Source organism: Chiloscyllium plagiosum, unplaced genomic scaffold, assembly GCF_037043375.1.
Source record: "Chiloscyllium plagiosum isolate Xiang-an unplaced genomic scaffold, Cpla_swu_hap1 HiC_scaffold_14, whole genome shotgun sequence".
Taxonomy (NCBI): domain Eukaryota; kingdom Metazoa; phylum Chordata; class Chondrichthyes; order Orectolobiformes; family Hemiscylliidae; genus Chiloscyllium; species Chiloscyllium plagiosum.
Window position 1 is genome coordinate 81,265,137 of NW_028270152.1, and position 144,179 is coordinate 81,409,315.

The window sequence follows — 144,179 nt, forward strand, 5'->3', positions numbered from 1 at the left end:
CATGTTGACTATCTGAAATGAAATTGTTGCTTGTTAGACGATAATAGATCGTATCTCTTCTATTCATTTCAAAAACATTTCCTACAACAGAAGTAAGGCTCACTGATCTATAATTACTTGGGTCAGTTTGTTCTTACAGTAGGACAAAAGCGTTGCAAGGCCTCAAAGGCTGCACTGTTCTGTGTCCTACTTTCCATATGATAAGCTGTGCAATAAGCTCAGATCAATGTAAAAGGAAATGGCATTCAGGAGGAGCTAGTCAACTGGATGTAAAATTGGCTTGACGGTAGGAGACAGAGGGTGGTGGGAGACATGTTGTTTTTCTGTCTGGGGGCATGTGACCAGCGATGTAGTGTGTCCACTGTTGTCATTTTGATGAATTATGAGAATATTGCGTTCCTGATAAGTAACTCTTGTGGTGACATTGGAATTGATGAAGAAGGTTATCTATAATCCAATAGGATTAACAGCACTGCTGGGAGAGTGGGCTGAAGAATAGCAGATGGAGTTTAATTAGATAAATGTGACGTGTTCCATTTTGGTGAAACAAACCAGGGCGGGACTTGTCCATTTAATGTTCCGTCCCTGGGTGGTGTTCTCAATCAGTGACCCAGGGATGCATGAACACAGTTGTTTGAAAGAGGTGTCACAGGCACACAGGCTGGTAAAGAAGGCGTTTGTAATGGTTACCTTCATTGGCAGCGCATTGAGAGTAGGAGTTGAGATGTCATGGTGTACCTGTAAAAGACATTGGTGAAGCTACCATAAAAGCATTGTTGGTCAGTAGGAAGAACTCATTTGGTTCACTCACCTGCTTTGGTGAAGGGCATCTGACATCTCACCTGGTCTGGCCCACATGTGACTCCAGACCCACAACAATATAGCTGACTCTGAGCTGTCCTCTGGGCAGTTAGCTGTGGGGCAAAGAATGCTGGTCCAATGAGTGATACCCACATCGCATGAATGAATAAATAAAAATACGTATGTCCCTCCCTACCTCGGCAAACATCTCCAGCTGCAGTAATCTGCACTGGCTTTGTAACACCTTTCAGGCCCTGACCACTCTGTGTAACACTCTCACCACCTCCAGCACCTTCACCTCTCCCTGTTCCTATCGAGTTATTAAACCCCGACAATGATTCCCCTTGCCACTGCCCTCCTCCTGCTCGCAGAACCTTTGCAATCCCCCTAACACTGACTGCAAGACACTCTGTCGCTTTAGAGTTGTTAGTACTTTTTGGTGATCTTCTTAGCCTCATAATCCGACATGATCCTTTTTGTCCTGAGTGATGGACAGGTGTGAGTTTCTTGTTGAGGTTTTGTCTGTTTAAATGGAATGTCCTTTTGTTGAATGTTCCTTCAAATGTTTTCGTTTTCAGACACATGTTTCATTCTGTTTCGCCTGTTTACCTTGGTCAGTTCTCCTCTCAAAATAATATCATTGGTTTTTCTTGTTTCTATTTGTAGCTTGTTCTTTCTGTGAGCCACTTTAAAACTTTATATTCGTCTAACTGCACTTTATCAAATTTCCCAGAGGATTTCCCCAGGTGACATTGCTTTTTCGCTAAGTTTCATCACACATTTGTCGCTCTGAGATAGTTATGTCCCGAGGCAATTGAACAATGCGTTATTCAAAGAAACACTGAAAAAAAAATCTCCGACTTCCTCTTCCAATGTCACTGTTGTCGGTGTTCTTGTCCCAGATTATGCAAATATTGAAGTTTCCCAAAATTATCACAATGGCTTTTGTTAAAAAATTCCAATGAGTTCCTGTTTAGTGCAGTGATGATCAATGAAATGCTGTTTGGTGGCCTAAAACTGTTCTGCTGCTTGTGTCCTTGGCAAGCTGTAGACAGAATTTACATTCAGACTGACGCTACTTCACGATCTGCGACCAAATGACTTTTCTGTAATGCCTTTATCATCCATTATTATTCGCGTTGTCCATTTTGCCTGAGTTTCCGCAAGGTTGTGAACCATTGAATATTTTTGTTCACCCTGTAACCATGTCTCCCTGGTGCCTAAATCTCTTTTATCTCTGTGTCACAAATCCATTTACCTTATTGCAGAGACATTGTCCATTCCAAAAAAATATTACTCTTTCCCACAATCTCCTGTCACAAATTGATTCGCTGATATATAGTGTCAGTTTAACTCTGTCCCATGCTGTTCCTTTCTGCTTGTCTTCAGCCACACTCCCAGCTGTTCCGATGCTTCACTTTTTCTATTTGGATTTGAAAATCTCCTTTCACCTGAACCCTGTCGCTGCGTCCTCTCTGTCAGTTGAAAGCCCTGTCTATATATCTGCCAACATGATTTGCCAGGACACTATTCCCAGCACAGTTCAGTGAAACCATCCAAATGGATTCTTTTTTAAATCAGGTATGGGATGTGGGTGTCTCTGGCTGACCAGACTTTCTTGCCTGGCACGAGCTGCCCTTGAGCTGAGTAGCTTGCTCAGCAAATTTCAGAGGGTAATTGGGTGGCAAATACTTTGCTGTGGGTATGTCGTGCAGACCACGTGAGGATCAGCAGATGTCCTTCTCAAAAGGACCAGTGTTCGGGTATTTTGTACATCAGCAATGATTTCACACTTATTTATGGATTTTTAAATACTATTTTTAGAATTATTGATTTCAAATGACACCATTTCAGATGGTGGGATTCAAACCTGAACATTGGCAGAGGGTTTGGATAATACCACTAGGCCATCACTTCGCCTGCTCACTGGTTGCTCATCACTAAACACTGATGCCAGCGCATCATGAAACTAAACCTATTCTTCCTCTATTATTGTATGATACTGAAATCTTCCAGCACTCTGGGGATATAATTCAGTATCTCTCCATGTGGTATCTCTCACTGTGTGGGTCTAATTGCTGCCTCTGTCAGCACCTCTCACCCTTGCAGCTACTCCTGATCCTGAGCCAACAGAATTCTCCACTCCAGAGAGACGCAACAGCACAGGCCAAGGAAAGAGATTGGGATTATCCAGCTCTCTGTGGGACTCAGTGCCATACTCCATGTGTAACCCTCACTGCATCAGTCTAATTCCCCATTCTGTCTATTTCTGTGTCTCCTGTAATTACTCTGGACCTTCCTCACTCAGTAGACTTCCCAGCTGCTGGGAGTCTTGTCCATCACCACATTAAAGATGGTTGATCAGCCAGAGAAACAAATGGAAGGGAGATCTGGCACCTTCAATAAATCCAGCAGTGAGGTAAGATCACTCACAGTGCATAGAGCAGAGAGCAATGAGAGAGTTCCAAACATCAGCTAACAAGACATGAGATAGTTACAGTGCTGGAAGGGGAGCACAGTACAGACACAGCCCAGTCTCAATCACCACCTCTACTTTAACTTGCATTTACTTTAACAGCATCGGGAGTTCACAGTTATCAATCCAAGCCTGTGCTATCTTAGTGAGCATCACGACAACAGAGGGGAAAGCAGGCCTCCCACGAGAGGGTGGGAATGTTGCCTGGGATCTTTCTGTTCTGTATTCCCTCAATAACACTGTATCTACGGCATGTCTCATAGTCCAGTGTCTTCAATAATTTGTAACTCCTATATCAGTTTCAGTCCCTGTAATTTCCTCCCTTCCCGATTGTCCCTCCACATCGTTGAAACGTACTGCGTTCCAGACTGCCACCCCTATCGCTATAACTTGCTTCATTGCCTGCAATATGCTTTATCTTGGTAGTGTCCTCCTCCAATAACTGGAGAAAGGGCTATGCAGCACGAAAACAGAACCTTCGGTCAAACTCATCAATGCTGGCCATGTTTCCTATACAGAACGAGTCACATTTGCCTGCGTTTAGCCTATATCCATTCAAACTTCTCCTCTCCATGTACCTGCGCAAATGTCTTTTCCATGTTTTAATTGTTCTTGTTTCTCCCATGTGCCCCTGGTTGTTCATTCCGTATCTGTATCATCCTCTGTGGATAATGTTGCCCCTCAGCTTCCTCTTTAAATCCTTGCTGTCTAACCTCTTGTTTGTGCCTTCTAGTTTTGGACTCACTTATCCTTGGCTATTCACCTTTCTTAGGCCCCACATGCTTTTATAAACATTTATAAGGTCACCCCGTAGCCTCCCATACCCTGGGAAATATTTACGATTATGTTACAAATATCTCCAATTAATGTATCAAAGTGCTGGCCAATGAGGGCAAGTGTGCAAAATACCATTTTCCCCACCCTGTCCACCTGTGATGCCACTTCCAAGGAACAATGCAACTGCATCCCTTGGTCTCTCTCTGTTTGTCAAGACTGCCCAGGGCCAAACCATTAACTGTGTGCGTCCTCCCTGGTTTGTCTTAACAAAATCCAACACCTGAATTAAACTCCACCTTTCATTCCTTGGACCATTGGCCTAGTTTTTCAAGATCCCCTTTGATAACCGTATTCACTGCCCACACCGCTTATCACAGGCCTCTAGTCTGGACAACAACCCTCTCCCACAACTCTCTGTCTCCTACTGTCAAGCCAATTTACTACCTAGATGGCCAGCTCTCCCTGATCCCATGTGACCTAAACTTACAAATCAGTATATCATGCTAAATCCTGTCAAAGACCCTGCTGATATTAGTGTAGGCAATGTATGGTCACCACTTCAACAAAAGCAATCAAGTTAGTGAGACCTGACTTTGTACGAACAAAGCTATGTTGACTATCTTTCATCAATCCTTGCCTTTCCAAATGCATGCAACTCCTGTCTGGCAGAATCCCTTTTACAACATACCCACCACTGACATTCAGCTATTTGGTCCTTAGTTCCCTGGTTTCCCATTGCAGCCTTTCTTAAATAATGGAACAAAACTACATTCTTGTCAGCGTCATACAGCATGGCAACTGACCTTTCAATTAATACCAACCGTAATCTCAAACTAAAATCATCCCAGCTGCCTGTTGCCGGCCCATACCCCTCCAAATAATGGAACAAAACTACATTCTTGTCAGCGCCATACAGCATGGCAACTGTCCCTTCAATTAATACCAACCGTAATCTCAAACTAAAATCATCCCAGCTGCCTGTTGCCGGCCCATATCCATGTACTTAACCAAACATCTTTTAAACGTTGTAATTGTACCCGCATCCACCTCTTCCTCAGGAAGTTTATTCCACACTCAAACCACCCTCTGTGTTACAATTTGCTTCTTATATTCCTTTTTTAAACATCGCTCCCCTCTAACATTAAAAATGTGGCCCCATCCACGACCATTAACTCTACCTGTATTCCAAATGCTTTTCATAAACTTCCATAAGACCACCTCAACATCCAGTCTCCAGTGAAAAGAGACTAAGCCTATCCAGCCATTTTTTTCAGAGCTCAAGCCTTCCATAACCAACAATGTCCTGGTAAATCTCTTCTGAACACCCTGCAGGAAAATAATACCCTTCCTATAACTGGGGGACCAGAACTGGGCAGAGTATTGCAGAGGAGACCTCACCAATGTCTATACAATCTCAACATGACGTCCCAAATCCTACACTGAATGTATTCAGCAATAGTCAAGCATGTCAAGCACTGTCTTATCCATCCTGTGATGGAAAATTCAAGAATTATGTATCTGAACTTGGAGGTCCCTTTGCTCTAAAACACTAATCGATGCCCTAACATTAATTGTATAAGCCCTGTCCGTGTTTGTTGTACTAAATGCATTACCTCACATTTATTCATATTGAATTCCACCGTCAGTTTTTCAGCCATTCACGTATTTCATCAAGATCCCTTTGTAATCTCAGCAAACCTCCTTCATTGTGCATTATGCCACCCTCCAGCCTTCCAGCACATAACACATGGCTGTCAATGTTATAAATACCTTTGCTCGGGGCTCCACAATTTCTTCCCTAGCATCCCACAATGTCCTGTGATACACTTAATCAGGTTCTGGGGATTTCCATACCTTTGTGATTTAAAACATCCAGCACCATCTCTTCTATAGCATGCAGTCTTTTCAAGTCATGGAGATGTACAGCTTGGAACCAGAACCCTTGGTCCAACTCATGCATGCTGATCAGAAGATCTGAATAAATGGATCCCATTTACCTGCATTTGACCCATGTACCTCCAAACACTTATTACTCATATACCCATCTAGATACCTTTTACATGTTGTCATAGTAGCAGTCTCTGTTATTTTCTCTCTCAGCTCATTCGATACACACATCACCATGTGCATGGAAAATCTGTCCCTTTGTCCCTTTTTAAACCTTTCCCCTCTAACCTGAAACCTATGCCCTCTAGTTTTGGACTCACCAACCCCTGGGAAATGACCTTGGATGTTTACCCAATCGATGCCCGTCGTGTTTATGTAAACCTCTGCCAGGTCACCTTTCAGTCTCCGATGCTCCAGGGAAAACAGCCCCAGCTTATTCAGCAACAACCCAACAGCATCTTGTAATTTTTTTCTGTGCCCTTTCAAGTTTCACAACATCATTCCTTTCGCAGAGAGACTGGAATTGCAGAGAAATCCAATGGTGGTATAACGTATTACTCATGTTCCCAGTGTTTATCTACAGTAAGTTCTGGAGTGAAAAATTTGGTTAGGGTCTTAGCCAAATCCTGCAGTTCCACTCATCAATGGCCTCATTGATCTTCAAGTGACACTATTTTGTCTCGAGTTAATTGTTTACTCTTAATATATTATACAATCACTTTAGGATTCTCCTTATCTGTCTCTACTCAAACTATTTCATGTACCCTTCCTGCATTCCTGATTGCTACCCAAAGTGCACTCCTACAGCCAATACGCTCCTCAGGGATTGCCTTGATCCTGCTGGCTATACCTGACATGTGCCTCCTTTTCCTTGGCCAACCCTCAATAGATAGCCAGTGAATCATAATGCTGCCAGCATTGAGCTGGACACAAACAGGAATACGCAGGTGCTGGTAATTCAATTTACCTCATTTTTAAAATATTCTCACTTGCCAGAATTCGCTTTCCCTGCAAATAGACTCCCCAGTCACATTTAGAAAGATCCTGGCTTATACTATCAAGATTGTTCTGTCACCATTTTATAACTTGAAGTTGTGGACCAGGCCTATCCTTTTCCATAGCTATTTTCAAGCTAATAGAACTGTGGTCACTTTGGCAAAATAGTTTCCCATTCACATCTTAGATTAGATTAGATTACATTACAGTGTGGAAACAGGCCCTTCGGCCCAACAAGTCCACACCGACCCGCCGAAGCACAACCCACCCATACCCCTACATTTACCCCTTTAACCTAACACTACGGGCAATTTAGCATGGCCAATTCACCTTACCTGCACATCTTTGGACTGTGGGAGGAAACCGGAGCACCCGGAGGAAACCCACGCAGACACGGGGAGAACGTGCAAACTCCACACAGTCAGTCACCTGAGGCGGGAATTGAACCCGGGTCTCTGGCGCTGTGAGGCAGCAGTGCTAACCACTGTGCCACCGTGCCGCCCTTTCCCTACCTTGTTTCCGAAGGTGAGGTCAGGTTTTGCCCCTTTCTCTTCTCAGGTCATTTACATACTGATTAGGGGTTTTCTGGAACGCAATTACCAAATTCCTCCCTTGCAAACGTTGAAAACTGGCAGTCCCAGTGCAGATTTGGAAAGTTCAAAAACCCCTACTATTGCAGCCCTATTATAATGAATGATATTTGCGATTTCCTGACATTTTTGTCCCTCAGTCTTCCACTGATTATTAGGGGACAGCGGCACGATCGTATCAAAGTGATGACCCATTCTTATTTCTCAGTTCCAATAACATAGCTTCACTGTGCGATCCAGGAATATCCTCTCTAAGTACTGCTGTGATGATTCATGCAATCAAAACCCATCCTCTCTTGCCTCCCCTTCGATACTTCTTATGATCTTTCTACCTTGAAACAATGAACTGCCAGTCCTGGCCCTCCCTCAGCTGTGTTTCTGGAATAACTATAATATCCTAGTCCCATGTTACAATCCATGTCCTCAGTTCATCAACCTTAGCTGTAAGGCGCCTTGCATTGAAAGAACTGCAGTTTAGTCATCAGTTTCCCCTCATTCCCTGCTATGTTCTTGCCTGCCTTGTCAGTTGCAATCACTCTCTTTAACTTGTATACTAGCCTCAATCTTCTGTCTGGCCTTACGACTGGATAAGGTCCAAAACCCCACCAGACTATGTTATATCCTCTCAAGCAGCTCTAGCAATTCTCCCCACCAGGATATGGGATCCCCTCCTGCTTCCAGTTTAGGTATCTTCTCCATCCAGTCTCCCTGTGCTGACACCTTCAGGGATCTATGGACTTCTCCACCAAGGTTCCTGTGTTCGTCATTACTCTGCAAAGACCGACCATTCTTTATGTCTGCCCATTGCTTATCATAACTCCCACAGGGTATTACCTCATTTAGATCAGAACTAACCTCTGCTCAGCTTATCATCTAATCGACATCGGACTGTAGACTGAGACATCCCCCTCGCTGGGAACAACACCCTCATCTTTCATGTCATCTGCAAACCTATTCATGATACCTTCTGCTTTCACTTCGAAGTTATTATTCGACAAAATAACCAGCAATGGTTCCTGCACAGATCCCTGTGGTACACCCGCTGGTGAAAGAATTTCAAACACGAAGACGTCTATCCACCAATTTTGCATCCAATTTGCCAACTTGCCTTGGAACCCAGTGGCTCCTTCCTTTAGGATCAGCCTTCCATGTGGGATGTTGTCAAAGGCTTTATTCAAATCCATGTAACCCACATCATCTGCACTGCCCTCATCAATACACTTAGACAACGTTTCTATTAAAGTGAACAGAATTCCTCAGGCAGTATCTCTGTCTACCAAATCCGTGATGACTAAGCCGCATTCTCCTTACCTTTGCAGGTGTTGATTCGTCCTCAGAATTGTTTCCAATGACTTCCCTGCTACTGCTGTCAGACTATCTGTTCTGTGATTACCTGCCCTATCCCTGCTTCCCTTTTTGAACAAAGGAACCACATTAGCTATCCTCCAGTCATTCGCCACTTCACCTGTGGCCAGAAATCTCCTCAGCAATCTCCAGCAATCTCCTCAGCCCCAGCAATCTCCTCCCTTACCTCCCATAGCAGCCTGGGATTTATTTCATTGGGCACTGGGAATTTCTCCACCTTTATGCCTGTGAAAACATTTAATACCACCTCCTAATTGATCTTAACATGTTCCAGTACCTCACCATCCCAACTGAAATCCCTGGCTACAATGTCTTTCTCCTGTGTGAATACAGATGGGAAGTATTCATTGAAGACCTCACCTACTTCCTCTGGCTTCATGCACAGATTGTCCCTTTGGTTTCTAACAGGCCCCACCCTTTCCCTGGGAATTCTCTTCTCTAATTCTACTGATAAAATACCTTGTGGCCTTTCTTTAACAGTATCTGCCAATCATATTTCACGGCCATTCTTTGCAGCTCATTTTTAAGGACCCCCTTGCACACTCTGAACTTTTGAAGAGCTTTGCCTGTTTTCATCGCATTGTACTTTCTTTACCAAGCTCACAATATCGCTTGAGCTGTAAACGCTGGAGTTACTGCCGTTGTCATCCACTCGTCAGGGAACACACTGGCCCTGAATTCTCACTGTAACACTTTAACATACTTCCTCTTTATGAATATGAACCCAACTGCAAATAGTTCCTCCCATTCTGCGTTTGCCAGATCCTATCTCGTGATAGTGATATTGCCCAGTGACAGTGATATTCTAACGATTCGAGGCTTCACAAAATTTGGCCTCTTCACTTCTGCACTATCCTTATCTCTTTCTAAAATGACTTTGAAACCTCGTGTTATCTTGTCCAGCACCTACAGCCCACTCTGTCCGTAACATCCAGTCCTTACCGACCTGCCCATTTATGTACCTTCCTCCAGCCTCTCTAGCACACGATGTCACTGTAACCTTCTCCAGTCTGGAGAGCACTGCTCCATCCTGTCCAACCGCACAACATTGTCTCCAACCTTCCACCATTCATTACACCTCCCTGTCGGTGCAGAGTCGTCCAGTTCCTGCAGCGTTTCCAGCCAACCTTCCCTTTGTGTAAAGTTCTGAAGCCACTTGAACCCTCCCGAGATCTGCAACCTTTCTCTCTCTCTCCAATCTTCTCTGTCTTTGTGACTAACTCCCATCACTACAATGTTCCTTACCTCTGACCACCTCCAGTCACTACTAACCTTCCCAGCTCTCGAACATCCTGCAGCCACTAAAACCGTCCATGTGCCTGAAATGTCCTCTCAATTGTTGTGACAACTTTCATTCCCATACCCGCCTCTGTCTGTAACCTCAGCCAGTCTTAAGGATTCTTTGTTAACTCGGTAACCTCACACAGAGTGTACAACTCTGAGTAGTACTAACATCATCCAGTCTCCCTAACCGTCCCTATCTCTAATTGTCTAGAGAATCCGCTTCCCTATTGCATAAAAATCCTCCAGTCTCTCCAATGGACACCATCTATGTAACCTTCTCCTATTCCTGACTATATTCTCCAACTTTTCCAATAATGCTTGTGAACTTTGTGACCTGGTCCAATCTCTACAATGATCTGTTTCATCAGATACAGGAGTGGTCCGGTGGCTCAGTGCTGAACACTGCATCCACACTGCGCCTGGGACCTGGTTTCGATTCCAGCCTTGGCCGACGGTCTGTGTGGAATTCACATGTTCTCCCCCCTGACTGTGTGAAATTATTCCGGGTGCTCTGGTTTCCTCCCACAGACCAAAATTTGCAGGATATGTAGATTGGCCATCATAAATTGACCATCTTATTCAGGAATGTGTGGATTAGCCGTGCTAACCATGGAAAATGCAGGGTTTAATGAATAGATAGAGGGATGGGTCTGGTTCAGCTGCTATTCAGAGAGTTGGAATGGACTGGTTGGGCCGAATAGCCTGGTTCCATACTGTGGAGATTCTATTCAGATATTTGTCCAATCTTGTCAACTCATTAGGCCTCCTAATAGTCCTAGAATCATTGAAGAAAGGATAGGGAAGGTGATTCAGGAGATGAGTGACAGTAATAGGGTGGTTGTTATGGGGGACTTTAACTTTCCTGATATTGATTGGGAAAGCTATAGCTCAAGTTCGTTAGATGGGTCAGTGTTTGTTCAATGTGTGCAGGAGAGTTTCCTGACACAACATGTAGACAGGCCAACAAGAGGTGAGGCCATACTGGATTTGGTTCTGGGTAACGAACCAGGCCAGGTGTTAGAATTAGAGGTAGGTGAGCACTTTGGGGATAGTGACCATAATTCGGTGATTTTTACTCTCGTGATGGAGAGGGATAAGTGTGTACTACAGGGCAAGAGTTATAGCTGGGGTCAGGGAAATTATGATGCGGTGAGGCATGACTTAGGATGTGTGGCTTGGAAAAGTAGACTCCAAGGCAAGAGTGTAAATGATATGTGGAGCTTGTTCAAGGAGCAACTATTGAGTGTCCTTGATAATTATGTACCTGTCAGGCAGGGAGGAAAGGGTCGTGCGAGGGAGCCGTGGTTTAATAAGGAATTGGAATCCCTTGTTAAATGGAAGAGGGCGGCCTATCTCAAGATGAGACGTGAAGGTTCAATTGGGGCGATTGAGAGTTATAGGGTAGCCATGAAGGAGCTGAAGAGAGAGCTAAGAGCAGCAAGGAGGGGACATGAAAGGTCCTTAGTCGGTAGGATTAGGGAAAACCCTAAGGCTTTCTATAGGTATGTTAGGAATAAAAGAATGACTAGGGTAGGAATAGGTCCAGTCAAGGATAGTAGTGGGAAGTTGCGTGTGGAGGCGGAAGAGATTGGGGAGACACTGAATGAATACTTTTCTTCAGTATTTACTCAGGAACAGGGCATTGTCGTCGATGTGAATACTGAGTCACAAATAAGTAGAATGGATGGCTTTGAGGTATGTAGAGAAGCGGTGTTGGAAATCCTGGAAAAGGTGAAAATAGATAAGTCCCCTGGGCCTGATGGCATTTATCCTAGGATTCTCTGGGAAGCAAGGGAGGAGATTGCAGAGCCATTGGCCTTGATTTTTATGTCCTCTTTGTCTACTGGAGTAGTGCCAGAAGACTGGAGGATAGCAAATGTGGTTCCCTTGTTCAAAAAGGGGAGTAGGGATAACCCTAGTAACTATAGGCCGGTGAGTCTCACTTCTGTTGTGGGCAAAGTCTTAGAGAGAATTGTAAGGGATAGGATTTATACACATCTGGATAGGAATAATGTGATCAAGGATAGTCAGCATGGTTTTGTGAAGGGCAGGTCGTGCCTCACAAACCTTATTGAATTCTTTGAAAAGGTGACGAAGGAGGTTGATGAGGGGAAAGCGGTAGATGTGGTATATATGGATTTTAGTAAGGCATTTGATAAGGTTCCCCATGGTAGGCTACTGCAGAAAATACGGAGATATGGCATTGAGGGTGAGTTGGAGGTTTGGATTAGGAATTGGCTGGATGGAAGAAGACAGAGGGTAGTAGTTGATGGCAAAGTTTCTTCATGGAGTGCCGTCACTAGCGGTGTTCCGCAAGGATCTGTTTTGGGACCATTGCTGTTTGTCATTTTTATAAATGACCTGGAAGAGCGGTTAGAAGGTTGGGTGAGCAAGTTTGCGGATGATACGAAAGTCGGAGGAGTTGTTGACAGTGAGGAAGGATGTGGCAGGTTACAGCAGGATATAGAGAAGCTGCAGAGCTGGGCAGAATGGTGGCAAATGGAATTCAATGTAGCTAAGTGTGAGGTGATTCACTTTGGGAAGAATAACAAAAAGATGGGGTACTGGGCTAATGGTCGGATACTTGGTAGTGTGGATGAGCAGAGGGATCTTGGTGTCCATGTACACAGATCTCTGAAAGTTGCCACCCAGGTAAATAGTGCGGTGAGGAAGGCATATGGCATACTGGCTTTTATTGGTAGAGGAATTGAGTTCTGGAGTCCTGAGGTCATGATGCAGTTGTATAAGACTCTGGTGCGGCCGCATCTGGAGTATTGTGTGCAGTTTTGGTCGCCATACTATAGGAAGGACGTGGAGGCACTGGAACGGGTGCAGAGGAGGTTTACCAGGATGTTGCCTGGTATGGAAGGAAGATCATATGAGGAAAGACTGAGACACTTGGGGCTGTTTTCATTAGAGAAAAGAAGGTTTAGGGGTGACTTGATTGAGGTGTACAAGATGATTAGGGGGTTAGATAGGGTTGACAGTGTGAACTTTTTCCCGCGTATGGAGTCGGGTATTACAAGGGGGCATAGCTTTAAATTAAGGGGGGGTAGATATAGGACTGAAGTTAGCGGTAGGTTCTTCACTCAGCGAGTCGTAAGTTCATGGAATGCCCTGCCAGTAGCAGTGGTGGACTCTCCCTCTTTATGGGCATTTAAGCGGGCATTGGATAGGTATATGGAGGATAGTGGGTGGGATAGGAGGATAGGTTAGGTGGGCTTGGATCGGCGCAACATCGAGGGCCAAAGGGCCTGTACTGCGCTGTATTCTTCTATGTTCTATGTTCTATGTTCTTGAACCTTGCCTCATCCCCAAAACTCTCCTTATCACTGTAATCTCCTCCAGTCTCTGAAATACTCCTTGCCTATGTAAAGTTCTCCTGTCCTTACAAAGATCGGTACGACTGTCACCTCTTCCTGCTTTTAGAATCCTCCCTATAGCTATTGCCATTTTTTACAGCTCTCCTAATCACTGTTCCCCCTTGAAACTCCCATAAACAATTATATCTCTGAGAACTCATCTGGACGGTCCGTTTGACCGTCATGTGCTCAGACCCGCGCTATAACAATAAAGTAATTATGTCTTAGCAACCTTCATTGTTATCACCACCCTCCAGACTTACAGCAATGACCAACTGTGGAAGTTCTTTTCAATGCTACAGCCATCTCTGTCTGTAATCTCCTCCACTCCCCATAATACATTCTCTCTGAGCTTCTCTGCAGTCTGTTAAACTCTCCGTAACACTGTCTGTATCAGTGTAACCTTATCCAAAACACAACCTTCCCTATCTGTGTAAATCGCTTCACCAGTCCCTATACCTCTAAGCTCCGTATAACAATACAACCTTCCGTGTCTTTCTAATCCCCTTTCAGTCACTACAATCCTCTCAATCTGTGCAACCTTCTTCATGCATTCTTGCATCAGTCTCTTCAATCATCAGTGTAATCTCTTCCAAACCCAAAAACTCTCCCTCTCTTTAACTTTCTCAGGCCACACAACCCTCACTGACTGTAACCTACTCCTATCTGGGAAACATCCCTCCGTAAACTGCTCCAACTCTTCAACTCTCCATAAGCTCCTGCAGCTCTTACAGCCCTCCATATCTACAAAACCTCTTCCAGACCCTAAAACACCATCAGTCTGTGGACACCCGACCACGTCCCTATCGATGTAATCCTCTCAGGGACCTGCAGCGCTTCCGATCTGTAACACCCACTCCACTGTCTGTGCCTCTCCCAATCCAGTTCCTACCAGACTCAATATCTATGTAACACCCTCCCGTCACTATCACCCAACTTGTTCATGTAAACTCCTCCAGTGTCTCCATGCATTTACTTAGCTCCATCACCTTCTCCAGCTCTTACACCCCTATCTGTGTAAACATCACCTTCCCTTACAACTCTCCCAACTGCAGGAACTTCCTTCCCTCTGCGCCTTTATCTGTGAAACTATCTCCAACCAAAATTCCTATCCCAATCACTGAAAAAAAATCCAGATTCCACAGCCTCCATGTCTAAATAACTCCCAGAACCTAGGCTTTCCTATGTCTATACACATCTTCAGTCACGGCTACCCTCCGTATCTCTGTTTGTTCTTTCAGTCGATACAAACATCTTTATCTCTGTACTCTGCTCAGTACCCTAAAACACTCCCTGTCTGTGTAATCCATCCCTTTCCTACAAATATTCTTTTCCCTAAAAACTGCTCCATCCCTCCCAAACTCCCCATCTCCATGAACCCCATAGGCCTAACAGGTATCCACATTTCTGTAACCTCCTGTGGCTCTATGGTCCTCCCTTACTGTGAAAGCGCCTCCAGTCCCTATAATCCTCCCAGTCTTGATCGTCTGCTCCAGATCAGACCATTACTGTCTCCGTAAACTCCTCCACTCCTGACTCCTCTTCCCATTTGTTTAACCTCGTTCAGACCCAATAATATCCAGCTTCTTGAATCTTCTTCCTGCTATTGCAACCCCACTATGTTTATGTAAATTCCTCCGGTGCTTAAACCCTCCCCAACGCAGTAACCTCCTGCAGTTCGAACAAAACACCTGAACTGTGAAACCTCCATGTCCCCACAATCCTCCCTCCCTCCGTCCTCAAATACCTTCATCACTATGAACACTCACAATTACTGTAGTCTCCTTTTGCCACTGCAACCCTCCTCATGTCTACAAAACCCTCCAGTTCTGATATCCTTCACTATCTCTGTAAACTCCACAAACCTCCAGCGCCCTTCTGGGGAACATTGCAGATGAAAGAAGAGTTGTCGAGTCCAGGCCATGTTACGGAGATAGGAAGGGCCGCAGAACCTGGAGGGTGGTACAAATGTAGGAAGCGATGGGGATCCCGCAGGAGGTTAGAGGCAGCGGGATTCACAGAACCAGCAGGATCGGACGGAGAATGGGTTGTGGAACCTGTAGGTTGGGACCGAGAATAGGTTGTGGAATCTGCTGGATGTTACAATTTGAATCACAGTTGTTTCTGATTGGACCATGGGTTACTTTATTTCCTTGAATTAAATATTGTTCAATCTTTTATTGACATTGAAACTGATTTTGTGAAGAACATATTATGTACAACCGATTATGTTCCATGTTCAATGAGATCATGACTGATCCAAGAATCCTCAACTCTACTTTCCTGCCTTTTCCACGCGACCCTTGCTTCCATGATTGATTAAAATCTGACCATCGTATCTGTAAATACACTCAATGACCCAGCCTCGACAGGCCTCCAGTAAGGAATTGCAGAAGGAGGAGATTTCTGAATACTTGGAAGTGCGTGGTAAAATAGGATAACGTCAGCAAGGGGAAGTTATACCTGACAAATCTGTTAGAATTCTTTGAGACGTGAATGGGCAGGTCAGACCAAGGAGAACCATTTGATGTTTTGTATCTGGACTTCCATCAAACCTTTGATAATGCACCTCACAGGAAGCTGCTGAGTACGTTAAGGGCCCATGGTGTTATCGGCCAGATCTTAGCATGGATAGAAACTTGGCTGTCTGGCAGGTGGCAGAGAGCAGAGATAATAGAGTCTTTTTAAGGATGGCAGCTGTTGACCAGGTTCAGTGTTGCGATAACAGCGTTTCACCTTAGACATGAATGATTTAGATGAAGGAACTGAGAACAATATGGCGACGTTTGCAGATGATACAAAGATAATGGAGGGCAGGTAGTTCTAAGGTGGCAGGAAGGCGACAGGAAGTTTTGGCAGGCTCAGAGAGTGTGCAAAGATGTAGCAGATGGAATACAGAATGCTAAATTGTGAGGTAATGCACTTTGGTTTGTTAAATAGAGGTGTGAGTTATTTTCTAAATGGGGAAAAAATTCAGAAAGCTGAAGTACAAAGAGAGTCCAGTCCAGTACTCTGAAGGTAAACTTGCAGATTGAATCCATAATTCTGAAGGCAATTGCAAAGTTCTCCTTCATCTTGAGAAAACTGGGATATTAAGGCAGGGATGTATGCCTGAGACTTTAAGCAGACATTTGACGAATCTGGGTCCATATGTAATGGAGTTTAGAAGAATGAGGAGGGACATAATTGAGTATACAGAATACTGCATGACCTGGACAGAGTGAATTGAATGGAATGGAAGGAACGTCACGTGTACCGAGGCAAAGTGAACAGCTTTGTCTTGCGAGCAATACGGGCAGATCAGAGTTAAGTAGCATCGACAGTAAATAATAGGTAAACAGTGGCAAAAACAAAAGCGCAGGAGCAGGCGAATGTTAAGAGTAGTGATTCCATTCAGTATCTTAGCAACAGTAGGGTAGAAACTGTTACGAAACCAGCTGGTGCATGTGTTCAGGCTTTTGTACCTTCTCACGATGATAGAGATTGTAGGAAAAAAAATTGCCAGGGTGGAATGGATATTTGAGAATGCTGGCAGCCTTTCCTTGACAGTGGGCCTGGTAGATGGATTCTATAGATGGCTGGTTGGCCTTTGATTAGATTAGATTAGATTAGATTAGATTACAGTGTGGAAACAGGCCCTTTGGCCCAACAAGTCCACACCGACCCGCCGAAGCGAAACCCACCCCTACCCCTACATTTGCCCCTTATCTAACACTACAGGCAATTTAATATGGCCAATTCACCTGACCCTGCACATCTTTGGACTGTGAGAGGAAACCGGAGCACCCGGAGGAAACCCACGCAGACACGGGGAGAACGTGCAAACTCCACACAGTTAGTCGCCTGAGGCGGGAATTGAACCCGGGTCTCTGGCGCTGTGAGGCAGCAGTGCTAACCACTGTGCCACCGTGCCGCCCGGACTGTGATTGCCCGGACTGAGTTCACCACGCTCTGTAACGGTCTCCGATGTTGAATGGTACATTTGCCATAACAGTTAATGATATATCCAGACAGAATGCTCTGGATGGCACACCTATAAATGTTGGCAAGTATATTCGCAGTCATGCCACATTTCCTCAGCTGCCTGAGGAAAAAGAGACATTGTTGGGCCCTTGTAACCAGTGCATCCACATGAAGAGTCCAAGAAAGCTTGTTGTGGATGGCCACTCCCAGGAGCTTGACACTCTCTGCTCGTTCCATCTCTGTGCTGTTAATGTGTAGGGGGGCATTAGTAACGTCACGCCGAAAGTAAATAATGAGTTCCTTGTTTTTGGTGGCATTGAGAGTGAGGTTGTTCTGAGTGAACCATTTTTCCAAGTCTTCCACCTCCAGTCCATAGTCTGCATCATCGCCATCTGAGATTCAATTGACTATAGTGGTGTCATGAGCGAACTTGTGAATGACATTAGTCTGGTATTTTTAGACGCAGTCATGATTAAACAGTGAGTACATTAGGGAATGGAGTATGCACCCCTGGGGGTGGGGGAGGGGTGTCCAGTGTTGAGTGTCAGTGAGGATGAAATATTGTCCACAATCTTCACTGATTGTGGCCTGGGGGTCAGGAAACTGAGAATCCAGTTGCAGAGAGTGGGGCTTAGTCTGGGATCACTAAGTTTAGTAATCAGTCGCGAGGGGATAATAGTGTTGAAGGCTGAAATATCGTCAAAGTGTAGGATTTTTGCGTAGCTGTTCTTGGTGTCAAGGTGTCCCAGGGAGCAGTGAAGGGCAAGTGATCTGGCATCTGACATGGAACTGTTGGTCCGACAGTCAAATTGGAGAGGGTCTTGAGCAGTGGGTAGGCTGGAGTTGATTAATGCCATGACCAGCCTTTCAAAACACTTCATGACCACTGGACTTAGGGCCACTGGATGGTAGTCATTGAGACATGCTGCATGAGCTTTCTTAGGCACAAGGATGATTCTGGCCCTCTTAAAACAGGCAGGACAGTGGCCTGCTGCAGGGAGAGTTTGAAGATGTCCGAGAAGACATCTGCCAATTGATCTGTGCATGCTCTGAACGCAGAGTGTGGTTCTCCGTCTGGTCCCATCATGTTCTTTAGATTCACACGAGGGAAAATAGATCTGACCACTGATGCAGTGACTGTTGGGATAGATTCGTCAGGACTTATCGGGATAGGTATTACATCTCAGCTGAAACTCTACTCAAAGCAAGCACAGGCACTGAGACGATCTGGGAGGGACGTGTCATCATCTGCTTCACTGTCTCTTTTTAAAACTTGTGATGTCATTCAGTCCTTGCCATAGTTGCTGGGTGTCCGTCTGGGTCTCTAGTTTGGATCTGTATTGGCCCTTGGCTGTCTTAATGTCTCTGCGAAGGTCATTCCTTATATGTGAGTGGGTCTCCTGATCTGAAGACATCATGCCTGTTTTTTAGCAGTTTCTGTATGTCCTGATTTATCCATGGTTTCCTGCTGTGGCTCAGCTGGGCTGACCTTCTCGGTATGCAGTCCTCCACACACTTGCTGCTAAAGTCTGTGACAGTGGTGGCATCCTCGTCCAGAGTGTTTGGACATGGCCCAATCAGACTACTCCATACAGGACTGGAGTTGATCCTCTGCCTTCTCCGACCAGTATTGGACCTGTATCCGTGAGAGGTCTCCTGCTTGAGCTTTTGCCTGTAAGCTGGGAGAAGAAATATGGCATATTGGCCGGAGTTCCCGAAATGAGGGCGGGGGATGGAGTTGTCGGCATCTTTCACAGTGGTGTAGCAGTGGTCTAAAAAGTGCGGGCCCCCAGTGGGACAGGTAATGTTCTGGTGGTACTTGGGCTACTCATTCCTCAGATTGACTTGATTGAAGTCAAACGTTACAATAAACAGGGCCTCGGGGTGTTCCGTCTCCAGAGTCTTAGTTGTGGAGCACAGCACATCCACAGCTTCCTCAACCTTACAGCAGTTAGCATAGCAGCGGTAATTTCCAGTGGTGGAGAGGACATTGGGAAGATGGTTTCACTGGCAGAAGAGATTAAGATCCGAAAGGTACCAGTGTAGAGTATATGGAAGCCTGTTTTGAAACAAGTTAAGGAGAAACTTTTTTTCACCCAGAGAGTGATGAATCTGTGCAATTCATTGACACAGAAGGCTGTGGAGGCCCGAAAATTGAGTACATTCAAAACAGACTGATAGGTTCTTGTTTGTCAAGCTATCTGCTCTGTAATTATCTGCCCTGACCCTGCTGCCCTTCTTGAACAAAGGAACCTATCCTCCAGTCATTCCGCACTTCACCTGTGGCCAGCAAAGTATTAAGTCTCTCCACCAGGGCCCTAGCAATCTCCTCCCTTACCTCCCATAGCAGCATGGGATACATTTCATTGGGCACTGGAGATTTCTCCACTTTTATGCCTGTGAAATCAATTTAATACCTCCACCTTATTGATCTTAACATGTTCTAGAAACTTACCACCCCAACTGAAATACCTGGATGCAATGTCTTCCTCAAGTGTGAATACAGATGGGAAGTATTCATTGAAGACCTCATCTACTTCATCTGGCTCCATGCGCAGATTGTCCCTTTGCTTTATAACAGGCCCCATTCTTTAATTGGGAATCCCCTTACTCTAACTCTACTCATAACATAACTTGTGGCTTTCCCTTAATCTCATCTGGAAAGGATATTTCATGGCAATTGTTTGCCCCTCACTTTTAAGAAGCCCCTTGCACTCTATACTTTTGAAGGGATTCACCTGTTTTTATTGTACTGTATTTTCTTTATCAAACTCACAATATCGCTTAACCAGTAGTCACTGAACTTGCTGCCTTTGCCGTTCACTCTTCACAGGACCCACTGGCGCTCAATTTGTACTTCCTTTGCAACATTGTTCAAGCTCTTACCCTTCCCTGTTACAGTCTCATCACCTCTAGCAACCTCAGGTTTGTCAGAAGATTTGTAGCTCGGGTGTTCGTTGTGGTTCTGTTCGCTGAGCTGGGAATTTGTGTTGCAGATGTTTCGTCCCCTGTCTAGGTGACATCTTCAGTGCTTGGGAGCCTCCTGTGAAGAGTGTTGTTTCCTCCGTAATTTATTGTGGTTTCTCTCTGCCGCTTCCGCTTGTCAGTTCCAACTGTCCACTGCAGTGGCCGTTATATTGGGTCCCGGTCGATTTGTTTGTTGATAGAATCTGTGGATGAGTGCCATGCCTCTAGGAATTCCCTGGCTCTTCTCTGTTTGGCTTGTCCTATAATAGTAGTGGAGTCCCAGTCGAGCTCATGTTGCTTGTCATCTGCTTGTGTGGCTACTAACGATAGCTGGTCTTCCTGTTCTTATCATCTCATTAAACACTGACAATGTTTCCTCTTCCTACTGCACTCCTCCTGCTAGTAGACCTCTAGTGATCCCTTTAACAAATACTCCCATATTTCTAATTCACTGGCTTCTTAAGAATTGTTAGATTATTTTTGGCTTCTAATCATCTCTTAATCAAATCTGCGAAATCCTGGGAATTACTAGGCCAAGACCATCCAAATTCACCTGACCTGCACATGTTTGGACTGTGGGAGGAAACCGGAGCACCCGGAGGAAACCCACGCAGACACAGGGAGAACGTGCAAACTCCACACAGTCAATCGCCTGAGGCGGGAATTGAACCCGGGTCTCTTGCGCTGTGAGGCACCTCTGCTGTACTTGTTCTCACTGAGACAGCACAGGGCATGCCAGGCATCAATCCTGGCTCATGCTGCATTAGTGACTTCTGTAACATCCTCTCCTCCCTTTAATGCTTCCTCTGTTTGAAATCTCCTCTAGTCCACACAAAGCTCTCTGTCTCTGTCAGTTTCTCTAATCCCTAACACCCAATCCCTAAACCTCTGCAGTCGATTCTAAATTCCTTCATCCCTGTAAACCCCGATAGCCCTGACTATCCAGATGAGCTCCTCTTACCAATACCACCATCCATGTCAATGAATTTGTCTTTCACCTCTTCATCTGTCCCTATCAGAGTGAACTTCTCCATCTTCCTTATCTGTGAAAAAATCTTCAGTCCAATCCCTTCCAGACCTGAAATAACTCCATGTCTGTGCATACCATCCAGTTCTACAGTCCCTAACATGTAATTTCGCCTCAACAATCCTAATGATGATGATAAACATTTCCTCTCTAAAACTGACTCAACCTCTGAAAACTCTGCGTTTCCCTACCGCTCGCCCTGTGCAAGTAATCTCCTTCAGTCACTGCAAATCTTTGTACCTTTCACTTCCTTCCCATAAGACGACACTATTTCCGTTACCTTCATGAGCTGCCGTAATTCACACTGTGACTCTCACCATGTCCCATCCCTACATCCCTCCGTTTCTCTGAAAATTCCCTTTATTCATAAAACCATCCCTCTCTATGTCACCTGTTCCAGTCTCCACAACGCTCCCGATCTCTGTAGAATCTGTACAGTCAAAGTTGCTCCAAACATCCTCAACTCATCCTCATCTTTCTAATTCCCTTTAGTTGTGAAACTCTCCCCATCTCTGTAACATACTATCCTATAGTGTAGAAAGCACTCCCTAAGTTGTTTGCTCCTCCAATCCCTACAACTGTCTTTGTCACATTGTCTTGGTACCTCCTGGTTTCTGAATCCTCTTCAGGCACTACACTTTCTCCATTTCTGTTACTTTCCCCTGCTCTTAGAAACCTCCCTGTCTGTATGATCCCCTGCTATCTCTGCAGCCCTCACTATCTCTAACCACCAACTGCCTCCACAACCCTCCCTACATCTTTTACTACTTCCAGTCCCTTCAGCACCTTTTATACATGCAAATAGCACATTTGTCAAGGCTGCTCCAGTTCTGACAATGTCTGTCAGAATCTGAATCCCACACTCCCTCTAATCTGCAAGTCTGTCTATAATCCGCTAACATCGTGTCGCCACCACTACTGTCCTTACTCTTCTTCGGTTCTCCCTCTCTCTCTCCCTCTCTCTGTCTCACAGCCCCTTTCTCCACACTCTCTCCTCCCCCTCCCTGTCACCCTCTCTGGCCCCTCTCTTTTTCTCTCTCACACACACACTTTTTTTCTCTCTCTCCCTCTAAATCATGCGCCGTTGCTCCATCTCGCTCTCTTGCTCTCACTGTCTCTCTCTCCCGCCCATCCCTATCGCCCTTGCTCGAGATCTCTCGAACTTGCCTCTCTCTCTCTCTCTCGCCCCATCTCCTTTTCACACCGTCTCTTTGCTCTCACTCTCTCCCTCCACTCTTGCCCGCAATCTCGGCCACTCACGCACTCTTGAACCCTCTCTTGCCCCCTCTCTCGCCCTCTCTCTCTCCTCCGTGTCCCTTCTCTCTCCCCCTGCCCCATCCCCTGTCTTGACCCCTGTCTCTCCCCCTCTCTCGTCCCCTCTCTCACCCTCTTTCTCTCGCCCACTCTCTCGTCCACTGTCTCTCTCGACCCCTCTCTCTCTCGCTCTCTGCCCCCTCTCTCTTGCTCAGTCTCTCACCCCCTCTCTCTCACCCTCCACTCTCATTCCGCTCTCAACCCCCCACCCTCTCTCTTGCCCTCTCTCTCGCCCCCCTCTCTGCCAACCTCTATCGCCCCCCTCTCTCTTCCCTCTCTCGCCCCCTCTTGCTACCTACCCTCTCTCGCCCCCTCTCTCTCGCCTCCCCTCCCCCACCTCTCTCGCCCCCCCTCCCCTCTCATGCCCCCTTTCTCTCGACCCCCATCTCGCCCCCTCTCTCTCGACTCCCCTCTCACCCTTCCCTCTCGCCCCCTCTCTCTTGCCACCCCTCTCGCCTCCCCCTAGCCCCCTGCTCTCACCTCCCCTGTCACACCATATCTCGCCCCTTCTTGCTCCCCTTTCTCCCTACCCCAGTCCTCTCTTTCGCCCCCTCTCTCTTGCCACCCCTCTCGCCTCCCCCTAGCTCCCTGCTCTCACCTCCCCTGTCACACCATATCTCACCCCTTCTTGGTCCCCTTTCTCCCCACCCAAGTCCTCTCTTTTGCCCCTCTCTCTTGCCTCACTCTCCCGCCCCCCGCTTCACTCTCACTTGCCCCAGCTCTCTCGCACCCCTCTCTTGTCCGCTCTCCCTCTCCCTGCCCTCGTCCCCTCTATCTTGCCCCTCTCTCGCCCCCTTTCTCTAGCCCCTCTCTCTCTCACCCGCCTCTCACTCGCCCGCCTCTCTCTCGCCCGCCTCTCTCTCGCCCCATCTCTCGCACACTGTCGCACCCCCTTTTGCCCCCAACTCTAGATTCCCCCCTCTCGCCCCCCCCACCTCTTGGCCCCTCTTTCTCGTCACGCCTCTCTCGCCCCCTCCCTCGCACCCCCTGGCAATCCCTCTCGCCCCCCCCCCACATATTGATCTCCCTCACGCCCCCCACGTCTCGGCCCTCCCTCACTTCCCCCACCTCTCGGCGCCCCTTCTTACCCCCACCGCTCGTAAGCACCTCCCGCACCTCTCCGTCCCCCCTCTCGTCCCCCTCTCTCTCGTCCACCCCTCTCTCACACCTCACTCTCTCGTGTCCCTCTCTCGTCCCTCTCTGTCTTCCCCCTCTCTCTTGTCCTCTCTCTCTCTTCCCTTCTCTCTCGTCCCCCTCTCTCTCGTCCCCCTCGCTTTTACGCCCCCTCTCTTGCCCCCTCTCGTCCCCTTATCTCGTCCTCCCTCTCTCGCCTCCCTTAACCCCCATCTTTCGCCCCATCTCTCGTTACCTCTCTCGCCTGCCTCTCTCGCTACCGTCTCTCGCCTCCCTTATGACCCCCTCTCCTTCTCATCCTTTCTCTTTCTGTCGTTCGCTCACCATCTGTCTCCATCTCTCCATCTCTCTCTCTCTGTCGCGCTCGCCACGCCACCTAACTCGTGCTCCCCCTCTCTCTATCTTGCTGTCTCTTGCTCTCGCCCATGCTCTCTGCCCCCTCATACTCTCTCTCTCCGCGCTCTCTTGCACCTTATCTCCCTCCCTGCCTCTCGCTCTCGCTCTCTCTCTCTCTCGCCATCTCTTGCCCCCTCGCGCTCTCGCTCTCACCCTCTCTCTCCCGCCCACTCTCTCTCGAGCCACTTCTCACGCACCCCTCTCTCCTACTTGCCCTTCTTCTCTCTCTCCTCTCTCTCTCTCCCCATCTCTCTCTCGTTATGTCACTCTCTCTTGCCCACACTCTCTCTTTCTCGCCTTCCACCCCGCCCCTCTTGTTCTGTCAACCCTCTCTCCCTCTCTCTTGCACACTCTCTCACCCTCTCTCTCTCGTCCGCTTTCTCTGTCTCACATCCCCTATATCTCTCTCTTGCCTCCCCCCTCTCTCGCAACCTATCTCTCTCCCTCTCGTCCCCAATCTCTGTCCTCCCTCTCTCTTTCTCCATCTCTCACTCGTCCCTCTTTTCCTCGTCCCATCTCTCTCTTGCTCACCACCTCTCCTTCTCTCTCACTCTCTCCCATTCTCTCACTGCACCCAACTCTCTCGCGCACCTCTCTCTCGTCCTGTCTCACTTACCCCCTCGCTATCGCTCTGCCCCTGATTACCATCTCACTCTCTTCTCTCCCTCTCGTTCCCTCCTCAATATCTCTCTCCTCTCTCTTTCTCCCTCTCTCGCGCCCAAGCTATCTCTCTCATCGCCTCTCTCTCTTGCACCCCTTTCTCTCTCACTCACTCGCCCACACTCTCTCCCCATCTGTCTCCCCCAGCCCTCGCCCTGCTCTCTATCTCTCACCCGCTCTCTCTCAAACCGTCCCTCTCTCTCTTTTGCCGCTTCTGTCTCTCTTGCTCCCTCTCTCTCGCCCACCCCACTCACTCTCGCCCCAATCTCTCTCGCCCCCGCTCTCTCCATCTCATCTCCCCTCCTTCTCTCACCCCTTCTTTCTCTCAATCCCCTCTCTTCTTGTCCCACCTTCTGTCTCTTGCCCCCTCTCTATTACTCCCCCTCTCCCTTGCCTGTATGTCTCTCTTGTCCTGATGTTTCTCTCGACCCGTCTCTCTCTCTCTCTCTCTCTCGTCCTCTCTTTCTTTCTCTCTCTCAAAACCTGTCTCTCTGTCTCATCTCTTCTCTCTCCCTCACGCACTCAAACTCTCTCCTGCCAACATTTTCTGACCCACACCCCCTCCTCCCTCTCGCCCCATCTCTCAACCCTTCTTCCTCTTGCACCGCATCTGTCTCACACACCGTCCTGTCTCTCTCACCTCCCTCTCTCTTGCCCCACTTCTCTCGCTTCCCTCTCTCTTGCCCTCTCACTCCACTGCTCTCTCTCGTCCCCGCGCTCTCTCATCCGTCTGTCTTGCCCCTGTCTCTCTCTCTCTCTCAACCCTCCCTCTCTCGACAGTCTCTCTCTCTTGCCTCATTTATCTCTCTCTTGACATCCCATTCTCTCTTTCTGTCCTTTGTCTTTTTCTCTCTCTCCTCCCCTATTTCTCTCGCCGCCTTTCTGAACATAGAACATAGAACATAGAACAATACAGCACAGAACAGGCCCTTCGGCCCACATTCCATGCCCCCACCACTCTCTGGGTAAAGAACCCACCCCTGACATCTCCCCTATACCTTCCACCCTTCACCTTAAATTTATGTCCCCTTGTAACACTCTGTTGTACCTGGGGAAAAAGTTTCTGACTGTCTACTCTATCTATTCCTCTGATCATCTTATAAACCTCTATCAAGTCACCCCTCATCCTTCGCCGTTCCAATGAGAAAAGACCGAGAACTCTCAACCTATCCTCGTACGACTTCCTCTCCATTCCAGGCAACATCCTGGTAAATCTTCTCTGCACCCTCTCCAAAGCTTCCACATCTTTCCTATAGTGAGGCGACCAGAACTGCACACAGTACTCCAACTGTGGCCTAACCAAAGTCCTGTACAGCTGCAACATCACTTCACGACTCTTGAATTCAATCCCTCTGCTAATGAACGATAATACTCCATAGGCCTTCTTACAAACTCTATCCACCTGAGTGGCAACCTTCAAAGATCTATGTACATAGACCCCAAGATCCCTCTGTTCCTCCACCTGACTAAGAACCCTACCATTAACCCTGTATTCCGCATTCTTATTTGTTCTTCCAAAATGGACAACCTCACACTTGGCAGGGTTGAACTCCATCTGCCACTCCTCAGCCCAGCTCTGCATCATATCTAAGTCCCTCTGCAGCCGACAACAGCCCTCCTCACTGTCCACAACTCCACCTATCTTCGTATCATCTGCAAATTTACTGACCCACCCTTCGACTCCCTCATCTAAGTCATTAATAAAAATTACAAACAGCAGAGGACCCAGAACTGATCCCTGCGGAACTCCACTTGTAACTGGGCTCCAGGCTGAGTATTTACCATCTACCACCACTCTCTGCCTTCGACCGGTTAGCCAGTTTTCTATCCAATTGGCCAAATTTCCCTCTATCCCATGCCTCCTGACTTTCCGCATAAGCCTACCATGGGGAACCTTATCAAATGCCTTACTAAAATCCATGTACACTACATCCACTGCTCTACCCTCATCCACATGCTTGGTCACCTCCTCGAAGAATTCAATAAGACTTGTAAGGCAAGACCTACCCTTCACAAATCCGTGCTGGCTGTCCCTAATCAAGCAGTGTCTTTCCAGATACTCATAAATCCTATCCCTCAGTACCCTTTCCATTACTTTGCCTACCACAGAAGTAAGACTAACAGGCCTGTAATTCCTGGGGTTATCCCTATTCCCTTTTTTGAACAGGGGCACAACATTCGCTACTCTCCAGTCCCCTGGTACCACCCCCTTTGCCAGTGAAGACGAGAAGATCATTGCCAACGGTACTGCAATTTCCTCTCTAGCTTCCCACATAATCCTAGGATATATCCCGTCAGGCCCGGGGGACTTGTCTATCCTCAAGTTGTTCAAAATGTCCAACACATCTTCCTTTCTAACAGGTATCTCTTCTAGCTTACCAGTCCATTTCACACTCTCCTCTTCTACAATACGGTCCCTCTCGTTCGTAAATACTGAAGAGAAGTACTTGTTCAAGACCTCTCCTATCTCTTCCGACTCAATACACAGTCTCCCACTACTGTCCTTGATCGGACCTACCCTCGTTCTCGTCATTCTCTGGTTTCTCACATACGCATAAAATGCCTTGGGGTTATCCTTGATCCTATCCGCCAACGATTTTTCATGCCCTCTCTTAGCTCTCCTAATCCCTTTCTTCAGGTCCCTTCTGGCTATCCTGTATCCCTCCACTGCTCTGTCTGAATCCTGTTTCCTCAACCTTATGTAAGCCTCCTTCTTCCTCTTTACCAGACATTCAACCTCTCTCGTCAACCAAGGCTCCTTCACACGACCATTTCTTTCCTGCCTGATAGGTACATACATATCATGGACACGTCGTATCTGCTCTTTGAAAAAGTTCCACATTTCCACCACATCCTTCCCTGACAGCCTATGCTCCCAACGTATGCTCCTCAAATCCTGCCTTACAGCATCGTAATTTCCCTTCCCCCAATTATAAAATCTACCTTGTTGTGCGCACCTATCTCTCTCCATAACCAAGGTGAAAGTCACAGAATTGTGGTCACCATCACCAAAATGTTCACCCACTAACAAGCCCACCACTTGTCCCGGTTCATTACCGAGTACCAAATCCAATATGGCCTCCCCTCTGGTTGGACAATCTACATACTGCGTTAGAAAAGCTTCCTGGACACACTGCACAAACACCGCCCCATCCAATCTACTTGATCTAAAGAGCTTCCAATCAATATTTGGGAAGTTGAAGTCGCCCATGACTACGACCCTGTGGCTTCTGCACCTTTCCACAATCTGTTTCCCAATCTGTTTCTCCACATCTCTGCTGCTATTGGGGGGCCTATAGTAAACACCCAACAAGGTGACTGCACCTTTCCTATTTCTGACTTCAGCCCATACTACCTCCAGAGGCAGATCCCCCTCAAACTTCCTTTCTCTTTCTCCTCGCCCCGCTCTCTCTAGCTCTTACCCCCTTTGTCTCTCTCTCTAGGTCTCGCTCTCTTTCTCTCTCGCTCTCGTTCTTGCTCTTTCTGTCTCTCTCGCTCCCTCTCTCTCTTCTTCCCTCGCCCGTCTCAGTCTCACTCTTTCTCAACCACTCTCTCTGTCTCGCCCCTCTCTCTCATTATCTCCTCCCCGCCTCTCTCTCCCTCAGCCTATCTCTCCTCTGCCCCATCTCCCTCTCTCCCCGCTCATAAATCTCTCTCCACCTTCTCTCACTCTCGACCCCCCTCCCTCTGTGTGTGTCTCTCTCCCCACCTCCATCCGATTCTCTTTGAATCTCTCGCTCCTGTCCCTCCTTCCTTCTATATCTGTCACACTCTGTCTCCCTGGTTCTTCCTTCTCCCTCTGGCCTAGAGCCTGGGGGGTGGTGGTGAGGCTGCGTGTAGCGGGGTGGGGGTGAGTGGATAGAGAGATGTGGGAGATGGCAGGATGGTGAAATGGGGTAGAGACAGAATTGCGGTAGGGAAACAGAGACAGCAGGAGAGTGAGAGTGAAGGTGAGGGAGAGAGAGAAGAGTAGATTCGGGTGGAGAAACGAGGGGGGATGTGAAAGAGAGAAGGGGAAGAGGAGAGTAAAAGGGTGAGGTGGTGAGAAAGAGAGAGTGTGCAGAGAGAGAGAGAGAGGGAGAGAAATGAGTAGAAAGAGTGGAGGGAGGAAATAGGGAGGCGAGGTCGGAGTGGGGGGATAGAGGAACCGAAACCTAGCTCCTGATTGCAGGGCGCAGTGCCCTCCCCTTGCTTGAGGACAAGGACTTGTCGTGAGTCTGTGTCTCTCCAGGTCAGCTTCTTCAACACAACCACACATAACAACATCGTTCACTCTGCTGCTTGGCACTTTTTAATGAGCATTTTTATTGTTTACAAATTGAAGTAATGGATATAGTCAGTGGGATGGTGTCTTTTCACACTGGCCCCTGAGTTGTGAGAAACATTGAAATACATCCCTGTAACCCTCCCCCACCCACCCCACCCACCGTAGGATAAGGTTGGACAAACCAGCGCTGTCCTCAGTCTATTACCATAGGCTGCTCCATCGCTGAAACACTGAACTGAAAAAAGAAAATCCCGGATGGTGTGATTAATGATGGAATTTGATTGATGAATGGATTTGGGTGAAGGGATATTTCAGCACATTCTTCAGCTGCTGCCTGAACTTAGTCTGGGTCACGGCATAAATCGCGGTGTTTGTGCAGCAACTGAGGAGCTGCAGCATGAAGCCCAATTCCTGCACAAAGCGATCTAGATACACAAAGTCATACCCAAAATTATACATCCTGTTCCATATAGAATACACCATTAACATTGACCATAAAAGGATAAAATTGGCCGAGATCACAAACAGTAAAACAATGGATTTTTTTCGTTTTCTCATTTCTGTGTCAGACTGAGCGTCCCCAATGGTGCGAGCGCGGAGTCTCCTGCGGGCCCTGCTGGTCACTAAAATGTGTCTGATGGTGAGAACATTGAGCAGCAGAATCAGGAGAAATGGGACACCCGGGGTTAAAATGTGGTGGAGGAACTCGACTGTGGACCAGACACTGGAGGCTATAACAGCGAATGTTGCCTCACAAAACCAGGGGTCGTTCTGCAGCAAATACTGAGCCTTGAGCATAAAATACCAGAAAATGTTCTTTAAACAGCTCAGCACAGTCACTGCTCCCAGAACCACAGCTGCCGTTTTCTCACTGCAATATTTACTTTTCAGCTTCTGACAACAAATGGCCACAAACCGATCAAAGGTGAAAGTAACAGTGAACCAGACAGAACAGTCAGTGGCTGCATAAAGCAGGCCGGCGTGGATGTTACACACGGGGATGGAGGACCTCAGGAAATAAAAGTGCTCCCAATAAACAATGGGAATTTGTCTTAGTATCAGGTCGAGGATAATGACCATGAGATCAGCCGCTGCCATGGCCCCAAGGTAACGTCTGACACATGGAGACAATCCACAATCTTTATAAAGCAGGATGTAGATGGTCACTCCGTTAACTGTGAGGAAGGAAAACAAACACATTATCCATCAGCCTGGAGGCAAAGGGACCAGTTTGACTGGGGACAAAGTGAGATTTTCAAATGTGTCTCTGTATTCAGAGATTTATTAAAAATAATTGGAGCTGGAGTAACAAATGAGAAGATCTGAATTACTGACAAAAATGTGGCAAATTTCACAAGAATCACCCCCTCCACAAACACACAGAGACATCCGTAAGAACAGATGGTTTCTCGAGCATTCCCACAAACTCGATCACTCGAGAGCAGGCACAGTTCCTAAAGCAGGGGGTGAAAACGTTGCTGTCCAGAAGGGTTCGCTCCCAGTTTCATGAAGACAAACGGAGTTTGGACCTGTCTGTCTTTTAGTCTAAATTGTGGTCAATCCTGTGTCGTGAAGAAATGTAATTGCAGGGAAACCGTATTCACCCCTTTAACTTCAGAACAGTGTCTCCTTCTCCCTGGAACGGTATCTCTTCCCTCGGGATCTTATCGTTTGTTCAATTCACTGATGTCCGGCCATTCACAAACAATGCCCGTTATTGATCGTTTCAGGGAATGTCCGTTATAGAATTTTGGGGCAGAGTTGTCCGGGGAATGTCGGTTACAGAATGTTGGGAGAGAATTTTCCGTGAATGTCGGTAATAGAATGTTGGGGACAGAATGTTCCGGGGAATGTCAGTTATAGAATGTTAGGGACAGAATGTTCCAGGAAATATCAGTTATAGAATGTTCAGGACAGAATGTTCCAGGGAATGTCGGTTATAGAATGTTAGGGACAGAGTGTTCCGGGGAATGTCGATTGTAGAATGTTGGTGACAGACAGTTCTGGGGAATGTCATTTATAGAATGTTGGGGACAGAGTGTTCCCTGGGACACCTTGACCTGTCCATCACCCCTTATCCACCCCACCCTCCGCTCTGACCTATCACATCTCCCCCACCTCCATCTACCGATCACATGCTCAGTTAACTTCCCCTCAGCCCCAGCCCCCTCCCATTTATCTCTCAGCACTCCCGTCCCACAAGCCTCATTCCTGATGAAGGGCGTATACAGAAACGTTGATTCCCCTGCTACTCGGATTCAGCCTGACTGCTGTGTTTTTCCAGCCTCGCACTCCCGATCAGGAAACAGTTTAATACCGCCATACTCACACAATCAGGCCTGATGGGAAATGTTTCATGAAGTCCCATCACCATCCCTGGGTATATCCTGACCCACCGGCAGGACAGACCCACCAGTGGTGGGGACACCCTGGGATACAGTCAGGGAGGATTTACCCTGCAATTCCCCAACATTGATTCCAGAACCCAGGAAATCTCATAATAACAGGTCAAGTATGGCCAAGGAAATCACCTGATGATGGACATCTCCTGTCCCCCACCCTACCCCTCGGTGATAAATCAGTTCCCCTCGATGTCGAATACAAATCAGAGGAAGCTTTGAAGATGACAAGGACACAGAACGTCCACTGAGTGTGGGACTTCAATGTCCAGCACCAAGAGTGTCCCCAGAGGCCCACCACTGATTGAGCAGGGAGAGACCTCACACACACAGCAGCCAGACTGGGGGATGTAATGGGGGAACCAAGATGGAAACATTCTCACCAAACTCCTGTCCCAGATGGATCTGTCCCTGACATTATCTGTAGGAGTCCTAGCAGAGGGAAAGTCCTAGCTTCATACTGAAGATCCTGCCCACTGTATTCTTTGGCACTCTCTCCTGTGAAGAAGGACATACTTCTAAAGGACCGAGCACATAGAAACTGGGCATCCATGAGGCACTTGGGCTAGCAGCAGCTGCAGCATCAATGGCCTTCACTCCATCGTGAAGTCAAAAGTGGGCTGTTCCCTGATAGTTCCAAAATGTTCAGCATCATTCACTGAAGCAGGCTATTCAGCCCATCAAGAATTTTAAACACGAACAGAATGATGCAATTCAGCCATGGAGGCTATTACTCAGCAATTGGAGCAGATCTTTTAATCTCTCCTACCAGTCACACCGGAAATGGAAGGGAACATTCAGCCTTTCAAAGCTGCTAGGCAGGAATGGGAGGATGGGTTACTGAGCCGGGAATAGGGATAAATTAGGGAGAAATCAGTCTCTATCAGTTTAACACAATTTAACGACTTCAGTGACACAGTGACCAGTGTTGGGCCTCAACAATTTGCAAACGATATCAACGGTTTCCAGAAATGCAACAAACGTGTTCAAACTAAATTTAAACTGACACTAAGATGGACAGGAGCTGAAGTTATCAAGGGGAGGTAGAGAGTCTGAAAATGGATAAGCAATGGAAAACAACTTGGAGATCGAATATAAAGTGGGTAAGCATGAATCTGTGATTTTTTTTTCAGGAAGAATAAAAAGGCTGTGTTTTACATAAATGGAAAGGGATTTCAAGACCTAATGAAACACTGAGTACTGAGCCGTTCAGACATGGGAAGTGTTGCTCCACCTCCTTGATGGTCTGCTCCCTGATGTTCCCAGCGACCAAATGCTCTCAGTACACACGGGATATTTCCATATTGTTGGTTGGCGGTGGGGAGTGGTCAAGGGAAGGGTGTTGCCGTGCACCAAGGGTGGCAGCTTTATCTGAGAGGCCACACTTTCTTTCTTCATGGAGACCCGAGGACGATGAGAATGGCTGACTGCTTCTGAATGAAGAGGCTGGGGCTGCTGACAGGGCAGTGGGTACTCACCAACATGATATACTGTCCATGGGCACACTGTAAAATTAATGGAGTGAGAGACGGACGGTCTAATCTCAAGAATGGAAACTAAAGGCTTTGCTAGATCAACTGAAATGGTTAGATATACCACATTCTCAATCCAGTTCACAAAAACTGCCCAGATACCATAACCTCAGAGGAGCTACCTGTTCACTGTGGAACACTGAGCAGACCAGGCTAGTTTACTGCTCAGTACAACCCAGCAATCTGTCCAGAGTGGAACACTGTGCAGATTCATCCATTGCACTGGTCAACATAATCCGTGAATCTATCCAGAGTGAAACACTGTCCAGATCATATTAGAGCATTGATCTATAACCACGGAGTAGATATCTATCCAGCACGGCGAGCTGTGCGGACCACAGCAGTGCATTGGTCTATAATCCCAGACTGGATATCTGTCCAGCACAGGGAGCTGTGCGGTCCTTAGCAGTGCATTGGTCTATAACCCCGGACTAGATATCTGCCCAGCGCGGGGAGCTGTCCAGACCACAGCAGTTGCACTGATCTACAAACACTGACTAGATATCTGTCCAGCACGGGGAGCTGTGCGGACCACAGCAGTGCATTAATCTATAATCCCAGACTAGATATCTGTCCAACACAGGGAGCTGTGCAGACCACAGCAGTGCATTGATCTATAACCCAGACTAGATATCTGTCCAGCAAAGAGAGCTATGCAGACCACAGCAGTGCATTGATTTATAAAGCTCAAATAGATATTCTGACCAGCACAGTGAGCTATGCAGTGATCATCTGCGAATTAATCTGTTAATGTGGAACTGTAAACCTGGCGAACTGTGTACATCACTCTAGTGCATTGTTCTGTAATACTGTGTTAGATCGCTTCCGAGCATTGGGAAACTTGTAGCCCATGCTGGAAGTGACAGGATGTGTAGCTCCCATCCATTTACAGATCCATGTATCCATGTGATGTGGACGTAAAAATCACTGCCAGAGAGAGATGGCAGGGAAATCAGTTTAAGTATTGCCAAATTGGATGTGTTTGAGGTATAGATAGAGAAAGGAAAATCGAAAGACATACAATGGAAGGATGTGTTCACAAGTTTCAGAATGTTGAAAAGAACACAATTCAATTGCATCCAGCAACATGAGCCAATATTCTCAGGAATGGTGGACGAATGGCATATTGTTGTAAGTTCGTATGATCGACGGTTTTGTATGTTCATTGGTTCTGCAGCATTCTAACAATCATTTGTCTCAGTGCCATTTTCCTTGAGTGTGACAGAGGGATTGTCTGCACGAGGCGCATCTAGTTTCCTGGTGCTCTCTCATAGTACTCACCTCATTAACAACCCACCCCACCCCATGGTGTCCATCTCATTCAATACCAACCGAAATTATCCACCCATCACAGCTGTAGGTACTCACCATCACCCAGATACCCCTGCATATTCCTTGATCCCTTGCACTGGTGCCATCTTTAAAAGGCCAATGGGCACACGGTAGAGCTTTCTCAGTTCAGATCTGCCCTGCACAGTTTAGGCTGAGCATGGCAGACAAGGGGCAGTTACACCACAGTTTGTCAACTGAGGCACAGAGGTCCTGGTGGATGGGCTAGTAGAGGGGGACCATTCTCTTCCCTGAGGGGGCCACACCAAGCATGGTCCGAGCTCACCCCTCAGCTCAGTGCAATGTCTGCGGTCTGAAGAAATGTCCAGCAATACAGGACAAGCATCAATAACCTTCTCTGCTCTGTCAGGATAAGGGTCACCGTATTCTCTCTGTTCCCTCACACTCACTGTACATCTGTCATAGCTCATGGTCCACCACTCTCACTAATGCATGCAGTATCTTCTCTCTCTCTGTCTCTCTCTGTCTCTCTCCCTCTCTCTCCCCCTCCACTGCACCCCCTCACTAATAACATTGTATGGATTCAACGCTGTGGACTGACTCCCTCCAGACAACTCACCGTTCCGCCCACCTACAACCAGCACGAACTGCAAGGACACTCACTCCCAACCTCGCTCCCTCCCTCACTTTCTCCCATACCAGGAGAAACAGCCTGGAATAGGACAGAAAGGGCCAAGCTGGGTGTGGAATGCCCGATATCCGTTCCCTCACCCCCTGCACCCGCGACGTGGGAAGGATCCTGGTACGAGTGAAATATCCACATCCCACCAACCGAGTAAGGAGCAACGTTCAGTGAAGGACAATTCTCACTTTAAACCCACTGGCAGTTCGGTTTCCTCCATCACAACTTAGAAACCGTGACCCTGATGCCATCTCCCTTTTGTGTTTGGCTGTTACAAATGGAATCCCCATGGTCTCGGTGGGCAGGAGGGTGAGATCACAACACATCATCACCACCACCTCCCAGGAAGGGAGCACAGAGATTCCATCCTACAGCTCCCACTGTAAACCGCTCAGATACTGAAACTAATCAGTGATAGTTACTTGTCCAGACATCTTCAATAATCAGTACTCATATACACCCAGCGCTCTCTGTTCCTGCACCCCCTTTATAATGGTATGGCCTGTTTTAAACTGTCTTTCATTGTCTTTCCTACCAAAGCACATCACCTCACACTGCACTGCATTGATCCCCATCTGCCATATACTTGGACACTACACCAACGTGTCATTGTCATCTTTGAGTTCCACACTGTTCTCCACAATGGTGTCATCGACAAACATTGAGATTGTCCTCGTGTCACAGTTCCCATGAAACAACTGAAAGCCTGCCACACACATGAGTGTGAGCAAATGAAATACTGATATATTCCCATGGACGGAGTCGAATGATGTCATGCTGTAAATGGAGCAACAAAACTCCTGACACACAGGAGACCAAGTGAATGAAATATTAAGATACCATGGAGCAAAAGAATCTGGATAGGCTCCAGTCATCTACATTGACAACAGGGTACTAATGTTATGAAGGTGAAAGCGTGTACTGTACATTTAAGAGAGGGTAATGCTGTTCTGAAATGAGAGCTTACAAATACCTGTGTATGTGAGAGCCAGAGTGTCAAGGACAATGGAAATATCTAACATTTGGCTGTGAAACAGATCCCTGAATTGGTTGCTCTTTGCACAACAATTCGAATTTTCCCAGTCATCTTAAATTATTCCCCAGTATACAAAAATCAAATTAAGTGTGAATGTATTGCTTTTCAAAAATCTAACCAATGGAATAATCTGATGTTGTGGATATTAAAAATGCAGGCATTTTGAAAATTGTAGAATGAGAAAATGCCATCAACACAGATTCAAGAAATTAGGAAACACTCTCTATCAAAGGTAGCTTTTCATATGAAACATATCCGCAGTAAAAAGAAAGAAGGTGACCCAGGGAGATCTTCAGCCAGAAGAAGACTCCGAAAGCAACAGCTGCTGTGTGGTTTTGAAATTAAGTTTATGTAATTTCAATAAGAGTCCTATAGAATGAGTATATTGTTATAGAGTTGGAGTCGGGTAATAAGCAGTTAAGAGAAAGTGGGTCTCAGAGTTGTGAATACTTGATGTAAAATGTTCACTTTCAGAGTTAAAAAATAAATTGATGTCTTTATTTAAAAAGTGGAATTTGGGAGTTCTCTATCAATCATATTTTAACAGTTTGCGAGGCAAATTGAACATTTCTTTATGTTTAGTTTAAATTACCAGATGAGTTCAATGCTGTGTACTCACAATTCTTGAGTGTGTATCTGTGTGGGGCAGGTCTGGCATTCTCTGTCGTGTTTAAAGTGTTGCAATGCAACCCTCTTCTAGCTTCCCCCACGCTACTGCACAGGCATTGGCAGAGGGTGAAAACCAGCAGAGATTCATTCACAGAGGGGGAGGGAGAGGGCAGCTGCTCACAGCACCATCCAGACAGATGTCTTATCCATGCACTGATCTAAATGTCCTTTAAACATTGTAACTGTCCCTGCTTTCACCACGTCCGCTGGAAGTTCATTCCACACACAAGCCAGCTTCTGTCTAAAATAATTGCCTCTCATGACATTTGTAAATCTTTTTCCTTGCACCTTCAAACATTCCTCAGTTTTGAATCCTCAACACCAGGGAAAAGACATCAGCCTTTCAGCTTATTTGTGCCCCTCATGATTTTATAAACCTCTGTAAAGTTATCACTTAATCTCATGCTCTCCGGTGAAAAAAGGTCCCTGCTGATGCGGCCTCTCCTTATAGTTCAATCCCTCCATTCCCAGCAACATCCAGGTTAATCTCTTCTGAATCCTCTCCAGTTTAATAATATATCAAAGTCAATAATATCAAAGTGAATAATCAAGTTATTTCTCAGGGTGGGGAGATCAGAACTGGAGGACAAAGGTTGAAGGTGAGAGGGGAAACATTTAAAAGTGACCTAAGGGGCAGCTTTTTCACACAGAGGGTGGTGTGCCAATGGAATGAGCGGGCAGGGTAACAGACTGGGGATAGTATTTCAGAAGAGGTCTCACCAATGTCATTTCGAACCTCAACATGACATCCCATTCCGATGAGCAATGTAGACAAGTGTGCTAACCACCTTCGTGACCACACAATCTATATGAGATGCATTTTTTACAGAATTATACCTGACGGCAAAGGTCTCTGTTCTACAACACTGTCAAATGCCCTAATTTTAATTGTATGAGTCCTGCTCTTGATGATTTACCAAATGCAATACCTACATAAATACAAACTAAACTCCATTTGGCACCCCTTAGCCCAGTGTTTGACATCACGGCCTCCTCCCCGTCCCCCTTCAATTTAAAATACCCTCCCCCTCTCCAGGAGGCATGAACACTGAGCTTGGGTGGCCTTGAGCAGTTAGGGGGAGAAGGGACTGACTGCAGACACAGACAGTGGGATGGAGAGGCTGGACAGTAATCAGCGGCCTGGTATCATTTCATGATTTTAGGAAGAGGGCAGTCGCACGTGAAAGTTGTGTAATACTGATCGGTGCTTTGGGGCCAGACATTAATCTCTTTCTTCGTCTCTGGTGTTCAGCAATAAATATCTATTCGAGACCCTTCATGCTGCAGAGTGTATCTAAAGGATTTCTTTGCCTAATATTGTAGACCACAGATGATAGCAATTAAAGATGTTTATGGTTAATTTCGATGGCACAGACATGCATTCAACATCCTACAATTGAGATAAATATCTTGCATTTGTTTCAAAATACAAAGTGTTTTGTGTCGTTCAGTAATGGTAACTTGATTATAATAAATCCACACCGAGCTGAAAGCTGGCACTTAAAATATGACCAAAATCTGGGTATGGTAGTGTATTGGGTACTGTCCCTTCCTCTGAGCCAGAGCTCTGGTCTTGATTCCAATTCCTGAATTTGTGTGGTAGTGTTCCTAGCTCTGGACAAGAAGGTCTGGATTCAAGTCCTGCCTGTTGCAGAGGTATGTCACAGAATGTCATAACAGGCTGATGAGCAAACACACAGGAGATTACAGCTGTATGGGTATTGCTGAGTAGTGCAAATGCTCCTACCTCTGGGCCCAAAGGTTTCAGTGTAAATCCCTCTGAAGTGTTCCATAATACATCTGAACAAACTGATTAAAATGGTTTTAGAATTGTGACCTGACAGCGAAAGAAGAGGTGTCAGTATTGAATTTCAGAACATAGGCCCGGGATGACTGAAAGTACAGCCATTCACTTTGATATGAGTTGCATTTTATAGCGGTCAATGTTTATAAAATCAGGATGGTCATGGATAGGGTGAGTAGTCAGGGTTTTTCCCCACGTTAGGAGCGTCCAAATCTAGAGGACATTAGTTGAAAGTGGGAGGGGAAAGATTTTGTAGAGGCCTAATTGGCACCTTTTCACGCAGAGGGTGGTGTGCATATGGAACGAGCTGCTAGAGGAAGTGGTGGACACTGGTATAACTACAACATGTAAAAGGCATCTGGATGCTGACAGACCTGCTGAGTTTTCCAGCAGTTTCTGTATTTGTTTAATAATGGACTCATTTTAACACAGGCATGCTGAATACATTAAACATTTTATTTTTTACTGACGCAGGGACATATAAACATGCCTTCAAATCGGTCAACACCATTTTCTGCTGATGGTATGGGTCTGTGTATGACAGCAGCAATGACACACCTTCATGGAGCAGGGAATGTGATGAAGACATAGTTCAAACAATGTACAACGAGACCTCACATGGTCCAGTTTGCGAGAGGATGACAATATTGTGTGATTCAACTCAGATCGGCAAAAATGTAATCTGCCTGAGAAGGAATGGCCTATTGCACTCTCTCTCTCCATTATTGTTCCTCATCACAGCAATGTGTGCTAGTGAAAAAAGAGCTCAACAGTAATCGTTAACATTCTTATTTTTATAGAATTACTGCAGTGTGGAAACAGACCCATCAGCCCAACCAACCTTCCAAAGCGTAACCTTCCCAGGCCCGTTCCCTTGCATTTACTCCTGACTAGTGAACCTAACTGCGAAATCTCTGAACACTAAGGACAATTTAGCATGACCAATCCACCAAACCCACACAGCTTTGGACTGTGAGAGGAAACCAAATCACCTATTAGAAGCTCACACTGACAAGGGGAGATGTGCAATCTCCACACAGATGGTCACCCGAGGCTGGAATCGAACCCAAGTCCCCGTTGCTGTGAGGAAGCAGTGCAAACCACTGAGCCACTGCGTTACGCTTTGGGCGATCCCTGCCTCGAAATCATTGAAACCTCCTCACTGCCTAATACAAATGGAATTCAGCCATATCCAACTGTTCCAGGATGAAATCCCATTGCTAGCAGCGTCTGTGAGTAACATACCTTTAGAAGGAGAATAAAATTTTGGACAATCTCTCGTGTTTTTTTTTCTTTTGTCATGAGTTACACTAATATCTGAACAAAGTTCTTTCAACTTTAAATTGCATAGATTTATTTATCGGTTGTGTGTGTGTGTGTATGTGTTTAGAAAGGGAAATATCGATTATTTATTTGCAATATCCAAACAGTTTGCCATTCATCTTTCCATCATAGTTTGAGAAACATTGCTCTGGATCATATACGTGATATTTTAGCAGATTAAAGAAACTAGCCTGAGTTGTTCCTAAAACTGACCCTGACCCAGTCTGAGACCGATATCATTGGCCATATCACCAACCTGTTTACATTTAACATTTGTTATGAGCAGTGGAGGAGTGGGACTAGAAAAGGAAACAGTGACCCAAGATGCCAGGGAACTATCGAGAGGTCAGCCTAACGTCAATATTGGGTAAGTTGTTGGAGGGGATTCTGAGTGACAGGAACTACATACATTTGGGAAGGCAAGGAGTGATCGGGTAGTCAACGTGGATTTCTGCATGGGAAATCATGTCTAATTAATTTGATTGAGTTTTATGAACAGGTGACAAAGAAGATTGATGAAGACAGTTTGGTAGACATTGTCTATATGACCTCAGCAAGGTGTTCATAACATTCCGATTGGTAGACAAATTAGTAAGTTTCGGTTGCATGGGATACAGAGGAAGCTAGTCACAATTGACTTGAAGGAAGCGGGTATGTTTCAGACTGGAGGTTTGTGAGCAGCAGTGTGCTGCAAGAGTCAGTACTGAGTTCACTGCATTTCATCGTTTATGTAAAATATTTAGATGGGGATATCGGAGGCATCATTAGCATGTTTACAGATTACATCAGGAAGGTGGCGTAGTCAATTATCTCAGAGTACAACGTGAACACAATTAGAAGGGACAAAGGGGCAAGGAGTGACAGATGAAGTTTAATTTAAATAAATATGAGGTTTTGAATTTTGTGAAGGCAAATCAGAGCAGAAATTACACACTTAATGATAAGGTCCTGAGGAGTGTAGTGTAACAAAGGGACCAAGGGCTGCAGGTGCACAGTTCCTTGAAAGTGGAGTCACAGGTAGACAGAGTGGTGTAGATCATATTTGGCACATTTGTCTTAATCATTGAGTATAGGAGTTGTGGTGGCATGCTGCATCTCTGCAGGATGTTGGTGAGGCCACTTTAAGAATACTGGGTCAAACTCAGTTGACTGCAGAAAAGATTTACATGTATGTCCCAAGAGTGAAGGTTTGAACTTTATGGAGAGGTTGATTTGGTTGAATTGTTTCCCCCGGAGTGTCAGAGGCTGAGGGGTGACATCACAGAGGTTTATAAAATCATCAGGGACATGGATATTCTGAACAGCCACGTTCTGCTCTCCAGGATAGAGTAGTCCAGAAGAAGAGGGAAGAGCTTGAAGGCGAGAGAGCGAATTATTTAGAAGGGACTTGAAAGTAAATGTTTCACACAGAGTGTGTGTACAGAAAGTGCTGTCAGAGGACGTGGCGGAGGCGGTTACAATCGCACATTTAAATGTATCTGAAAGAGGTGGGATATTCTCCAAATGCTGGCAAATGGGACTTCATCAGATTTGATATCTGATCGGAGTGGACAGATTGGACTAATGGGTCTGTTTCCATGCTGCATGACTCTCTGATTTTATCAGAGGAATGACGAAAAATTCTGGAAGGACCTTTCAAGTCGGAATTTTCTTCACTGGAAGTTTATCATGCCTTTATGTTCACATTGATTGAAAGCTGTGTTAGTTAAATATTTGACAGGGAAGTGAGTCATGGATAATGGGATACAGACAGGAAGGTGGGGCTGAGACCACAACCTGATCAGCCACAATCTTAGTGCCTGGTGGAGAAGGCTCAAAGTGACTGATGACCCACTCCTGCTCCTCAGTCCCATGTTTCAGAATTCCATTGAGTCCCACAAACCTGCTGGACAGGGACAGTTGGAACCTACTTACTCCTATAACCTGGTACACAGGAACAGAGGAGACCATTCCGTCCCTCAGGACTGTCACACACGTTTTGAGGTGATTTGGGAAACGTAATTGGAAAACCCAGGCTGGGAATGAAAGAGGCCCCTCATCTCTCTTTACAGAGCTTCCCCTCTCTGGAACTTGTGCTTCATTTGTTGGTCATGTTGTAGACCCAGGTTCACTGTGAATACAGCCCACATACCTCACCCAGAGATGGCTCACAAAATCCTCTGGTCTCAGTGGCTGCAATATTCCATAACAGAACATCCATGAAAATAACACCCACTAACTTTCCAATAATAGAATGTGAGAACGTCAGAAACAGGGACAGGTCGTTCACTCCCCAAGCCAGCCTTGCCCTTCATTAAGATCATGACTGATCTGATCTTGGTCTCAAATCCTTTTTCATACCCAATTCTTCATAGCCTTCAATTCTCTTATAGGTCAATATACATCTACCTCCTTTTCAAATACTTTCAGTCATCTCGCTCCCCAAACACTGTTGAGAAGAGAAATCCTGACATTCAATAGCACCTGTTTGAAGAAAACACTTGCTGCTCTTATATCATGGCCTATTGATAAGAACAAAAGAGGTTGACACAAGGTTTCAGGTAAAAATGACTGGCCCTGATGTCAAAGCAATGGTTGACTTCTGTTGACACCAAGGAGCTTAACAAAACTGGACTTGATGTGAATCAGAGTAAACTCTCCAGTTTTTGGAGTCAAACATGGCACAAAAGAATATGTTCATCATCTCAGTTCTGGAGCACCTCTGTGAGCTATCCTCAGGGCAGCTTCCTCTTCACAAACATCTTCAGCTGCTTCATCAATGTCTTCCCGCCTCCACCCTCCCCACCATAAGTTCAGAAGTGGGGACAGTCACTGAAGATTCCACAATGTTCAGAACATTTTGTCCCACGTCAGCTCCTGAACCAGTCTACGTCAATGTGCAGTAAGACCAGGACTCCATTGAGGAGAAAGTGAGGTCTGCAGATGCTGGAGATCAAAGTTGAAACTTTATTGCTGGAACAGCACAGCAGGTCAGGCAGCATCCAGGGAACAGGAGATTCGATGTTTCGGGCACAGGCCCTTCTTCAGGAATTCAGGACTCCATTGAGCCTTGTGCTGTTAAAGAGTCGGTAACATTCATGTAACAGCATGGCCAGACACTGCATATTGCCACAGTAAAATAAGAGTTCATTCATCACCTCACGCTGGTTTCACAGAAATATGAGGAAGTTATTCAGCCCATTGACACCATTGGAGAAGAACAGAGACAGCCAATTCACTGCCTCCAGCCTATTACTCAGGAAGAGAAGGAGTCTAGTGTGATGCACCACATCAGAGCCCCTCGAAAATAGTTGAAGGAGGTAGCCTAGACTCTAATGTTTCCTTATTTCAAAAGAAATGTAAAGTATCTGTTCCAGATGAAATGTAACTGGTAAAACTACTCCATATGGAGCAAAACAGAGTTGATTTAAACTCGAAGGATAAAATGAATCCAAAGAAAGAGGAATTTATAATAACTTAACTCTATTGAACAAGTTAACAGTTTAATAGAACCAGGAACTATTACTAATGAACTCTTCCAATATAGGAAAATCCCATAGACGCAATCCCTGACAAAAAGGAATATTCAGACACAGATTGTCACAAACATTTCTCCAATCCAGGAAATAAAAACAGCATCAAGAGAAAATTCAGAGAGAGTAGCAGCCAGGAGACGTCCACTGAAGTTTGCAACTCTGTGGAAACCTCAACAGTTTCTGATGTTGCTAAGAAACCAAAACTCAGAGATCCTAATCTGTGAGAACTGGCCACACCCATTCACACTGCATTAAAATAAACTCAAGTCCTTCCTAGCTGTTGACTCAAGTGGTCTTAACTAACTAACTTGGTAACATTCGTTCAATCTCTAACGAATCCAGGACAAAATAACCTCTTAAAGCTACAGCACCATCACACTTGTCAGCACATCGAGCTGTTAAACAGGAACCAGGGGTAACCCAAACAGACCCTTGACCCTGTCCAATCGGACAAGGAAGAAGCCAATCAGTCCCTTGAGTCATTGTCAGAGCAGCAGGGTGAGGCCAATCAGTCCCTTGAGCCATTTTCAGAGCAGGAGGGTGATATCAATCAGCCTCTTGAATCACTTACACAGAACCAAGAGGAGGCCGTTCTGCCCCTTGAGTCACTTCCACAGGAGCAAGAGGAGGCCATTCGGCTCCTTGAGCCACTTATACAGGAAGAGGAGGAGGCTATTCCCCCCCCCCCCCACCCCGGAACACATTTACAAATGGACAGATGAATGGCTTATGCCCGAAATGTCGATTCTCTTGCTCAACGGATGCTGCCTGACCTGCTGTGCTTTTCCAGCAACCCATTCTCTACTCTAATCCCCAGCATCTGCAGTCCGCACAATCTCCGAAGTGATGCTCTAACATGACGAACAAGTGGAGCAGAGGCTGCACAGACAGACAGCTCCACATTTTTCCTCGTGGCTCCCTTGCTCGTGATATGCATGTGGAACTTTATCGTGGTTTTCTAGTGGTGAGGAGGGAAGCCGTATGTCTTGTGTGAAGTCTCAAGAAGGCACCTTCCATCTCCAAGAAGACAGCCTGATGTTCTCTATATAGGGCGAAAGCTGGTGGGAATGGCTACCTGTTTCAGATGGAAGGTATTGTGGCTGCTCTTGGGGATTGTGGACAACATGACGTTCAGTATTGGAGGCTTAATCAAGGCATATAAACTATTACCAAAGCCACGTTAGACTGATGAATGGACTCTCTAATTTCCAATAATGTTGATCTTGTTCATGTTGATCTTGTCCAATGCATGTTGTGTGCATTGTAACCTATATGCCCTACTCTGTCCAAGTCTATTTCCACCCTATGATCTGTCTGGCCATGCTTTCTATGATCTGCCTCCACTGCTCTTAAATAAAGTTTTTCCCTGTACTGAGGTACACGTGACAATAAATCGAACCAATCAATCCTGTGTAAAGTATGGAATATCTCACCCTCTCAATGTCTCTTTTGGAAATAAGTAATCGCTGCCAGTCGTCGTGTTTCAGCGTCACCATTTCTTCGTCTCTCACAGCTCTGCAGATTAAACACTCAGCTTCTTCACTCTATCCTCATGTTATCATCACCCGTGTCTGTGGTAAGGAGATAATTCCTTTCAAAGGAGATCAAATCTGTATGGAATGCCCCAAATACTCTCTCAGCAAGGCTCTACAACAGCAGGAGGATGGCTTTACTTATGTACTCGAACCATCTAACAATAAAGGACAGCATACCTTTGACAGCACTCATTACTTATACAGGATTTGATTTGGAACAGTCAGTATAGACTTGTAAGTGGGAGATCATGCTTCCCAAATTTGTTCGATTTCCTTGATGAAGTGACCAAGAAGGTTTACAAGGGCTGCGGTAGACATAGTCTGTATGGATTTCAGTAAGGCCTTTGATAAGGTTCCACGTGGATGGCTGCTCTGGAAGGTTGCATCACGTGGAATGCTGGGGAACTGGCCACTTGGATACATGGTTGGCTTGATGGAAGGAAGCAGAGTGTTTAGTGGAAGGATACTTGTCAGAACGGAGACTGAGTCCATTGCTGTTTATTATCTATGATTTGGTTGAAGATGTACAAGGCATGATTAGTAAGTTTGCAGATGACACTAAAATAAGCGGTAGCGTGATCAATGAGGAAATTTATCAGAAATTGCAGCAGGACCATAATCAGGTGGGGAAGTGGGCCGAAAAATGGCAAATGGAATTTAATATAGATGTGTGAGGTCTTGCATTTTGGAAACTCAAATCAAGGTAGGAGTTTCACAGTGAATGGGAAGGCCTGAAGAGGTGTACAGAGCAGGGAGAACCTGGCATTCAGGTGCACGGTTTTCTGAGAGTGGAGTCACAGGTAGACAGAGCAGTGAAGAAGGCTTTTGGCACACTGGCCTTCATCAGGCAGGACATTGAGTGTAGAAGTTGGGAAGTTATATTGCACAGGACTTTGGGAAGGCCGCACTCGGAGTATTGTGTTCAGGTTTTGTCACGTTGTTATAGGGAGGATGTTATGAAATTACAAAGCATGCAGAAGAAATTGAGAAAGACGTTGCCAGGACCCAAAGGTCTGCGTTACAGAGAGAGAGGTTGGACAAGCTAGGACCTTTTCTTTAGAGTTTTGGAGACTGAGGGTGGACCTAATAGAGTTGTATAAGATCATGAGTGGTATGGATAGGTTGAATGTTCTCAGTCTTTTTCTCAGGTTTAGAGAATCGAGGACTAGAGGGGATCAGATTAAGGTTAGAGGGGAAGGAATAAATGGGAACCTGAGGGGCCACTTCTTTACAAAGAGATCTGGTACGTGGATGAGCTGCCAGCAGATGTGGTTGATGAGGTACATGAACAACATTTCAAAAGCGTTTGGATAAATACGTGGATAGAAAAGGACTAGAAGGATATCGGCTAACTGCAGGGGAATGGGATTAACGTGGATGGACATTTACAAGGCGGAGTCGAATCCCTCTGTTAACAAACCCAAACACCCAGAAAAGCTTGCCTCACCTCGTAATCTGTTAAAATATGCGTGTCACAGATCTCGTTTATTCCACTATTTAACAAAAAGTTATTTTTTTAACTTTAATAGTGAACACTAACTGTTCACAAATACAAGCCCCTCTTTTCTTAGCTACTTGCTACCTGACTCCAACTCTGTAAAAACATGCTGTTCCAACAATCCACATATTGAACATTACAATCTCAAAACCACACAGTCTCTATCTTCCCCTGTGTGATCACCCTTCCAGCTGCTCATCTCCCTGGGTTTTTTTTTACTGCAAGTAGGTTTTACATGAACATGCATCTTTGATAGAGAGTGTTTGAGATGGACAGTCAGCATTCCTGCTCTCCAGCAGTTTCTCTACTGTTGGATGGCCTTGACTCTCCCTGTAGTGTTCGAAATGCTGGGTGTATATACTTCCCACTATACAATAATTCTCATAATTTGATTGCTTTCCAGGTATCCAAACAATAATATCCAAATTCCGTTGATTTCTGGTATCCTGAACGCTATTTAAACTCTTTGGTTGGATTTGAATTGTTGTCAAAACAGCACCCAAAACTCCAGTATCCATTTCCCAGCTAATTGTTACTTTTGGAACAGACTGACGTTTAGCTGGCATCTGTGACTGTACTTTTTATTCAGTAAACCCCGTTCGATCTTCAAGTGACCAGACATGCTTTCAGCTTCATAAGACCTCCTTCCTTCAAAAAACAATGAACCGTCAGAATGAAAAGATGACTTCATTTCTTTTCCTCTAATTCTTAATCCCATTAATATAAAACACAAAAGTATTAATCTCAGTTATACCATTCATATTAATTGTTCACACATATGTATTGCTGGAGTAAGTTAAATCTTATCTGCACGTTTTCCTTTAAATCCATGATAGCAAATTTGATATCACATTTTTAGGACCTACAGAATGTCCATATTACAAGTTTAAAGTCGGTAATGTAAGACTCCAAAGAAACAGTCTCATTTTCCAAAAAATGCGAGAGGATTGTCGCTGTTGTCCAGAACCACCTCCGACAATTTCTTTGTCATATAAGCATTAAAATATCATCAGGCCAGTATGAAACTCAATCATTCTTTTTCAACAATGGAGATTTTGTATTTTTTTCTGGTGAATATTTAGTTTTTTCTACAAGTAGCTATATGGCCATCCAATTCTATCATCACCGTTCTGCATCAATACATCTCTGACCCCTATATCCCTAGCATCAAACATAATTTTCAAAAGTTTGCAAAATATGTGGTGCAGCTAAAACTCACCTACTCCATCTAATCTCTCCCTCACCTCACATACATAACCCAAGCATGAGATCTCCGACTTCAGTCCTGTAAATTTATATTTAATTATTTCCAAAGGACCTCTCACTTCATGTATGAATATTATCTCAAAGGATGTCAACTGGGTAGATTTATTTGGGGCATCTCAGATGGCAAGCAATTTAATGGGACAACTTTATCCCTATCATTCAGACAATCTTGACAGTACGCTGTTAACATGGTCTTTAGCGTCTGATGCTAACTTTCCAAAGCTCCCTGGGATTCAGGGTGGAAAGAACTTGGTTTGAAGTGCTGTATGCCTAAGTTATCGATGTCTTCCTGAAACAGCTGAGCGGTGAAATGAGTCCCTTGGTCTGACTGAAGCTATCTGTGTACCGACAGCATGTATGAAAAGCTACCAACTCCTCCACCTCCCTTTTTGCCTTAATAATCTGTAATGGAATTGCCTCTGGAAATCTGATAGACACATCTGATATGGTCAGCAAATATTGCTTTCCATATTATTTTAGAAAGGGGAGCTACATAATTAATCATAAACCACGTGAAAGGTTCTTCAAATGTAGGAATTTGGATAAAATGTGCTGTTTTATTACTACCTGTGGCTTACCTCCCATTTCGCATGTATGACACGTACAAAAAAAATTAACCACGTCCTTGCGCATTCCAGGCTACTAGAAATGCTTCTGTACCTTAACCCGAGTCTTCCGTACATTTAGGTGACCGTCTGCAGTTAGTTCGCGTACTACCCGTAACACTGCATGCTAAAATGGGCACTTCGGCCCATTTCCCTTCTGCAAAATCTATCGTGGTCTCCATTTTAATTTTAGGATTCTATCCTTTCTATCCTTAAGTTAATAACGTTCGACAATATATTCTGATTCCGTTGTGTGTGTGTGTGTGTATGTTGTAAGTCCATGAGCCTTTCAGGACTAAATACCTCTGCCTGACTGTCTTCCTGCACAGGTTTTTCCTCCTCCGTTACATAAAACTGAACATCAACTTCTTTGTCTTTTTCTTTCGTTTTTGCTTCCTGCTGTAAATTATGTCAGCGGGATTTTGTTACTACACAGTCTGGAAAAAAATCCTGGTTATTTTTCTTTTAACTCTCCAGTTCCTTAATCTTCCTTTGACCTCTCCACCACAAAATGTGCTTCTCCCACCGTGAATCCTGCTAAATCGTTCGCAAGAGCAATGTATGTTCCTGGAATTGACACTCTGGCACTCACTCTCACTATTACTTTCCCAATCTCGATTTGGCACTTCAATCTGATGTTACACAATTGAGTTCTTGATGTCTGTCCACATTCCACAAAATATCACTCTCTTGTGTAACATGTCAGAAAGAGTGAAAGTACTTCCATCTCTTACTATTAGAAGCTGAGAGAAAGTGAGGACTGCAGATGCTGGAGGTCAGAAAAGTGTGGGGCTGGAATAGCACAGCAGGTCCGGCAGCAGCCGAGGGGCAGGAGAGTTGATGTTTCAGGCACGTGTCCTTCATCAGGAAAGTGTGGGGTAAGGGAGGGGGAAGGGGACTGAAAAATAAATATGAAAGTGGGGATGGAGCTGGGTGGAAGGTATCTTGGAAGGTGATAGGTAGATGCAGATGGACGTGATGGTGATAGGTCGGAGAGGAGGGTGAAGTGGATAGGACTGTTGGAACTCTCACACTGTGCAGCATCAACCGTTGGCTTCACCAAGTTTCAAATCTCCCCTCCTCCAACCTCATCCCAGATCCAACTGTTCAACTTAGCACTGCCCTCTTGAACTGTCTTAACTGTCCATCTTCTTTCCCACTTATCCATTCCACCCTCCCTTCCAACATATCGCTATCACTCCCACCTACATCTTCCTATCGCCTTCCCAGTGACCCTCCTGCCAACTGAGCTTCTACCCATCTATTTATCTTTCAGCCCCCTTGTCTCCCCACCACACACCTGACGATGGGTTTATGCTTGATATGTCGATTGTCCTGTTCTTCGGACGCTACATGACCTGCTGTGCTTTTCCGTTAGCTCACTTCTCAACTATTAGAGACTGAGCAGATCCCGTATCTCACAAAATTATAATTTCTTGTCCTTCACCCCCACCACCCTTTCTGAGTAAACTTGATCCACAGAAGCGAATTCTTTATAGAGATCAGGCACTGACTCCATAGCCAGCCCTTGCCGAGGCTGTGCACTTTCTTGCAGCTCCTCGGCTCTTCTTGGGATCTCCTTTACCACTTTCACGAATGCCACTGGCTTAATCTCTTTCATGACATCTTTTCCCAAAGTATCTTCCTTCACCACCCAACATTGTGTGCCCCAGCTTACTGCCGTGAAAATACCCTTTCCCAGTGCCCTTCTTAAACCATCTGTTCTGCAATTTTATGTGTTCTACTCCCTTATAATGAGAACACCGGAGACCTTTCACCACCTTTCAACCCCCTTGGGCTTCTTTTTTCCACTGTGGTAAATTATTGCCATTGTGCTTTACTCCATGTTTTGTAGCGTAGGATCACCCTTTTTTCCCCAGTTTCTATTCCTCACTGGATGAAGCTAAATTTCATCTCATGCACTAATGCATATTTACCTGTCATTTCTACCACGCTTCTCACTTCTTGAATTTTCTGTTTATTCACATGAATTCTTATCATCTCTAGAAGTGAGCCTTTAAACTCCTCCAGCAAAATAATCTCCTTTCGAGCCTCATAGGTCTTATCCATTTTTAAGGCCAACGCCCATCTATCAAAATGCCTGTGTCTAATTCTTTCAAACTCAGCATAAGTCTGACCTGGTTCCATCTCCATATTTCTGAACCTCTGTCTATATTCTTCTCGTACCAATTCATAAGAACTCAAAATAGCCTCTTTGACATCTGCATAATCTCTTGACCCCTCATCTGACAGCACTGCACATACCTCACAAGCTGTGCCCATCAGCTCAGTGTGAACTACAATTACCCATAGGTTCACTGGACACATCACCTGCCGAGCCAAGTTTTCAAATGAAATTTAAAAAGTTTTGACATTTTTCTCACCGAAATATGGCAATATGTTAACATAGTTGTATGCATCCTCACGTTTTTCCTTCACCTTCACCCTGCTAAGTTAACTTTCTTATCTAATTCCCGACTTCAGAATTTCAAATTCACTCTCTCTCTCTTTCCTTTTGCTCTCTTTCTCTTTATTCTCTGTCTCTTTCTGTCTTTTTATCTGCTAACTCCAATTGCTACATTTTCAATTTCAGTTTTTCTAACTCTACTGCAGTTGCCTGTCTCTCTGATGCACCAATGTGTTTGACCAACTCCAGTATGATTTCAGCTTTGCTTTTGTCCCTGGTTAAACCCAATTCTAATCTATCTGTTAATTCTAAAATATGTCCTTCTTCTGTCTTTCTAAACTTTCTTGGCAAATTTGGGATTCATCTTCAAACCCCAGAACCTCTTTAGTTATATTAAAAGCCATTTCTTTTAATTTAATCGACCACAAGGAAACAAAATTAAACCAATTTTCTCACCTGTTTTATTTGAAGATCTAGGTCAGTAGCTGTGAAGTGTTGGAATTTGCTTGGACCTTTTGTATCGCAAATCTGTTCAAATCTGTCCAAACCCCATACGACAAGCCCTCAAACTGTTATGATGTCGATGTAGAACCCCTCTGTTAATTAAAACCACACACCCTGAAAAGCTCACCTCGCCTCGTACTCTGTTAAAACATGAGTGACAGAGAAGTTCCAAATTCCACTATTAAAGGAAAAAAAATGCAATTTTGCTCGCTGAGCTTGAAGGTTCGTTTTCAGATGTTTCGTTACCATGACTAGGTAACATCATCAGTGAGAGTCTCTGGTGACACACTGGTAGTATGTCCTGACTCTCTACTGAGAGGTCTTGGTTTCTTAAGTTGGGTGATGTCATTTCAGTATTTTTTCAAGGGAATATAGATAGGATCTAAATTGATGTGTTTATTAATGCACTTCTGGTTAGAATGCCATCCCTCTAAGAACTTCCGTGTGTGTCTTTGTCTCGCCTGTCCTAGGATGCGTATGTTATCCCAGTCAAAGTGGTGTCCTTCTTTGTCTGTATATATGGGAACTAGTGATAGTGTGTCAGGTCTTTTCGTAGCCAGTGGTGTTCGTGTATCCTGGTAGCACGACAACAGAACGGTTTGAAATGGAGGAAAAATTATTTTATATACGCTGTAAAATCAGCGTGTGTTCAGATACGTAAGATTGTTCATATGTGTACAACACACTGAGAATGAACAACAGAGACACAGTTAATGAAAAATGATGCACGTGATGCAGAACAGTTATAAAGCATTAAAACATGATTTGAATATCATCTGAAGTGATATTTTCCCCTTCTCTCAATGTTCCCCCTTTTCTGGGATTCCCTCCTCTTGTCTCTCATTCTTATCAGGATGTGTGTTATAAATTCTTGCTTTCCCCTTTCTACCAGGAATTAAATATATTGAATTGCTGGGATATTTTCAAAGCTACTGTCTGCTATATTATTGAAGATAAAAATTCTGGCATCAGACCCAGCATTTGAACATGTTACTCTGTTGTACATGCACTGTAGAAAGGACCCAGAACACAGGAATTGCCAAAACATTGAGGGATGGACATCTACATCTTTTGATAATCCAGTTTTCTCATTTTTCATATTTCCTCATCTACATCCTCTCTTTCGTTCTCTGTTTGTTTCTAGTTAAGAAATCCACCAATTGTTCTTCGTGTCCCATCTCTCAAAACCCATTCTTTTGGTTTATATATATTGTTCTTGTCTTGATGCAATGTGCTTATAATTGAGCAAAAGACATGCGGGAGGAGCTGGCCAGAGTTAATTGGAAGGGGAGCCAATCAGGAAAGACCATAGAGCAGCAATGGCAGGAGTTTCTGGTGATAATTCAGTAGATAATATCAGAAATCCATCCGAAAGAAAATGAAACATGCTAATGGGAGAACAAGGTTGCCATGAGCGATAATGCAAGTCAGGGACAGCATCAAACCAAAAGAGAAAACATACAACGTGGTGAAGATTATTGGAAATCCAGAGAATTAATTGGCTCTGAAACTACATAAGACTGGGATCAATGACACTATGGAGCTCTTAGTAATGGTCAGGAAGAGAAACAGAGAGAAACACATTCACTTTAAGCGGAGAAGATGGCATTACACAAGGAAAAAGATTCAGATAAATTAAATAGTTGAATTAAAATCAGTTAAATGCTTTTTAGAAAATGTCAGATTGAAAGCATGACAGGGGAGAGAATCTCAGCAGAATGATAATTTGCAAATGGAAGTATTTCCACATCAAAAACCAGAGTAGGTCACTGAGTAGACGGCTGATGGGTGAATGAGTCTCGGTGTGAACTGGGGGACAGACAGCAGAATTGCATTGCAGATATTGCAGCTCAAACCTGCGTATTCATGTAGTGCAGTAGACCACAGCAGCAGGAGAAGCAGACCTGCATTCAAACACAACCTGTAGCATTTTTGCCCAGGATACTCCTTCAGTCTGCCATTACCATCAACTCTATCTATGGCTCCGTGATGAGTGTGGGTGAACATGTCAGGGTCAGAACCACGTGAACGTAAACCTGATGTTAACCCATTTAAGCTCCCTCACCTGACCAACAGATCGGATTAAAGCTCTGATGTCCTGCCAAATTCAGTCATAAATGGTAATGGATTATTAAACAAATGACGGAGGAAAGGGCTCCACAAGCGTTCCCATCCTAAATAATCGAACAGTCCTGCACATCAGTGTAAAAGACAAGGATGTAGTATTTGCACCATCCTCAGCCAGAAGTGTTGATTCGATGATCCACCTCACACACATCATGTTGCCCACAGAATCACGATGACAGTTTTCAATGAACTCGATTCGCTGCACGTGACATGCAGAAACAGCTGAACACAGTGGATACGACAAAGGCAATGGGCCCTGACACCATTCCTGCAATAGACTTCTGAAGACTTGTACTGTACAATAAGCCATGACTCTGGGGAAGCTGTTTCATTCCACCTCCAACTCTGACATCACCCTGCCAATGTGGAAAATTACTCAACTATGTCCAGTCCCTTAAGAGGAGAATAATTACAATCTGTCCAATTATCACACCCTCAGTCCCATCACGATAGGTCAATTGGTGGGAGATCTTTCTGACAGAGCTGTCAAGCAGCACAGAAATAACCTGCTCAGTATGGTTTCCGATAGATCCCCATGTGCAGATTGGTGCTGTTGTGGAAATGTCACTGGATTACTAATCCACACTAAGGTAATGGTCTGGAAACTGGTGGAATTTAAAAACAATTAGTAAAATATCGAGATCTAAAATCTGGTGACAGTAATAATTACCCTGAAGCCAATGTCACCTGTAAACAACAATTGCCTTCTGCAATGCGCTTTCGGATAGTAAATTTCCTGGTCTGGCATAAACATGACTCCAGTCACACAGACATGTGCGAAACTCTTCAATGGTTTCTGAAATGGCTCCAAAATTATCATCCCTGATTCTAATCTATCTCGCCCTGCCAGAGTTTTACATATTTCACTGAGGTCTCCATTCATTTTGCTAAAACACGTGGAATACAGGCCCAGTTGCCCCAAACTCTGCTCCCGCAATAAGCCTGCTATCCCAGAGATCAGTATCTAGGTAAGGAGACCAAAACTGCACACAATACTGCACGGTGTTCTAGATTTGTTCTCACCAAGCCCCTGTACAGCTACAGTAAGACATCCTTACTCCTGGACTCAAATCCCCGTGAACTGAAGGTCAGCACATCATTTACCTTCGTAACTGCTTTCTGTTCCTGCAATGTTGTTCTCAGTGACTGGTGTACAAGGAGATCCAGATCCTTTTCAATGTTACAGCTCCCCAAGTGGTGGATCTATGTACACTGGTAAGTGTCCCAATGCCAGTCCCAGTCTTTTTTTTCTGGTTTCAGAACTCACTGCCATGCATGGACCTCGAAGGTCGGTGAAAACTGAAACAAAAAGAAGCGTAAGTCCCTTTATAGAGTAACATTTTCCAACTTTTTCAAATGGTATGCTGCTGTTCTATTTTTCCCACCATAGGGCACAACTTCATATCTATCCACATTGGTCATCATCTGCCACATATTTGTACAAACACTCCACTTGTCTCAGTCACCTTGGAGCTTTTTTACATCCTCCTCACCCACTCACATTCCGACGTCGATTAGTGCTATCTGCAGGCTTGGAAACATTGCATTTGATTTCCTCTAACAAAAGTATGGTGTGTAATTGAAATAGCTAGGGCCCAAGCACTGAATCCTGCTGTACCCCCAAGATGTCCGCTCCAAAAAAAATTGACTTATTCTTACTCACTGTTTCCTGTTAGTTATTCCATTCTAAAGTCAAGCCCTTCTATTAGCCCCAGTCCCATAACTTTCGAATTTGCATAGTTGGCTTGGGGTTTTATCAAAAATCTTACCGAAAATCCAATCGTATCGCATTGATTGCTTCTCCATCGTACTGCTAAAAGTCAGTTTCTAAAATATGATTCTCATTTGATAACTCTCTGTTGACTTTGTCTCAGCCCATTACTTTCAGTAAAAATACTTTCTCCATATCGTTAATTTGCTAATTTAATTCTATTCCCTTTTTCTCTCTCACCAGATTTAAGTTTCCTAGTATTGCTGGGAAGTTTGTTTTTACTTTTATTTTCTTCTGTGAAGACTTAACTGAAATATTTGCTGCATAGTTCTGCCATTTCCCAGTTTTACAATCTCCATTCCCTGGTTTCAGACTGTAAGGAACTGTTTTTCCCCTTAATTTTGCCATTGACATACTTTTTGAAGCTATTACAAGTTCACTCTTATTACCCTTGTGCATATAGAGTGTTCTGAAAACCATCAATTTCTGTCTTAAGCTTCCGAATCATTGACCTTGCACAACAGTGCACTCATAGAAGCACAGACTCTGCACTGGCAGATATGCAGCACAGTCTACATTAGTCCCACTTTTCTACACGAGCCCCAGAGCTGGGAATATTATGACACCTCAAGAGGTCGTCCAAGTACTTTGTTACAGCTGTGAGATTACTGTGACAACTCCATCTCCGGTAGTGCATTCCAGACCCCAAAACCCTCTGGGTGAAAAAAGAACCTTAACTCCTCTCTAAATCTGAAACTCTTTACTTTAAGAGTGTGCTCCCCTTGTTCTTCTCCCTCTCACTGAAAGGCACGGCTGATGTCCATGCCCCACGTTATCTTATCCTTCTGAATCACGTCCCCCTCAGTCTCCTCTGCTCCAACGAAAACAAACCGAGCTTATCCAGCCTCTCTTCATCGCTGACATGCTCCATCCCAGGGAACATCCTGGTGAATCCCCTTTGCACCCCCTCCAGTGCAATCACATCATTCTTGTAATGTGGTTACCAGAACTACACTCAGGATTCCATCTTGGCCGAACCAAAGTTCCGCATCGCTCATATCATCCGTGACTCGATGAATAATGGCTATTATTACGGTCTGCTTTGTCATCTTGTGCATTATCCTGTCAGGTCACATTCAGGGATATGTGAAGAAGCACCCTCTGAGCTTCCTTGTGTGTTGCCATTCATTGAGTCCTCACCTTATAGTTCCTTCTTCCAAAGTGCATCACCTCATATTTATCAGGGTTACATTCCATCTGTCATTGATCAGCCCATCTGACCATTCCAACTGTATATTCCTGGCATATACTTGCTTAATACTCTCTACCCATCCCCGCCAATATTCACAGACACACCATTTATGAATACCACAAATTATAAGGTTAAAGATCACACAACACCAGGTTCTAGTCCAACAGATTTATTCGGAGGCACTATCTTTCGAAGCACTGCTTCTTCATCAGCTGGTTGTGCGCTTTGAAATCTCGTGTCTCCGAATAAACCTGTTGGACTATAACCTGGTAATGTGTGATTTTTAACTGTGTCTACTTCAGTCCAACACTGGCACCTCCGAATCACAAATAATAAGGGACATAGCACTGATCCCTGTGGCACACAATTGGACACCGGCCTCCAGTCACACAAACAGGCTTCTATCACAACCCTTTGTCTCTGACCACTAAGTTGATTTCGGAGCAAGTCACAAATGATTCCTATCTAGTCCCTGATTATTCTGTTCCACTTGACACACTTGTAGATTATCTGGGGTTTCTCCCTAATCTTGCCCTGCCAGCAGGTTTCCAGGAGAAAGTGAGGTCTGCAGATGCTGGAGATCAAAGTTGAAACTTTATTGCTGGAACAGCACAGCAGGTCAGGCAGCAACCAGGGAACAGGAGATTCGACGTTTCGGGCACAGGCCCTTCTGTGATGCTGGCGATTTACATGAATCATATGAAGTCTGTGTGCAGATGCAGCAAGTGATTTGTAAGGGAAGTGGAATTATGTTGTTTCTGGCAAAGGGTATCATGTTCAATTAGGAATGGTTTTGTTGCATTGCTGAGACCACATCTAAAACACGTCTAAGCAATTTTGATACACTAAACTAAAATAAAGGACATAATCATTTGGGGGATTATCAGTTTCGATCTTAGATGAGAAATCTTATTGAACCATATGTGACTTTCTGGAAAGTGGATCAATTGGATGTATGTTTTCTCTTGTTAAAGAAAGTAAAGCTGGAGAATAAACTTTAAGAATAATATGTATTGATATTAACACACGTATTATGAAGACATCAACCAACATTTACAAATTACGCAGATGCATACAAACATGTCATCAAGTTATAAAGCGGGGGTATTTTCTGCTGACGAAAGGCACTGTGTACATAAACAGTAATGATGCCCTGTATATAGTCCATTATCGTCCATTCCAGACCATGTTGACAGAGAGCGCACATGGCCCGGTTTGGTGTTCAGATGACATTATTGTTTGGTCCAGAGAGGGAGAAAAAATGTTTCCTGTCTGAGAATCAGCAGCCGATTAATCCCTCTCTCTTACTTTGTTCCGCCCGATAGTGAAGTGTGAGACCATAAAATCCCTAAGTTATCATTACCACTTCTGAAGGATTTCTGGTGAGAATTCATTGGAATCTCGCCACTGCCTGAAGCAAAGGGAAATCAGCCAAATCCATCTGTTCCAGAAATAAATCCCATTTCCAGCAGCTTTTGTCAGCAGAATAACTTTTGAACACCATTATTTTACCATTTATTTTGAGTTCAACTTCCTGTATCTCGCATTTTTCTCTAAAATGACCAAGTCTGAAGCAAAGTCATTGGCCACATCACTAAAAGGGCTTCATTTAAAATTTGTTGTAAACAGTGGAGGAATGAGACTCGAAAAGGAAACTGTGACCCTCCAACATTGGTCAGAACACAAATGAAAAATTCGCAAAGGGCTGTTCAAGTGGAAATTCCCTTTCCCAGACGTCTGTGGTGCCGGGATGTTTGCACTTATTCAAAGTTGCGTTGTATTCAAACGTTTGAAACAAAAGGGAATGTTGGAAAATGGTATACAGACAGCAAAGCTGAGATCTTATACCTGGTGGAACAGTGACAAAGTGTCGAATGAACAACTCCTGCTCCTCAGTCCTATGTTCCTATGTTCTATTCAGACGCTCAAACCAATCTCTTGCACTAGTGTCTTTGGGGGCAACTTGCTCCAAATACTTGGTCCACAGTAACATAGGATCGCATTCAGCCCCTCAAGACTGTCACACACAGTTTGGTGTGGGTTGGAAAATATTAATGGGAAATCGAGGCTGGGATTGAAAGATGCCTCTGGTCTCTTTACAGAGTGTCTACTCTGTGTAACTTGTGCTTAATTTGTTGGTTATGGTGTAGGTCCAGATTCACTGTGAATACAACCCCCATACCTCATCAGAGATGCATCACAACAATACTTTACTCTCTCTGACTGCAAAATCAATAACAGGACGTTCAGGAAAATTACAACCAGTAACTTTGTAATTATAGAATATGAGAACATATGGAACAGAATCAGTTAATTTGGACGATCACATTATTGTATGCAATCATGGCTGACCTACTGTTAGCATTAACTCCTCTTTAATGCCCAATTCTTCACTTCCCTCAGCCCTCCGACAGGTCAAAATTCTACCTATCTCCTCCTGAAATGCTTTCAGTGATGTAGCTCCCCTAATTGTCTAGCCCAGGTATTTCCTGACATTGATTACCCTCTGTGTGAGGAAAATGCTCCCTACACATACAATGTCACTTATTGATACGAACAAGGAGTTAACACGGGGTTCAGGAAAGAGTGAATGGCCTTGATATCAAGGCCGTATTTGACTGAGGGTGTCATCGGGACCACCTATTTATCTGAGCTTAATAGGAATCAGGTGTAACCTCCCCCTGGTTGGCGTCTTCCAGACTACAATGGAAGATGTTTGTGGTCGGTCGCTGACAATCCTCTCAGTTCCAGGACATCTCTGCAGGAGATACTCAGGGTAGCTTTCTCAGTACAAACATCTTCAGCTGCTTCATCAATGTCTACACCCACGCCCCCAGCACCCCCCACTCTATCCATCATGAGATCAGAAGTGAAGATCACACGATGTTCAGAACATTTAGTCCTCCCTCAGCTCCTGAACCAGTCTCTCTGTCCATGTTCAGCAAGACCTGGACAGCATTCAGATTTGTGCTGCTAAAATGTCAGTAACATTCATGTAACAGCACGGCCAGGCAGTGCACATTCCCACAGTTAAAAGTGGAGCTTATTCAGCATCTCAAACTGATCACACAAGGATATGTGGAAGCCATTCAGACGTGGAAACTACTGAACAAAAAGGGGGACAGCGAATTCAATCTTCCTGCCTGTTCCACGAGAAGAGGAGGGGTCCAGTCAGTGCATCAAGTTGTTAAACAGGAACAGGCTGAAATTTATCAGAGGCTTGACCCTGTTCCACTCTACGCGGTAGAGGCCATTCAGCCCCTCGAGACACTCATACAGGATTAGGAGGGTGTCATTGATGCTCCAACATGACAACCTAATTTAGCAGAGACTGGACTCATAGCCGACTCCACGATGTCCCTCGTGACTTCAATGCCTGTGGAACATATGATACTTTAATAGGGTTTCCTGGCAGTGAGGAAGGAAGCCAAATGGCTTGTGCCAAGTCTCAAGGAGACATCTTTCATCCCCGAGAAGACAGGCCCGTGTTCTCCATGGAGGTCAGAAGCTGGTGGGAATGGTTAACTGGTTTAGAATGAAGGTATTTTGGTTCCTGACGGGATTGTGCATACATAACGTTCAGTGCAGGATTACACACCAAATGAACTGTATTAATGTGGGGAGAGTTTATTGAGAGTTTGTCTCTCTCAATCGGAATGGGGAGTGGGATGGTGTGAGGGGAATATTTTCAGAAACTCTTAAAGTATCGGCAATCCTCTAACCCGAGTAATAAATAAGTCATGGAATTTATCACCGTATCAGTGCCTGTTCAGAGCATCGTGAGTGACTGTCGCTCCCCACCCCCCGCTCCAAGGTTCAAGATAATCACCTCTCATTCTCTCATAACGCTTGAGATTAACAAACACTCACTCCTCGTAGTATCATCATACCAGGGATTAGTCATAGAGTCATAGAGATGTACAGCATGGAAACACACCCTTTAATCCCACCTGTCCATGCCGACCAGATATCCCAAATCAATCTAGTCCCAGCTGCCAACATCCGTCCCATATCCCTCCAAACCCTTCCTATTCATGCACCCATCCAAATGCCTCTTAAATGTTGCAATTGTACCAGCCTCCATCACTTTCTCTGGCAGCTCATTCCATACACGCACCACCCTCTGTGTGAAAACTTTGCCCCTTAGGTCTCTTTTATATCTTTCCTCTCTCACCCTCTGGTGAAACTCCATTACACTCTATCTGTGACAAGGCAATCATTCCTCATAAAGGAGAGAAAATCAGTCCACGATATCCCAAAGACTGCCTCAACAACACTCTCAGGGTTGATCACAATTACTGCTTTTCCTCAATTAGACCTCTTCGATTCTTTCATGTGCCATAAATAACCATTCTTTCTCTATACACTAGGATCGATGTGGAATTTAGAACTTCCTTACATCTGTGTGTCAGCATAAATAAAATCAGCACCAGAGGTACTCATGGTGATGAACATCATGCTTGGGTAGAGGCTAAGAAAGAATGCACTTGAAATAAGGAATGGTCACCTACCTGAATGGAAATGAGCTGTTGGAATATGGGAAACCAGCAGAGAAAGGGGGCTATCTTTCCTTTTGTTCTGCCTTCACAGCATGTGTGCAGCACTGATCAGGCCAGCATTTCATGCCGATCTTGAACTAAGTGGCTGGTTCAGCTGTTCCACAGGACAGTAAATATTAAAACACATTGCTGTGGTTTCACAGTCCTACACAGACCTGACCGGGGAAGGATGGCCCATTGCCTTCTCTTAAGGACAGGAGGTAAGCAGATGGGTTTTTTATAATTAATGATAATAGTTTCATTTCAATGCCACCAATTTCTTTCATGAGATATCAACAGATTATTATTCTGTTGCTCGAGATTATGAGTGAACGACCTGAGCACCATGCACTATCTTCCCGTCTGACAGATTCTGTGGAGAGAACAAGAGAAACATCTCAAATGCAATTATTTTGTAAGTGACACGTAGTTAAAAGGGACTTGAAACAGGTGAATCCGGATTTAACAAAGGCACAGATGATGATTTACTCAGAAGTTGCACTGAGGCTGAGGAGGAGACTGGGATATCATGATGATGTTATTGGACAGTATTAGGGAGTGGGGAGGAGATGGGAATGTAGATCTGTGAAGGGCTAGAAAGATTATGGAGTTTTAGAACAGTTTACTTCTTCCTCGCATATTGGTGTGGAATTTGTACCTAGTAATTTACAAGTTACAATTTCTAAGGAATGGAATTTTTGATTGGAACTGCAAACGTTGACTGCCAACTTTTAATATTTTTAATAATATGAGCAGCAATTTAGTTTAACCTGCTTTAATGGACAGTTAGAATGACTTACCAGGAACACCAACTATCACAACGATGGGACAGTAACCATCTTAAAAAGTCCAAAGAATATCCTGTATCCGTGATGCTATTGACATCCAAGGCTGGGAAAGCCTGTAAAGACCCGAGAATAAACTCCTGATCCATCGTTGGAACATTCCACTCGAATGTTCTCAGATTCTGATCTCTCTTCCCCCTCTCTCTGGAGCTGCTGATCCCTGTTATTGCTGTCGGTAATACTCCCACTCATACCATGGGATACCACATGGAACTGAGCCCGTTTATCATTAAAAGATGAGAACCCAACACTGGGATAATTACTATCCACGGAGATGGACATTATTCACAGTCACTGGACAAATAGCTCCAGTCACCCCTTTTAATTCAATACTGTTTTATTAAAGTTCCAAATAATGATCAAAATGTATACATTCTGGATGGGATATGAGAGGGTGACTAAGTGAAGGAATGTTGTGTCGGGTAAATTATTGAGTTAGCCATTCAATCTGCCTTGGATATGGGAGTAATGCGAGAGGATAATCGGAACATAAATACGCTTCTCTGTTCTTAAATGGAAATTTCAGACCCTGTGAGGGGAATATTCTCAGAAGCTCTTAAACTATCGACAATGATGTACCCCGAGTAAAATTTATCACCGTATCAGTGTCAATTCTCAAGGCGACATCTTCCATCTCCGAGAGGATAGACCCATGTTCTCCGTGGAGGTCAGAAGTTGGTGGGAATAATTAACTGGTTTAGAGTGAAGACATTGTGGCTGTTGTCGGGATTGTGCATAACATGACGTTCAGTGCAGGATCACACAGCAAATGAACTGTATTTATGTGGGGAGAGTTTATTCAACGACTGGCCCTCTGTCTCTTTTAATCGGCATGGGGAGTCGGGTGATGTGAGGGGAATATTCTCAGAAACTCTTAAACTATCGACAATCATGTAACCCGAGTAAAAAAGAAGCAATGGAATTTATCACCGTATCAGTGTCTCTTCAGAACATCGTGAGTGATTGTCGCTCCCCCTCAAGGTTCAATACAATCATCTCTCATTCTCTCACAGTGCTAGAGATTAATCTTCACTCACTCCTCATGGTACCATCATCCCAGGGATTAATCCGGTGAAACTCCATTGCACTCTCTCTGTGGCAAGGCGATCATTCCTTATAAAGGAGAGAAAATCAGTCCACAATATCCCAAAGACTGCCTCAACAACACTCTCAGGGTTGATCACAATAATTCTTTTTCCTCATTTAGACATATCCGTTTCTTTCCTGTTGTGTAAAAAAAGCCTTTACTTCTCGCTACACTGTGAATGATGTGCAGTTTAAATGCTGCTTACATCTCTATGTCAGCATCAATAAAGCCATTAGCAGAGTGTCAATAGAGATGCACATCATTCTCGGGGACAGACTAAGAAAGAATGCACTTAAAATAAGTAATGGTCACCTACCTGAATGGAAATAACTTGCAGGAACATGGATATCAGGCAGATCAAGGGAGCTATATTTCCTTTTGTTCTTCCATCACGAGATGTGTGCAGCCCTGGTCAGACCAGAATTTTATGAGTGGCTGGTTCAGCTCTTCCACAGGACAGTGAAGAGTAAAACACATTGCTGTGTGTTTGCAGTCACATAGAGACCTGACCAGGGAAGGATAACCTATTGCTTTCTCTGAACGACATGAGACAAGCAGATGGGATTTTTATAATTAATGTTGATGGTTTAATTTTAATGTCACCAATTTCCTTCATGAGATATCAATAGCTTATTATTCTGTGTCTCGAGATAATGAGTGAACGACGAGCACCACGCACTATCTTCCCGTCTGACAGATTCTGTGCAGAGAACAAGAGAAACATCTCGACTGCAATTACTTAGTAATAAATACATGGTTAGAAGACTCTAAAAACAGGTGAATCCGGATTTAACAAAGGCACAAATGATGGTTTACTCAGAAGTTGCACTGAGGCTGAGGAGTAGACTGGGATATCATGATGATGGTATTGGACAAGATTAGTGAGTGAGGAGGATATAGAAATGTAGATCTGTGAAGGGTTTGAACCATTATGGATTTTTAGAACAGCCTACTTGCTCCTCGCATCTTTGTGAGTAATTTGTAAATACTAATTTACAAGTTATAATTTCTGAGGAATGGAAATTTTGATTGGAACTGAAAACGTTGACTTCCAACTTTTCAATTTTTAAATAATATGAGAATCAATTCAGTTTAACCTGCTTTAATGGACAGTTAGAATGACTTACCAGGAACACCACCTACCGCGAGGATTGGATAGTAACCACCTTGAATAATCCAAAGGATATCCTGGATCCGTGATGCTAGTGATATCCAAGGCTGGAACATTCCAGTTTAATGTTCTCAGGTTCTGATCCATTGTTTGAACATTCCAGTCTAATATTCTCAGATTCTGATCCATTGGTGGAACATTCCAGTTTAATGTTTTCAGATTCTGATCTTACCTTCCCCCTCTCTCGGGTTCTGCTGATCCTTGTTAGTGCTGTTGGTGATGCTCCTGTTCATACTATCGCATAACACATGGAACTGAGCTCATTTATCATTAGAAAGATGGGAAACCTCCACTGGGATAAGTATCATGCATGGAGACTGACATTAATCAAAGCCATTGAGCAAATAGCTCCAGCCAACACCTTTTAATACAATACCGTTTTTATTAATATTCAAAATAATGATTGAAATTTACACATTCTGGATGGAATGTGTAAGGTTGACTGAGGGAACGAATGTTGGGGCTGGTAGATCAATTGGGTGTAACTATTCAATCTGCCTTGGATATGGGAGTAATGCCAGATGTTTATCGGAGCATAAATATGCTTCTATGTTTATAAATGGAAACATGCATCCTGTAACTACTGCTCAGGCATCACAAAATCAATAAGAGATTGAGAGAACTTTTATAGTCCATGATCTGAAGATAAAAAATGCCTAACGTGGGGTTATAACAGGCAGACGGCATAGACATGTTAACAGAGAATTGTACCTAAGAGACAATGGGGACTACAGATGCTGGAGAATTCAGTGTGGATAAAATGTGGTGGTGGAAAAGGCACAGCTGGTCAGGCAACAACCGAGGAGTAAGTGATTCAATGTTTCAGGCAGGACCCTTCTTGAGGACTGTGGAGGAGGAAGGGGGCTGAGAGAAAATGGGTGGTGGGGATCCGGCTGGGGGAAAGGTAGGCAATACGTGGACGAAGGTAGGACGTGATAGTGATAGGTAGGTGGGGTGTATAGTTGGGAACGGAGATGGACAGGTAGGTGCCATCGAGAGAGCGGATCTGAATCCCAGGGCTGCATCTGGGATCTGGGTGGGGGAGAGAAGATTTGAAAATTAGTGAATTCAATGTTAATGCCTTGTTTTTGTAGGCTCCCGAGGCAGAAGATGGGGTGATCCCGGCAACATCCTGGTAAATCTCTTCTGAACCCTCTCCAGCTTAATAATATCCTCCCTATAACAGAACTGTACACAGTACAAAGGAAGAGTCTTTATCAATGTCCGAACAATATCAGCATGACTTCCCAACTTCTAAAGTCAATGAGCTAAGCAATGAAATAACCTGAAACACCCTGTCTATATGTGCCCCAAACTTAAAAGAATTATTGCTGCACCAGTGGATCCCTGTGTTCTACAACTCTATCAACGCACTATCATTAATTGCATAAGCCATTCCCTTGTCTGTTTTACCAAAATGCATTACCTCGCATTTATTCAAATTCTCGGTGGTACAGTGGTTAGCACTGCTGCCTCACAGCGCCTGAGACCCGGGTCAATTCCCGCCTCAGGCGACTGACTTTGTGGAGTTTGCACGTTCTCCTCGTGTCTGCGTGGGTTTCCTCCGGGTGCTCCGGTTTCCTCCCACAGTCCAAAGATGTGCAGGTCAGGTGAATTGGCCATGCTAAATTGCCCGTAGTGTGAGGTAAGGGGTAAATGTAAGGGTATGGGTGGGTTGCGCTTCGCCGGGTCGGTGTGGACTTGTTGGGCCGAAGGGCCTGTTTCCACGCTGTAATCTAATCTAATCTAAACTCCATCTGCCACACCTCATCCCAGTGAGTGATATCAGTCCCCCGTTAGCCTCCCCCTTCAGGTTTAAAAGAGCCTCCGCTCTCCAGAAGGCCTACAGTCACCAACCGTAAGTTTCCCAAAAACCCAGAGCTTGGTTTGCTTTGTGTAGCTGAATATGTGTTGCTGGTAAAGCACAGCAGGTCAGTCAGCATCCAAGGAACAGGAGAATCGACGTTTCGAGCATAAGCCCTTTTTCAGGAATCTTTGTGTAGGCAAATTGCTTTGTGTAGGCAAATTGCAGAGTGGGTAAGGAGAGGCTAGAAAGTAAACAGTTGCCAAGTATCACTTAATGATTTTAGCAAGACGGAATCCACATGTCAGAGGTTGGAAATAGTGACCAGTGTTTCTTTGGCCAGAGATTGTGCTCTTTCCTCGTCTCTGGTATTCGGTATTGATATCTTTTCGAGATCCTTCAGAGTGTGCCTGCAGGATTTCTTTTGCTAATATTGCAGACTACAGATAATCACAACTTAAGCTGGGAATCATAACCGACCAATTAAAGATGTTCATATTTTTCTCGATAGCAGAGCACATGCACTCATCATCCTGTAGTTGAGTCTAATACATTTTATTTATTTAACAATGAGAACTGTTGCCTGTGTCTTTCAGTCATGTTAATCAGACTTTAATAAATGCATGCAGAGCTGAAAGCTGACACTTAAAATAGGACCCAAATTCTGGCCATGGTTTAAGTCTTGTCTAGTGGGTAGCACCCCTTCTTCAGGGCCAAAGAAGTGAATTTAATTTCAATCCATGATCTTGTAGTAATGTCACAATCTCTGGAGCAGATGGTCTGGATTCAAGTCCTGCCTGTTGTGGAGGTGTGTCACAGCATGTCAGAACAGGCTGATGAACAAACACACAGGCGAATCATGTTGCAGCTGTAGGGGCTATTGCTGAGGGGTGGCAGTGCCCCTACCTCTAAGCAGAAAGGTCGAGGTTCAAATCCCACATCGATGTTTCATTATATGTCTGAACACTAGGATTAAAATGATTTTGGAATTGTGACTTGATGGAGAAGGAAGAGATGTCAGAATTGAATGTCAGAGTTCAGTCCCAGGATGACTGACAGCAGAGCCATTTGTGTTGATTGGAGTCACATTTGCATCTTCTAGAGATTTATAAAATTATGGGAAGTGTGAAGTCAAGGTCTATTTTCCAGGGTAGGGATGATCAAAACTAAAGGGCAGAAGTTTAAGGTGGGAAGAGAAAGATTGAAGAGGGACCTAGAGGGCAACTGTTTCCCACAATGTGTGGTGCGTTTATGGAATGAGCTGCCAGAGGAAGTGGTGGAAGCTCGTAAAATTACAACATTTAAAAGGCATGTATATACGATTCGGAAGGGAACAGAGGGATATGGGACAAATGCTGACAAATGGGACAAGATTGATCCAGAATACCTGGTTGGCTTGGATGAGTCGAATTGTCTATTTCCCTGCTGTACAAGTCTACGATTCACGGATTCCATTGATCAAGATATCGTTGTAAACCACTGACTGTAAAACATTAAATAAACTTTGTCCACGATGCAACCAATCTTGATGTCATGTGCAAATTTGCTAATATTGGCTTTTACAATTCTCATCTAAGTCATTGATATAAATGACAAACACCAGAGGATGCAACACTTTTTCTTGTGAATCACATCTGTTCCCAGGATTCCAGTTTGAAAACAACCCTCCACCTACACCCTGTCTCCTGCCATTAAACAGATATACACAGTAACACACACATATCGAGACATAGGCACAGTCATGTCTTCAATACATGCGCAGATCTTTTATATTAAAACATGAATCTAGAGTTACAGTCATAAGGCAGGGGAATGATGTTGAGAAACATGTCAGGCAGGTCCGAACAGGAAACTAGAGTTGATGGGCCAAATGACCTTATTTCAATTTCCTATACAGTGTGGCCTTCAGATGACAGGAATAGTTTTATAGTGTGCAATGGAGGCTGTTTTTGATAAATACTTTACTGAACAGTCAATGGTGCTGTGCGATAGGTTTGAGGGGCTGAATGGTCTACATCTGTTCCCATTTGTTCTCTTATTTCTGAAAATAGGAGGCGACTTGCTGTGAGGTTAACACACTTTAAAATTAAAGGGTCTCCCGTATACGTCTGAGTTAAGGATATTCCTTTCTCCTTCGGACTGTGTGATGTGTGGTGCTATCATCGAGGAGAAAGTGAGGTCTGCAGATGCTGGAGATCAAAGTTGAAACTTTATTGCTGGAACAGCACAGCAGGTCAGGCAGCATCCAGGGAACAGGAGATTCGACGTTTCGGGCACAGGCCCTTCTTCAGGAATGAGCAGAGAGTGTTCAGCAGGAGAAGATAAAAGGTAGGGAGGAGGGACTTGGAGGAGGGGAGTTGGAAATGTGATAGGTGGAAAGAGGTCAAGGTGAGGGTGATAGGTCGGAGTAGGATGGAGGCGGAGAGGTCAAGAAGAAGACTGCAGGTCAGGAAGGCGGTGCCGGGCTGGAGGGATCCGGCTGAGACAAGGTGGGGGGAGGGGGGATGAAGAAACTGGTGAAGTCCAAGTTCATCCCCTGCGGTTGGAGGGTTCCCAGTCGGAAGATAAGACGCTCCTCCTCCGACCGTCGGGTTGTTGTGGTTTGGCGGTGGATGAGTCCAATGACCTGCATATCCTCGGTGGAGTGGGAGGGGGAGTTGAAATGCTGTGCCACAGGTTGGTTGGGTTGGTTCGTCCGGGTGGCCCAGAGGTGCTCTCTGAATCGCTCCGCAAGTAGGCGGCCTGTCTCCCCAATATAGAGGAGGCCACACCGGCTGCAGCGGATGCAGTAGATGATGTGGGTGGAGGTGCAGGTGAATCTGTGGCGGATATGGAAGTTTCCTTTGGGGCCTTGGAGAGAAGTGAGGGGGGAGGTGTGGGCGCAAGTGTTGCACCTCCTGCGGTTGCAAGGGAAGGTGCCGGGAGTGGTGGTTGGGTCGGTGGGGGGTGTGGATCTGACAAGGGAGTCGCGGAGGGAGTGGTCTCTACGGAAAGCTGATAGGGGAGGGGAGGGAAATATATCCTTGGTGCTGGGGTCTGTTTGGAGGTGGCGGAAGTGACGGCGGATGATGCGCTGTACATGGAGATTGGTGGGGTGGTAGGTGAGGACCAGTGGGGTTCTGTCCTGGTGGCGGTTGGAGGGGCGGGGCTCAAGGGCGGAGGAGCGGGAAATGGAGGAGATGCGGTGGAGGGCACCGTCGACCACGTCGGGGGGGAAATTGCGGTCCTTGAAGAAGGAGGCCATCTGTGTTGTACGTATTTTGAACTGGTCCTCCTGGGAGCAGATGCGGCGGAGACGAAGGAATTGGGAGAATGGGATGGCGTTTTTACAGGGGGCAGGATGGGAGGAGGTGTAGTCCAGGTAGCTGTGGGAGTCGGTTGGTTTGTAGTAGATGTCCGTGTTGATTCGGTCGCCTGAGATAGAAACAGAAAGGTCTAGGAAGGGGAGGGAGGAGTCCGAGACTGTCCAGGTGAATTTGAGGTCGGGGTGGAAGGTGTTAGTGTAGTGGATGAACTGTTCAACCTCCTCGTGGGAGCACGAGGTAGCGCCGATACAGTCATCAATGTAGCGAAGAAAAAGATGGGGGGTGGGGCCAGTGTAGTTGCGGAAGATAGATTGTTCCACATACCCTACGAAGAGGCAGGCATAGCTGGGGCCCATGCGGGTGCCCATGGCTACTCCTTTTGTTTGGAGAAAGTGGGAGGATTGGAAAGAAAAGTTGTTCAGGGTGAGGACCAGTTCGGTCAGTCGAAGGAGGGTGTCGGTGGAAGGGTACTGGGTGGTACGGCGGGAAAGGAAGAAGCGGAGTGCTTTGAGTCCTTCGTGATGGGGCATGGAGGTGTACAGGGACTGGATGTCCATGGTGAAGATGAGGCGTTGGGGACCGGGGAAGCGGAAATCCTGGAGGAGGTGGAGGGCGTGGGTGGTGTCACGAACGTAGGTGGGGAGTTCTTGGACTAATGGGGACAGGACCGTGTCGAGGTATGCCGAGATGAGTTCAGTTTGGCAGGAGCAGGCTGAGACGATGGGTCGTCCGGGGCAGTCAGGTTTGTGGATTTTGGGCAGGAGGTAGAAACGGGCAGTGCGGGGTTGTGGGACTATGATGTTGGAGGCGGTGGATGGGAGGTCCCCTGAGGTGATGAGGTTATGGACGGTCTGGGAGATGATGGTTTGGTGGTGGGGGGTGGGGTCATGGTCAAGGGGACGGTAGGAGGAGGTATCTGCGAGCTGGCGTTTGGCCTCAGCGGTGTAAAGGTCAGTGCGCCAAACTACTACTGCGCCTCCCTTGTCTGCTGGTTTGATAGTGAGGTTGGGGTTGGAACGGAGGGAGTGGAGGGCTGCGCGTTCCGAGGGTGAGAGGTTGGAGTGGGTGGGAGGAGTGTGGGAGTTCAGGTAGCGGTTAATATCGCGGCGGCAGTTTGCTATGAAGAGGTCGAGGGCAGGTAGGAGGCCAGCACGGGGTGTCCAGGTGGACGGGGTGTGTTGGAGGTGGGAGAAGGGGTCATCAGAGGGTGGGCGAGAGTCTTGATTGAAGAAGAAGGCACGGAGGCGAAGGCGGCGGAAGAATTGTTCGGTGTCACTCCGTGTATTGAATTCATTGACCCGAGAACGTGTGGGAACGAAGGTGAGACCTCTGCTGAGGACTGATCTTTCATCCTCAGAGAGGGGCAGGTCCGGAGGGATGGTGAACACACGGCAGGGCTGGGAGCTAGGACCTGGTGTGGGGCTGGAGCTGGATGTGGGGGCGGGGTTAGGCCTGTGGTGCTATCATCCCCAGGGAACAGTAAAGAATTGATCATTGAAGATGTTCAAGACTGACCTTAACTGCTCTTTCATGAGTCAATGCTTATTGGGAACAGACAGGAAGGGGTTGGTCAGCTATAGTCAGACCAGCCATGATGTTTCGAAACTGAGTAGCTGACTAGACGGGCCGAATGATGAACTGCTGCTCCTATCCCACATGTGGTCCTCCCAATTCACCCTCGAGGCTGTTACATAGAAAGAGAGGGAGAACCCATTCAGCCAGTCAGAATCATTATAATGAGAAAGAAGGAGGCTGGTCTGTCCTTCTATGAAGTGACACAGGAATAAATACAGTCATTAAACACATTGACTAAATTACACCGCACAGCAGGAGGCCATACAACCTTTGTCGGCAGTTACATAGGAACAGAGGAGCCCTGGTTAGCCGGAAATACAGAGTAGAAATTATTACTTGTTTTCAGCTAGTAAAGCTGTAACTAGTGGAATTCTTCTGGGATCAGTGTAAGTTTGTCAACAGTTTACAATCTAGGCTAATACCTTGGATGAAGGGGCTGAATGGATTGGAGCTCAGTTTGCTCATACACTAGGATAAACATTCAATAAGTGGTCAAGTGGAGGCACAGCGTCTGCATTGGGATATAGACAGGGGAGGGAAGAGTATATGCAATGGGATTCAGACAGGGGAGGGAAATGAGTAAACCTGCAACAAAAATAAAAATCATTACAATGTGGGTGACTGGAACTTCGAGGTTTGGGGAAACGACAAAACAGCAGTAAATTATTTAAATGGAGAGAGAATGCAGAACACGGTGGTACAGAGGGATTTGTGTGTCTTAGCGCATGAATCATTTCAAGTTACTCTGAAGCCGCAGCAAGTCATTTGGAAGGTAAATGGAATGTTGCTGTTTCGTGCAATGGGTATTGGGTTTGATTAGATTAGATTACTTACAGTGTGGAAACAGGCCATTCGGCCCAACAAGTCCACACCGACCCGCCGAAGCGAAACCCACCCATACCCCTACATTTACCCCTTTAACCTAACACTACGGGCAATTTAGCATGGCCAATTCACCTGACCCGCACATTTTTGGATTGTGGGAGGAAACCGGAGCACCCGGAGGAAACCCACGCAGACACGGGGAGAATGTGCAAACTCCACACAGTCAGTGGCCTGAGTCGGGAATTGAACCCGGGTCTCTGGCGCTGTGAGGCAGCAGTGCCGGTGGCACAGTGGCACAGTGGCACAGTGATCTTAGCGATGGTTTTTTTTGCATCAGTACATGGCATTGCTAAGACCACATCTAATTTTTGTTTGAAGCTATGATCCCCAAAACTGGAAAAAGCTAAATTGCTTTCTAACTTTTCAAAGCTGTTTCTCTTCACTCGGCCTTTCTCTTTCCCTGTCCCTCATTACAGCAATGTGTGCGAGCTAAAATTAAAAAACCCAGTCGGTTTTACCACTCATGGAGGATTCCGGATGAGGATTCATTGGAATCTCCCCACTGCTTAAAGCAAAGGGAATTCAGCCAAATTCGCATGTTCTGGGAAGGAATCACATAGTCAGAAGCATGTGTAAGAAGAATGAATTCAGAAGTAATTATTCAGACTCGATAGTGAGGGGGAGAGACAGGAGATACTGTGGCTCCAAATGGGAATCAAGGATGATGTGTAGCCTCCCACGTTCCAGAGTCCAGGATATCTCAGAGCAGCTGCTGAACGTTCTCAAGGGGGAGTGGGAGCAGCCAGAAGTCATTGTGCACGTTGGTACAACTGACAGAGGTAAAAATAGTGCTGAGGTCCTGCAGAGTGATTGCAGAGAGCTAGGAAAAAGGATAAAAGCCAGGACTGTGACAGTGGTAATCTTCGGTTTACTTCTAGTGCTACGTGCTAGGAAGGGTAAGAACAGGAGGCTAGTGCAGATGAATGCGTGGCTAAAGAATTGGTGCAGGAGGCAGAGATTCAGATTTTTAGATCATTGGGATCTTTTGTGGGGCAGAGGTAACCTGTTCAAGAGGGACGGGTTGTACCTGAACTGTAGGGGGTCCAATATCTTGCCAGGCTGGTTTGCTCGTGCTACAAGGGAGGGTTAAAACGATATTGGCTGGGGTTGGGGAAGGTATTGAGCGTGGGATCCTCAATAGCAGGGAGAAAAGTGCGAGGCTGGAAGGAGAAACAGAAATCAGAAACAGTAAAGTGAAGAGAGAGGTCAGGCTGGAACACAAGAGGGAGCAAGGAATGTCTGTTGGATTAAAATGCATCGGTTTCAATGCAAGATGGCTGATGAACTCAGAACGTGGGACTGGGATATTATAGCCATTAGAAAAACTTGGCTAAGGGAAGGATACTACTGGCAGCTTAATGTACCAGGGTACAGCTGATTTAGGAGGGATAGTGGTCGTGGAAGGAGTAGAGGGGGAGTTGCATTTTTGATTAAGGTGAGTATCACCCCAGTGAGTTGAAAAATCAGAGATTAAATACCTGGAGGCTCATCCGGTAAGGCTTTATTGGTGGAGCTAAAAAATAAGAAAGGGTTGGTGAAATTATTGGGGTTGTACTATAGACCCCAAATAGTCAACGAAAATTAGAGGAACAAATATATGTAGATAATTTGGGGAGATTGAAAGAGCAAACGGATTGTCACAGTACGAGATTTTAATTTTCCAAACATAGATTGGGACTGAAATGGAATTAAGGGCTTCGATGGGGTGAAACTATTAAGTGTGTTCAGGAAACTTTCCTCAAGCAATATGGAGAGGGCCCTGTTCGGGAAGGGGCAAAACTCGACCTACTCTTGGGAAATAGAGTAGGACAGGTGACAGTGAGAGTGGGGGAGCACGTTGAGACCAATTACCATAGTTCTATTAATTTTAAAATAGTTATGGAGAGAGACAAACTGGTCCGCAGGTGCAATTTCTAACTTGGGGCAAGGTCAATTTTGATGGAATTAGGCAGCGAAATGCAGGGGCTGATTGGAGTTTGTTTGCAGGAAAAGGGACCTCCAGCAACTGAGAGGTCTTTAAAAGTGAGACAGCAAGAATTCAAGGTCGAAATGTTCCCGCGAGGGTGACGGGCAAAGTCGGCATGAAGAGGGAGCCTTGGATAACAAAAGATATTGAGGCTTTAACTAAAACAAAGGAGGAGTCTCCGGTCCAGGCAGTTGGGAACAAAGGAATCCCTGGAGATATGCAGGGGATGCAGGAGTTTACTTTAGAAGGAAATCATGAGGGTGGAAATGGGGCACGAGATAGCCTCGGCTGAGAAGATCAGGATGAATTCAAAGAGATTGTTTAACATATTAAAGAAAAGAGAATAACCACAGTGGGAATACAACCCCTCAAGGACCAATGTGGATAAGCATTTGCGGAACCGCAGGAAATTCTCAGTGTTTTCAATTAGTATTTCTCCTCTATGTTTCCCGTGGAGAAGTATATGAAGACTTGGTGTGCGAGCTTAGGGAAGTTAGAGGTGATATCTTGGGGACAGTCCATATAGTAGTAGAAGGTGTTGGATGTATTAGAATATAGGAAGGTGGATAAATCTCCAGGTCTTGACCAGATGTATCAAAGAACACAGCAGGAGGCTAGATATGAAACTACAGGGACCCTGGCTGATGTTTTTGCATCATCATTAGCTACAGTTGGAGTCCTAGAAGACTAGAGTGCGGCGAATGTTGTGCCCTTATTCAAGAAGAGGAAGAAAGAAATACCTGGGAACTATAGACCAGTAAGCCTAGCAGAATTTGCTGATGACAGTAAGGGAAGTTTTCAGAAATTGCAGCAGGACCTTGATTAGCTGTGGAATTAGGCCGAGAAATATGGGTGTGTAATTTAATAGAGGTAAGTGTGACTTTTGCATGTTGGAAAGTCAAATCAAGGCAGGAATTTCATGGTGAATGGCAGGGCGTTAAATGGTGTAGTGGAACAGAGGGACCTTGGAGTTCAGGTGCATGGTTCTCTGAAAGTAAAGTCAGAGGGAGCAAGGACAGTGAAGAAGGTTTTTGGCACAATGGCGTTCATCAGTCAGGGAATTCAGTAAAGAGGTTGGCAAGTAACGTTGCATGATTCAGGATATTAGTGAGGCCGCACTTGCAGTGTTGCATTCAGTTTGGTTACATTGCTATCGGAAGGATGTTATTAAACTGGAAAGATTGCAGACGAAATTTACAAGGTTGTTGACATGACCCAACAATCTGAGTTACAGGGAGAGGTTGGTCAAGCAAGGACATTTTTATTTAGAGCATAGGAAACTGAAGGGGGATGGGTTCTTCAAAAAAAACTTTTCAGGATCATGAGAGGCGAGTGAACTCCGCTTTTTTTTCCCCAGAGTTTTGGAATCGAGGACTAGAGTGCATCAGTTTAAGGTTAGAAGGAAAAAAAAAGAGACCAAAGGGGCAAATTTTTGGCAGAAGATGGTACACATATGGAATGAGCTCTCAGTGGAAGTAGTTGAGGCATTTACATTAACAATATTAAAATGCATTTGGACAGGTACATGGATAGGAAAGATTCAGAAGCATATGGACCAAGTGCAAGGAAATGGGTTTAACGTGGACGGACGTTAAGGTCAGCATAGACCAGTTTGGGTCAAAGGACCTGTTTTCATGCTGTAGGATTCTCTGATTCTACAAGTTGAATAACATTTGGGACAAACTCTCATTTTTCCTTTTGTCATGAGTTCCAATAATATTTGGACAACTTCTTTCAAGTTAACATCACAGAGATTTTGATTTCGAGTTTGATGTCAAACGTGTGTGTGTGTGTCTGTTTGCGTGTGTGTGTGTGTGCGTGCGTGTGTGTGTGTATGTGCATGTGTGTGTGTGTGTTCCTCAGTATTTATCAGAGGGAAATATTAATGTACATGTTTGCAATATCCTCTCGTCATTCTTCTTTCCAGCATAGTTTGAATAACGTTGTTTTAGTCATAAAGGTGTTGTCTTAGCAGATTAAAGACATCTGCCTGACTTGTTCCTCACACTGACCCTGACACACTCTGAGAACTACATCCTTGCCCATATCACAACCTTGTAATAATTGAATTTTCTTGTGACCACTGGAAGAGTGCGTCAAGAAAAGGGAACGGTGATCCAAGAACACAGTTAACTATCGACTCAGTGAGGCTAAAGTCAGTTTAGGGGAGGTCATTGGAGAGGAATCTGAGGGATAGGATATACATGAATTTAGAATGATAATGACTTGCTTTGGGGTTGTCAACATGGCTTTGTGCGATAGAGATCATGTCTCATTAATGTGATTGAGTATTTTCAGGACGTGACAAAGAAGATTGACGAAGGCACTCTGCTGTACTTTGTTTACACTGGTATGGACAGGAGCAGTTGAAGGCCACTTAGTGCTATCACATAGTGCACAGGAATATATAAGACAATTCAGTCCCTCAAGACTGTCCCACACAGTTTGGGAGATTTAGAAAATGGAATTGGAAAACCCAGGCTGCGAATGAAAGAGACCCCTCATCTCTCTTTACAGAGCTTCCCCTCTCTGCAACTTGTGCTCCATTTGTTGGTCATGTTGAAGACCCAGATTCACTGTGAATACAGCCCCCAGGCCTCACCAAGAGATGACTCGCAAAATCCTCTTGCCTCCATGACTGCAATATTCAATAGCAGAACTTCCAGTAAAATAACATCCACTAACATTCCAATAACAGAATGTCAGAACATCAGAAACAGCTGCAAATCTTTCAACCACCGATCCTGCCTTGCTCTTCATTAAGATCATCGCTGACCTGCTCTAGGTCTCAAGTCCTCTTTAATGCCAGATTCCGCATAGTCCTCACCTCTTTGATAAGTCAAAATCCATCTAGCCCCTCTTTAAATAGTTGTATAGAAGATAGAACATAGAACAGTCCAGCAGAGTACAGGCCCTGGCCCTCGATGTTGCACCGACCTTTTATCCTACTCTCAGATCAGACTAACCCACATGCACTACATTGTACTATCTTCCCATGTAACTAACTAAGAGTTGCATACATGTCCCTAATGTACCTCTCTCTACTACCACTGCTAGCAGTGCATTTCACGCATCCAACACTCTCTGTGTAAAGAACCGACCTCTCACACCTCCTCGAAACCTTGCTCCAAATGACGCCCCCTCGTGATACCCATTTCTACCTTGGGAAAACGTCTCTGGCTATCCAATATTTATATATATATATGTATCTCACCTGAAAATGTGTTGCTGGGAAAGCACAGCATGTCAGGCAACATCCTTCTTCGCGCTCATGCCCGAAATGTCGATTCTCCTGCTCCTTAGATGCTGCCTGACCTGCTGCACTTTTCCAGCAACACATTTTCAGCTCTAATCTCCAGCATCTGCAGTCCTCAATTTCTCCCATATGTATCTCACCATCAAGCCACCTCTCATCTTTCTTCACGCCAATGAGGAGAGTTCTAGCTCCCTCAACCTTTCTTCATAAGATCTGCCCTCCAGTCCAGGCAGCATTCTGGCAAATTTCATCTGCACCCTTTCTAAAGTTTCCATATCTTTCCTATAATTGGGCGAACAGAACTGAGCATCTCAAGTGTGTTCTAAACAGGGCTCAACTGAGCTGCAGCATAACCTCACAGCTCTTAAAGTCAGTCCCTCTGTTAATGAAAGCTAAGACACCATTCGCTTTTTTAACAACTCGATCAATTTGGGTCGCAACTTTGAAGTATCTATGGACATAGACCCCAAGATCCCTCTGTTCCTCCACACTGCCAAAAATCCTGACTATAACCCTGTGTTCTGCATTCAAATTTAAGCTCACAAAGGGAATCACTTCACACTTTTCCAATTTGAACTCCATCTGTCATTTCTCAACCCTGCTCTGCATTATGTCAATGTCCTGTTGCAACTTACAACAGCCCTCCACACTATGTACCACTCTACAAACCTTCGGGTCATTGGCAAACTTACTAATGCACACTTCCACTTCCTTATCCAAATCATTTATAAAAGTCGCAACGAGCAGCGGTCCCAGAACAGATCCTTGCAGGAAACAAATGGTCCCTTTCAGTGATCTAGCTCCCCTAACACTCTGTGTAAGAGAATTCCTGACATTCCCTACCATCTGTTTGAAGAAAACATGTCCTATTGATATGAACAGAAGAGGGAGCACAGGGACTAAGTTAAGAGAGACTGGCACTGAACTCAAGGCAAAATTAGACTGAGGATGACATCAAGGATCCTGAGGAAAATTGCACTTAATGAGAATCGATAGTGGCCTCTCCACTGTTTGGACTCATTCACGGCACAAGGGAAGTATGTTTATCATCAGTGGACATCAATCATCTCAGACATGGGACACATCTGTTGGAGATCCTCGGGGTAGCTCCCTCAGCCCAGGCATCTCCAGTTGGTCATTACAGAATCCCTAAAATGTATGAGGAGACCATTCAGCCTATTGAGTTCAAACTGAACAGAAGGGCGGATATTCACGGATGTTTACTTAATGTTCAGAACAAGTTGTCCCTCCTCAGCTCTTCACGTATTCAGTGTCGATGTGCAACTAGAACTGGACACTCTTCAATATCATGCTTGTAAAGTTTGAGTAACATTCATGTAACAGCACTGCTAGACACTGCACATTTCCATTGTAAACGGAGGAGCTCGTTCAGCACCTCAATCTGAGTTCAAAAATGTGGGGAAGTCATTAAGTCCATCAAACTATTGGACAGGACATGTGCTAGCTCATTAAGTCCCTCCTGCCTATTACACTGGAAGAGAAGGACTATGCTCACTCCCATAAGTCACTTACATGGGATCAGAAAGAGACCATTTCACACCTAGAGTCACTTACAAAGGAACAGGAAGAGGTCATTTAGCTTCTCAAGTCACTAATACAGGAATAGGAAGATGTCAGAGATGCTCCAACATCACAAACAGATGGAGCAGTGACGGAACAGATAGATTACTCATACTACATATATGCTACTTTCACATGATTTTCTGGTAGTAGGAATGAAGCCAACTTTTTTAACCCTTCTCCAAGATATCTTCCATCTTCAAAAAGCAAACCCATGGTCTGTATGGTGATCAGAAGCTGGCGCAGAATTGTTAACTCTTTCAGAATGAAGGTATTGTGACTGCTGACAGAATTGTGTACAAGGTGACGTTCAATGCAGTGACACACAGTAACCGTGCATTAAAGTGTTCAGAGTTCATTGAGAGCCTGTACCTTTCTGTAAAACAACATGGGGGCTCTGCAGAGGCACGTAAACTATCGGGATTCAAACATCCAATGCAAATATGGAATTGTCACCCTATTCAGCTGTTTGCACGTAATGAGTGTCCGTCCATAACCATTAAGTGTCAACGTCCTATGCTCTCCTTCTGCTTACTTTGCCTCTCTCCTGCTCTGTCTCTCTTTTGATGAACGTTTCTCCATCCATTCAACACAAACCTCCCACTCACCCTTCCAATCATCCCTGATATAAATAATATTATTTCCTAGTTACATTCAGTTTTGATAGGGTCACTGAATTCGAAGTGTTACCTGTGTTTCTCCAGTCCGACAGACTATCATACCTGCTGAGAGTCTCCCATATTCTTTCAGACGTGAGATAATTTTATTTCAGATCTCCAGCATCCACATTTCTTTGGTTATTTCACCTTTAATGTTGTTGTTTCCCGGGACGCCAGCTTCATTGGAAAGGGCAGCATTTGGAAAGGGCATCACTAATTGCCCTTGCCCACGAGGCCATTTGTCAACACAATATGGACCAAACGACATTGTTATGGGTCTGTAGTTTCATTTAGTCCAGACAGGGCAAAAATGTTAAGTTTCTTTACCAAAGGTTATCAGTAAAATAAGGAAAGAAATCCTGATGGTTTATGGTTGCCATGAGTGAAATTAGGTATCATTCCAATTTTTGTCATTCGAATTTAAATTAGTCATCAGCTGTGGTAGGATTTCACACAATACTTTTAGAGTCATAACCTATACCTCTGAATTACACGGTCAGTGGCATTATTACTCTGATACAGAGTCCCTGTGGTGAAGGAACTGCAGAGACAAGATCAAAGCTGTGGTCAAAATATTTGTAACTGGAAGAGTGGTCAGATGAAAACTGGAGCCGTAAAATCTCTCATTAATGAAGGGGTAGATGATGGCTAATTCAACAACAGCACTGAGGCATAGCTGGAGAGTGGGTTATTATGGAGGTGGGTGTCGCAATGAATGATGACAGAGAGAATACAGAGAGTAAAACAGTTCAGGGCAAAAAGGAGATTTAAAGTTTCGAACAGTTTTGTTCCTTCTCAGATGTTTGTGAGTAAAGAGTTTGGAAATGCATGAAAGGGAAGTGGAGTTTGTGACTGCAAGTTGATATCTTTGTTAAATATAATTAACTGGTTCAGCAATAACCTTCAGCATCGTTTATAGAATTGTCGGAGATAGGCTTATTAGGAACACCACTAATAGCTAGGATGTAATAATGCCCAGCTTGAATAATCATCAGCATGGCTTGTATCCACAACTCTAACCGTGGCCAATCCCAAGAAAGATAGAAAAGTCCCAAGATAAACTCCTGTCCATTGTTGGAACATTCTAGACTAATGTTCTCAAATTCTGATCCATTGTTGGAACATTCAAATGTTTTCAGATTCTGATCAAACCCTCGCTCTGTAGCTGCTGACACCAATCGTGTTTAGGATGATGCTTCCCCACATACTATGGCATAACAAGTTGAAAGAAGCCCCTAATTATGGAAGAGGGAAACCCTCCAGTGATACAGTTAGATCCAGGAAGACTGCTATTAATCACAGTCACTGAATAAACAGCTCCAGTTAACCCCCTTCACGCTAAACCTGATATAACACAATAATACTTGGTGTGGGTGGGATGTTGACATCGCTGACTATTGGGTTACATAGAACATAGAACAGTACAGCACAGAACAGGCGGTTCAGCCCACGATGTTGTGCCGACCACTGATCCTCATGGATGCACCCTGACGTTTCTGTGACCATATGCATGTCCAGGAGTCTTTTAAATGTCTCCAATGACCCTGCCTCTAAAACTGCTGCTGGCAGCGCATTCCATGCTCTCACAACTCTCTGTGTAAATCACCCGCCTTTGACATCCCCTCTATACTTTCCTCCAACTAGCTTAAAACAATGACCCCTCATGTTAGTCATTTCTGCCCTGGGAAATAGTCTCTGGCTATCGACTCTATCTATGCCTCTCATTATCTTTTATACCTCAATTAGGTCCCATCTTCTCCTCCTTTTCTCCAATGAAAAAAGTCCGAGCTCAGTCAACCTCTCCTCATAAGATAAGCCCTCCAGTCTAGGCAGCATCCTGGTAAACCTCCTCTGAACCCGCTCCAAAGCATCCACATCTTTCTTATAAGAGGGCGACCAGAACTGGACACAGTATTCCAAGTGCGGTCTAACCAAAGTTTTATAGAGCTGCAACAAGATCTCACAACTCTTAAACTCAATCCCCCTGTTAATGAAAGCCAAAACACCATATGCTGTCTTAACAACCCTGTCCACTTTGGTGGCCATATGTACCTGCACCCCAAGAAACCTCTGTTCCTCCATACTGCCAAGAATCCTATCCTTAATCCCGTAGTCAGCTTTCAAATTCGACCTTCCAAAATGCATCACCTCGGATTTATCCAGGTTGAACTACATCTGCCACGTCTCAGCCCATCTCTGCATTATGTCAGTATCCCGCTGCAGCCTACAACAACCCTCTATCTGCACACTTGCTGACCCATCCTTCAATCCCCTCATACAAGTCATTAATAAAAATTACAAACAATAGAGGCACAAGGACAGAGCCCTGTGAAATACAACTCACCACAGACTTCCAGGCAGAATATTATCCTTCTACTACCACTCGCTGCCTTCTGTTGGCCAGCCAATTCTGTATCCAGACAGCTATGTTCCCCTGAATTCCATTCCTCCTGACCTTCTGAATGAGCCTACCATGGGGAACCTGATCAAATGCCTTGCTGAAGTCCATATACACCACATCCACAGCTCGACCCTCATCAACTTTTCTAGTCATATCCTCAAAGAACTCTGCAAGGTTTGTGAGGCATGACCTGCCCCTCACAAAGCCGTGTTGACTGCATTTAATCAAGCCATGCTCTTCCAGATGGTCATAAATTCTATCCCTCAGAATCCTTTCTAACACCTTGCAGACAACAGACGTGACACTTACTGGTCTGTAATTGCCGGGGATTTCCCTATTTCCTTTCTTGAAGAGAGGAATTACATTTGCCTCTCTCCAGTCCTCTGGTACAGGGATACAGGGTTAACGGTAGGGTTCTTAGTGAGGTGGAGGGACAGAGGGATCTTGGGGTCTATGTTCATAGATCTTTGAAAGTTGCCACTCAGGTGGATAGAGCTTGTAAGAAGGCCTATTGTGTATTAGCGTTCATGAGCAGAGGGATTGAATTCAAGAGTCGTGAAGTGATGTTGCAACTGTACAGGACTTTGGTTAGGCCACATTTGGAGTACTGTGTGCAGTTCTGGTCGCCTCACTTTAGGAAAGATGTGGAAGCTTTGGAGAGGGTGCAGAGAAGATTTACCAGGATGTTGCCTGGAATGGAGAATAGGTTGAGAGTGCTAGGCCTTTTCTCGTTGGAACGGCGAAGGATGAGGGGTGACTTGATAGAGGTTTATAAGATGATCAGAGGAATAGATAGAGTAGACAGTCAGAAACTTTTTCCCCGGGTACAACAGAGTGTTACAAGGGGACATAAATTTAAGGTGAAGGGTGGAAGGTATAGGGGAGATGTCAGGGGTGGGTTCTTTACCCAGAGAGCGGTGGGGGCATGGAATGCGCTGCCTGTGGGAGTGGTAGAGTCAGAATCTCTGGTGATCTTTAAACGGCAATTGGATAGGTACATGGATGGGTGCTTAAGCTAGGACAAATGTTCGGCACAACATCGTGGGCCGAAGGGCCTTTTCTGTGCTGTATTGTTCTATGTTCTGTAGGTACGACTCCAGTGGAGAGCGAGGATGAAAAGATCTTTACAAGTGGCAAAGTAATTGCAATTCTTGTTTCCCAAAGCAGCCGAGGACAAATCTGGTCCGGGCCTGGCGACTTGTCAATCTTAATGTTTGACAAAATTTTCAGCACATCAGCTTCCTCTATCTCTATCTATTTCAGCATGCACACCTGCTCTTCAAAGGTTTCATTCACTACAAAGTTTGTTTCTTTCATAAAGACAGATGCAAAAAGCTCATTTAGGGATTCCCCTACCTCCTCAGACTCCACACACAAATTCCCTATGCTATCCCTGATCGGCCCTACTCTTTCTTTGACCATTCTCTTATTCCTCACATAAGTGTAAAATGCCTTTGTGTTCTCCATAATCCGTTCTGCCAAGCCTTTCTCGTGCCCCCTCCTGGCTCTCCTCAGACCACTTTTAAGCCCCTTCCTCGCCTGCCTGTAATCCTGTAGAGCTGAGCTTGACCCTAGTTTCCTACACCTAATGTAAGCTACCTTTTTCCTTTTGACGAGAAGCTCCACTGCTCTCGTCATCCAAGGTTCCTTTATCTTACCTCTTCTTGCCTGTCTCAGAGGGACATATTTATTCATCATTTGCAACAACTGTTCCTTAAACAGTCTCCACATGTCTATAGTGCCTTTACCATGGAACAATTGCTCCCAATCCATGCTTCCTAACTCATGTCTAATTGCATCATAGTTTCCTCTTCCCCAATTAAAATCCTCCCATTTTGCCTAATCCTCTCCTTCTCCATAGCTAAGTAGAATGTGAGGCAGTTGTGGTCACTATCACCAAAATCACTATCACTATCCCACCACAAGATCTGATACCTGCCCCGGTTCGTTTCCGAGCACAAAGTCTAGAATGGCCTCTCCCCTCATCGGCCTGTCAATGTACTGAGTTAGGAAACCCTCCTGAACACACCATGCAAAAATAGCTCCATTCAAATCTTCTGCTCGAAGGAGGTTCCAATCAATATTGGGAAAGTTAAAGTCACCCATTACAACAACTCTACTACGTCCACACTTTTCCAAAACCTGCCGACCTATGCTTTCTTCCATCTCCCTGCTGCTATTGGGGGGCCTGTAATAAACCCCTAACGAGGTGACTGCTCCCTTGCTGTTCCTAATTTCCACACATACTGACTCGGTCGGCAGATCTTCCTCGACAATGGAAGCTTCTGTAGCTGTGATACCCTCTCTGCTTAGTAGTGCTACACCCCCTCCTCTTCCACCCCCTCTCCCTATTCTTTTTAAATGCTCTAAACCCTGGAACATCCAGCAACCATTCCTGCCCCTGAGAAACCCATGTCTGTGTTATGACCACAACATCATAGCACCAGGTACTGATCCATGCTCTAAGTTAGTCACTTTTATTCCTGATACTCCTTGCGATTAAGCAAACACACTTCAACTGATCCCTTGGTTCATTGCCAGGAAAATCCTTCCCACTAGCTGGTCTACCTCTTGCTATTGCCTCAACTGCATCAACTCTCACCTCCGGTATACAGCGCAGGTTCCCACCCCCCTGCCATACTAGTTTAAACCCTCTCGAACTACTCGAGCAAACCTTCCACCCAGGACATTGATCCCCTTCCAGTTCAGATGCAACCTGTCCTTCTTGTACAGGTGCCACCTTCCCCAGAAGGCATCCCAATTATCTATATATTTACATATTAATTGCACATCTCCAATTGTAAAGTTAGAGGTGAGACAGAGAGATAATGCTTTCTCTTCACATACTCGATGATTTGACTGTGTTTTGGCAGGGTAGGAATTGCTGGGCTCCCGAGGCCGTCTGTGCCTGATCTCCAGGCCTGCGGCATTCTTTTGTTTTGTTTATTTATGTTTAATTTTGACATTTACCTTTTTTAGGTTGGGCTAGGTTTTTTTGAGAGACTTCTGCAGTGGTATAGATGGTGTAGATACAGTCCATTCCTTGTAGTCCTTGCAGCCACGGGCTGGTTCTGTGGAGTGATGTTTAAACTCTCACAGAAACAGGATTCTTAGTTTTGCCATTCGTCAGTTATTGCAGGGGTCTCAGCATCGTTGGAAGGCAGTAAATTTCTCCCGGCTGCTGCAATCTCTCTCTGAGATTTCTCTCAGAATTGTCTTTTGATGTTCATTTTTCCTGTTTTGGAGAACTGCATGTTTCCTGAATTTGATTTTTGACATGTGTGTGTTTCTTGGATGTTACCATATTGGAGCGGTTTCTGTATAGTAATTGACTATATAGTAGAACTAAGATATTCCAAATTCGATTTACTTTTGTTGTATTTTGTCGGCAATGTTTGAATAAACTGTGTTTTGTTTGGAGTTGAATATTTTGACCAAGTGAATTGTACCTAAACACAGCACTTCACCTCGGCCCGAGGTTACCTTCTCCAGGTATGTTGAGGGGGTCTGCTCTGATCCATAACAGACGGATAAATATTCACATTTTACTTGGGTAATTACTTAATGAACAATATGTTGCAGAAATATGGGGTTTAGCAGCCGAATGGGTCGAGCTGAAGGGTGATAGTTATGTCAGGATTTATATCAGATATTCAAACCACCTCACAGATTCAACCCGGACATGTATAAGCCAAGATGAGATATCTGTTCGTCATGAAGCACTGCGTAGACCAGGCCAGTGTACTACTCACCAATCCGTCCAAGATTGAACAATGTTCAGTGCTCTCTAGTCCACTTCTTATCCGTCCAACAGTGCATTGATATATAAACCAGGACGAGATGATCTGTTCAGCACTGAGCGCTGTGCAGAACACGCAAGTGTATGGTTCTATAAACACAGTCTGGTTATCTGAATAGCATGGGAAGCTGTGCAGTGAATAACAGTGGCATTATCTGTTAATCTGGAGCAGTTACATTCCAGGAATACACAGCTGTGTACACCAATCACTGTATTGCTGAGTAACACTGTGTTCGATCATTGACCCACGTGGGCATTTGTAGGTCATGCTGGAAGTGACAGGATGTCCAGTTGCTATCCAGTTACAGCTCCATATCTCCATTGTGCCATGACAAGGTGTGCTGTGGAAGTGAAACTCACTGTCAGAGAGAGGCCATGCATCAGTTGAAATACCACAAATGGGAGGAGATTGGTTAAAAGAGAATTGAAGATTGAGAGAATTTCAGAGAAGAATCTGATGGTAGTTTTAAAACCTGGAAAATGAAAACATTTCGATAACATCTTGCAATATGGGACACTATATCCAGGAATGATGGAAAAACAGGATATTGGTGTTAGTTAAGATAATGGAGAGTATTGGCTGAGTATTTTGGTCTGCAGTTTTGTAACTGGGAGCATGGTCAGCAGAATCTTCGACTCATTCAGCTGAATCTAACAATAAATGATCTCAGTGCCATTTTAGATGAGTGTGGCAAAGGGACTGTCCGTACGAGGCTGTGCTAGTTTCCTGCTTTCTTATCGAACTCACCTCATTACCTACCCCGTGTTGTCCCTCTCATTCAATACCAGCATGATTCTCCCACCCATCACGACTGGAGGTACTCACCATTGCCCGGATGTCCCTGGATATTTCATGATCACTGGCACTGGTGCCATCTTTAAAAGGCCAATGGGAACACGGTTGAGCTTTCTCAATTTGGAGGAGTCTGCACAGATTATTCCGAGCAGGAAGATAAGGGGCAATTACACCACGGTTTGTCGACAGGGCCACGGAGGTCCTGATGAATGGGCGAGTACAGAGTAGAACAATTCTCTCCCCAGAGGAGGCCACATCACCAAACCCCCCCGCGCATGGTCTGAGCTTACACCAAGCTCAGTGTAGTATCTGTGTTATGAAGAAATGTCCAGTAATACAGGACAAGTATCAATAACCTTCACGCCAGGATAAGTGCCGTGTTATTCTCTCTGCTCCCTCGCACTCACTGTATATCTGTGACAGCACCTTCCCCCGAATAAGGCTCCATCACTCTCACTACTGCATGCAGCACCTTCTCTCTCTCTCTCACACACACACACACACACACCTACGCAATACTCCCAAATGGTTATAAAATGTTCTGGAGAGTGCTGTTTCTATAATTCTCTCGATGATGTCATTTGAAAAATGTTCCACATAATTTTCAAATTAATTCCCAAGTTCAGGAAAATGTGCGTCTCCCAGTTTGTAACACATCAGGGGACGGAGCAGATATTAATTTTTAAATCACTCAGATGAAGGTGAATCATGAACCATCAAATATGCTCAACTATTCAGATAAAGGTAGCACCTAAACACTTGAAGACTCACTCTCTTCTTGAAGACACACGCTTTATTGTAGGATCTCCAGTTTCACTGGAATACTCCTGTAATCCAGAGAGTTATGGAATATTTCACACAGTGCCACCAGTCACTGTGTAACCACTTCTATCAAAACCAGCTATGTACTGCTGATAACCTGTTAACCCTTGGTCCTATCTGTTTGAGAAAAGCCTTGTTTGTTTAGTTAGACACAGTGCAAGAACTTCTATCTGACTGTGATTTTGTTTGTAATAATGAAACTCTTTGAGACTTCCCCTGTGAGGAACGATGTAAAATACTATTTTAAACTATCTGCCAGTTCCCTGAAACTAATTCCCCAGTCACACCATCCAGTTGTGCCACATATAATTTCCTGCCTTTCTTCCAAGGGTCACACACAAATCATGAACATTTTTTAAAAAATTGAATTGGAAAAACTTTGCGGCTCGTTTTTTTTAATATATTCTTCTCAGTTTCTGAATATTTTTCTTTGTATTTTGCTTTGTACAATCTGCTTCTTGTTCCAAGAATAAAATTCCAAAATCTGGCCAACACTCATGTTCACCAATCTGAATTATTTAGTTTGTGATTGATTAGTATCCTTCACAGCCATTGTGCATCATGGATGGTTCATCTTGACATCTTCATATCATCTTCTTTTTGACCAGAGTCAATCATTGCTGGATGGCGTGGTGGCTCAGTGGTTAGCCCTGCTGCTTCACAGCACCAGAACCGTGAGTTCGATTACAGCGTTGGGTGACTACCTGAATGGAGTTTGCACATTCTCTCCATAGCTGCGTGGATTTTCTCTGCGTGCTCCGGTTTCATCCCAAAGTTCAAAGATGTGCAGGTTAAGTGATTTGGCCACGTTAAATTCCCCTTGGTGCTCAGGGATGTGGAGATTAGTCGCAATACTCAAGGATAAATGTATAGTAATAGGGTAGCGAATGGTTTTGGTTCGAATACCCTTTGGAGAGTCAGTATGGGCATGTTTACACACACTGTAGAGATTCTAAGAAAATTCAGGCTGTTGCAATGCTCTAATGAAGCTCACCCCAAACTCGAGTAACACCTCGCTTTACACTTTGGTACATTGCAGTTAATATTCAATTCCATAACTTCATAGCCTGACCCCATTATGGCTGTTCTCCATTTTTCATGCACGCTCCATCCTGGGTTCCCTATGACTGTATCTTGTTTATATTGCACTTAACAAATAAAATTAATTTATACCCATTTTACATCTGCATCTCTTTCACCGCAATTGAAACCCATTTGTCTTTCACACTGGGCCTCTAAACATTCTTTCCCATCTCTGCCAAGATAATAAAACGCTTAGTTTCCAATCCTTTACACTTCTGAAGAAGTTTTACACTGAACGTGAACGATTAACTTGTTTCTCTGCCTCTGCAGATGTTGCCAGACCCACTGAGTTCCTTAAAAAATTAAAAGTCACGGAACACATTTTCAATATAGCAAAGATCATTGGATACAGGAAATCTGAAACAAAAACAAAAATTGTTGGAGATACAGGCAGCTTTTAAAGAACTGTCATGGGACCCGAAAGCTTAACTCTGCTTTCGATCCACAGATGCTGCCAAACTTGTTTAGTCTTCGTGAACACGTTTCAAACACGTGTGCCAAAGCTACTCAATGCCCTGTCCAACATGAAGCGCCACACAACGGGAAGCAAATGATAGTACAAGGTGCACAAATTCATTGGTTCTGAAACTACATAAGGTTGGCATTACTGACAATACAGAGCTCTGAATCATGGTCAGGGAGAGAAATAGAGGGAAACACATTAACAGTCAATGCAGAAGATGGCACTACTGGAGGAGAAAAGATTCAGATGAAAACGTTCAATGGTTTTGAGGAATTCGGCAAATTGGAGGTATGACATCACCCTAACAGAATAAGAATAATAAAAAAGAAGCGTTACCACATCAGAAACCAGAGTAAGTCACTGAGTACACGGGTGAAGGGTGAATGGGTCCCGGTGTGAATTGAGGACAGGCAGCAGAATTGTATTGCAGATATTGCAGCTCAAATAGGGCATTCATGTGATGCTGCAGATCATAGCAGCAGCAGAATTATATTCAAGCTCAATCTGTAACTTTCTCCCCAGGATAATCCCTCAGTCTCCCATTACCATGAAGCTAATCTATGGTTCAGTGACGAGAGTGGGTGAACATGTCAGGGTCAGAACCATGCGTACTTAAATCTGATGACAACCATTGAAGCTACTGCACTTACTGCTTACATTAACGAACAGCAGAAGTAACATCTGAAAGAAAGGGCGCAGTGATCCCAAACTGTGACCACTTCTTTTAAAACCAGCAATGAATTACTGCTGACCCGTCTACCCTTACTCTGATCTGCTTGTTAAAAAAAACTTGTTCCTTTTGATAGAAACAGTTGATGAACTTGGCTCCTATGACCATATTGTTTATTTCAGTGAAATACTTACAGCGCCTTTCCCTGTGAGGAATGATGTAAAACGTGGGTGTAAATTATCTGCCTGGTCCCTTTAGCAAGTTTGCCAGTCGTACCCTCCAAATGTCCTCAGTATACTTTCCTGATTTCATTTCTACCTAAGGTCACATACACATCTTGAACTTTTTTTATCTACACGGAAAAGTTTGTGATCCTTTTCTTAAATATTTAGAACATAGAACATAGAAGAATACAGCGCAGTACAGGCCCTTTGGCCCTAGATGTTGCGCCGATTTCTTGCCAATATGATTACATCACATCTTTCCTTTTCTCTTCCTCACTTTTTTTAGATTCATACAGTCATATGGCGCACAATCAGACTCTTTGGTGCAATTTGTCTTTGCTGACCAGGTGTTCCAAACAAAACTAGTCTGCTTGCAATTGCTCCAAATGCCTGTAAACTTTTCCCATTTATATGTTTGTCCTAATGTCTTTTAAATATTGTTACTGTTACAATATTGTTAAATATTGTTACTTGCATCTACCATTCTTCCCCTGGCAGCTCATTTCATGCACCTCTGTGTGAAAACGTTGCCCCTTCATCCCTTTTAAATTTCATCCCTTTCACCTTAAAGCTATGCCCTCTTTGCTTTAACTCTCCTATCCTGTGGAAAAGACATTGGCTATTCATCCTTATCCATGTCTTTCATGATTTTACAAGCTTCTATAATCTCACCTCTCACCCTTCTACACTCTATCCGTACTAGCTTCAAGAACAAACATTTAAAGATAAGCCCTGCAAATTTGAAACAATATTCAAAATGAGAGGTACACAACACTCAGCCCAAATTTCATACTGCGATTTGTTTTTCTCCATATTTCAACACTAAGGCAGCATGCAACTTTTACTAGTGCCGGTAAGAAGTCAAACACCTGAATTCCTGTGTCTAAAGGGGGTGATGATTTCTACAGTGAAAACTTATCTCTGGCCAGATCCATTAACAAAGCGAATTCCGGAATGAGATGTGAGTCGGAGGTGAAAAACAGCATGAATGGAGAGGCTGAAACACACTTAGACCAGAGGCAAAGTGGCAGCACATAACGCAGCTTGATGCTCCTGCAGTTGAAGTGGGTAGGGACCATAATGTGAGACAGCGTGCTCTGTAATTTGTGAGGGAGAACCTGGAATCAGGAAGGGGAGACAAGCAGGGAGGAGGATGGATCAGCAATGGCTGGGGTTTCTGGGGGCAATTCAGGAAGCACAGCTGAAGTTCGTGCCTAGCATCTGCTTCTCGTCCCTGAAATAAATATCGCAAATCTGGCCCTACATTAATTCTCATCAAATTGTGATTTAATGGTATCCTTGACAGCTTTTGTCAGCCATGGGTGATTCAACTTATTAAGTCTATCTTTTTGAATAGAATCAATAATTGCTGAGCTTTATGGGATATCTGCTTGAATGTCTGCCCCATTATACCCACTGACCTTCCTCTGGGTCTATTTCCACACCCCGCTTAAGACCAGATGTGAGACAGAAATCCTCAATTTAGATGTCTGGTTCTTTGCAATCAATCAGGGGCAACTTCTGCATGTAGTAGAAGACAGGATCAGCGGAGGCTGACGCCATTCTCCCATTTTCTCCATTTCTGTTGTTTCCATTTGGTGATGCCACATTCAAATAAGCTGCCCCTGACGTGACCTCTTTTTCTTTCAAACCAGAAATCCCCTAACTACAGTGGACAGCGTCTTCAGCTGTGACAGTCCCATTTCCTGCCCTGCGGCCTTCACTCCGTTCCCCCCTCCTTTCACTTCTTCCAATCCAGCCTCCTCTCATTGCTGCTCACAATGCAGTCTCCTGTATACTGGGGAGACCAAACAGAGACTGTTTTGAGTAACACTCCCACTCTGTCTGTTGGAATAAGCTTCTTTGCTTCCAATTTCAATAACCTACCTTGCTCTCATGCTAATATTTCATTCCTGGGTTGCTGCAATGTTCCAAAGAAGTACAATCCAAGCTTGAGTAACACCTCACTTTACACTTTGGTATGTTAGAGCGATAAGAGTTAATATTCGATCCCATAAATTCACAGCCTACACCCCATTATGGCATTTCTCTATTTTTCATACATCCTCCCTCCCGGTCTCCCCATGACCTTGTGTGGTTGTGTCTTCTTTATCATGAACTCAATAAAGAGAACCCTTTTTCCCCATTCACATCTTACCTTAAATCTATTTTCTCGTTCAACCATTGCTAAAAGCCCGTTTATCCTTTGCCACGCTCTCTTTTACCCATCACCCACTCCCCATCTCTGTCAAGGGATTAAAAATCCAAGTTTCCAATCCTTTTCAGTTCTGAAGAAGTGTCACATTGGACTGAAATGCTAACTCTGTTTCTCTGTCGCTGCAGATGCTGCCAGACCTGCTGAGTTTCTCCAGAAATGAATAGGCAGAGAACAAATGTTCATTTAAACAAATAATTATGGATACTGAAAATAAAAACACAAATATTTCTGGAGAAATTGCAAGCTTTGTAAAAGGGTTACTGGACCCGAAGGATTATCTCTGCTTTCACTCCACAAGATGCTGCCAGACCTGCACTGTCTCATCAGTAATTTCTGTTTTTCAACAAGTTCCACAGACATGTGTCAAAGCTGCCCAAACGCACTGTCGAACATGAAGCGTCATACACCAGGATGTGAATGATAACAAAAGGTGCACACATTCTTTGGTTCTGGAACTACAAAAGGCTGGCATCACTGACACTCTTAATCATGGTCAGGGAGAGAAACAGAGGGAAACACATTCACATCAAACACATGATGATGACATTACAGGAATAGAAAAGTTTCAGATTAAAATGTTAAAGAGTTTGAGTAATGTGACAAATTGGAGGCTTAACACCAGGGAGAGACCTAACAGAATGAGAATTTGAAAGTAGAGGTTTTACCACATCAGAAACCAGGTTAGGTCACTGAGAACAGTGCTGAAGGATGAATGGGTCTCGGTGTGAACTGGGGGCAGTCAGTAGAATTTAAATGCAGATATTTCAGGTCAAACTGGACATTCATGTGATGATGTCGATCAAAGCAGCAGGAGAAGCAGCAGAATTGTGTTTAATCACAACCTGTAACTTTTTCTCCGGGATAATCCATCAGTCTACCATTAAAATCACACCGATCTCTGGTTCAGTGACAATAGTGGGAGAACATGCCAGAGTCAGAACCATGAGTACCTAAACCTGACAACAGCTACCGCACTTGAGTGCTTACATTCCAAACAGCAGAGCTAACATTTGATAGAGAGGGCATAATAATCCCAAAACCAACAGATTTAAGCTATGTAGTCCTGCCGCAGACAATTATAAATGTCGATGTACTATTAAACAACTCACTGGAATAGTGGGCTCCACTATGATCCCCATCTTTAATAACGGAACAGCCCTATATATCAGAGTAAAATACAAAGATGTCGTATCTGCACCATCTTCAGCACGAAGTGTTGAGTCTATGATCCACCTCACCCTCATCATGATGCCCAATGAATCACAGATGCCAGTTTTCAAACGATTCCATTCACTGCACATGACATGAAGGAACAGCTGGACACAATCGATACGACAAAGGCAGTGAGCGCTGACACCATTCCTGCAATGTGCTGAACAACAAGCTGTGTCCCTGGGGAAGCTGTTTCATTCCAGCTCCAATTCTGAGACATCTCCGGCAATGTGGAAAGTTACTCAACCATGTCAAGTCCGCTAAGAGAAGAATAATTACATTCTGACCAATTACCACTCACTCAGTCCTATCCAGCAGCACGGAAATAACCTGCTCAGTGTGGTTTCCAATAGGTCCCAATGTGGAGATAGTGCTGTTGTGGAAATGTCACTGGATTGCTAATCCAGACCAAACTAATCCTCTGGAAGCTGGTGGAAGTTAAAAACAATTAATAAAATATGGAGATCTAAAATCTGGTGTCAGTAACAGTGACCCTGAAGCCAGTGTCGATTGTGAATACCAATTTACTTCCCCCAATATACTTTCAGGAAGTGAAGCTCCTGTGCTTTCCTGGTCTGGCCTAAAAATGACTCCAGACACACCGACATGTGACAAACCCTAAATGGTCTCTGAAACAGCCAAGCATGACATCCACTTGTATCAAACTGCTCTGAGGTCTCAATGGATAAAACCAGACAGAATACCAGCCCTCGGTATAGAAAAGGAAATCGAAAACACAGTCCTGTTGCCTCTGAAGAAGCCTCCTTCCAAACATCTGAGAGCCAGTGACAGCATTTACAGAGCTTTCCCACAGACTGCACAGAAATATCCGGAATGGAGTATTCCAGTCAACACATTAAGCCTTTCCCATGTTAGATAATGGAGAAAATTTCCTCAATGCAGTTTTTTACATACAGTGTTCATATTTCTTAGTATGTTTAAACATCGGGACATATAAAATAAATTTTAAAACTGCTGTAATCCCTTCAGTCCATCGATCTTGCTCCTCCATTCAAAATACAGGCAGTTCTCTGAGAATGAATGTTTATCAAACACGACTTCATTGCAACACGATTCGTGAATTGTGCAACTTTACTTATAAAGCGAGTTCACGTTCGTTGTGATATGATTCCTTGCTCGGCACCAGCTGAACAGCAAATCGTAGTGTCGGGATCCTCTGACTGCAAAGTGCACCCAAAGTGTGCTCAGCTAAAACACGAATGTAATCTGCTCTGCAAAGCTTGAACCTGAACCTGAAACTGGGAATTGCAGTCAACATTGAGAAGGAACTTTATTTTAAACCAGGGCGAGCATCTTGGGGCGAACTGGATTTCCACGTCGGCATCATGTGGTCAGTCAGCTCGTGTGATTTCTGGTGAAGAGCTTGGTGAAAGATGCAGTGCTGTAGTCAGTTGTTGTTGTGTTAAAGTTTTACATTTCCTGCACTATTTCATTACAATATATGATTTGAAGTTTTACGTACACTCTGCTACCGTTTGTGTTAGACTGACTTATTTTTGTTTTGATTTTTACTGATATTATTGGTGCTTCGCCCATTATCCATTTTTCCCCATTGGGCCCATTATTTGTATTGCACCGTTTTCTATAATACGGTTTTACACAGGAATGCAGCTGCCGCATTATTGGAGAAATACCTGAAATGATCACTGCTCCTCTATCTCCACAACATACTCTTGGTCTCTCCCCATCCCTTTTGTGTCTTGAAATACTTATTCATATTCAATGACTTAACTTCCACATCCTTATGTGGTAGAGAATTTCCTAGGTTCACCAGTCTCTGAGTGCAGGCATTTATTCTCACCTCTGTGTAGAGTGGCCTGTCTGTACCTATTACTGTGGTCCCTTGTTTTAGACGTCCCCAGTCAGGGTAATTATCATCCCTGCTTCCAATCTTTCTCATCATGTCAGAGTTTTATATATTTCACTGAGACCTCCACTCATTTTTCTCAGCCCCATGTAATACAGGCCCAGTCGACACAAACGCTACTCCCACAACAAGCCTGGCATCTCAGAGATCAGTCTGGTCATCCTTTGCTGCATTCCCTCAATGTCAGGTTTGTCCTTTATTCAGTAAGGAGACCAAAATTGCACACATTACTGCACAATGTTCGAGATGGGGTCTCATCAAGTCCCGGTAGATCTGCAGTAAGTGACCCTTACTCCTGGACTCAAATCCCCTTGAAATTAAGGTCAACACACCATTTACCTTCCTAACTGCATTCAGCATCCAAAATCAAGCAACCACAGAAGCATTGACTCTGTATCTTCAGAAAAGCAGCACGATCTATATTAGTTCCATTTTCTTACATGAGATCCGAAGCCATAAATTTTGTGATACTTCAAGTGCTTGCCCAATTACTTTTCAATGGTTGTGAGATTACCCGTCAGAACTACTCTCTCATGAAGTTTATTCCTGACCCCAACACTCGCTGGGTGAAAATCAATCCTCAAATCTTCTCTCAAAGTCTAACCCTTCACATGAAAAATGTGCTCACTTGTTCTTGGCCCGCTGACTGAAAGGAACAGCTGCCTACTATCCAACCTCTCCATGCGGCTCCTCATCTTATCCTACTGAATCGCGTCCCCCTCAGCCTTCTCTGCTCCAAAGTAAACGGCCTGAGCTTATCCAGCGTCTATCCATAGCTGATATGCTCCTTCCCAGAGAACATCCTGGTGAATCTCCTCTACACCCCCTCCAGTGCAATCACGTCCTTCCTGCAATGTGGGTCCCAGAACTATACATACTATTCCATCTTGGACTAACTAAAGTCCTTTGTACACTTTAGTAATCTGTGTCTCGATGAGTAAACACGATGCTTTCTATCCCCAGTGCCTTCTTAACTAACCTATTACCCTGCCTAGTGACATTCAGGGATGTGTGGAGAAGCTCTCCCTGAGCTTCCTAGTGTGCTGCCATTCGTTGAGTCCTCCTCTGTCTGCTGGTTCCTTCTTCCAAAATGCACCACCTCATATTAATCAGTGTTACATTCCATCTGCCATTGATCTGCCCATCTGACCATTCCAACTGAATCTTCCTGAAACATAAGGCCTTCCTCCTCACTGCCAAACAGACGGCCAATCTTTGTGTCAAACACAAACTTACTTATCACATTCGCTCCCACCCCATCCACATTCATATCTACATTATTTATAAATATCACAAATAATAAGAGACACTGCACTGAACCCTGTGGTACACCAGAGAACAGCGGTCTCCAGTCACACAAGTAGCTTTCTACCACCACCATCTGTCTCCTGCCACTAAGACAATTTGAATGTCACTTATCAAGTTACTCTTGTTACCATTAGATTATACTTTCTTTTTAAGTTTCGCCCGTAGGGCTTTGTTAAAAGCCTGGCTGAAAAACCAGATAAATGACCACTTCGAGAAAACTCAATAAAATTCGTTCACTATGAATTCCCACTGATGACTTCATACGGACTACCCCGATCAAACATTGCCTCTCGAAGTGAAGATCAAGTTTATCATTTCCTACTTTCCCCAATAGTTTCCCTGACACTCATCTGATACTCACTGATCTACAGTTCCCTGGTCTATCCCACCAGCCTTCCAGTAAAGGGTGCTCTCCAGTCCTCTGGCCCCTCTCCTTTGACCAGAATCTACTGAAAAATTTGGGTCAGGGTCTTTCCTTCCTTGTCTCCAACACAAATCTGTAATACAAATGGGAACTTGTCCAATTTTATACCAGACAAAACCATCAATACCTGCTCGCATTTTATGTCAATTTGCTCGAGCTTCCAAGTCCATTTTCTCGTATTCTGACCTGCCTCCTCCTTTCTCCCAAGTAAAACAGACGTGAAGCTCTGATTTCACAATCTATCAATGTTCTCCAGCTTCACACACACATTGCCCCTTGGTTTCAAATGGGCCCTGATCGCTCCCTGGTTATTCTGTACTGTTTGATGTCCTTGTGGAATATCTTGAAATTCTCACTAGTCTTGCTCACACTTGTCAATGCATTTATTTTCTTCAGTCCCCTCTGTTTCAATTTTTTTAAGCTTCACTGTGATCACCTCTATTCTCTGAAACTCTAGGGAACACAGGCTGAGTTTCGTCAGCAGACTATCTTGTCAGCTGAGGGATTAATCTGGAGAATGTCCATTCAGTATATGGCATGAGTATGCTTTACTTAGATCAGGACAACAAAACTGTACACAATACTCCAGGTACAGACTCACCAACACTCTGTGTGACTGGTGCAGAACCTCTTTCTTCTGGTCAGAGCAAATTACTGGAGAAGCTGGAATCTGTACTGAACCAACACATGCTGGAGATCACAGAGAGTCAGACTGCATCCGTGGAGAGAGAGCATGGAGCTCTACATCGTCTATACAGTGATTCCCTTTAAATGCAGGCAAACCTAAACATTACTTTTTGTTATTTCCATATGTTCGTTCCAATATTCGTTGCTTAATTTTTTTGCTAACGGACCATATGAATTCTTTAAAAATCCTATTGAATATCCAACTATACCACACCTGCTGGTTCTCTGTCGTTTATATCTATAAGGGATATCTTCAAGCAAAATGTTTGCAAATTTTGACTTGTTTTTCGGATATCTAGAATCATTCTCTTCATGTCTGCTATTACTTTCCAATATGTCCAATATCACATTCTTTACAATAAAGTTCAGCAGATTCCTGACTGTGAGTGACAAGTTAACTGGTCTGTAGTTCCCCACTCTCCTTCTTCTTTCCTCCTTAAATTGTGGAAATGCATTTACAACCTTCCAAATTGAATATGGAAAAAACACAGTGATTCTCCAATGCAATCAACCTCTTTATTGTTGCTTTCTCTGAAATTTTGATATGTCGCACATCTGATCCGGCAAACTTATCAAGGCTCAATCCAGCGTGATTTGAAATAGTAGCCCATCACCGATATGAACGATTTTAGTCTTTAGTTATGCAAGTCCATGTTCACTTGTATTTTTTGGGGGATTTTCTGGATCTTCCTCCATGAAGACAGACATAAAGTAGCTGCTTAGTTTCCTGTCATTTTTCTGTTCTCGCTAACAAGTTGTCCTGTCTGCACATTCACTATTCCATATTTGACCTTGCTAATTTTCCCTTTCAAGTATTCATAGAGGTTTTTCGTCAGGCTTTTTGCTTCTAGTTAGTTTGCATTTTTGTACTCTTTATGATTTCATGAAGACTTTGTAAGTCCTTTTTTGTTGTGTCCTCAATTTTGTTGTGTCCTAAATCTGCAATATCTGGCAATTTTCTGAGGCACTTTCTTTGACCTAATGCAATTTTTAACTTCTTTTGTTTACAATCGTTGAGTTGCCTTTTGCTATTTACACTTTGGAGGGATATAGGAATATTGTACGCTTTACAGTGTGTCTATATGTACCAGACATTGCCTGTCTTTCACTAAATCTTTTTCATATACTTTTCAAATTCACTGAAGCCAACTTATTCCCCATACGTTCATGCCTTATATGACTCTGGAATATACACTTAATTTAAGAAAAAAAAACTACTTTGTGTTCAGACGTCATGTAAATTTCAATAAATTAATATCACTATTCCCAAAAGTTGCTTTTCACCAAAGTTAGCAGTTAGCTGTTCTGATCACACAGCACTGATTCCAAAACCTGAAGAAACCCACGCAGACATGGGGTGAACGCGAGAACACTACAGTCACCTGAAGCTGGAATTGAACTTGGATCGCTGGAGCTGCAAGGTCGTAATGCTAACCACTGAACTACCTAGTGTGAGCGAAACCACTTGCCCGCACAATTCCGAAATGCGACATAACAGCAGGGTGATTCCATAAGTCCCAAAACCTGTCATTGAGCAATGGGAGCACATTGAGATTTTGAGTGGCTTGATCAGGAACTGGAGCAGGACATGCAAGCCATCGAGACTATAATTTTGGAACTCCAGGAGGACATTCAGCCCATCGAGTTTATAATGTAGGAACACCAGGAGGACATTCAATCCATCAAGACAGTAATGTAGGAAACATGAGGAGGACATTCACCCTATCGAGGGCATAATGTAGAAACACCAGGAGGACATTCAGCCCACTGAGAATGTCATGTAGGAAACACCAGGAGGACATTCAGCCCATCAAGACTATAATGTAGGGACACCAGGAGGACATTTGGGTCATCGATACTATACTGTAGGAAACACCTGGAGGTCATTCAGCCTATCGACACTATAATGTAGGAACACCAGGAGGACCTTCAGCCCATCGAGACAATAATTTAGGAACACCAGGAGGACATTCAGCCCACTGAGACTATAATGTAGGAACACCAGGAGGACACTCAGCCCATCGAGACAATAATTTAGGAACACCAGGTGGACATTCAGCCCACTGAGACTATAATGTAGGAACACCAGGAGGACACTCAGCCCACTGAGAGTATAATGTAGGAAACACCAGGAGGACATTCAGCCCATCAAGACAATAACGTAGGAACGCCAGGAGTAGATTCAGCCCATCAAGACCATAATGTGGGAACACCAGCCGGACATTCAGCCCATCGAGACTATAATATAGGAATACCATGAGGACATTCAGCCCATCGAGACTATAAAATATTAATATGCAAGACAAGAGCACAGGGGGATGGAAAAATTTATTTTCTAGGAGAGAATGAGCTAACCAATAAAAGCCATGATATGGATCTGCAAAAGCCATTCCGTAACTTTGCACTGCGACTGACGTGGAATTTAAAAGTTCCTTGCATCTCAATGTCAACATTAATAAAGCCAGCACCAGAAGTGCCTATCCAGATGAATATCACTATCGGGCGATACTCAGTCAGAAAGAATTCACTGGAAACAGGGAGTCGGCAGCTGCCTGACTAGAAATGAACTGCAAGTATATGGGTAACAGGCAGAGGAAGGAAGCTATCATTGCTTTTGTTCGTCCCTCTCGGGCGGTGTGCAGCCTTGGTCAGGCCAGCATGTTATGCCGATCTTGAACTGAGTGGCTGGTTCGACAGTTCCACAGGACAGTAAAGAGTAAAACATACTGCTGTGGGTTTACAGTTACACAGAGACCAGACCAGGGAAAGATGACCCATTGCCCTTTCTCTAAAGGACATGAGGGAAACAAATAGGCTTTTTCTCACAAATGATGACGGTTTCATTTCAATGCCCCAATTTATTTCATGAGATATCTGAGCCTCTACATAAAGAGTGAATGACTTGACCACCATACACTCCTTTGGACTGTGCGATCTGTGTGTTGTCATTCCCAGGGAACAGTGAAAATAGCGTCATTGAAGATATTCAAGGCTGACCTTAACTTACCTTTGATGGACAGAAGAGTCAACGTTTATTGGGAGCATACAGGAAAGGGGGTGGTCAGCTGCAAACATACCAGCCATGATGTTTCTAAACTGAGCAGTAGGCTGGAGGGGACTAATGGCCTACTGCTGCTTCGATCCCACATGTTGTTCTCCAATTCATCCCTTAAGGCTATTACGGAGAGAGAGAGCAAGACCCCATTCAGCCAGACAGTATTGTAATTATGAGACAGGAGGAGGACAACCTGCCCCTCTACGGAGTTACACAGAAGAAGAATGCAGTCTTTCAACCTACTTACTAAATAATACCATTTTGGAGGAGGCCCTACAACCCTTCTGGGCAACTATACAGGAACAGGGGAGCCCTGGATAGCCAGTCTGAAAACCAGAGTGGAGATAATTTCTCTTTTTCAGAATGGAAAGCTGTAAGTAGTGGAATTCCTCAGGGATCAGTGTAAGTAGTGGATATCCTCAGGGATCAGTGTGCGTTTATCAACATCTTACAATCTGAATTAATAGTTTTGATGAAGGGGCTGAACGGATGGGAGTTCAGTTTCTTCATAAACCAGGATAGTCTCACAAAAAGCTGTCAAGTGAAGACAGAACATAAGCAAAGGGATACAGACAGGGGAGGCCAGCGTGTCTGCAGTGGTCTACAGACAGGGGGAGGGCAGAGCGTCTGCAATTGGATGCAGACAGGGGAGGGCAGAGCGTCTGCGATGGGATACAGACGGGGAGGGCAGAGTGTCTGCAATGGGATACAGACGGGGAGGGCAGAGAGTCTGCAATGGGATACAGACGGAGAGGGCAGAGCATTTGCTATGAGTCACAGACGGGTGAGGACAGAGCGTCTGCACTGTGACACAGACAGGGGAGAGCACAGCATCTGCAATCAGATTCAGACAGGGGGAGGGCAGATCATCTGCAATGGGACATAGACAGTGGGAGGGCAGAGATTCTACAATAGGATACAAACAGGGGGAGGGAAGAGAGTCTGCGGTGTGATACAGACTGAGGCGGGCATACTGTCTGCAGTGGGATACAGACGGGGAGGGCAGAGTGTACGCAATAGAATACAGACAGGGGAGGCAGAGCATCTGCAATGCGATGCAGATAGGGGATAGCAGGGCATCTGCAATGGATCACGGATGGGGAGTGCTGAAAATCTGCAATGGGATATAGACGGGGAGGGCAGAGCGTCTGCAATGGAATACAGACGGGGAGGGCAGAGCGTCTGCAATGGGATACAGACGGGGAGGGCAGAGAGTCTGCAATGGGATACAGGCGGAGAGGGCAGAGCATTTGCTATGAGTCACAGACGGGTGAGGACAGAGCGTCTGCACAGTGACACAGACAGGGGAGAGCACAGCATCTGCAATCAGATTCAGACAGGGGGAGGGCAGATCATCTGCAATGGGACATAGACAGTGGGAGGGCAGAGAGTCTACAATGGGATACAAACAGGGGGAGGGAAGAGAGTCTGCGGTGTGATACAGACTGAGGCGGGCATACTGTCTGCAGTGGGATACAGACGGGGAGGGCAGAGTGTACGCAATAGAATACAGACAGGGGAGGCAGAGCATCTGCAATGCGATGCAGATAGGGGATAGCAGGGCATCTGCAATGGATCACGGATGGGGAGTGCTGAAAATCTGCAATGGGATATAGACGGGGAGGGCAGAGCGTCTGCAATGGAATACAGACGGGGAGGGCAGAGCGTCTGCAATGGGATACAGACGGGGAGGGCAGAGAGTCTGCAATGGGATACAGACGGGGAGGGCAGAGAGTCTGCAATGGGATACAGACGGAGAGGGCAGAGCATTTGCTATGAGTCACAGACGGGTGAGGACAGAGCGTCTGCACAGTGACACAGACAGGGGAGAGCACAGCATTTGCAATCAGATTCAGACAGGGGGAGGGCAGATCATCTGCAATGGGACATAGACAGTGGGAGGGCAGAGAGTCTACAATGGGACACAAACGGGGGAGGGAAGAGAGTCTGCGGTGTGATACAGACTGAGGCGGGCATACTGTCTGCAGTGGGATACAGACGGGGAGGGCAGAGTGTACACAATGGGATACAGACAGGGGGAGGGCGTAGCGTCGGCAATGGGATCCAGACAGAGGGAGGCAGAGCATCTGCAATCGGATACAGACAGAGGAGGGCAGAGATCCTGCAATAGGATACAGACAGGGGAGGCAGTGCAACTGCAGATAGGATACAGACAGGGGGAGGGCAGAGCTTCTGCAATGGGATACAGACGGGGAGGGCAGAGAGTCAGCAATGGTATACAGACAGTAGGAGGGCAGAGCGTCTGCAATGGTATACAGCCAGAGGAGGGCAGAGCACTTGCAATGGGATACAGACAGGGGGAGGGTAGAAAGTCTGCAATGGAATACACACAGGGGGAAGGCAGAGTGTTTACAATAGGATACAAACAGGGAGAGGGTAGAGCGGCTGCAATGGTATACAGACAGGGGGTAGGCAGGGCGGCTGCAATGCAATACATACGGTGTATTGCAATGGGATACAGACAGGGGAGGGCAGAGAGTCTGCAATGGGATACAGACAGGGAAGGCAGAGCGTTTGCAATGGGATACAGACAGGGGGAGGCAAAGCGCCTGCAATGGAATACAGATGGGGGAGGGGCAGAGTGTCTACAGTGGGATACAAACAGGGAGAGTGCAGAGCGGCTGCAATGAGATACAGACAGGGGGAGGGCAGAGCGTCTGCAATAGGATACACACAGGAGGACAGCAGAGCGTCTGCGGTAGAACACAGGCAAGGGCAGGGCAGATCGTCTGCAATAGAATGCAGACAAGGGAGGCAGAGCAACTGCAAATGGGATAGAGCGTCTGCAATGGGATATAGACGGGGGAGGGCAGAGAATCAGCAATGGGATCCAGACAGGTGGAGAGGCAAAGCGTCTGCAATGGGATACAGCCAGGGGGAGAGCAGAGAGTCTGCAATGGGATACAGACAGAGGAGTGCAGGGCGTTTGCAATACAATACAGACAGGGGAAGGGCAGAGCGTCTGCAATGGAATACAGACAGATGGAGGGCAGAACATCTGCAATGGGATACAGACAGGGGGAGGCAGAGCACCTGCATTGGAATACAGACAGGGGTTGTGCAGAGCATCTGCAATGGGATACAGACGGGGGAGGGCAGAGCGTCTGCAATGGGTTACAGACAGAGGCAGGGAAGAGCGTCTGAACTGGGATATAGTCGGGGGAGGGCAGAGTATCTGCAATGGGATACAGACATGTGGCGAGGCAAAGCATCTGCAATGGAACACAGACAGGGGGTGTGCAGAGCGTCTGCAATGGGATACAGACAGGGGGAGGACAGAGTTTCTGCAATGGTACACAGACAGGCCGAGGGTAGAGCCTCTGCAATGGGATACTGACAGGGGGAGGCAAAGCGCCTGCAATGAAATACAGACGGGGGAGGGCAGAGTGTCTGCAGTGGGATACAGCCGGGGGAGGGCAGAGAGTCTGCAATGGGATACTGACAGAGGAGTACAGGGTGCCTGCAATACAACACAGACAGGGGTAGGGAAGAGCGTCTGCAATGGAATACAGACAGATGGAGGGCAGAACATCTGAAATGGGATACAGATGGGGAGGGCAGAGAGTCAGCAATGAGATACAGCCAGGTGGAGAGGCAAAGCGTCTGTAATGGGGTACAGCCAGGGGGAGGGAAGAACATCTGCAATGGGATACAGACAGATGGAGGGCAGAGCATCTGCAATGGGATACAGACAAGGGGAGGCAGAGCACCTGCAATAGAATACAGACAGGGGGTGTGCAGAGCGTTTACAGTGGGATGCAGACGGGGGAGGACAGAGCGTCTGCAATGGGATACAGATGGGGAGGGCAGAGCGTCTGCAATGGGTTACACACAGGGGTAGGGAAGAGCGTTTGCACTGGGATACAGTCAGGGGGAGGGGAGAGAGTCTGCAATGGGTACAGACAGAAGGGTGCAGGGTGTCTGCAATACAATTCAGACTGGGGGAGACATAGTGTCTGCAACGGAATACAGACAGGGGGAATGAAGAGCGGCTGCAATGGGAGATGGACAGATGGAGGGCAGAGCATCTGCAATGCGATACAGACAGAGAGTGGCAGAGTGTATGCAATGGAATACAGACAGGCCGAGGGATGAGCGTCTGTAATGGGATACAGACAGAGGAGGGCAGAGCATCTGCAATAGGATAGAGATAGGAGAGTTAAGGGCGTCTGCAATGGGAAACAGACAGATGGAGGGCAGAGCATCTGCAATGCGATACAGACAGAGAGTGGCAGAGAGTATGCAATGGAATACAGACGGGGGTGTGCTGAGCGTCTGTAATGAAATACAGACAGGGGGAGGGCAGAGCGTCTGCAATAGGATACAAAATGTGGAGTGCAGAGTGTCTACAATGGGATACAGAATATGGAGGGCAGAGCATCTGTAATGGGATACAGACGGGGGAGGGCAGAGTGTCTGCATTGGGACAGAGACAGGTGCGGGGTAGAGCGTATGCAGTGGGATACATATGGGGGATGGCAGAGTTTCTGACATGGGATACAGACAGTGAGAGAGCAGAGTGTCTGCAATGGGATACAGACAGGCCGAGGACTGAGCGTCTGTAATGGGATACAGGCAGAGGAGGGCAGAGCGTCTGCAATAGGATACAGATAGGGGAGTGAAGGGCGTTTGCGATCGGATATAGACAGGTGGAGAGGCAGAGCGTCTGCAAAGGTATACAGACAGGGAGAGGGAAGAGCGTCTGCAATGTGATATAGGCAGGGGAAGGACAGAGCGTCTGCAATAGACTATAGAGAGGAGGAGGCCAAAGTGTCTGCAGTGGCATACAGACAGGGAAGGGCAGAGCATCTGCAATGGGATAGAGATGGGGAGGGCAGAGTATCGAAATTGGGATACAGTCAGGGGATGGGCAGAGTATCTGCAATGGGATACAGACAGGGGGAGGGCAGAGTGTCGGCAATGGGATACAGTCAGGGGATGGGCAGAGCGTCTGCAGTGGGATACAAACAGGAGGAGTGCAGCGCATCTGCAAAGGCATGCAGAGAGGGGGAGTTCAGAGGGTCCGCAATGGGATACTGACAGGGAGAGGGAAGAGCATCTGCAATGCAAAACAGACAGGGGAGGCCAGAGCGTTTGCAATGGGGTAAAGACAGGGGGAGGGCATATCGTCTGCAATTGGATGCAGACGGGGTGAGTTTATAGCATTTGCAATGGGATACAGACAGGGGAGGGCAGAGCGTCTGCAATGCGATACAGATAGGGGAGGGCAAAGCGTCTGCAATGGGATACAGATGGGGTAGGGCAGAATGACTGCAATGGGATACAGACAGGGGAGCGCAGAGTGTCTGCAGTGCGATACAGACAAGGGAGGGCAGAGCGTCTGCAATGCTATACCGATGGGGGGATTTCAGAGCGTCTGCAATGGGTACAGACAGGGGAAGGGCAGAGCATTTGCAATGGAATGCAGACGAGGAGGCAGAGTGTCTACAATGCGATACAAACTGGGGGAGGGCACAGCGTCTGCAATGGATCACAGACGGGGTGAGCAGAACATCTGCAATAGAATACAGACAGGGGAGGCAGAGCATCTGCAATGCGATGCAGATAGGGAATAGCAGGGCATCTGCAATGGATCACGGACGGGGAGTGCTGAAAATCTGCAATGGGATATAGACGGGGAGGGCAGAGCATCTGCAATAGGATATAGACGAGGGAGTGCAGAGTATCTGCAATGGAATACAGACGGGGGAGGGCAGAGCGTCTGTACTGGGATACAAACTGGGCGAAAGCAGAGCATGTGCAATGGGATACAGACAAGGGGAAGAAAGAGCTTTTCCAATGGGCTGCAGACAGGAGGAGGGCACAGCATCTGCAATGGGATACAGATGGGTGAGGATAGAGCATCTGCAATGGGGCATATTCAGGGGAATGGCAAAGCGTCTGAAAAGGCATATCGAGAGGGGGAGGGCAGAGCATCTGCAAAGGGATACAGACGGGGGAGAGCTGAGCGTCTGCACTGGGATACAAACTGGACGAAGGCAGAGCATGTTCAATGGGATACAGACAAGGGGACGGCGGAGTATCTGCAATGGGATAACGACAGGGGGAAGAGCATATCGTCTGCAATGGGATGTAGACGGGGTGAGTTCAGAGTGTCTGCAATGGGCTTACAGACAGGGGAAGGCAGAGCATCTGCAATGGGCTGGGATGCAGTTAGAGGATTCAGAGAATCTGCAATGGGATGCAGATGCGGAAGGACAGAGCGTCTGCAATGCGAAGCAAACAAGGGGTGGGCAGCGCATCTGCAACGAGATACCGACACATGGAAGGCAGAACGTCTGGAATGGGCTATGGACAGAGGGCGGCAGAGCGACGGCAATGGGATACAGACTGAGGGAGGACAGAGCGTCTGCAATGGGATACAGACTGAGGGAGGACAGAGCATCTGCAATGTGACACAGACAGGAAGATCGCAGAGCGTCTGCAATGGGATACACACGGGGAGGCAGAGCGTCTGCAATGTGATACAGATAGGGAGAGGGCCTGGCGTCTGCAATGGATTGCAGAAAGTGGAGAGCAGAACATCTGCAATGGGATACACATGGGGGAGGACAGAGCGCCTGCAATGGGACACAGACGGTGGATAGCAGAGTGTCTGCAATGGGGTATAGACAGAGGGAGGGCTGAATATCTGCAATGGGATACAGACAGGGGAAGGCAGAGCATCTAAAATGGAGTACAGACAGGGGGAGGGCAGAGCGTCTGCAATGGGTTTCAGACATGGCGATGGCAGAGCCTCTGCAATGGGGTACAGACAGGGGGAGGCGGTACTGTTTTGGATACTGTTTGGGAAATGGGACCAATCAGGGGAAAGCCACAGCGGCCAGCTCTCTGACACTGAGCCTGGCACTGTGGCTCAGAATGGGATGGGAGCGAATAGAAGAGTGACAGTAATAGGAGATTGAATGGAGAGATAAACAGACAGGAGATTCTGTGGTCGTGAGCGAGAATCCTGGATGGTAATTTGCCTCCTGGGTGCCAGGTTCAGGGATGTCTGAGATTGAGTATGCAGGATTCTTAAGGGGGTAGGACAACAACCAGAAGTCGTCATACACATCAGTACCAATTACACAGGTAGGAAAAGGGAGGATGAACTGAGAAGTGTATATAGGGAGTTAGCTTGGAAGCTAAAAGGCAGGACAAGCAGAGTAGTAATCTCAGGATTGCTACTGGTGCCACCTCGTGGTGAGGCAAGAACACAGAAAGCGAGTGCAGTTTTTCACGTGGCTACAGGGTTGGTGTAGGAGGGAGGGTTTCAGATATGTGTATCATTTGGGTACCTTTTGGGGAAAGTGGGATTTGTACAATAAGGACGGGTTGTACCTGAACTGGAGGGACACCAATATCCTGGGCTGGAGGTTTGATAGAGATCTTTAGGAGGGCTGAAATTAATTTGGCAGATGTGTGGGAATCTGAGGTACGGATCACATGATGGAGTAGGTAGTGACCAGTTGATACAGTGTGCAAAGAGTCTGTGAGGGAGGTAGGCACTTGAAATGGCAAAGGTGCAGTCAGTATGATGGCTTGAAGTGTGTCCATTTAAAAGAAGACAGCACGAAAAGTCTGAAATGCTGGAACTGGTTGATGTTAAGAAAGACAGTGTGCTGAACATTTTGAAAAGCATAAGGACAGATAAATCCCTGGGCCAGATGGGGTATACCCTAGGTTACTACAGGAAGCAAGGGAAGATATTGCTGCGTCTTTGGAGATAATCGTTGTGTCCTCACTATCCATTGGAGTCGTACCAGATAAATTGCAGGGTGGCAAAGGTTATTCCCTTGTTCAAGAAAGGGGATAGGGTTAACCTTGGGAATTAGACACCAGTCAGTCTTAGGTCAGTGGTGGGCAAATTGTTGGAGAGGACTCTGCGAGACAGGATTTATGACTATTTGGAAAACGATAGTTGGATGAAAAATAATCAGCATGGCTTTGTGAGGGGCAGGTCATGATTCATGCACCTTACTGAATTCTTTGAGGATGTGACAAAACGGGTTGATGAAGGGGATGTGGTGTACTTGGATTTTAGTAAGGCATTTGATAAGGTTAGCTTCACTACAGTGTGGAAACAGGCCGTTCGGCAAAACAAGTCTACACTGACCCTCCGAAGAGTAACCTACCCAGATACATTTCCCTCTGACTAATGCACCTAACACTATGGGCAATTTAGCATGACCAATTCTCATTGCCAGCAATTCTTTCGACTGTGGGAAGAAACTGAGCACCCGAAGGAAACCCACACAGACACGGGGAGAATGTACAAACTCCACATAGACAATTGCCCGAGACAGGACCCGGACCCGTGTCCCTGGTGCAGTGAGGCAACAGTGCTAACCACTGAGTCACCATGCCGCACCCTTGTAGGGTCATTCAGATAGTAAGGAGGAATGGGATACAGGGAAAACTGTCTGTATGGATACAGCATTGCCTGGCCAATAGAAGACAGAAGGTAGTGATAGATGGAATGTATTCAACCTGGAGTTGACGACGAGTGGCGTTCAGCAGGAATCAGTTGTGGGAACTCTTCTCTTTGTGAGCTTTATAAATGACTTTGATGAGCAACTCACAAAACATTACCATTGAGAAGGATATATATATCCTCTGGTACTTTAATAATTTTCCAAGATGGACCACATATTCTTTGCAGTTAGAATTACTTCCGGCCCCATACGAATTCTGTTAGTGACTTCTAACCAAGGACATCCAGGTCCTTTTAACAACAGGTCCTTCCCAACCTCCACAAAAGCAAATTACTGCGGATGCTGGAATCTGAAACCAAAAAAGAAAATCCTGATAAATCTCAGCAGGTCTAGCAGTATCTATAAGGAGAGAAAAGAGCTGACATTTCGAGTCTAACTGACCCTTGTCAAAGCTCAGAGATGTAGAGGAATGGATAGCAAAGATGATTCTGGATAGGAGTGAGAGAGGCAGGGTAGTTGTCATGGGGGACTTCAACTATCCAAATATTGACTGAGATCACTACAGTATGAGTACTATAGATGGGTTGGTTTTTGTCCAGTGTGTGCAGGAGGGCTTCCTGACACAGTATGTAGACAGGCCTACAAGGGGCGAAGCCACTTTAGATCTAGTACTGGGTAACGAGCCTGGCCAGGTGTTAGATTTGGAAGTAGGTGAGCACTTCGGAGACAGCGATCACAATTCTGTCAGGTTTACTTTAGTGATGGAAAGGTATAGGTGTACTCTACCAAGCAAGAGTTACAGCTGGGGGAAGGGAAATTACGATGGAATTAGGAAAGATTTAGGAAGCGTAGAATGGGAAAGGAAACTGTCAGGGATGAACACATTAAAAATGTGGAGCTTATTCAAGGAAAATCTCCTGTGTGTCCTAGATAAGCATGTCCCTGTCAGACAGGGAGGAAGATATAGAACGCGTGAGCCGTGGTTTACTAAGGAAGTAGAATCCCTGGTCAAGAAGAAGAAGAAAGCTTATGTTAGGACAAAATATAAAAATTCAGTTAGGGCGCTTGAGGGTTACAAGGAAGTCAGGAAATACCTAAAAATAGAGCTCAGAAGAGCCAGGATGGGACATGAGTCGTTGTATGCGGATAGGATCAGGGTTAACCCGAAGGCTTTCCATAGGTATGTCAGGAATAAAAAAATGACGAGAGTTAAATTAGGGCCAATCAAGGATAATATTGGGAGGTTGTGTGTGGAGTCAGAGGAGATAGGGGTTGCAGTAAAGAAATATTTTTCGACGGTGTTTACTAAAGAAAATGAAAATGTTGGCGAGGAAGATACAGAGATACTTGCATCTAAACTGGAAGAGATTGAGGTTCACAAGGAAGAGGTATTAGAAATAGTGCAGGGTGTGAAAATAGACAAGTACCCTGGGCTGGATCGAATCTATCCTGGGATCCTCTGGGAAGCAAGGGAATAAATTGCTGAGCCTTTGGCATTGATCTTCAAATCATCATTGTATACAGGAATAGTGCCTGAGGACTGGAGGAGAGCAAATGTGGTTCCCTTGTTCAAAAAGTGTCGTAGAGACAACCCTGGTAATTACAGACCAGTAAGTCTCACTTCAGTTGTTGGCAAAGTGTTGGAAAAGGTTATAAGAGATAGGATTTATAACCAGCAAGAAAAGAAGAATCTGATCAGGGACAGTCAACACGGTTTTGTGAAGGGTAGATCGTGACTAACGAATGTTATTGACTGTTTCGACAAAGGGACCAAACAGGTAGATGAGAGTAAACCTGTTGATGTGGTGTATATGGATTTCAGCAAGGCGTTCGCTAAGGTTCCCCACAGTCGGCTATTATACAAAATGCGGAGGAATGGGATTGTGGGAGACATAGCAGTTTGGATCAGTAATTGGCTTGCTGAAAGGAAACAGAGGGTTGTAGTTGATGGAACATGTTCATCTTGGTGTCCAGTTACTAGCGACGTACCGCAAGGGTCGGTGTTGGGTCCACTGCTGTTCGTCATTTTTATGAATAACCTTGATGAGGTCTTAGAAGGGTTGGGTTAGTAAATTTGCGGATGACACGAAGGTCGGTGGAGTTGTGGATAGTACGAAGGATGTAGTAGGTTGCATAGAGACATAGATAGGATGCAGAGCTGGTCTGAGAGGTGGCAAATGGAGTTTAATGTGGACAAGTGTGAGGTGATACGCTTTGGCTGGAGTGATCGGAATGCAAAGTACTGGGCTAATGGTAGGGTTCTTGCGAGTGCAGATGAGCAGAGAGATCTCGGTGTCCATGTACACAGATCCCTGAAAGTTGTCACCCAGATTGGCAGGTTTGTTAAGAAGGCATACAATGTATTGACCTTTATTAATAGAGGGATTGAGTTCCGGAACCAAAAGGTTAGCCTGCTGCTGTACAAAGCTCTGGTATGGCCACAGCTGGAGCATTTTGTACAGTTTTGGTCACCGTATTATAAGAAGGATGTAGAAGCTTTGGAAAGGGACAGTGGAGATTTACTAGGATGTTGCCTGGTATGGAAGGAATGTCTTATGAGAAAAGGCTGAGGGCCTTGAGGCTGTTATCGTTAGAGAGAAGAAGGTGAAGAGGTGACTTAATAGAGACATAAAAGATAATCAGAGGGTTAGATAGGGTGCACAGGGAGAGCCTTTTTCCAAGTATGGAGATGGCAAACACGAGGGGACACAACTTTAAAGTGAGGGGAGATAGGTATAAGACAGATGTCAGGGGTGGTTTCTTTACTCAGAGAATAGTAAGGGTATGGAATGCTTTGCCTGCATCGGTAGTAGATTCGCCAAGTTTAAGTGCATTTAAGTCGTCATTGGACAGGCAAATGGACGTACATTGAATAGTGTAGGTGGGATGGGATTCAGATTAGTATGACAGGGCGGCACAACATCGAGGGCCGAAGGGCCTGTACTGCGCTGTAATGTTCTAAGTTCTAAAATAATGGTATTTGTTGTTCACGTCTGAATCATTTTATACCTTATGCACAGCTATTGCACAAGAGCTGATCCTTCTGATACCCCACAAGCCTTCCGTCCAGAGAAAACAATAACACTACTCTGTTCATTTTGACCATTATCCAATTTTTAATCCATTTAATGTATTCCACCTGTACCTACCCATACTCGAACATTCTCCACCCTATTTCATTCAACCATGTCAAACATCTTCTGAAAATTCAAATACTTCACTCCCGCTGGTTCTCAATTATCAATGACACAACGGGTAGAGTCCACAAACTCCAGATTGTTGAGCAAAGATCATTTCCCTTTACTGAATCTAGGCCAAATCTAACAAATGATATCATTATTCTCCAAGTGTCCAGTTGTCACATTCCTTATAAAAGGCTACAATGTTTTTCTCACAGCTCAAATCAAGTGATTTAGTTTTCTATTTTCCGTCTCTGTCCTGTTTTAAATATTTATGGTTACAATAGCTATTTTGCAGGCTGTATGATCCTTTCCACAATCTAACCAGCTCTGAAGCATAATTAGTAATTCTTTCACTGGCTCTGTTGTCACCTTCCCAATACTCTGGGATGGAACTCATCAGGTGCAGCACCTTACCAACCTTTAATTCGAATGGAGTTTCAAAAACATACGTTTCATTAATTCTAGTTTCGTGCAGTTACATATGTTCACCAGTCCCCCTGTTCCATTGTATTTCTGGGAGTTTGCTTCTGTACCTTTCTCAGGGAGATGGACTCAATATCTTGCTCTCAGCTGGAAGATGGCTTCTGACATCCAATGAATATTGCGGAGAACTGCACTTTGGAGATTATGAATATGTTAACAACTCCTGCCTGGAAAGTTCCAGAATTAATCCAGTTCACTTCATGGTGAGTGTCAGTACAGTCCTGTCCCTGGTGTGAGGCTACAGGTTATACTGATGGAAGGCACACAGCTCAGTGGCCAACTCATTTTTGAAAGGTTCACACTTTATGTATGGAATTGGTTCAGCTTAGAAAAATATTCCTGGAAATCCCAGGGAGGATAGTATAATGCCCAGTCCTTCCCCATGTACAGAGCTTCCCTTCTGTGTAATCTCGGCTCCATTTATTTCCCATGGACCCAAACATTGTATAAATACATTGTCCAGAGTGGGGTCACCAGACCCTCGGGTCTCTCTGAATGGATGCAACAGCTGATGATATAGAAAACCCGATGAAAGCATCCACTGAACCTCCCCTTACTGCCTAATGACAGGCGAAAGTCAAAAGTTCACACACGCACAGTGCACCCATTCCGTGTTGAAAATGTTTCTCTGCCTGGCTGAAAAAGCCGTTGCATCTCTGCACAGTCTCACAGTAATAGTCCCTTTCTCTGAAGAAGCAGTTCACACTGTAACATTACGTTTCTCTGTATCTCAGCAACTATAAGGACAGCAGCAGTATCGCCAATGGTATTGATCACCACACTCAGAGAAGAGAGATAGAGGGAATATAACTAACTTGAAACTGGGGCATATCTCGTTTGATGTGATATTCAGGAATAAGGGATGAGCAGTTATGTTAGAAGAAGCTCCCTTTTTATTCTCCTTTCACGTCATCATCAGCAGTCCCTTTGTTTGCTTTTCATTTCTTTGTCTGTGTGTCTCTCTCTCTTTCTCCCTCTTGCTGGACATTTCTTCATCCATTCAACTAACCTCCACCTCATTCATCCAGCCATCCCTGATATAAAAAAAAAATTCTCAGTTGCTTTCAGTGTTAATGTACATTCATTAGACTTGAAACGTTGTCTGTTTTTCTCCTGAGAGAGGCTGCCGTACATGCTGAGATTCTACAACATTTTCACACGCTGCGGAATTTTATTTCAAATCTCCAGCATCTACAGTTTCTTTGTTTATTTCACTTTTAACGCTGTTGTTTCACGGGATGTCAGCATCACCGGCAACGGCAGAGTTTGTTGTCCATCACTAATTGCCCTTGACTGTGAGGTCATTTGTCAAGACAATATGGAGCCAACCATGTAGTAGTGGGTCTGAAATCACACTTAGTTTCTTTACCAAAGGCTATAAGTGAAATAATGAAAGACACCCTGAAGGTTTCATGGTTGCCGTTAGTAAAATGAGATTTCGTTTAATTTTGTCATTCGATTTTAAGTTCTGTCATCAATGTTTTTAAGGTCATAATCTGTGCCTCTCAATTACCCGTCCAGTGACATGATGTCCTGTAGAGTGATGGTCAAGCTCTCCAAGAACCAGGATTCTTAGTTTTACCTTTCACCACTTATTGCTGGGGTCTTAGCAGGGTAGGAAGGCAGGAAATCTCTCCCGGCTGCTACACACTCTTTGAGACTTCTTTCAGTTTTTTCATGTTCTTTCCTCCTGGATTGGAGAATAGCATCTGAGACAATCTGTTTCCTGAATTTGTTTTTTGACAAGTGTGTGTTTATGGGATGTTATTATATTGGAGCAGTTACTGTATAGTAGTTAAATAACTTATTATTCTGTTCAGCTTTCCAGTAGAATTAAGTTATTCCAAGTTTCTCTTTTTGTTGATTTATTTTTTCGTCAGTGTTTGACTGGACTGTGGTTTGCTTAAACTCGAATATTTTGACCAATCGAATTGCACCTGAAACACAGCATCTCATAAGTACCTTTAAAATACGAAAACGTTCGGTTCAAGTCTATCTTCTTCATATTTTGTGAGAGGCGTCTGTACGGGTCCATGGCAAAATGGAAAGATTTTTACGTTTTAATTGGAGAAGTACTTAATGGAATGCGCCAAGCTGGAGGAGTGATAGCTCTATCAGGGATTATATCGGATACTCAATCCACCTCACAGATCCAGCCCAGACACCCATAAGTCCAGATGAGATATCTGCTCAGCATGGAGCATCGTGCAGACCAGGTTCGGTACAACTCAGCAATCTTCAGGATGGAGCATTGTACAGACTGGGCTCAGTCCAACCCAGCAATCGGTCAAGGATGGAGCACTGTGCAGGTCTCACCAATCCACTAGCTATCTGTCAGCATAGGGAGCAGTGCAAATCACACTAGTGCATTGATTCAGAAACCCGGGTGAAACTTTCTATCCATCATGGGGTAATATGCAGCCCACAACAATTCCTTGCGTTATAAACATAAACAAAGAACCTGTTCAGTATGGGGAGCTGTGCAGTGAATAGCAGTGAATTGACCTGTAAACCTGGAGCAGTTCCCCTCCCAGCATATAGAGCTGTATACACTATCCCAGTGCAATGTTCAGTAACAGTGTGTTAGATCACTGCCCAGTGTGGGGATACTTGCTGTCCATGCTGGAAGTGACAGGATGCGCAACTCCAATCCATTTACAGCTCCATATCTCCATTGTGCTATGACCAGGGGTGCTGTGGGCGTGAAAATCACTGCCAGAGAGGGATGGTGAGGAAATGAGTTTAAAATCTAACAAAGAAAAGGATTTTGGGAAAACGAGGAAGGGACATTGAGAGACAACTTCATGGGAGATCACAGGTTTCAGAAAGCTGAAATGAAGATATTTCTACAGTATCCTGCAACAGGAGCCAGTATTCCCAGGAATGAGGGATGAATGGGATATTGGTGTGAGTTCAGATGATGGAGTGCTGGATGAGCATTTTTTCAGCAGCTTTGTAAATGTGAGTGGGCACCGCAGAGTCTGTGACTCGTTGGGCTGAATGTACAATAATTTATCTCAGTAACATTTTTTTATTGAATGTGACAGAGGGATTGTCTGCACGAAGTCGAGCTAGTTTCCTGGAGCTATCTTATCGAACTCACCTCATAAGGACCCACCTGAGCCCATGGTTTCCCTCTCATTCAATGCCAGCCCGATTCTCCCACCATCATGACTGGAGGTACTCACTGTCACCCGGATATCCCTGGATATTCCGTGATCCCTGGCCCTGGTGCCACCTTTACAAGTCTAATGGGCACACTTTTGAACTGTCTCAGTTCGGAGTTGCCATTCACAGTTTCCCCGAAACATGGCAGATAAGAGGCAATTACACCGCGATTTGTCGACAGGGATAGGTGGATGGGCTAGTACAGATGGGGACCATTCTCTTCCCAGAGGTGGTCACACTACCAGACCCACCGAGCATGGTCTGAGCTCTCCACCCAGCTCAGTGCAGTATCAGCAGTCTGAGGAAATGTCCAGAAACACAGGACAAACATCAATAACCTTCCCCGCTCTGTCAGGATAAGGGTCACCATATTCTCTCTGCTCCCTCACACTTACTCTGTATGTATTATAGCACCTACTCCCCAAACAAGGCCAATGCAATACCACTCTTATTGCGGCATACCACAACTTCCACATCTCTCTCTCTCGCTTGCCTTTACAATACCCCCACATGGCAATAGAATGTTCTGGAGAATGCCGATTATGGAATGTTCCAGATGATCGTTCAAATAATTCCCATTTTCAGGAAAATGTCAATGCCCAAGGAATGCCTCCAGCGCTCGGCGGGGAAGAGTGTTACAAAGACTCATAACACTGAGACAACAAAAAAATAACTCATCAGTGTGGTGTAAGATTTTTTTTTGTCTCCTTACCTGAGAAAGGATATAATTACATTGGAAGCAGTTGAAAGATGTTTCACTTCACGTATTCGAGGGACGAACGTCTTATATTATGGAGGCTTTAACAGTTTCGTCATGGAATGAGAGGTGATCTTATTGAAACATACAAAATTTTGAAGAGAGTGGATCAGGTAGATACCCACTGGTTGTTTGTATATTCCAAACTTGTTATCATTGTCATAGAACCTCTACAACGAGGAAGCAGGACAAACTGCCATTGAATTCACACCTATCCACTGAACAGCATCCAACTCAGACCTGCCCACCATGTAACCATATATTTTCCATCACTAAAACACCTAACTTATATATCTCTGGGCATTATAGCATGGCTAATCCACTCTTAGCTGCACATCTTTGAACTGTGAGACGAAACTGGACCATTGGGAGAAAACCCACACAGACACGGGGAGAATGTTCACATTCCACATAGAGAGTTGCCCAAGGTTGGGATTGAACACAGCTCCTTGGTGATATGAGGCAGCAGTGCTAACCACCTATTCACTATGCTCCTCTGTTAGTTATATTAGTTGCATGCAGCTAAATTATGTTATATCGAGGCTGGTTTCATCTGATTTTCCATGGACAGGTGAATCAGGGATAATGGTGCATGGAGAGAAAAGTGCAGCTGGACCACAATGAGATGAGCCATGACTTTACTTTTGGAGTAGTGCCAAAGGGCCGAATGGCCCATTCGGACTCCTCAGCCCTATGTTCTGATGTTCCATTCAGCCCTTCGGACCTGATGCACAGGCGCAGATCGAGGCCACTCTGATGGTTAGATTAGTTTCAAAAATTCAGTTGGAAAATCCAGGCTGGGTCAGGAAGTGATCCCCACACCAATCCCTGTTTCCAGGTTTCCCCTCTCTGTAACTTCTGCTCCAGGTGTGGGTCGTGTTACAGACCCAGATTCACTGTGAATACATCCCCATACCCCACCCAGGGTTAACTCAAACAAATCCTCTGCTCTCTCTGAATGCAGCACTGTACAGCACGACTTCCAGAAAAATAACCAGTTACTTTCCAGAAGCATAACATGCGGATTTAATAAATTCGGCCCCTGACATTCAATAAGAACATGGCTGTTTTACTCCAGGGCTCCCTGCACTTTCTTGCCGACTCCTCGTATCCCTCCATACCTTTCTGGGTTAGGGAATTCCAGACATTCACTACCTTCTGAGAGAAGACATCACTTTGCAACTCATATTGAAATCGATGGTCCAAATTCAGTATCTATATCCTCGAGATCGAGACTCCACTCATGAGTGGAAACACCTTCTCGACATTTACCTTCTCAAGCCCCTTCTGTGCCTTGTATTTTTCAGCAGTATCACTCCTCATTCATTTAAACCCCCATGAATAATTGCCGCAGCATTTTAGAGGTTCTCAATAATTCAACCCTTTCATCCCAGGAAGCTGCCTAATGTACAATCCTAGTTGCTAGCTGTATCAACTTGCTGACTTTATGTTTCATGCACAGGAACACTCTAATCCCTTTGTACTTCTCCTTTTCTGGAAGTCCTCTCCATTAAATAACAGCCTGCCTTTTGATTCTCAGTGTCATCCACAAACTCGGATGTGTATTGCACTCAGCTCCCGCCATCAGGCTATCAGTATAGATTGTAAATAACTGATGCCAACGGACTGATAATTGTGGGAATCCAGCAGGTCCACCTTTACCATGAAGATCTATTTATCCTGACGCTCCGATTTCTATTTGTTATCCAATCATCATCCCATGTTAATACATTATCCGTCATCCTACGAGCTTCTGTCATGTGTAATACTTTGTGGAAAATCTCTGGAAAGCCTTATGTCTACCAGATCCCCTTTATCAAGTCTGCTTGTTACATTCTCAAGCATCTCCAGAAATACTTTCCATGTTTTTAAGGCAAAGTATAATTTCCCTTTCACAAAACCACACTGACTCTGCGTGAAGCTTTTCTAAATGTCCATGCTGGCCAGGTTTTCCAAATTTAAATTGCCCCATCTGCTTTCATTTGGCCGTTATGCCTCTAAATGTTTCCCATTCATGTGTTTTTCCAAATGTCTTTTAAATGTTGTAGCTGTACACGTATCTACCACTCTGGCTCCGGCAGCTCATTCCATACCCACACCATCCTCTGTGTAAAAACGCTGCCTCAGTTTCCCTTTAAAATCTTCCCTCTTTCTCCTTAAACCTATGCCTTCCAGGGCTGAACTCCCCCATCCCGCGTTAAAGACCTTGGCTAATCACCCTATTCATACTTCTCATGATGTTATAAACTTCAATAATGTCACCCCTCAGCCTTCTACACTCCATCCAATCCTAACTTCAAGAACAAGCAGAAAAAAGCACTGCAAATTTGATGCAATATTAAACATGACAGGAAAACAATACCGAGCCCAAACTTCATATTGTTATTTGTTTTTCTCCATACTACAATTCTAAGGCAGCATGAAACGCTTACTAGTACTTTGTCTAAAGGGGGTGATGATCTCGAACGTGAAAACGTATTTATGGCCAGATTTATATAATGCCACATAGTCAACATTCTCCCTCCTGGTTTCCCTATGACCTTATGTGGTTGTGTCTTCTTTATCTTGTACTCAGTACAGATAACTCCTTTCCCCCGTTCACATCTTAATTTAAACCCGTTTTACATCATTTTCTCGTTCACCACTGCTAAAAGTCCGTTTATCTTTGGCACACCCGCTTTTCCCTGTCATCCATCCCCCACCTCTGGCATGGGATTAAAAAGCCTATTTTCCAATCCTTTTCAGTTCTGAAGAAGTGTCACACTAGACTCGAAACGCTAACTCTCTTTCTCTGTCTCTGCAGATGCTGCCAGACCTGTTGAGTTTCTCCAGAAATGAATGCGCACAGAACACATTTTCAATTAAACAAGTAACTATGGATACTGGAAATAAAAATGCAAATATTACTGGAGAAATTGGGAGGTTTGTAGAAGGGTCACTGGAAATGCAAGATTTAATTTACATTCACTCCATAAGATGCTGCCAGACCTGCTTAGTTTCTTCAGCAATTTCTGTTTTTGAACGAGTTCCACAGACACGTGTCAGAGCTGCCCAAACGTTATATCCAACATGGAATGCCCCGGGAAAGTAAATGATAACACCAGGTGCACACATTCATTGGTCCTGAAACTACATAACGCTGGCATCACTGATGCTACAAAGCTCTTATTCATGGCTTGAGAGAAGGAAACACATTCACATCAAACACAGATGATGGTATTATGGGAATGTACAAAAAATCAGATGAATATGTTAAGGGCTTTAAGGAAGGTAATAAATTGGAGGCAATTACATCAAGGAGAGACCCTCAGAGGAATGAGAATATGAAAATGGGAGTGGTACCAAGTCAGAAACCAGAGTAGGTCACTGAGTACAGGGCTGATGGATGAATGAGTGTCGGTATGAACTGGAAGACAGTTAGTAGAATTGAGTTGAAGGTATTGCAACTCAAATGGGGCGTTAATGTGGTACTGTAGATCACAGCAGCAGCAGAATTGTATTCAAACACAATCTGTAACTTATCCCCCAGTATAATCCTGCAGTCTACCATTACCATTAAACCGATCTATGGTTAAGTGACGAGTATGGGTGAACATGCCAGAGTCAGAACCATGTGTAGCTAAACTTGATGATAACCCAATGTCCTGTACAGCTACAGTGACACACTTTTACTCCTTTACACACATCCTCCTAAAATGAAGGTCAACACACCATTTATCTTCCTAACTGTTTTTTTTCTTCCACACAATGAAACAGTCACAGAAGCATAGACTCTGTTCGGTCAAAAAAACAGCATGATCTACATTAGTCCTACTTTCTTCCATGCGATCCTTTGCCATAAAGGTTATGACACTTCAAGTGTTGGTCCAATTACTGTTTAATGGTTGTGAGATTACCCGTCACAGCTACCCTCTCAGGAAGTTTATTCCTGACCCCAACACCCTCTGGGTGAAAAATAAACCTCTCCAAACCTCAAACTCTTCACTTTAAAAGTCTGCTGCTTGTTCTTGGTCCTTTGACTAAAAGGACCAGCTGCTGTCCATCCAACCTATCCATGTCCTTCGTAATGTTATCCTTCTGAATCACGTCCCCTCAGTCTTCTCTGCTCCAAAGTAAACAACCCAATCTTATCCAGGCTCTCTACATAGCTGATATGCTCCATCCCAAGGAAACATCCTGGTGAATCTCCTCTGTCGTCCTACCGTGCAATCACACCCTTCCCGTAATGAAGGCTCCCAGAACTTCACACAGTATTCCATCCTGGCCAAACCAAAGTCCTGTATAACTCATACAATCTATGTCTCGATGATTAAAAGCTATGCAAACAGTCGCATGTGTCTTCTTAACTAAACTATTATTCTGTCCAGTCACATTCAGGGATGGGTCGAGAAGCACCTTCTGAGCTTCCTGGTGTGCTCCCGTTCATTGTGTCCTCCCCTGTCTAGTTCCTTCTTCTAACGTGCATCGGCTCATATTTATCAGGGTTACTTTCCATCTGACATCGATCTGCCCATCTGACCATTCCATCTGTATCTTCCTGTAACATCCTCCTCACTACCAACCACCCAGCCAATCTTTGTGTCAAACGTACACTTACTTATCACACTACCCCCACCCCACTCCACATTCACATCGATATAATTTATGAATATCACAGATAATGATAGACACAGCAATGATCCCTGTGGTACACCCGGGGACACTGGTCTCCAGACACACTAACACCTTCTCCCACCACCCTCTGCCTCCTACCACTAAGACAATTTGAAAGCCACTTACCAAGTTACCATTGATCCCATGACATTGTACTTTCTTTATCAGTTTCCCCCGTGGGGCCTTGTCAAAGGCCTGGCTGAAAAACCACAGAAATGACCTCTTCGAAAAAAAATCAATAAAATTTGTTCGGCATGACTTCCTCTAATGACTTCATGCTGACGTTCCTTGGTCAAGCATTGAACAGAAAATGAGTCCAATCAGCCACTCATGCCTCTTACACAGCAATTGGAGCAGATCTTTTACAGCTTTGAGCCTGTTTCACAATAATTCAAAGGGAATGTATAGGTTATAGAAAGGGAAGAACTTAGAATAACCAACTTCACGAGGGAATGGAAGTTATTAAGCAAATTATTGGGATTGAAGGCAAGTTGTTAGAATCTGGTATGAAGGAAATAATAAAGGGAGATTTTCAAAGTCAAGCCACGATCCATCACAGTTAACATGGTTTTATTAAGGATAAATCATGTTTGAATGGTTTGAATAACATGACAAAAAATGTGACAAGCAAGGTGGATAAAGGAGATCCGATAGATATGTTATATGTGGACTTCCAGATCAATTGCAAAACGTGCCTCACAAAAGATTAATATGCAAGACAAGAGCACTTTGTGTTAGGAAAAAAAGTTGCTCAGAGAGAGGATTAGCTAACTAATAATAACCATGATATGAAGGTGCTGATTTTGAACTGGGTTGGACAAGGTCAAAATCCACACGACACCAGATGATAGTCTAACAGGTTTATTTGAAAACATGAGCTTTCTGAGAGCTGCTTCTTCACCAGTGTCGGGGAGCGAGGAAGACCTTAGAGACTGGATTTATAAGGAAAAAGATCAAAGGGTGTACAACTTATGTGCATGAACTGAACACACCTAAGATGGCTTTTAAATCTTTGATCAATTAGAATGGAGGGACAGATTTTGCTTGATTAATATGCAAGTCTCCGCGTTTCTTTCAAGTCGTTGCCTGCAGATACCTTTAGGTATTATAGATAAAAGGAGGTAACCCCTCCGATCAGACAATATATTTTAGGCGTGAGGTCTTGTTTGGAGTCTGTCTGTGTCTTCACCTGGAGTCAGACTGGGTTTATTTCCTAAGTAGGAGGTTATAAAATACCACATTGACCAACTGTCTACAAATTGTATGCTTTTGGAACAAAATAGATTATATATGCAAACAAAAATGTGCAAGTGCAAATTCATCCCACAAATTTATATGTGTACGCATGTATGTGTGTGTTTGTGCGTGTGAAAGAAAGAGAGGGTGTGTGGAGGGGAGAGAGAGACAGTATATGTATGCGAGACAGAGTGAGGTGATGTGTGTGTGAGTGTCGAAGAGTAGAGGTTGTGTGTATGCGTGAGTGTGACGCAGTGAAGTATGTATGTGCACATGTGAGGGAGGGATGTGTGAATGTGTGCATCGTGTATGTAATGGGGAGAGTGACAGTGTGTGCTTGTCCAGGCTAAGACACAGACAGATACGACAGACATTCTTTTCCCCACATTCACTCAGACTGTGGTTTCAGAGCTTCACCTCTCTGCAGCCTCTACTCCTTTGGGTGTTCATATCACAGACCCAGATGCTCTAACTACTGTCCCCATGCTCGATCCAGAGTTGGATCACCGAATCCTCAGGTCTCCCTGAATGTCTGAGGCAGCTCACAGCTCAACCTCCAAGAAACCATTCCCAGCCCCTCCAATAACTTTTCAATCAGGAGTCAGTCAGAAGCCCCTCAGCTACAAGTGTTTTAAGAAGGCAGCCTGGACGCTAACGTTTCCTTATTTTAAACATAGACATGAATTGGATGTCCCAGATGTGTTATGACTGTCAAACTACTCAACGTTAAGCAAAATGTGATCCATTCAAATGCTCCAGTTAAAATACAATGAAAGAGAAGAACAATTAGGGATAGCTTCTCTATTGAAACATTTATGCAAACAATAGATACCGTGCCTTCTATTAATTAGCTGTGCTAATACAGGAACATCCCATAAAGAAACCCCTTGACAAAACGGTAAATTCAAACACACAATCTTAAGTGCAGTTCTCCAATCCAGGAGGAAGCCGCTTTAAGAGAGTTTTCAGAGAGAATAGCAGCTAGGGATCATGTATTGTAACTTTGAACACTTCTGGGACCCCCAGTAGCTTCTGAATGCTGCAGATAAAAACAAAACGAGATGACCCAATCTGGGAGAGCTGGCCACTGCCCTTCCATTGTTCCCACAGTTTTAATAAAACCTAAGGGCCTCCTCAGTTAGTTACTTCTGCCGTTTTCAGGAGGCAGTTCCGCCTTTAAGGCCACTCTTCAAAAAAACCCAAGAGAAAATAAGCTTTTTTAAACTGACAGTATCGTCACATCGCCCCTTTTGGAAAAAAATGAACCACCAATATGCAATGTTTTTAATACCCTTCTCCAGCTTTCAAAATCACTTTGTTTGATTCTTTCAAACTCAATGTACATTTAATCAGGAACCCTTTTTAGATTCCTGAAACGCTGTCTGCAGGCTTCTGGTACAAGCTCATATGCACTTCATTTGGCTTTCTTCACCTCCTCATACTCCCCAGATGCCTCCAGCGGTAGGAATGTAAATACCCCACTCCTTATTCCTATCAGCTTTGTTTCGATCAACTAAATCCACATGATGACTGGCCACTGCATTCGTTTAGCCACTTTCTCAAATGAAATTGAAAAAGGCTTTTACATCCTTCTCATCAAATGTAGAAAATGCCTGTATATATTTAAACAGATCCCCATAGGCCTTTCGACAACATAGGGTTGCTCATCCTCACTATTCTCCTCATCCAGCCTACCTTCTACCTTCATCTCCACCTTCTCTGTCAACTTTCCTAAATAATTGCTAACTTTTGAAGTGGAAACTCTCTCTCTTTTTGCCTTTCTTCTTTCTTTTTCGTCTTCCTCTCCTTTTCTTTTAATTCTATTTTTGTCGTATTCCAAACTGTTTCAATTCCTTTTTGTGCTCAAGGTGACTCATCGGCAATTGAGTTCCAGCCATTTCCAAAGATTCTGATGGTGTTTCCATCAAAATTTAAATGCCAAGCTATAGCTGTAATTATCTCTCCTTTTCTCACAGACAATCAAAAACCCAAAACCAGCTTATCTGCCAATTCTAAAAACTTTGCCTTGCTCACTATTTGTAAAATCTCCAACGTCACTTCTTCCACATCTTGAGAACTCTTAGAGACAGAAAGAACCGTTACTACACAAAGCACTGTTCAAACCAACCGAATTCAACACCCAGAACAAAAGAAACTAACAACTGCCAAATGTCACCTTTGAGCCCAACAATCTCCCGATGCACATTCTCCCCGTCCCCACGTGGGTTTCCTCTGGGTGCTCAGTTTTCCTCCCACAGCCCAAAGATGTTTAGGTAAGTTGAATTGGACATGTGAAATTGCCCGTATTGTTCAGGGATCTGTAGGTTAGTTGTATTAGTCAGGGCTAAATATGGACTAATAGGACAGGGGAATAGGCCTGGGAGGGTTATTCTTCGGAGGGTTGGTGTGGACTTGTTGTGCCAAATGGTCTGTTTCCAAACTGTAAGGATTCTAAACCAGAACCACATTTGGAATTGTCGATTTCGAACCGAACAAGAGTCCCCAATGTGCTATGAAACAGACCAGACGGTCTTATAATATTTTAATATGGTAGCCTGGACGCCAACTTGTCTTATAGCAAAGATAGATGTGACGTGGATGTTCCAGATGTGGTGCGGCTTGTCAAAACACTCAACTGAAAGCAAAACACAATTTATTTAAACACTTATGAAAACACGTACAAAAAGGAGTTTAGAATAACTTAACTACGAGAAGTCTTCACAGAATAATAGACGCATTACCTTCCACTAATGAACTGTTCCAGTGTACGAACATCCCATAAACTCGTCTCTTGGCAAAAAAAGACACATCCAAGGCCATTCAGTCTCGAATGCGATTCTCTAATCCGTGAGGAAAGAGCATCAAGACAGATTTCAGAGAGAATAGCAGATAGGGATCATTTACTGAAGAATCCAATCCTTCTCCCACCCCAGGCACTTGGTGATTGTTACAGCTCAGAAAAACTGGAAAGCCTGGTATGGGAGAGCTCATCATTGTTATCACTGTTTACAAAAAAACCTAAAAGCCTCGTAAGTTATTTACTTCAGCCGTTTGCAGTAGGCAGTTCGGCCTTTAAATCTCTCTTTAAAGAAAAGGAGCAAATAATCTTTTTTAAAGTGACAACATGGTCAGAAATGTTAGGTACATCGTCCTTTACAGTAGTACTCAAGGGGAGTTCTCGTGTTACTGACCAGACACTCAGGTCAAAGGGACAAACACAGAAGTCAGACGTTTAGGGGACAGGGACAGGTCAAGTTTCAAAGACGTGAGTCAAAGCTGCTGAAAACCCTATACAACATGGAGCACCACATGGGACACACATGGAAGTGAACAACAGCCCAACACACACACACCTGTCCATGGAGCACCACATTGAACACACTGGGAAGTGAACAGCACGCTGACACGCACCATTTCATTGTTTCTGAGATTCACAATGCCAGCACTCGATACTCTACGGAACCAAAAACCAAAGAAAGTAAGTTTGTAGATTGAGCCAAAGTCCAACAGGACAAAAACAGATAGTTAATTAATTGAGAACATGTTGTGGTAACATGGAGAAAAAGATTGGGTAGTAGGACTAACTGGAGGATTGAACCCTTAGACAGCAAAATTACAAGAATGAGAACATTGTATAAAGATATTTTCAGATGAGCTGAAATGGTTTCATCAAATTCAAATTAGCTTCACAGAACACTTCAAACATCACAAGCTGCGGTAAGATGACAGACTAACACGGACAGCCATGCAGGCTATGCTTGTGTATTGCTCAATAAACTGGATTATCTGACCAGCATGGGGAGTATTGCTAACCTTTACTGTCATATGGGAAAGATACACATATCAAATACACACAGCAGGGGAAGACTACTATCCCCATTAGACCAGTATAAGGTGTGCGCGCGTGTGAGGGGATGGTGGGGGGTAGGGCGAGTGGAGGCGTGCATTTTGGGTGGTTAAATGTGAAAATCATTGCTTGAGAGAAAATACACTTGAAGGAAAACAGGTTAAGTATGAACAACTGGCAGGGATTTGGCTAATCGACACAGAGAGACTGAGGGAAGTTTCATTGACAGATGAGTTAAAGTGCTTAAGAATATTAAAATGAAGGCATTGCCAGACACAGTCGCAATATAGATCAACCTGCACAGGAATGCCAGACGGATGGGATTTTGGTCTGAGTTCGAATCAGGTTTGTTTCTGCAGGTTTCAACCTGAGAGAGTCAGCAGCAGATTGTAGTCATCATTAAGTCCCTATTTCACAGCTCAAGTTTCAAACAGCATTTGGATTATGCCAGTGAATTATAATCTGGAGCATTGAGTAATTAAAGTTAATAATGGTCGGGGCATGGTGTCAGGAATCAGCTCATGGCCAAAAGGATCACTAAAGTTATAATTCGTCTGTTTCAACCACCACCTGCAAGTTCCCCTCCAAGCCACTCACTACCATGACTTGGAAATATACGGGTGTTCCTTCACAGTCGTTGGGTCAGAATCCTGGAATACCCTCACTAACGGCATTGTGGGTCAACCCAGAGCAAGTGGATTGCAGCGATTCAAGAAGAGACCTCACCACCACATTCTCAAGGGCAAATAGGAATGGGCTATTAATGTGGCCAGCCAGCGATGCCCAAGTCCCAGAAATGAATAAAAAATATATAATGGCAGGGGATGGGATGGAGTCCCAGTAAAGAAATGGAGTTCGTAAACATAATAGAGGACAATCACCTCCACGCTCCCAGTATTTAAATAACATGGACAGAGAGACAATGCTACACATCTGAAAGTGAGTAGGTCGACATAGAGACCCATGAGTAATACTGCGAGAAGCAAGGAGGGAGACAGTAATTGCACAAGTTCACTGAGGCAGTTAGTAGTGCTCTGCAGAGTGAATATCTGGATTCGGAGTCTCTACATGAGCAATAATAGTACCAAGAAGTGAAGAATATATGAAACAACAGTAACACAGTCATAACGGGCTTATATAAAAACAAATCTGGACAGTAAAACTTACCAGGGACACAGCTGATAGACAGGAGAGGATAATAAAAATATTGAATAATGCGACAAACATAATAGGTCCGCCATGATAATGACAACAATCATAATATATAGAAAGGGACCAAACATAAGAGAATGGATCCCTGTCCATTGTTGTAACATTCTAGTCTAATATTCCCAGATTCTGATCCATTGTTGGAACATTCTAGTCCAATGTTTTCAGATTCTGATCCATTGTTAGAACATTCCAGTGTAACGTTCTCTGATTCTGATCCATTGTTGGACCATTCCAGTCTAATGTTCTCAGATAATGATCTCTCCTCCCCTTCTCCATCTGGAGCTGTTGATCCCTGTTAGTGCTGTCTGTGATGTTCTCACTCATACTATGGGATAACACATTGAACGATGCCCATTTATCATCAAAAGATGGAAACTTTCACTGGGATAATTTGAATTCATGGAGACTAACATTAATCACATTCACCAAACAAGCAGGCTCAGTTCACACCTTCCTTACATAACATTTCATATCACAATAAAAGGGACTATCTACTCAGTCTCGATGGAATGGATGAAAGTTACTAACGGACGGACTATAAATCTTACAAATGTGTAAACGTTTTCCTTGTGTGTGAGAGTATTGCCAGACCACTGCAATGCTGTACATGTCCTACTCTGTTCACAAAGGAGACAGGGATAAAATTACAGACCAGCTGCATAAAATGTCTGGTGGGGAAATTTCTGGATACATTAACTCAAGGGAGAAAGTGAGGATTCCAGGTGCTGGAGATCAGATTCGAGAATGTGGTGCTGGAAAAGCACAGCTGGTCAGGCAGCATCAGCGAAGCATCGACATTTCTTGTGCAATCCCTTCATCAGGAAAGAAGCTTGTGGCCCAAGAGTGCTGAGAGATAAATGGGTAGGGGATGGGGTTGGGGGAAGGCAGCTGAGGATATGATAGGTAAATGAAGTTGGGATTGGAGATGATATGTCGGAGAGGAGGGTGGAGTGGATTGATGGGAAGGAAAATGGACACGTAGCACAGGTCATGGGGTTGGGGCTGAGTTGGAAGTTTGGGACTGGGATAAGTATGAATAGGCTGGGAGTATATTGCTAGGAGCGTTGAATCCGAGGAGTGATCTTACTGAGTTTATTGCGGTGAATCCCAATGCTCCAGGGTGAGCAGGGAAATCAAAAGGACAGTTCTTCACATTAAAACTGGACAACTACTCGTGGCTCACCAAGTTGCCGAACGATGCAGGTAGACCGAAGAATGGGACTGGCCGGAGGAATCAGAATTTGGAGGGTCCAATCACATGAATGAGAACAAAAATAGAGGCATTGCCATTTCAACTGAAATGCTTGGTTATATCACATTCTCAATCCACATCACAGAAACAGATCAGACAACATAAACCCAGAGGAGATGTCTGTCCAGCATGGAGCACCGCACAGACCAGGTTAATGTACTGCTGAACACCACCCTACAATCAGTCCATGTGGAACACTGTGCAGACCTCAACAGTAAACCCAGATGAGATATGTGTTCAGCAAGAAGCACGATGCAGACTGGACTGATGTACTGTGCAATATAACCCATAATCCATCCAGAGTGGAAAGGTATGCAGACCTCAGCAGTGCATTGATCGAAAAACCCAGATGGTATATGTGACCAGGGTGTAGAACTGTGTCCACCAGCCCAGTACATTTCTCAGAACACTGTGTTAGATCACTGCCCAGCGTCGGGAAACTTGCAGCCCATGCTGGAAATAATAGGATGTGCAGCTCCCATCCATTTACAGCTCCAAATCTCCATTGTGTCATGACACAGGGGTGCTGTGGGTTTTACTGCCAGAGAGAGATGGCAGGGGAATCCATATAAATATCAACAAATGGGAGGGGTTTGGGGAATAGACAGAGAGGGCAAGATTGAGAGACAATGTCATGGAAGGATGTGTTCCCAGGTTCCCAGAATGCTGAAATGAAGACATTTCGACAGTATCAGCCAACATGACCCATGTTTCCAGGAATGATGGGTGAACAGGATAATTGTGTGAGTTCAGAGAATGAGAATATAAGATGAACATTTGTTCTGCAGCTTTGTAACTGGGAGTATGGTCAGCACAAACTCATTGGGTTGAATCTAACAATAATTTGTCTCAGTGACATTTTCACTGATTATGACAGAGGGATTGTCTGTACAAGAATGAACTAGGTTCCTGGTTATATCTTATCAAACTCACCTCATTAACTACCTACCGCACTCCGTGGCATCCCCCTCATTCAATGCCAGCTGGATTTTCCCACCCTTCATGGTTGCAGGTACTCACGATCGCCCGCACCCCTTGATATTCTGTGATCCCTGGTACTGGTGCCATCCTTAAAAAGCCAACGGGCACACAGTTGAGCTTTCTCTGTTTGGAGCTGCCCTGCACAACTTTCCCCGAGCATGGCAGATAAGGGACAATTACACCACGATTTGTCTACAGAGACCCAGATGTCCTGGTGAATGGGCTAGTACAGAGGAGGACCATTCTCTTCCCAGAGGTTCCACAACACCAGACCCACCGAGCATCTTCTGAGCTCACCACCGAGCTCAGTGCAGTATCTACGGGCAGAAGAAATGCCCAGCAATACAGGATAAGCATCAATAACCTTCCCTGCTCTGTGAGGATAAGGGTCACTGTATTCTCTCTGCTCCCTGACATTCACTGTACATGCTCCACCACTCTCCCTACTGCATGCAGCAATTTCCCCCCTCTCTCTTTCTCTCTCTCCCGCCCCCCGCCCCCTCCACTTCACCCCCCACACTAATAACACTGCATGGAGACAACACTATGGACTGACTCCCTCTGGACAATTCACCATGTTCCCCTCCTCACCTGCACCAGTACTATCAGCAGGGCCACCAATTCCCACCCTCACTCCGTCCCTCCCTTTCTCCCATTCCAGGAGACACAGCCTAGAATAGGACAGACAGGGCAAGTAGTGTGATGGAGAGCCCGATATCTTTTCCCTCATCACCCACACCCCCGCCATGTGGGGAGGACCCTGTTAGGAGCTGAAGAGGACCACGATGCCTCGTGTGGAGACTCTGAAAAATCCACGTCCCACCAACCAAGTAAGGAGCAATGTTTAGTGAAGGACAATTCTCAGTTTAAATCCACTGTCAGTTCCATTCCCCCCGGCACAACTTCGAAGCTGTTGCCCTGATGCCAACTCTCTTTTTTGTCGAGCTGGTACAAATGGAATTCCCACCGTCTCGGTAGGCTGGAGGGTGGGCACACAACACACCGTCTCCACCACCGCCCAGGAAGGGAGCAGGGAGACGCCCTCCTACACCTCCAACTCGAAACAGCTCAGATACTGAAACTAATCTGTGATATTTATTGCTCTCCCCACTTGTCCTGATATCTTCAATCATCTGTGCTCATACACACCCTTTGCTCCTACAACCCCTTTACAATGGTACAGAATGTTTTATATTGACTTTCAGAGTTATTCCTATCAAGGTGCATCACTTCACACTGCCCTGCATTGATCCTGATCTGCCATTCATCTGAATACTACACCAACTTGTCTCTGTCCTGCTGGAGTTCCACACTGTCCTCTACACACTTTATAATTCTTCAGGGTTTGTTATCTGCAAATTTTGAAATTGTCTCTGCAGTCTCACTCCACACAGAAATATTGGCTCACTCACTATTGTGAGCAAGGGCAACACTAACACACTCCCTAACACACAGTCTTAAATACTGACACATAGCAGACAGAATAATGGAAATATTGACAAGGTTAACATGAAGCAAGAGAAATACTGACAGACACTCCACGCCTGTATTAGTTGCTGTGTATTAGTGAGTGTCTCTATGTCTCTGTATTCATGTTTGTCTATCTGTGTGTATCAGTGTGGTGCGAGTCTGGCAGTATCTAAATGCTGAAAGTGATGTAAAACCCCCTGACACGAGCTCTGAGGAAGGGCCATTTCATATCTGTCTGCAGATACTGCCAGATCAGCTGAGCTTTCTGTTGTGTCAGTCTCTGCTGGCCACACCAATACACAGGTGGGAGTGAACGGTGAAAATTATCAGGGATTCTGTTTGGACGGGACAGAGGGAGGGAACCAGCTGACAGCACCATCAACACACACATACAGACACACACAGTGACACAGAAACACACGCATATGCATGCACACTGACACGCACACACACATTCACAGAAACAGACACACACACACACACACACAGAGTCAGACACATACATAGACACACGCACACAGACACACACGCACTCACAGGAACAGACGCACACAGATGCAGACACACATACACAGACAGACACAGATACATACACAGATGCACACACTCACAGAAACAGATACACAGCAGACACACATACAACTGCACACTCACACATATACACAGAAACGTACACACGCCAACAGACACACATACACGCGCGCACGTGCACACACACACAACACACAGAGCCACAGATTTCACCAATTTCCTCATTTCCCTTCCCCCTGCACCTTATTCCAGATCCAACCCTCCAACACGGCATATACACCTTGAACTGTACTACCTGTACATCTTCATTCCCACCTATCCACTCCATTCTCCGCTCCAACCTATCACCTTCACCCCACTTTCATTGAACAATCGCCTTCTCAGCTACCTTCCCCCCCCCCCACGACCCCCCCCCCCCCCCACCCCACCCCCCTCCGCAGTACAATTCCTTCCCATTAATCCCTCAGCCCCATTGGCCCACAAGAGTCATTCCTAATGAAGGGATTATGCTCGACTCTCCTGCTCCTTGAGCGTTGCCAGAAGGGCTGTGCTTTTTTCAGCACAACACTCTTTCAACACAGGCACACACAGACATGAAACTCACACATAGACAGTTAGAGACACACGTATGCAAATACAGATACACACAGACATGCACATTCAAACAGACACATGCACTAACACAGACGTAGACACACGCAAAAAAACACTCGTGCACACATAAACACAGACACAGAGACACACACATGCACACACACGCACATACAGGCACCCAGATAAACATACAGACAGACATGCACACACACATGCACACAGCCAGAGGGACACACGCATTGATATACACCACACAGAAAACACGCACAGTCAAACCGACACACAGGCACGTACGCACACACACAGACTCACACACACACAAAGAGACAGATACCCACAATCCCCCCATACACAGCCACCCACATTCCCCACACATATGCACATGCATGCACACACACAGACGCGCATGCATATACACAGCTGCACACACAAAGAGGCACAAACACATTAACACATACACACAGGCAAACACATCCTGTAAAATAAAATGTTTAGAGACTTACCCTTACAAATAATCTTACATGTGCAATAGGATTAAAAAATCCTAAAACACACCAGCAGAGCATGGCATTGCATCATTATCAGCAAAAGAGGGAGAGACAGAGGAGGAGGGAGGGGAAGGTAGGGAAGCTTTGTACCCGATTCAATGATTCACACCAAAACAAAACAGATCCCATTGCACACAGAAGCGGAGATAGAGATACAAACATACGTACACACCTTAATGCAGGAACACACAGAGATATAGATACACACAAATCGACAAGCGTGAACAGAAATGTGCGGATACATACTTGGACATACAAACACACATGGAATCATAGAGTTGTAAAGGCGGTTTGAAAACGACCTATTGGCCCATGCACTCAATGCGAACAAGAATCTCAAACCAAACTTTTCTCACCTTCCTGCACTTGTACCATATTTTTCCAAACCTTCTCTTATTCTTGTACTTAATAATATATATTTTAAACGTTGCAACTTTATCCATATCTATCACTTCTGAGGACGTTAATGCCATACACGAGCCAAATGATGTGTAATAAAAATGCACTTCATAGGTCCTGATCAGGTGTACACAAGAAATCGGTGGGTAGCTCGAGAAGTAATTGCGGGTAATCTTGATGAGATTTTCTTTTCATCAATAACCTCAGGTGAAGTGCTGGAATATATGAGATGACTAACGTGGTGCCATTTTTAAACAAACTGGCAAGGAAAAGCATACAGGAACAACAGACCAGCGAGCGTGACATCGGTGATGGGCAAGATGTTGGAGAGAATCCAAACAACGGGATTTACATGTATTCAGAAAGTCAACATGGCTTTTTGCATGGGAGATGATGTCTCATGAATTTGATTATTTTTTTTCTTATAGAAGGAACAAAAAGGATTGATGAGGGCAGAGCAGTGGACGTGATCTATGTGGACTCCACTATATCGTTGGACAAGTTTCCCCAAGGGAGACTGGTTAGCAAGGTGAGATCTCACGGAATACAACGAGAACTGTCCATTTGGATACAGAACTTGCTCAAAGGTAGAAGACAGAGGGTGGTGGTGGAGGGTTGTTTTGCAGGCTGGAGGCCTGTGACCAATGGTGTGCCACAAAGATCAGTGCTGGTTCCACTGCTGTTTATCACTTACATAAATGATTTGGATGTGAACACAGGAGGTATGGTTATTCAGTTCACATTTGACACCAAAATTGAAGTTTCAGTGGACAGAGAAAATGATTACCTTGGAGTAGAACAGGATCTTAAGCAGATGGACCAGTTGGCTGAGGAGTGGCAGATGGAGATTAATTTAAATAAATGTGAAATGCTGCATTTTGGAAAGGAAAACGAAGGCTTGGCTTATACATTTAATGGTAAGTCCCTGGGGAGTGTGCTTAGCAAAGAGACGTCGGAGTGCAGGTTCATAACACTTTGAAAGCGGAGTCGGACGTATATAGGATAGTGAAGAAGGTGTTTGGTATGCTTTCGTTGATGGTCAGTGCATTGAATGTAGGAGTTGGAAGGTCATATTATGGCTGTACAGGACATTGGTTCGGCCACTATTGAATACTTCGTGCAAGAGGAGAGGTCAGCAGAGAACTAGAACCATAAATTCTTAAGCTAACAAAGGGGCAGATGACGGCTAATTCAACAACAGAACTAAAGCAGAGGTGGAAACTGGGGATATCATTGTGGAGGGTGTAGGCAGGTTTTTTGATAGAGAGAATATAAAGAAACATTTGAGGGTAAAACAAAGATTCAAGGGTCTGAACATTTTTTTTTCCTTCTTAGATGTTTATGAGTGAGAAGTCTCAGATTGATAGAAGTGAAGTGAAAATTGTGACTGAACTGAATATAACAGTTTATGCATTTGTTAAATATTAATAACTGAAATAGCATAACCCTTCACCATCATTTATAGAATTGACAGAGATAGGCTTACCAGGAACACCAATAATAGCGAGGATGGGATAGTAACCTGCTTGAATAATCATCAGTACGGCTTTTATCCGCAACTCTAACCATGCCCAAGGCAGTGAAACATAGTAAAGACCATCGGATAAACTCCTGTCCATTGTTGTAACATTCCAGTCTAACACATTCAGATTCTGATCCATTGTTGGAACATTCCAGTCTAACACATTCAGATTCTGATCCATTGTTGGAACATTCCAGTCTATTGTTCTAAGATTCGCTTCGACTCCCTCTATCTGTAGCTGCTGATGCCAACCATCTTGTGGATGATGCTGCTGCTGATTGTATGAGATAACAGGTTGAGGGAAGCCTTTTATTAATAGAAGAGGAAACCCTCTAGAGACACAGTTAGGATCCATGGAGACTGACATCAATCACAGTCACCGAACAAACAGCTCCAGTTGACCCCTTTCACAACAGCACTGACATATGACAATAATACTTGGTCTTCCCAAGATATTGACATCGCTGACTATTGTAAAGCACATCTCCAATTGTAAAGTTAGAGGTGAGGCAGAGAGATGATGCCTGCTCTTCACAAGCTCGATGATTCTCCTGCGTTTTGGCATGGAAGGAAGTGCTGGGCTCCTGAGGTTGAGTTTGATCACCAGGCCTGCTGCATCCCTTCGCTTCATTTATTTATATTTAACATTGACCTTTATCTTATCAAAATTGCACGGCTTAAGTAGGGTGAGGCATTTTTGAGAGGCTACTACAGTGTCATAGACGTTGTAGATACAGTCCATTCCTTGTGGTTCTTGCAGCCGTGGCCTGGCCCTGTGGAGTGATGGTCAAACTGTCCCATAACCAGGATTCTTAGCTTTACCTTTCGCCAGTTATTACTGGGGTCTCAGCAGGGTTGGATGGCAGGAGATCTCTCCAGACTGCTACACTCTCTCTGAGATTTCGCTCAGAATTGGCTTTTGATGTTCATTCCTCCTGGATTGCAGAATTGCATGCGAGACAATCTGATTCCTGCCTTTGTTTATTCACAAGTGTGTGTATCTAGGATGTGACCATATTGGAGCAGTTACTGTTTGGTAATTAAATAACCTATTAATCTGTTAAGTTTTCCAATAAAGTTTTTTCCAAGTTCCTCTTGTTTTTGTTGTATTTTGTCTACAGTGTTTGAATAAATTGTGTTTTGCTTAATGTCAAATATTTTGACCAAATGAATTGCATCTGAAACACAGCACCTCACATTTACCTTTAAAATAAGACAATGTTCGGGTAGAGACTACCTTCTTCATATATTGTGATGGGTGTCTGTTCGGATACATAGCAAGGAGGACAGATATTCACGTTGTATTTGGATAATTCCTTAATGGACAATAAGTTGCAGAAATACGGGGTTTGACAGATGAATGCGCCAAGCTGGACCAGTGATAACTCTATCAGGAATTATATCGGATACACAATCCACCTCACAGATCTAGCCCAGACACGTATAAGACCAGATGAGATATCTGTTCAGTGCAGAGCATTGTGCAGACCAGGCTCAGTACAACTCAGCAAGCTGTCCAGGATGGAATACTGTGCAGCTCTCACTAATCCACTAGCTATCTGTCCAACATGGGGAGCAGTACAGATCACACCAGTACATTGATTCAGAAACCGAAATGAAACGGTCTGTCCGGCATGTGGTGATATGCAGCCCATACCAATGTCTTGCTCTATAAACCCTGACAAGGTATCTATTCAGTATGGGGAGCTGTGCAGTGAATAGCAGTGCATTGATCTCTAAACCTGAAGCTGTTACCCTCCCAGCATGTAGAGATGTGCACACCACCGAAGTACATTGTTCAGTAACATTGTGTTTAGATCACTGCCTAGCGTGGGGAAACTTGCAGCCCATGCTGGAAGTGACAGGATGTGCAGCTCCATATATCCCTTGTGCCCTGTCAAAGCAATGATGTGGATGTGAAAATCACTGCCTGAGAATGATGATGAGGAAATCAGTTCAAATACCAACAAACAAAAGAATTTTGGGAAAACGAGAAAGGAAGATTGAGAGACAATTTCATGGAAGATCACAGGTTTCAGAATGCTGAAATGAAGATATTTGAAAGGCATCCTGCAACTTGAGCTAGTATTCCCAGGAATGATGGGTGAACGGGATATCGGTGTGAGTTCACATAATGGAGAGTTTTGCACTGAGGATGTGTTCTGCAGCTTTGTAACAGAGTCGGCTCAGCAGAGTCTTCAACTCATTGGGCTGAATCTAACAATAAATTGTCTCAGTGATATTTTCATTGTGTGTGACAGAAGGATGGTCTGCACGAGGCTGAGCTAGTTTCCTGGTGCTATCTTATCGAACTCACCTCATGAGCTAGCCACCCCAAGCTATGGTGTCACTCTCATTCAAGGCCAGCCTGATTATCCCACCCATCATTGCTGGAGATACTCACCATTTTCCGGATACCCCTGGATATTCCGTGATCCCTGGCACTTGGGGCCATCTTTAAAAGATGGAAATGTGTTGCTGGAAAAGCGCAGCAGGTCAGGCAGCATCTAGGGAACAGGAGAATCGACGTTTCGGGCATTAGCCCTTCTTCAGGAATGCCCGAAACGTCGATTCTCCTGTTCCCTAGATGCTGCCTGACCTGCTGCGCTTTTCCAGCAACACATTTCCATCTTTATACTTTTATGTAATGGTAAACACATTTTACACAGACCATTCAAAAATATACACTTATTTGTGGAGACTCTGTGTAATAATTTTGTTTTGCATTATATTCCTGAATGTTTTGAATCTGTGTCATTTGGTACCACATCAGCATTTCACCCACACTGCATATTCTTGCCTAACAATTATTTATTCTGTTGTTACTTATGAACCTTCTTTCTGTGCCTCAGAAAAAATATTCAAAGTCCCTGTCTCCACTGATCTGCGGGAAAGAGAGTTACAAAGACTCACAACGCTGAGCATAAAAGCATAAAAATCATCTGAGATTCTTTTCTGTCTCCTTACCTGAGTAATGCTATAATGACATTGGAAGCAGTTCAGATATGTTACGCTTCACATATTCCATGGATGAAGGGCTTACGTCATGAAGGCTTTAACAGGTTACTCTTGGAATGAGGGTTGATCAAAATGAACTTGAGGAGAGCGGATCAGGTAGATGCCCACTGGTTTTTTGTATAGTCCAAATTTGTTGTCATTGTCATAGAACCTCTACAGTGTGGGAGCAGGACAGTCTGCTCATCGAGTCCACTCTGACCCACACCACACCGAACAGCATCCCACCAGCCAGACCTGCCCCCACCACCCCCCCCCCCCTCACCCCGTGTCAACCTATATTTCTCACTACTAACACACCTTACCTACACATCCCTGGCCACTATGGGCAATCTAACATGGTCAATCAATTCTAAGCTGCGCATCTTTGGTCTGTGATAGGAAACTGGGGCACTGGGAAGAAACCCACACAGACACGGAGAGATTTGCTCAGGGTTGGAATTGTACCCAGTGGTGCTAACCACAGATCCACCATGCTCCTTCATTAGTTATATTAGATACTTGTGTCTAACTAATGAAATCTGTCTGAATTTTTCTTACCACTGAACCTGACCCATTGCGAGACTTTATCGTCTGCCATCATCTGGTTACATCATCTGGTTTATCATCTGTTTACATTTCAAATTTCTTGTGAGCAATGGAGGAATGGGACTAGAAAATGAAAAATTGACACCTTCCAACTTCAGTCTGATCAGGAATGGGGAGAAAATTTCAAAGTGTGAATTCATTCAGGTGGGAATTTTCCTTCCCAGAAGTTTGGGATGGCTGTTTTTTTGTATTACATCGTCAGATTGTCCATAGACAGGTGAATCAGGGATAATGGCGCATGGAGAGAAAAGTGCAGCTGGGACCACAATGAGATGAACCACGACCTTATTTACTGATGGAGTATTGTCACAGGGCCGAATGACCCTCTCATGTCCCTCAGCCTTATGTTCTGATGCTCCTTCGCACCTGCTAAACAGGGGCAGATCGAGGCCACTCTGATGGATAGGTGTAGCCTCGGAATTGTACTTGGAAAATCCAGGCCGGGTCAGGAAGTGGCCCCTACCCCCAATCCGTCTTTTCAGGCTTCCCCTCTCGGTAACTTCTGCTCGAGATGTGGGTCGTGTTACAGACCAAGTTTCACTGGGAATAGAGCACCATGGTGAACTCAAGGAAATCCTCTGCTCTCCCTGAATGCAACATTGTACAACACGATTTCCAGAAAAATAACCAGTTAATTTCCGAAAGTGTAACATGAGAACGTAAGAAATGGGAACAGGAGTAAGCCATTCGGACCCTCAAGCCTGCACTATCATTCAATAAGAATATGGCTGATCTACTTCACGGCTCAACCCCACTTTCCTGCTAACCCCTTGTATCCCTCAACTCGCTGATATGTCAAAAACAAATCCACCCCGTCTGCAAATACATTCAGTGTCTCAGTCTCCACACTCTCTGGGTGAGGGAATGCCAGAGAGAAGGCAATTATTTACATCCCAGTTTGAAATCAAAATCCCTCATTCTGTATCTATGTTCCCCAGTTCAAGAGTCTGCCCAAGGGTGGAACCATATATCTACCCTGTCATGCCCATCTGTATTTTGTACGTTTCAGTAATATCACCCTAATTTATTTCAACCACAATGAATAAATGCCTCACCATTTTAGATGTACTCAATCAATCAATAAGCCCTTCTTTATTCTTGAAGAAGGGCTGATGCCTGAAACGTCGATTCTCCTGCTCCTCGGATGCTGCCTGGCCTGCTCTGTTTTTCCAGCACCACATTTTTCACCTCTGGTACTCCGGCATCTGCAGTCCTCACTTTCTCCTCATTAGTTTGGGAGTCCTCTTCATTAAATAAAAACCTCCGCTTTGGTTCTCAGTGTCATACCAAACTCGGATATATATTGCACTCAGCTCCCCTCGTCAGGCTATCAGTGTAGATTGTAAATAATTGAAGCTGTCGGACTGATATTTGTGGTACTTCAGTAGGTACGTCTTCTTATCATAAAGATCGATTAATCCTGACTCTGCGATTTCTATGTGTTAACCAATCGTCATCCCATGCTAATGCAATATCCATCATGCTATGAGCTTCTGTATTTTGTAAGAACCTTTATTTTGTGATACCTTGTGGAAAATCTCTGCAAAGCCTCCTGTCTACCAATCCCCCTTCATCACGTCCGGTTGATACATTTTAAGGGATCTCCAGAAAAACTTTGCATGATTTTACAGGGTAAAATATCGATCCCCTTTCGTAAAGCCATGCTGACTCTGCGTGAAGCTTTTCTCATTGCCCTGCAATTCCTTCTGTACTAACACACTCTCGCAGATTCCCAGCAATAATGGTGAGGCTAAATGGTTCCTGTTTTCTATCTCGCTCCATTCTTGAAGACAGTTGCCACGTTGGAGGAACGCCAGTTTCGCTGGAACACTCCTGTAATCCAGAGAGTTATGGAATATTTCTCACAGTGCCACCAGTCACTCTCTAACCACTTTGTGTAAAACCACTTATGAATTACTGCTGACTGCCTACCTTTAGTCTTATCTATTTGTTAAAAAAACTTGTTCCCTTTGTTGGAGGCAGTTCAAGAACTTCTCACTTTATACCATTTTGTTTATATCACTGAAATACTTACAGTGCCTTCCCCCGTGAGTAATGATGTAAAATACTGACGTAAATTATCTGCCTGTCCCCCGTAGCCAGTTTCCTCAGTCACATCCTCCAAATATCCTCAATATACTTTCCTCACTTTCTTTCTTCCAAAGGTCACACACTCATCTTGAACATTTTTTAATATACATGGAAAAGCTCGAGATGCTTGTTTTTATATTTCTTGCCAATTTACTTACATCATATATTTTCTTCCTTTTCCCTTGCTTTCTAGATTCATACAGTCATATCGTCGACAAACAGACGCTTTGGTCCAACTTGTCCATGCTGAACAGGTTTTCCAAAATAAACTAGTTTCGTCCGCTTGCACGTGTCCCATGTGCCTCCAAACATTTCCTATTCATATGCTTGTACAAATATCTTGAAATGTTGTAGCTCTGCTTGCATCTACCACCCTTCCTCTGGCAGGTCATTCCAGACACACACCATTCTCTGCATGAAAACGTTGCCGCTTTGTCACTTTTAATTCTTCCCCCTTTCACCTTAAAGCTATGTGCTCTTTGTTGAACTCCTCCATCCTATGGAAAAGACATTGGTTATCCACCCTATTCATGCCTTTCATAATTTTATAAACTTCTACAATGTCACTCCCACCAAACCTCTGACACTCCATCTGATACTAACTTCAAGAACGAGCATTTAAAGAGAAGAACTGCAAATTAGAAGCAATATTCAAAATGAGAGGTAAATAAACTTCATACTGTGATTTCTTTTTCTCCATGTTACAATACTAAGGGAGCTTGGAACGCGTAGTAGTGCCAATAAGAAGTTAAACACCTGAATTCCTTTGTCTAAATGGGTGATGCTTTCTCGAGGGAAAACGTTTCTTTGGCCAGTCCTTTGTGAAAAACAGAATAATAATACCGCGCGGAAAGCATGCAGTTGCCTTGAGCAGAGTGAGATGGAGGCTGAGTATACTTTTGGAAATTTGGATTAACTGTGAATTCAGTGCAAAGGTGGAGAGGTGTTTTCAATAAGGTTCATTCCAAGAAGTAAACTTTCTGGAATGAGGTGTGAGTGGGAGGTGTAAAACAACATGAATGCAGAGGCCGAGCCACACTGAGACCAGAGGAAAAGTGGCAGCACAAAATGCAGCTTGATGCTAGTGCATGGAATGGAGACTTGATTAAAGAGGTTTAGGTGAAGTGGGGAGGGAACATAATATGACAGCATGTGCTCTGTAATTTGAGAGGGAGAACCTGGAATCAGGAAGGAGAGACAAGCAGGGAAGAGGATGGAGCAACCATGGCAGGGGTTTCTGGGGTAATTCAGTAACCACAGCTGACATTCATGCTCATGGAAAGAAACATCCTAAATCTGGCCCTAAACGAACATTCATCAAATTGTGATTGAATAGTACCCTTGACAGCTTTTGTCGACCGTGGGCGGTTCACCTCCTTATCGAGTCCTTCTTTTTGAACAGAAACAATAATTCATGAGCGTAATGAGATATCCGTTTGAACATTTGCCAATGTATACCCACTGACCTTCCTCCGGGTCTATTTCCACAACACACTTCAGATCAGAGGTGAGGCAGAAATGTTCTGACAATGGTTCTTTTCAACTATTCAGGAGGAACGTCTGCATGTGGCTGAACACATAATCAGCAGATGCTCAAACCATTCTCCCAGCATCTCCGTTTCTTTTTTTTCTGTTTGATGATGCTACAGTCCAGTGAGATGCCTCTGACATGACCTCCTTTTCCTTCAAACCGGAAATCCCCAAACTCCGGTGGACTGTGCCTACAGCTGTGACTGTCCTAACTCCCATGTTTTTGCCTTCACTCCATCCCCTGCTTCCCAGAACAATGGTAGCTCTCCCCCGTCCTCACTTCCTACTGCACTAGAATCCGCTTTCACAGAATCATCTCCGCCACTTTCACCACCTCCAGCAAGACCCCACCATTAATCACATCTTCCTCTCCCATTCACTGTCAGTATTTCACAGGGACCATTCCTTCTGTGATACCGCCCATCACCCTGAACACTTCCCCACTCACCCATGACACCTTCCCATGCAATTGCAGAAGCTGCAACATTTGCTCATTCAACTCTTCCTCCCTCACTGTCCAAGTCTTCAAAGCCATTTCCCAGGTGAGCAGCATTTCACTTGTACTCTTTCGGTTCAGTCTTCTGTCATTGATGCTCGCAATGCAGTCTCTTTTACACTGGGGAGACCAAACAGAGACTGCTTTGAAAAACACTCCCACTCTGTCTGTTGGAATAACCCTGAACTTCTCATTGCTTCCCATTTCAATAATCCAACTTGCTCTCATGCTAACATTTCGGTCCTGGGCTGCTACAATGTTCCAATGAAGCACAACCCAAGCTCGAGTAACACTTCACTTTACACTTTGGTACGTTCCAGTCTGTAGGAGTGAATCTTCAGTTCCATAATTTCACAGCCTGAACCCATTATGGCTGTTCTCCATTCGTCATATATTCTGCTTCCTGGTCTCCCTATGAATTTGTCTGTGTCTTGTTTATCTTGCCACTCAATAGAGACAATCTGTTTCTCCCATTCACACTTTAATTTACAAACATTTTACATCTTTTTCTCTTTCACCACAATTAAAATCCCATCACTCTTTGCCATTGCACTTCCACATCCTCTGTTTCCCATCATCCCTGGTCACCTTTTGCCAAAGGATTCAAAAGTCCTTTTCATTTCTGAACAAGGGTCAGGCTGGACTTGAAACGCTATCCCTGTTTCTCTGTCTCCACAGATGCTGCCAGACTTGCTGAGTCTCTCCAGCACTTTCTGTTTTTGATAAAGTTTCAAAGTCGTGTGTAAAAACTGCCCAAAAACCATGTCCAACATGGAGCACCATACACTGGGAAGTGAGCAATAACGCAAGATGCACAAATTCGTTGGTTCTGAAACTACATAAGATTGGCATCATTGACACTACAGAGTTCTTAATGAAGGCCATGGAGAAAAACAGATGGAAAGACATTCAATTTAAACACCGAAAGTGACACGACTAGAAGGGATAAGATTCAGATGAATATTAGAATTAGAATCGCAACAGTGTGGAAACAGGCCCTTCAGCCCAACAAATCCACACCGATCCTCTGAAGAGTAAACCAAACAGATCCATTCCCCTATCCTAAATTTACCCCTAACTTATGCACCTCAACTACACATCCCTGAACACTCTAGGCAATTTAGCAAGGATAATTCACCTAATCTGCACGTTTTTGCATTGTGGGAGGGAACCTGAGCACCTGGAAGAAACCCACACAGACACGAGGAGAATGTTCAAACTCTACATAGATAGTTGTAGGAAGATGGAATCGTACCCGGGTCACTGGTGCTATGAGGTAGTACCGCTAACCACTGAGTCACGGTGCCACCCCATGGAACATGTTTATGGGGTTTGAGAAACATGACAGGTAAGATGTGTGGCGTCATGGACAGACAGTCAGAGGAATGAGAATTTGAAAATTGAAGTGTTACTACATCAGAAACCAGAGTAGGTCACGAGGTATGAGTCAACAGGTCTCGGTGCAAATTGGGTGACAGACAACAGATTTGCACTGCAGAAATTGCAGCTCAAAACTAGGAATTCATGTAAGTTGGGCAGAAGGAGAATTGTATTGAATCACAATCTGTAACTTTTTGCCCAGGATAATCCCTCAGTCTATTATTATCATTAAGCTGAACGATGTTTCAGTCACGACTGTGGATGAATATACCAACATCAGAACAGTGTGTACCTAAAACTGATGACAACCCATTTAAAGCTACCAGACTTGACTACTGTACGTACATTGCAAACAGCAGGATGAACATCTCTTAGAGAGGACAAAATAATTCCAAAGCAAACAGATCAGATCGAATCTCTGCAGTCCTGCCACAGCCAGTCAGAAATGGAGTTGAACTAAGAAACAACTGACGAAAGAGGAGGACTCCACAAATATTCTTTTTAAAGTTGAATGCGATTAGGGTGTCGCTGGATAGGTCATCATTTATTGCCCAGAGGGCAGTTAAGAGTCAAACACATTGCTGTGGGTCAGGAGTTACATGCATGCCAGAACAAGAATGAATGGATGTTTCCTTCACTAAA

General features: G+C 44.7%; 1 protein-coding gene across 1 annotated transcript; it reads right to left on the reverse strand.

Moving 5' to 3' along the window:
- Positions 1-29,530: 29,530 nt before the first annotated feature.
- Positions 29,531-64,118, reverse strand: LOC148147999 (putative G protein-coupled receptor 139). The gene is made up of 2 exons (XM_087994000.1): positions 64,019-64,118; positions 29,531-30,441 (listed from the first exon to the last, which is right to left on the reverse strand). The coding sequence occupies exons 1-2, from the start codon at positions 64,116-64,118 to the stop codon at positions 29,531-29,533; spliced, it is 1,011 nt and encodes a 336-aa protein (XP_087850126.1).
- Positions 64,119-144,179: the final 80,061 nt, after the last annotated feature.

Excerpts from the sequence above, each read along its gene's own strand:
- LOC148147999 (XM_087994000.1), bottom strand. The coding sequence starts at position 64,118 with ATGTTCCAGCCTTGGATATCACTAGCATCACGGATCCAGGATATCCTT. Across the intron at positions 30,442-64,018 it reads CGCGGTAGGTGGTGTTCCTG|TTAACGGAGTGACCATCTAC; the intron begins GTAAGTCATTCT and ends CCTTCCTCACAG.